This window comes from Histomonas meleagridis, assembly GCF_020186115.1.
Source record: "Histomonas meleagridis strain 2922-C6/04-10x chromosome Unknown contig_1, whole genome shotgun sequence".
Classification (NCBI taxonomy): domain Eukaryota; phylum Parabasalia; order Tritrichomonadida; family Dientamoebidae; genus Histomonas; species Histomonas meleagridis.
In genome coordinates, this window is record NW_027150746.1 from 519,389 (window position 1) to 636,904 (window position 117,516).

General features: G+C 29.6%; 29 protein-coding genes across 29 annotated transcripts; 17 read left to right on the top strand and 12 right to left on the bottom strand.

The window, feature by feature from the left end:
• Positions 1 to 1,517: 1,517 nt before the first annotated feature.
• Positions 1,518 to 2,837, bottom strand: GO595_000146 (low-density lipoprotein receptor class A; the record flags this gene model as incomplete). Its single annotated transcript, XM_067914258.1, has 1 exon — positions 1,518 to 2,837. The coding sequence occupies one exon, from the start codon at positions 2,835 to 2,837 to the stop codon at positions 1,518 to 1,520; it is 1,320 nt and encodes a 439-aa protein (XP_067779601.1).
• A 470-nt stretch (positions 2,838 to 3,307) lies between these two features.
• Positions 3,308 to 4,576, bottom strand: GO595_000147 (cyclic nucleotide-binding domain containing protein; the record flags this gene model as incomplete). Its single annotated transcript, XM_067914269.1, has 1 exon — positions 3,308 to 4,576. One exon carries the CDS (start codon positions 4,574 to 4,576, stop codon positions 3,308 to 3,310), a length of 1,269 nt encoding a protein of 422 aa, XP_067779602.1.
• A 525-nt stretch (positions 4,577 to 5,101) lies between these two features.
• On the bottom strand, positions 5,102 to 7,483 carry GO595_000148 (putative vacuolar protein sorting-associated protein 16; the record flags this gene model as incomplete). The annotated part of the gene is made up of 1 exon (XM_067914280.1): positions 5,102 to 7,483. The coding sequence occupies one exon, from the start codon at positions 7,481 to 7,483 to the stop codon at positions 5,102 to 5,104; it is 2,382 nt and encodes a 793-aa protein (XP_067779603.1).
• Positions 7,484 to 11,593: 4,110 nt separating this feature from the next.
• Positions 11,594 to 12,226, top strand: GO595_000149 (GTP-binding nuclear protein Ran; the record flags this gene model as incomplete). Its single annotated transcript, XM_067914291.1, has 1 exon — positions 11,594 to 12,226. One exon carries the CDS (start codon positions 11,594 to 11,596, stop codon positions 12,224 to 12,226), a length of 633 nt encoding a protein of 210 aa, XP_067779604.1.
• A 234-nt stretch (positions 12,227 to 12,460) lies between these two features.
• Positions 12,461 to 13,270, top strand: GO595_000150 (Myb-like DNA-binding domain containing protein; the record flags this gene model as incomplete). The annotated part of the gene is made up of 1 exon (XM_067914303.1): positions 12,461 to 13,270. One exon carries the CDS (start codon positions 12,461 to 12,463, stop codon positions 13,268 to 13,270), a length of 810 nt encoding a protein of 269 aa, XP_067779605.1.
• A 721-nt stretch (positions 13,271 to 13,991) lies between these two features.
• On the top strand, positions 13,992 to 15,467 carry GO595_000151 (alpha-amylase family protein; the record flags this gene model as incomplete). The annotated part of the gene is made up of 1 exon (XM_067914314.1): positions 13,992 to 15,467. One exon carries the CDS (start codon positions 13,992 to 13,994, stop codon positions 15,465 to 15,467), a length of 1,476 nt encoding a protein of 491 aa, XP_067779606.1.
• Positions 15,468 to 16,526: 1,059 nt separating this feature from the next.
• GO595_000152 (uncharacterized protein) lies at positions 16,527 to 17,009 on the top strand (the record flags this gene model as incomplete). Its single annotated transcript, XM_067914325.1, has 1 exon — positions 16,527 to 17,009. One exon carries the CDS (start codon positions 16,527 to 16,529, stop codon positions 17,007 to 17,009), a length of 483 nt encoding a protein of 160 aa, XP_067779607.1.
• Positions 17,010 to 25,115: 8,106 nt separating this feature from the next.
• GO595_000153 (uncharacterized protein) lies at positions 25,116 to 26,048 on the bottom strand (the record flags this gene model as incomplete). Its single annotated transcript, XM_067914336.1, has 1 exon — positions 25,116 to 26,048. The coding sequence occupies one exon, from the start codon at positions 26,046 to 26,048 to the stop codon at positions 25,116 to 25,118; it is 933 nt and encodes a 310-aa protein (XP_067779608.1).
• A 479-nt stretch (positions 26,049 to 26,527) lies between these two features.
• GO595_000154 (Transmembrane amino acid transporter protein) lies at positions 26,528 to 27,529 on the top strand (the record flags this gene model as incomplete). Its single annotated transcript, XM_067914347.1, has 1 exon — positions 26,528 to 27,529. One exon carries the CDS (start codon positions 26,528 to 26,530, stop codon positions 27,527 to 27,529), a length of 1,002 nt encoding a protein of 333 aa, XP_067779609.1.
• A 669-nt stretch (positions 27,530 to 28,198) lies between these two features.
• Positions 28,199 to 29,470, top strand: GO595_000155 (cell division cycle 20.1, cofactor of APC complex-like; the record flags this gene model as incomplete). Its single annotated transcript, XM_067914358.1, has 1 exon — positions 28,199 to 29,470. The coding sequence occupies one exon, from the start codon at positions 28,199 to 28,201 to the stop codon at positions 29,468 to 29,470; it is 1,272 nt and encodes a 423-aa protein (XP_067779610.1).
• Positions 29,471 to 31,416: 1,946 nt separating this feature from the next.
• GO595_000156 (citrate lyase beta like protein) lies at positions 31,417 to 32,328 on the top strand (the record flags this gene model as incomplete). Its single annotated transcript, XM_067914369.1, has 1 exon — positions 31,417 to 32,328. One exon carries the CDS (start codon positions 31,417 to 31,419, stop codon positions 32,326 to 32,328), a length of 912 nt encoding a protein of 303 aa, XP_067779611.1.
• A 10,928-nt stretch (positions 32,329 to 43,256) lies between these two features.
• Positions 43,257 to 45,800, top strand: GO595_000157 (TKL family protein kinase; the record flags this gene model as incomplete). The annotated part of the gene is made up of 1 exon (XM_067914380.1): positions 43,257 to 45,800. The coding sequence occupies one exon, from the start codon at positions 43,257 to 43,259 to the stop codon at positions 45,798 to 45,800; it is 2,544 nt and encodes an 847-aa protein (XP_067779612.1).
• Positions 45,801 to 46,422: 622 nt separating this feature from the next.
• Positions 46,423 to 47,685, top strand: GO595_000158 (surfactant B protein; the record flags this gene model as incomplete). Its single annotated transcript, XM_067914391.1, has 1 exon — positions 46,423 to 47,685. The coding sequence occupies one exon, from the start codon at positions 46,423 to 46,425 to the stop codon at positions 47,683 to 47,685; it is 1,263 nt and encodes a 420-aa protein (XP_067779613.1).
• Positions 47,686 to 48,785: 1,100 nt separating this feature from the next.
• On the bottom strand, positions 48,786 to 50,517 carry GO595_000159 (uncharacterized protein; the record flags this gene model as incomplete). The annotated part of the gene is made up of 2 exons (XM_067914402.1): positions 48,786 to 49,673; positions 50,491 to 50,517. The coding sequence occupies 2 exons, from the start codon at positions 50,515 to 50,517 to the stop codon at positions 48,786 to 48,788; spliced, it is 915 nt and encodes a 304-aa protein (XP_067779614.1).
• A 2,262-nt stretch (positions 50,518 to 52,779) lies between these two features.
• On the bottom strand, positions 52,780 to 54,198 carry GO595_000160 (NMD3-domain-containing protein; the record flags this gene model as incomplete). Its single annotated transcript, XM_067914414.1, has 1 exon — positions 52,780 to 54,198. The coding sequence occupies one exon, from the start codon at positions 54,196 to 54,198 to the stop codon at positions 52,780 to 52,782; it is 1,419 nt and encodes a 472-aa protein (XP_067779615.1).
• A 178-nt stretch (positions 54,199 to 54,376) lies between these two features.
• Positions 54,377 to 55,525, top strand: GO595_000161 (uncharacterized protein; the record flags this gene model as incomplete). The annotated part of the gene is made up of 1 exon (XM_067914425.1): positions 54,377 to 55,525. The coding sequence occupies one exon, from the start codon at positions 54,377 to 54,379 to the stop codon at positions 55,523 to 55,525; it is 1,149 nt and encodes a 382-aa protein (XP_067779616.1).
• Positions 55,526 to 55,601: 76 nt separating this feature from the next.
• GO595_000162 (small GTP-binding protein) lies at positions 55,602 to 56,192 on the bottom strand (the record flags this gene model as incomplete). Its single annotated transcript, XM_067914436.1, has 1 exon — positions 55,602 to 56,192. One exon carries the CDS (start codon positions 56,190 to 56,192, stop codon positions 55,602 to 55,604), a length of 591 nt encoding a protein of 196 aa, XP_067779617.1.
• A 642-nt stretch (positions 56,193 to 56,834) lies between these two features.
• On the top strand, positions 56,835 to 59,651 carry GO595_000163 (glycogen phosphorylase; the record flags this gene model as incomplete). The annotated part of the gene is made up of 1 exon (XM_067914447.1): positions 56,835 to 59,651. The coding sequence occupies one exon, from the start codon at positions 56,835 to 56,837 to the stop codon at positions 59,649 to 59,651; it is 2,817 nt and encodes a 938-aa protein (XP_067779618.1).
• A 2,504-nt stretch (positions 59,652 to 62,155) lies between these two features.
• On the bottom strand, positions 62,156 to 63,091 carry GO595_000164 (Phosphatidylinositol transfer protein; the record flags this gene model as incomplete). The annotated part of the gene is made up of 1 exon (XM_067914458.1): positions 62,156 to 63,091. One exon carries the CDS (start codon positions 63,089 to 63,091, stop codon positions 62,156 to 62,158), a length of 936 nt encoding a protein of 311 aa, XP_067779619.1.
• Positions 63,092 to 64,058: 967 nt separating this feature from the next.
• On the top strand, positions 64,059 to 65,624 carry GO595_000165 (cask-interacting protein (caskin); the record flags this gene model as incomplete). Its single annotated transcript, XM_067914469.1, has 1 exon — positions 64,059 to 65,624. One exon carries the CDS (start codon positions 64,059 to 64,061, stop codon positions 65,622 to 65,624), a length of 1,566 nt encoding a protein of 521 aa, XP_067779620.1.
• A 9,223-nt stretch (positions 65,625 to 74,847) lies between these two features.
• On the bottom strand, positions 74,848 to 76,218 carry GO595_000166 (uncharacterized protein; the record flags this gene model as incomplete). Its single annotated transcript, XM_067914480.1, has 1 exon — positions 74,848 to 76,218. One exon carries the CDS (start codon positions 76,216 to 76,218, stop codon positions 74,848 to 74,850), a length of 1,371 nt encoding a protein of 456 aa, XP_067779621.1.
• A 493-nt stretch (positions 76,219 to 76,711) lies between these two features.
• Positions 76,712 to 77,593, bottom strand: GO595_000167 (protein phosphatase methylesterase 1; the record flags this gene model as incomplete). Its single annotated transcript, XM_067914491.1, has 1 exon — positions 76,712 to 77,593. The coding sequence occupies one exon, from the start codon at positions 77,591 to 77,593 to the stop codon at positions 76,712 to 76,714; it is 882 nt and encodes a 293-aa protein (XP_067779622.1).
• A 668-nt stretch (positions 77,594 to 78,261) lies between these two features.
• Positions 78,262 to 80,061, top strand: GO595_000168 (vacuolar protein sorting-associated protein 16; the record flags this gene model as incomplete). Its single annotated transcript, XM_067914502.1, has 1 exon — positions 78,262 to 80,061. The coding sequence occupies one exon, from the start codon at positions 78,262 to 78,264 to the stop codon at positions 80,059 to 80,061; it is 1,800 nt and encodes a 599-aa protein (XP_067779623.1).
• A 3,107-nt stretch (positions 80,062 to 83,168) lies between these two features.
• Positions 83,169 to 84,638, top strand: GO595_000169 (uncharacterized protein; the record flags this gene model as incomplete). Its single annotated transcript, XM_067914513.1, has 1 exon — positions 83,169 to 84,638. The coding sequence occupies one exon, from the start codon at positions 83,169 to 83,171 to the stop codon at positions 84,636 to 84,638; it is 1,470 nt and encodes a 489-aa protein (XP_067779624.1).
• Positions 84,639 to 84,894: 256 nt separating this feature from the next.
• On the bottom strand, positions 84,895 to 85,500 carry GO595_000170 (small GTP-binding protein; the record flags this gene model as incomplete). Its single annotated transcript, XM_067914525.1, has 1 exon — positions 84,895 to 85,500. The coding sequence occupies one exon, from the start codon at positions 85,498 to 85,500 to the stop codon at positions 84,895 to 84,897; it is 606 nt and encodes a 201-aa protein (XP_067779625.1).
• An 8,808-nt stretch (positions 85,501 to 94,308) lies between these two features.
• On the top strand, positions 94,309 to 96,558 carry GO595_000171 (Clan CA, family C19, ubiquitin hydrolase-like cysteine peptidase; the record flags this gene model as incomplete). The annotated part of the gene is made up of 1 exon (XM_067914536.1): positions 94,309 to 96,558. One exon carries the CDS (start codon positions 94,309 to 94,311, stop codon positions 96,556 to 96,558), a length of 2,250 nt encoding a protein of 749 aa, XP_067779626.1.
• An 8,377-nt stretch (positions 96,559 to 104,935) lies between these two features.
• GO595_000172 (Clan CA, family C19, ubiquitin hydrolase-like cysteine peptidase) lies at positions 104,936 to 107,390 on the bottom strand (the record flags this gene model as incomplete). The annotated part of the gene is made up of 2 exons (XM_067914547.1): positions 104,936 to 104,952; positions 105,086 to 107,390. 2 exons carry the CDS (start codon positions 107,388 to 107,390, stop codon positions 104,936 to 104,938), a joined length of 2,322 nt encoding a protein of 773 aa, XP_067779627.1.
• Positions 107,391 to 107,955: 565 nt separating this feature from the next.
• Positions 107,956 to 109,497, top strand: GO595_000173 (nucleolar protein 5A; the record flags this gene model as incomplete). The annotated part of the gene is made up of 1 exon (XM_067914558.1): positions 107,956 to 109,497. The coding sequence occupies one exon, from the start codon at positions 107,956 to 107,958 to the stop codon at positions 109,495 to 109,497; it is 1,542 nt and encodes a 513-aa protein (XP_067779628.1).
• A 3,394-nt stretch (positions 109,498 to 112,891) lies between these two features.
• GO595_000174 (vacuolar protein sorting-associated protein 4A) lies at positions 112,892 to 113,998 on the top strand (the record flags this gene model as incomplete). Its single annotated transcript, XM_067914569.1, has 1 exon — positions 112,892 to 113,998. The coding sequence occupies one exon, from the start codon at positions 112,892 to 112,894 to the stop codon at positions 113,996 to 113,998; it is 1,107 nt and encodes a 368-aa protein (XP_067779629.1).
• Between the last annotated feature and the right edge of the window lie 3,518 nt (positions 113,999 to 117,516).

The window sequence follows — 117,516 nt, forward strand, 5'->3', positions numbered from 1 at the left end:
CATGTATTTATTTTACAGGACATGAATCACCAACTAACATAAGTAATAATGCTTTTTCTGATGTGGGGGCACATTATGTTATGACATCAGATTTATATCAAGATACAAAATTTGGTTCACTTAATGTATCAAAGGGTTCATCAGTTGAAGAATGTTCTCAATATGTCTGGCCAACACATACATTCACACAATCAAATTCATTTACACAAACAAATTCATTTACACAATCAAATACTTATTCAACTACATTTACTAAATCAAATCCATTTACTATATCAAATACATTTACTAAATCAAATACATTTACTATATCAAATACATTTACTATATCAAATACATTTACTAAATCGAATTCATTTACTGAATCAAATACATTTACTAAATCAAATTTGTTTATTGATTCAGATATATTTAGTAAAACTAATATTACTATAACATTTTCATTATTAATTACACAAACGTTAACATTTCAATCATTTTTATCAAATACATTAATTCAAACACTTTCCACATATATTTATACCGAAATTATTTATTATGATTATACGATTTATCGATATTCCACATATTATTCTTTTTATTTCAATTTCATTCCTAATTCAGGAATTCCATTTACGACAGAAGGAACAGGAAAATTATCGAATAATATAATAATTGGAATTATTTGTGGTGTAATTATTGTCATTTTTCTAATTATTGGAATTATTGTTTTTCTTATTCGCAAAGGTAATAGTAAAATTGAAACATCGAATTCAAATATGAAAGATATATCAAATCCTTTTTCATCAAGCAGTCAAGATAAACAAATTAAAGAACTCCAAGAACTTGCTTCGAACGAAAATGATCAATGGATTTGATAATGTTTAATTTTTCTGATGAAATGAAAAAATTATATTTTATGTTATTTAAATAAATGTAATTAATCACTTCTTTAAAGATAAATTTGTTTTTCGTGCTTCTGTATCCACATCTGAATCACTTCTGAATCAGTCGGTTCATTTCTGATTGATTCTTTTATCTTTTGGATCTGTGTCGTCAATAACAATGATGACAAATCTGATAACTTCAATTCGAATGTTATTGCAGGTTCAATGACAGTAATTGTGAAAGGATATGGAACGTAATCTTTTAGATTTGGATCAGGAAACATTGTTTTTGGACCATAATTAGCAACACGCACAGAATGTTTACCTTTTGGAATTGAACACTGAGTATCTTTTGAGCCTTTTGCACTCACACGAGTTATTAGCATACGCAGGCATATATTTACAGAAAATTCAACCAGAAGCTGTCATTTTCGATCCTAGTTTAGTATTTGATTTCAGCATTATGACAGTTCCCACACGTCGAAAGTTTTGTAAATTTGTGCGACGACTTCTTCGTGATGCTGCATCAGGGAGGATATCACTTTGATACGGAATTAAATATAATAATTGATAATTTTAAATAAATACTATTTATAAATCAATATAATATATAAAAACATAATATGAAACATGATAAATATACAAAATTTATTAAAAAACAAATTTTTCCCATTCATTAAGATCCTCATCGTCCATATTATCTATTAATCTTGTGTATTCCTCTGTACAAGCTGCGGGTGTTCCGAAGTGTAATACAAATAAACACTTTTTAACTTCTTCAAATGACAAAATGCTGTCCTTTGTTCTGCAATGAAGCTGTACTTCCATTGATGATAAAATATTTCCATCGCAGCGTGATCCGCCTCCAAAAATCCATTTCATTGGTTCACTTCTTTCATATTTCCCAATTACGAATTCTTCTTTTCCTTTCTTATTACTTCGTGTACAATTCTGATATGGAATGAACTCTATGTACCAATTGTCCTTTTCATAAAGATACCATTGACCATACAATGGAGCATATTCTTTGTCAGGACCAAAGTCAATATCCATAATTTCATATGAAATGTTAGATAATTTTTTGTTGATTGAACTGATTTTGTTAAAGTTATTAATGTAATTTGATGGAATCGTGCCGATCGAAAGCGCCTCAAAAAGTGAGACTATCGTTTCATAACTTTTCAGAAGTTTAGAAAAAAATGACGAAAGTGTTGGAAGAAAAACTGGTGAACTTTCAACATTAAAGTAACGCTGCTTCCGATTTCGAAGATTGAATTTTCCATAATGCGCCTTCGGAAGAATTTTACGAGTGCCTTTCCGAATGTTTTTTTCAATGTTATCATATTCATTAAAACCTGACTCGATATTATCAATTGTCATGTTAAGTTGTGAAAGAAGAGATTCTGATTTGTGTCCAGACTTAACTTCTAAGAATAAGGAATTAATAAGATTTGTGGCTTTCTTAATTAAAGATTTTTGTTGTTCAAATAATTTGAAATGATTTCGACGTATAGATAGTTCTAAGCGACCTCGATTAGCATATTTTTGATGGAGCTTAGAGCCTTCTTCAGTAATTGATGTTAAATTGGAACGTAATTCAATTGATTTCTTTCGAAATGAAACACAAAGATTTTCACATTTGACGTCTGGATTATCAGCCTCATCAGACCCATCACAGCAATCGCAAATACCATCACCAACCATCCATTTTGGTATTAATTTTGGCGTTGAACCTTTGTTTTCACAATAAAATTCTCCATTTCCACATGCATTTGTACCAGGTTCATCTGACCCATCTGGACAATCGCAATATCCATCATTCAATCTGTCTAACGAAATAACTTTTGATTTATCAAAACATGTAAATTGATTCTTTCTAAAACTTATAGAACGCCTATATTGTCCTGCATTTAATGGGCTTATTCCTCTAATTTTATCAACTGTATATGCTAAAAGTAAAAATATGTTCATTGCTGTTAATTTTTGGCACTTTTTTGCTGCAAAAAATTAATTTTTAAAATCATAAAGAAAGGATTAACTCACTCTTTATTGATATTATGTGTCTCGTAGATTTTTGAAATGATTCCAAAAAATACTCAAAGCCCACCTACTATAAATTTTTATTCATATAGGAAAACTTTTTTTAATAATAAATTTGCTCCTTCCCCCATTTTAATCTCCATGAGATTCGTTTCCTAATATTAGGTATGACAAAAAAGATAAAAAATTTGAGATATTTAATTGATTACATGCATTCACTCCTTGGCAAATTCCTCTTTATGGGAGGTAAAAAAATTGCTTTTGCAAAAACAATTTGTTGTTTTTATGTTGACCCCTCTCAAAGCTATTTTTTTCTAAAATATTGAAAAATGCAATTTCCTTTTCAGTTTTGTATTTCAACATAAATTTATTCAAACATAAAAACATTTATTAAATACAATTCATGCATATGATTTCTTTGTGAATGCAGGTAAAGATCGATTCTTGATTGGCTTTGGCGGCCCACTTTTCCTCACCGCAAACATTCCATTAGAAATATCTTTCTCAACTTTAATTGTTTTTCGTGCTTCTTTCACACATTTATGTTTAAACAATTTCCATTGAATCGCTTGTTGCTTCTGTATCCACATCTGAATCACTTCAGAATCAGTCGGTTCATTTCTGATTGATTCTTTTATCTTTTGGATCTGTGTAGTTAATAACAATGATGACAAATCTGATAACTTCAATTCGAATGTTATTGCAGGTTCAATGACAGTAATTGTGAAAGGATATGGAACGTAATCTTTTAGATTTGGATCAGGAAACATTGTTTTTGGACCATAATTAGCAACACGCACAGAATGTTTACCTTTTGGAATTTTAATTGGAATAGAGAAGTTATTATCATTCTGATTTGGTTTATTTGACTCTTTGTATGTGGAAAAGTCTACAACGCGTTGTTTAGCTAAAAGTCCTTCCTCAACAACAAAGAATCCTTCAACAATCGTTTCTCGACCAATGGTATCGCCGGCTAAAAAATGATGTTCTTTCATGTTCTCCGCAAGGCGAGTGAATATTTGCGTTTGTTCTGGTAAAGATCGAAGAAATTGAAATTGTGGAATGTGGGATAAAAGTGCTGCTTTCTTCTCAAGAAGTTGGCGATCAAACCACGCTGCAGTATCTCTGTAAAGTTGTGGGTCAACTCGAAGTAAATATGATGGTTCATCAATAATTATTGTTGCATTACGAACATCGTTATTTGTAAGAGCTGTACTACCAAATTCTTGTGTGGGATGCTTTTTAGCAACACAGAAGAAATTTTTATCTGCACCTAAGGCTGATCGAAGTAATGATAAATGTGCAGGAGGAATCATTGCATGTTTAGATTCATCACCCCACATAATATAAACTGAACAAAGACCTGAAAAAACAAGATACCAACCATCTGGATCATCGCCTTGTTTAAATAAAATTGTATTTCCTTTTTTTTCTTCTCCTGTCATACATCGACAAACTTCACGACGTTCTTGTTCTGTATGAATAAATCTAACAAAATCAGGCCATTTACCAACAATTTCCATGATAGTATCAACATCCTGTTTTGTTCTTTCTGATGTTTTTACTTGTAATGCTGCATATGCATGTTCCAATGTTTTTTTATTTCCTTCTTCAACCTTTTTCTTTCGTGGAACTAAAATAACTTTTGGCTTTAATCTTCGTTTAATCATTTTCCTACTGTTGTTCATTTGATTTTTATTTCTGTTTAACAAAATACGTTAATAACAAACGTCCTTCTATCGTACATTTCAATATAAATTTTGTCCGACCAAAAATCAACACAAAATTCGGCGCACCCTAATGGACAAACGTGCTCATACCAAATGAAAAAAAAGTTGCAAGATAGGAAAACGTAAAGGGAAATCCAAATTGGTGATCATCAATTTTTATATAGTTTGTTAGCAAATAAAAATTTTAACAAATATCCAGTCCCAAAAATATGGGTTGATTAAAATATAAAAAGAAAATCGAGAAAAAGATTTTTTCGTGTTAACTTTTTCCTTAGTGAAGTGAGTGAAAAATTCGAATATTTTCCAGAAAATTACAAATTAAACCGAAAAAAATTATTAAATATGTTCTTTATATATAAACTACAGTGTAGACACGGGCTATATTAAGGTGTCGGTCTACATGTTTTTCACTGCAGTCCATTATTTTGTCTTTATTAATGTTAAAATTTATTTTATAATGACTATTTATGAAAGATTTGCCCTATACATTACTTCGTTATAAAGCTGTTCGTTTTTCATTGACTTTGCCACTGCCGCCGCCTTATCGAAACATTTATTTTGTATCAGCAAGTTGACCTTATTTTCATTATTTTGCATTTTGTCCACGAATGTCATCGCCTCCTTCTGCCTTCCGTAGCTGAAGCACTCATCAGCGAAAGTTTCCCAAGGCAACGGCTGCGATCTTCTTGCCATTTGCTCTAGCCCTGCCCATATCTGGTATTGTTCGAACGCCTTAATTTTTGTCCACGCCTGAGTCCTATCATTTGCTTTATACAACTTCGATATCTTATTAAACGCGGACTCATTATTTTGTGCGACAGCTATAGACATCCAATGTCTTGCTGAATGTGTTGGCACGTTTATATCTTTCGATTCATCACCGAGATTTAACTTTTGTAACAATTGTAACAACTCCATTTGCGTTTGTAATATTGAGTTCCATACATTATTCTTATCGATCATTCGTATTGCATTTAATATCTTCTTAGAGTTACTTCCAAATGCTCTACCAGAACCATAAAGTAACTCAAGGAAAAACCCTTTCATTATCGGATAATCTGGAATTTGAAGTATTTGTTCATACATTGGCTTAGGCCTTTCTTGTTGTTGCTTAATAACTGAATATAAATCTGCTAATTGAGAATAACTTCCTAACAAATTACCAAAAAGATTATATGACATCGTCATCTTCTTCGTGTACATATAAATAATCAATGCATTGCCATCTCGACTTTGTATTGCATCTGAAATAGCTTCTTTATCAGACCGTAATTCATATAATAAAAAGTTCATGCGATCAACAGGATCACGAACTCGATTAACTATCTTCTTAATGGATTCGTCAGATAATGAATACTTCTTTGAGATCTTCGCTAAGTGTAAAAAGTCAACGTTCGGATACGCAGATACTTTCTTAAGTATTAAATCGATTTCGCGATCACGATTTTCTTTTAACATGACTTGAGCCCAATTTTCGGCAATAATCGATTGATCTAAGTTATATATCTTCGCAAACGAATTTGCTAACTCATAGTATTGGATTTGGACTAAGTTTGACAAGAATTCGTTTTTGTCCATATTGTAAAAATCAGTGGAAAGTGTAGTGAACCCATATTTAAATAAATGTAATGTGTTAAGGACTCGAATGTCTTGAAGTGTTGACGCAAAACGATTATGATCAAATGATGGAACTTGATATTTGGCAAATGATGATAATACAAATAAGCGCTCACATACATTAACATCAAGTATATGTGGCGCTGCTGCTAATATGGACTCTATTAAAGTGGATAATGAAGATTTGATTTCTTCAAGTAATTTATAACTTTCAATGTTCTCATTATCAAAGTAAAGCTTGGCATTGTATAGCTTCTCAAGGTTTTCTGATATGGATTTTTGGAATAATGTTGATATTGATTGATGGATCTGCGTAATGACAACCAGCTCATTACGTGTGGGATTAGTTTGTTGGAAAACGCGAATAGAGTTCTTGTCTTGGACTAAAAAGAACACTCTTTGATCACTAATTCGTTGTGGATCTCGACCATTTTGGAAAAAGTATAATTTGCCACCAGAAACAAAAGAGACTGTAGAATCATCAACAAAAGCAACAGATGTAATAGCTTCTGTAGTTGATATGACTTTAAAATTAATACTTGGGTCTAATGATAATGTACATAAGGATTTGCCATCGGTTACCGATACAAGTTGACCGTTAGACGATACGTACATGAAGTATGGAGTGAACGGGAGATTGCCCAATAGTTTTGATGAGCTTTCAGTAACATGATACATTTCGGTTCCATAAACAATGTATCCGTTACCGTTGTTATATCCAATAAGTGAGACATTTGTATCATTTGTTGTTAACTTTCCCATAGAAAGTGGTGTAAAGCCATAATATGCTGAATCAAATACATAGAATGATTCATTATCTGCATAAAATGCAACACCACCTAGAAAAGAAAATTGTAATAAAACAGTAATATTAGGTGCTGGTGGTTCAATAACTTTATATAATTCACCACTAAGAGTAATAATAGATACCTCACCATTGTATCCTAAGAAACCAACGTATCCATTTAAACACCAAAATGCAGCAAGTGGTGAATGAATCTGAATGTTTGTTGTTGATATAAGTGGACTTCCTGAATTGGAAAAAACAGCTACTTTCCCATAATTTGATGCTTTAAAAAGAAGGAGCATTCCGCCATTTTGACCTGGTAGGAAAACGTTCGAAGGATTTTCGAATTCTGGTTCATTAAAATCATAAAGTGAATACTTCTGGTATTTGTTAGTTCCAATTTCTATCCACCCTCGAGTTTCTGGAGGCCAAATAAGATCCATTGTTTTTTGTATTTGACAAACCCAGTCAATTTTTTATAATTATTTCATCAAAGAGATATGTGATTATAATCATTTTAAGGATAAATTATTAGCGTGGTTTTCTTAGAGGTTATGCATGAATTTAACTTTTCAAAAAAAATTACAAATTTGAGATATTTTCAAATTGATATCAAAAATTATAAATAAAATGTAATTTAAATTCAAGAAAGATAAAATGAAATAAACTACTATCCTTTGCTATATTATTTATCTTTTATTATTGAATAAAATGATAAATTTTTTCAAAAAATAAAAAAAATCAGGTGCTGCAGTAACTTGAACCAAGTACCTGACTTAATTTGAATGATATTGGATGTTCGGACAAAATTTTATTAAATGTCGGATACAAAACTTGTAGAAGAAATACTAAACATTATAAAAACAGATGATGATGTTTCATTAAAAAGCAAAATAGAAAGTGGAATTTCAGTTGATGTACCTTTTCCACCTGAATTAGATTGTGAACCAGAAATCATGAAGAATGGTGTTCCATTAATATGCGCAGCATCATTTTATGGTTCTACGAAATGCATCCGTCTCCTTGTTTCTCTTGGATGTGATAAAAACAATGCAGATGATGAAGGATTTACAGCTTCTTATTATGCTTCATATGCAGGCAAAATCGAAATATTAGACCTATTAAAAGAGTTAGGTTTTGAAATCAAAGGATGTGGCCAAGCAGCTCTTAAAAGCCATAATTTAGAAACATTTAAGAAACTTCTTCAATTAAAATACATTAATATCGATGACAAAGACTTTTATAATACCACATATCTTCACCATGCAGCATTTGATGGTTTTGTTGAAGCCGCGAAGTTTCTTGTAAGTGAAACCAAAATAGATCTTAATGCTAAAGACCGAGATATTTCTATTAATTTTTTGGAATTTCATTAAAATTTTTCGAACAGCACTTCATTTAGCAGCGGGTAATGGTAATTACGAAATTTGCCAAATCCTTTTAAGTCAAAAAGGTCGAATTGATACTGAAATTAAAGATATTTATTCTTTTGTTAAAATGTTTCTTTTGTAAATTTTATGGAAAATTGCCAATTACATATGCCGCGATTCAAGGCGAATATAAAATTGTTGAACTATTCCTTGGCGGACCAGTTAATGAAGTTCAAAGTGATGGAATGTCTCCTCTAATGAGAAGTGCCGCATATGGAAAAGCTGCATTAACAAAGTTCTTATTAGAAATTCCGGATATTAATGTTAACTTACAAAATGATGATGGAATGGCCGCAATACATTTTGCGATTAAAGAAAAACAAGTTTATTGTGCACAGTTACTTTTAAATGATGAAAGGATTAATCCAAACATTCAAGATAATGAAGGAATTCATTTCTTGGTTTTAGAACTCCTCTTCATTACGCTGCAAAGAAGAAAATGATGGAAATCATTAAAACACTTCTTAAAACTAAAGGAATAAATATAAACATAGAGAATAAGGCAGGAGTTCTTTTATAGCTTTTAAGACACCAATGCAAGAGTTAAATGAGTTAATTGAAAGACCTTCGAAACAACCAAAAGATTAAATAAACAAATAAATTTAAACTTTTTTTTTACATAGTTCAAAATTTTTTTTTTTTTTAATTACATGAATGTTTATTAAGCGCTAAACAAAGATAAAAATGTTTCGATATTAGGAAGTAATGCTGTCTTCAGCAATTCAATTGCTTGTTGATACAAATTACCTCCTGTTTCTTCAAGAAATGTGTGCTTCTTTTTTGAAACTAAATCTATTACAACTTTATTTAATTCTTCAATACACATGTATAAAGTTTTTGGATTTTCATTTATGATAAGATGTTTTACTATTTCATGATTAATTGGTTTATTAATACAATTTAAAGAGTATATCAGAATACTTAAGGCAACTGTTGAAGGATTATATTTAAGAAAAGAAGAAAATTGAAATAATATTTCACTTAATGTAAATATTAAATGAAATAATGTTTGATCATAACCAATGTTATCTTCAATTATTTCTACAAATTCCCATTCGTTTGGAAGTGAAATATTATAATTTAAAGCATCAAGAATTTCTGTTTCGCATTTAGTAAAATCATGCGTTGTAAACTCACCATCACATTCACCAATTAAATCTATTGCATTAACAAGTGATGGACATATATATTTTGATGAAATCCATAAACATGTAGCTGCATAAAGTTGAATGCATTTTGTATTAGCATTAATTTTAAGTAAGGAATGATCAAAAATTGCAACAGCTAAAGAGAAAACAGATTTTCTGAGAGAAAAGTGGTAACATAATTTCCCAATCCATCCCACAACATGATATCTGAGAATTGATGTTATTCCAATTTGAGATAAATCAATTGGTTCAATTGTCTTTTGTCTTTGATAAAGTGCATTTAAAAACTCCTTGAAAAGTCTGTTATTTGATGATTTGGGTTTTATTTTTTTTGGCGTAAATGATTGAAATTTTAATGCTTTTGAATGATTTGGAGATACGTTCTCAAAACTTGCAAGTGGCCTTCTTATGCGATGTACTCTTGTAGGTGATGGTGAAAAAGAAGGACGTCTTGCCATTTTGGAAGTCATTCTTTGATTTGTCCTGTACGTTAAATTTGCCGATAGGAACATTTGAATGAGCAAGTTGCTTCAAGTATTCAAAAGTTTTATCTGATTTTTTGGCTGAACGCATCAAATATTTGCCATTCTGATTGTGGGAAAATATTTTATGCCCAATTTTATTTTATGAAAAAATATAATAGCGAAGAATATGAATCTATAACCCAATATCTAAAAACATCTACTGAAAGTATTGTCAATTCAAAAATTAATGCTCAAAATAAAAAATTTCATATCGATCCATCTTTTGTTTCCACACAATTAATCGATATTCTTCAAAAATCTCTCAAAAACGAAAAAGAAAAATATATTCAAAAGTTAATTTCTAAGTTGGATAATATCAACGAAGAGAAAAATTTTATAGAAAACGATTTAATTTCTTTTCGAAACAAAACGGAGAAAGAAATACAGAGGTATGGCCTTGAAAATAAAATTCTTAGAAATAAATTATCCTCTCTTGAAGAAGAAAATTTTCAACAAGATCTTATTCCAAATGAACTTGTTTCTAGTCTTCAATTTACAGCTCAAAACCTTTCATGTGAGATTGAGTCACTCCGTTTTTCTGTTCAAAAAATGCAAAGACAACAAATCAAAATTATTCATAAAGCCAAAAAACTTTGCACACAACAGCTTCAAAATTCTTATTCTAACGTTACCAAAAAGTATAAAGAGAAAATCAATAAACTAAATTATATTCTTCAAAATGAAGAAAATAAATTTAATGATACAAAGAACAAAGCGCAAAAAGTTTTAGATGCTGTTTTCGAGATGACTCCAAACAAAGCGCATTCGAATATAACAGCAGAGAATCTTTATGATAAAATAGATGAAATGAAAGAATTTGTACAAAATGCAATAAAATATCATAGAAAAATTGAAACAGAAAAGTTAAAACTGAAAATCGAAAATTATTTTCCTGGAATCGAATTGAATAATGAAGAAACAATTAATGATTCTTTTTGTAAATATATTGATAAAATCGAAAGTGAATCAGATTATATCAATGTTTTAAAGCAAGAGAAAGATAAAGAAAAACAGATGGAAGAAGAGTTGAGAAAATGTTTAGAGAAGTTAGAACATATAAATAATGTGAATAAGGATAATCAAAATAGAGATTTGAGTGGAGAATTCTTGAGATTAAAGTCCAATTGGGATTTACAAAGAAAAAATCTTAATGAAAAAATGGATTTATTTCGAGAAATTCGAATAGATATTTAATAAAATTTTTTGAAAATTCTTTTTCCTAATTGTTAGGAAAAAGGAATTTTTTAATACAAACATAAAAACAACGATTTTTTTGTAATGCATTTCAAATCTTTTTTTTTAATTGGAAAAATTAAAAACGCATATTTAAATATACGTTTAACATTTCAGCTATCGGCTATGATTTTGACCTTACTTAATTCGAACTAAGCAAGTCAATTAAAAAAACATCCCTTTTGTGGCGGTTTTGCCATGGTCAATCATTTTCATTTATGCAGGCAAAACTTGTCCTTGTAGGAGATGGTGGCGTCGGAAAAACAACTTTTGTCAAACGCCATCAAACTGGTGAATTCGAAAAGAAGTATATCCCAACTCTTGGAGTTCAAGTTTCGCAATTATCTTTCCAGACTACACATGGTGTTTTAACATATAACATTTGGGATACAGCAGGTCAAGAACGTTTTGGCGGTCTTCGTGAAGGTTATTATCTTGAAGCAAATTGTGCCATCATCATGTTCGACGTTACTTCACCAACAACATATCGTAACGTCCCAACATGGCACCGTGATCTTGTTCGTGTATGTCCAAACATTCCAATTGTTCTTGTTGGTAACAAAATTGATGTTCGTGACAGGAAAGTTCAAGCAAAGCGTGTTATTTTCCACAAGAAGAACAACATGAGATACTTTGAAATCTCAGCAAAGAGTAACTACCACTTTGAACTTCCATTCCTTTCATTAGCTCGTTCATTGTCAGGCGATCCAAATCTCCAATTCACCACAGCAACTGTTTTAATGCCACCAGAAGTTGAAATGGATCCAAATCTTGCTGCACAATATGAAGCTGAACTTCAACAAGCAGAAGCTATTCCACTTCCAGAAGATGATAATGATTTCCTTAATTAAAGTTTCAAGTTTTTAACATTTTTTTTATAAACAACCAAGACATACATCAAATCAGAAGGAAACATAAAGAAACAATATTCTAAATAAATAGTCAAATAAAAATCAAAAGTTATCTTCGGTTAAACAACTTTTTGAATACTTATTTACTTCACTTTTATCGGTGTAAAGTTTTTAATTTTTAAGACGATAATGGGTTTAACGTACATAATGTTAACGTCAAATTTAACTTCATTTATGGAGTTAGTCGCTCTTGCACCAACCAGAAACAGAAAGCAACATGTTTATTCATCTTCAAAAAGGACTATTTGGACACCAGAAGAAGATGAACTCTTAATTACATTGATGACAAATAATCAAACAAATTCTTGGAGCGTCTTGGCAAAGTACTTCCCAAACAAAACTGCACCACAAATCTCTGGAAGATGGGAAAAGGTATTAAACCCACAACTTGTGAAAGGGTCTTGGACACGTGAAGAGGATGAAATAATCTTGGATTTTGTTAAAAAAAATGGAGTAAAAGACTGGGCAAAACTAGCTCTCCTCCTCAACGGAAGAACAGGAAAACAATGTAGAGAGCGTTTCAAGAATCATTTAGATTCAAATGTTGTGCGTACTCCATGGACTCAAGAAGAAGATGAAAGACTAATCGAATATCATAACAAACTAGGAAACCAATGGACAAAAATATCTCCATATTTCCCAGGACGTTCAGATAATTGTATTAAGAATCGATGGAATAGCACCTTAAGAAAAAGAATCGAGAGAATGCAAAAAGGTGAGCCATTAGTACAAAAGAGAGGAAGAAAACCAAAGTCCAATGAAATACCAAAACCAGAAATAGAAATTGTACAATATGATCAAATAGAAGCCTGCTCATCACCCAACATTTCCGATGTACAATCAAAAATAATTCACTTGGCGCCAATTGCATTTGAACCTTTTTCTTTGTTTAGACAGAATTTTAATCAACCAACGATTTGCCCAACACTAGAGCAAAGTCGGAATGACTTAGAAAGGTTGCTTAGTGCAAGGATTATAGATTAATTTGTTTCTTACAAGAAAATAATTGAGTAAAAATAGCTATGAGCGAAACCTTTGAGAAACCATTATTTTGTGAATTTCTTTGAAGTTGAATTTATGTTTCATAAAAACTTTTCGATCATATATTTTTATCCAAAAATTGTTGTGCCCTCCTGAAAATCCAATTATCATTTCTCGAGAAATCAGTATTTTATTAGAAAAAAATTTTCAATGAAATTCAATGATTTGCGGGTAGAACACCTCACCTCACTTTTCTAATTTTTGCTCAAAAATCATCATTTCATATTTATATACCTTTAACTTTATTTATCATTTTCGACAAATAATTGTAGGAAATTCATTTCAAAATAAAATTATATCAATTCCCGAAGAAATGTCTTTCATTACTTGAATTTATCTATTCAAATCAAAAAAAACATAATTTGATATTAACTCGATGATGAAAGTGTTTATAAACAATTAAACATTCATTTTCTCCAAGTCAAACATATACCATTTCTCAGTAACAGTTTAGTGTGTTTCAAATTTTTAGGAATATATTCAATTGAATTTCCTATCGTGTGTCAGCTTGTTTACAATCTCTCACAAAAGCACGCATATAAAAAGTGTAAAAATTATCGTAGCAGGTTAAAACGCTTTTTATTCAAAAATTGGGTTTTCGGTTTGAATTTGTGTTGTTTACGATCGAGCAGGTGAGGAATCCAACCGACGTCACAATCATTCCATGTTATTGCTTCTGATGGGCATAGCATATTCATACAGTAAACCCACCCAACTTCTTGAAATCACAACTCGTCCTTATCTTTACAAGTTAGGACTTAAACTTGGAAAGACAGTTACTCTTCGTGACATCCCACAATCCGAATTCGATGATTGGAAAGCCAAAGGATTCCAATGGGTTTGGTTCATGGGCGTTTGGCAAGTAGGACCAAATGGTGTTCAACATTCTAAGACTGATGCCGGTTGCATTGCCGGATATGATGTTAACTGCCCAGGCTGGACAGAAGAAGATGTCATTGGTTCACCATATGCCATTGTTAAATATGATGTTAATGTTGACATTGGAACTCTTGATGATCTCAAATGGGTTCGTGAACAACTTAAAGCACGCGGAATCAAATTAATGCTTGACTTTGTACCAAACCACTCAGCCACAGATGCACCAGAAGTTACCGAAAAGCCAAATTATTATATTCGTGCTCCACCTGGTGTTACAGATTCCACCCGTTATCTCAGCAATGGTGTTGCCTATGGATGTGCCGAATGGTGTTCTCCATGGATGGATACAGCCCAATTCAATTATTTCGATTATGAATTCCGTGGTCGTCAAATCCAAATATTAAAGAAAATCGCATCCTTAGCCGATGGCTGTCGTTGCGACATGTCCCATGTCATTCTCAAAGATGCATTTGAGAAATATTGGAAGACCGAACTCGATGCATATGGCTATACCAAACCAGAACGTGAATTTTGGGAAGAAGCCATCGAAGCAGTCAAGGCCGTATATCCTGATTTCATCTTCTTAGCCGAATCATATGGTGATAATGAGGCCAAGCTTGTTTCACTCGGCTTTGACTATGCGTATGACAAGATCCCCTATGACAAGCTCACATACCAAGACCCGAGTGGCTTTATCCAAGAAATCCGCAATCGCAATAATGAGTATATGTCACATATGTGCTACTTCACTGAGAACCACGACGAAAAACGTGCAGTTGCGAACTTCTTTAACAACTACGATGCAGCTAACGCCGCAGCAGCAGCATTACTCACATTGCCTGGAATGAGATTCTTCAACCAAGACCAATGGCTTGGCCCTAAGAACAAGATCGACGTCCACTTGAGGCGAGCTAATGCCGAACCGCCCAATTCCGTCTGTGTATACTTCTACAGCAAATTGTTTGAGATATTGAAGATGGACGTAATGAGAAACGGCGAATTCCAACAGTTGACGTGCGAAGGCGCAGCGATCTCCGCGTGGAAGTACAGCTTGGGCGACGAGCACATTTTGGTTACAGTCAACTTCGGCAGCGGCACAGCAGGAGGAGCAATCAAGCTCGACGACGCACCGCAATGCGATAAAATTACAGTGAAGGAGTTGTTGACCGGTGATAACTACGAAAGAAATGGATACGAATTAAGAAACAGTGGTTTGTTTGTCATATTGGATCAGTACCAAGTGCAAATATTTAAGTACTAAATGGCCTTTTATTCAAAGTTTTTGGTAAATTTTTAAAATTTTTGAACAAGAGTTACAAGAGCTCATTTATGGTCTTTCATTACATTTTATAAATATATAAAATAGGTATTTTTAAGTTATGTTGGTTGACACCAAAAAAAATTTCAAAAAATCTTGGTGTCCATTCAAAAGATATTCAAGTTGATATTTTTTAGAAATGCATATATCATGGAATAAAAAAAAAATTACGCAGAGGGAAATCTTGAAATATCTCATTACGAAAATGTAATGATAAAAAAATTATTTTTTACTCAAAACACCATCTCGTTTCTTTAATATAATCATTTTGTGAGTATATCTTCTATATATAAACCAAAATAACACATTTTTTGGAAAGATAAATTCGTATTAGAATTGAAGAACGTTAAGTCCCTTCATGTTGTAGAGATATACTGAAAGCTACATTATAATAGCGGGTGCAAAAAATTCAATACTTTTTCATTTTGTAGCATATCCAATTTATATCATGACATCGCAGTAGAAGCCGTCTTACACATGCGAAAATAATGAAGTAGTTGCGGCAAAAAGCCCATTAGCCTTCTCTGCCATACCCCTCCAAATTGTGAATGAGGTTTTCGCCGTTTTTGGATACGAAAAATTTCAAAAAGTCTTCAATAGTGGGTTATGTATACAAAATATTTTTTACACCATTCAAATTAAACCAATAAACAGAAATATTGATCGATGTTTAACGGTTGTTTTTTATTCAATTGAATTGCTTTCTCCATGCTCGTCTTTTCATCAATTCTGTATGCTTTTCATTCTATCAAGCTTAATGCAACTTTTCAAGCTCCCTACGGATGTGGAAAAGGAAGTGTCAAACTTACATGGAATAAAAATGAAATCAATGATAATACTTATTATAAAATTTTTCAAAAAACATCGGAAGATGACTACGGTTGGGAAGTAATAAGTACGTATAAGAAAGATACATATATTAATGTTTTGAATATTTATCCTTCAAATAGTAGTAAAGGCCAGAAATCAAATTCAACACCTTTTCCTATTCCCATAGCAGATATGAAATTTAATTCTCAAAAGGGTGATCCTGTGGAATACCCTCTATCAGCATCTTTAAAAGTTTGGATGGAAGGTGGTAAGATAAATGGAGTAACCTCACAAGCTTATGGCAACAATACTGATACAGACGAAACAATAATGAATGTAACACTTATTTCAATTGATGAATTTGAAGCAGCAGTTAGAAATGATAGTGAATGGGTATATCTGTTTGATGTTATTGTTCTTGGTTTCTGGACTGAAAATGGAGGCTTTTCTCTCTCAACAGAATGTTCAGAGAAAATTATTCAGCAATACATTCAAAGAGGATATGGTTTTCTTGCAGGTCATGGAGTATTATCTCCATTATTTTGCAATATGACCGATGAAGGATACAAGGCTGCAAGCTTAGTATCAATTAGTAACTTGTTTGGAATGGAAGTTGAACTAGCAAAATATCTAGTGCTCGATCCAGTAATATTTATCTTCATAATGATAGCTTAATTCATAAGTATCCATGGAAACTTAAAAATCCGAATAAAGAAAAACATGAAATTTCCGAGACATATACAACAAACCAAACTACCAGCGGCAATATTAGGTTTTATCTGAGTTATTATGATGATGAAAAAAAATCCAAATTTTATCTCACAACATACGGCAATACTGCAGTAATTCAATTAAGAGAAAATCCAAATTATTACGAAAAAAAAATCCTTACGAATACAATTTTTCACCTGAAGCAAAGAATAAATGAAAATCATTTTGAAGATCATGTCTATTCTCAAGATTTAGCAAAGCCATTAAAACCAGAAATTAGTTATGATAAAACTAATCACATTATTAAAGTACATGCTGATGATGAAGGAACTAAATATTTCTACAAAGTTAAAGAGTATGATTATACTGGAAATTGTATCTCAGAGTCAAATGTAGCAAGTGTCGATGTTGTTACAGGAATATTTAAATATTTATATATAATTAATAATGATGATGATGTTTCGAGATCAGATAAAGAGGAAGAATCACTCAATGGTTTTATTAACATAAGTGATAAAAAAATAACAAATTCACACTATATTCATGTAAGTGCTGTTGATAATGCTAATAACATTGGAGGAAAAACATCATGCAGATTAATGGAAATTACACAAGAACCAATCACATATCCATTTTCACCAAGTAATACATTTTTTAAATCAAATACATATACACAAAGTAATACATATACTAAGTCAAATACATATTCTAAATCGAATACATATTCTAAATCAAACACATATACTAAATCAAACACATATACTAAATCAAACACATATACTAAATCAAACACATATACACAAAGTAATACATACACTAATTCGAATACATATACACAAAGTAATACATTTTCTAAATCGAATACATTTTCTAAATCGAATACATATACACAAAGTAATACATTTACAAATACATTAAAATCAGGTGAAATATTGACACATTCGTATATTATTACACAATCGTTATATATCACACAAACGATTATTAATCAAACATTTATAACGGAGACACAACTTTTCACAGAAATTGAACGAACAGAAACATATATTCGAACTGAATTTATATATTATAAATATAATGTTGTTCAATTTTCATCATATTATTATTTTTATTCTGATTTTTATACTATTATTGAAGGATACGAAATATCAGGAGAAGAAGGACTTTCTACAGAAGTTTTAATTGGTATTATTTGTGGATCGATTGGTATTTTATTTATTCTTATTGGGATTATCATGTTTTTTAATTAAAAGTAATCATAATAACAACGAACGAAAAGAAGACGATGGAGAATCAGAAGAAAGTATATTGACAGGAATCAAAGAACCAATTCAAGAAGAAGATGTCAACAAAGACATCAGCACATTTGTTCTTGGGGAAGATGACAAATGGCTATGATCATAAAATAGAGCGATTCATAATATTGATATCGAATTTAATCGATAAAACTTAGCCAAAAAAAAGTAAAACAAATTCCATAAAAAAAAAACTAGTTTATTTAATGTTACTGTTAATAAGCTGATCAATTTTCTGGAACTTCTATATTGTATGATTTGGAAAAAATTAGTTCTATGTGATAACCTATGATTAACATACTGATAATTATTACTCATATCAAATATTTAAAATTTGATATTGTAGCATAAGGATAGATAAAGAAACAAAAATAGAGAAAGTTTTATAAAAGTTCCTGATGAAGATGTACATGATGTTCATCATTTTAATTTCAAAATTTATGAAAATGTTTGCTAACAAAAAATTATTCTTTTTAGATTCTGATTCCAAATTAAAAAATGTAATAACAGTATTCCCAGTATTAAATTCATGACAATTTTATACCTTAATTTCTTTTGATGTAACTGTTGATTAAAGTTCCTGAAATATATGATAAAATAATATAAAATTTTGATTAATTTTATATTTATATAACGTATACAATATGTAAATATAATATCAAGAATGTATTTTTATTTGTTTCTATTGGGTTTTTAAGTTATAGACATAAAATAAAATCAAATTAAATTGTGACCATTCAAAGAATATCTTAAGATCCTAATAGAAAAATTATATAAATTCGATATCAATATTATGAATCGCTATTTTATGATCATAGCCATTTGTCATCTTCCCCAAGAACAAATGTGCTGATGTCTTTGTTGACATCTTCTTCTTGAATTGGTTCTTTGATTCCTGTCAATATACTTTCTTCTGATTCTCCATCGTCTTCTTTTCGTTCGTTGTTATTATGATTACTTTTAATTAAAAACATGATAATCCCAATAAGAATAAATAAAATACCAATCGATCCACAAATAATACCAATTAAAACTTCTGTAGAAAGTCCTTCTTCTCCTGATATTTCGTATCCTTCAATAATAGTATAAAAATCAGAATAAAAATAATAATATGATGAAAATTGAACAACATTATATTTATAATATATAAATTCAGTTCGAATATATGTTTCTGTTCGTTCAATTTCTGTGAAAAGTTGTGTCTCCGTTATAAATGTTTGATTAATAATCGTTTGTGTGATATATAACGATTGTGTAATAATATACGAATGTGTCAATATTTCACCTGATTTTAATGTATTTGTAAATGTATTACTTTGTGTATATGTATTCGATTTAGAAAATGTATTCGATTTAGAAAATGTATTACTTTGTGTATATGTATTCGAATTAGTGTATGTATTACTTTGTGTATATGTGTTTGATTTAGTATATGTGTTTGATTTAGTATATGTGTTTGATTTAGTATATGTGTTTGATTTAGAATATGTATTCGATTTAGAATATGTATTTGACTTAGTATATGTATTACTTTGTGTATATGTATTTGATTTAAAAAATGTATTACTTGGTGTATATAACTAGATTTAGTATATGTATTACTTTGTGTAAATATATTGGATTTAGTATACGTATTTGATTTCGTAAATGTATTTGTTTCAGGCTTTATTGTTGTTATCTTCTGAATGCCTTTTATATTAAATGTTGATATTGATCCAATATTACTGGCATTATCAATTGCTGCAATATGAATGTAATTTTCGAAATTTCCAGCTATATTAAAATCAATAATATTATTTGATGTAGAATGATCAAGATCTTTAACGTCTGACCGCCATTTCGTGTTAAAAGTATAAATGTATTTTGTTATATTGGTTTCGACCTTTATCGTTATTTTATTTGACTCATCAATAAGATTTCCTTCATAGTCATATGCTTGAACCTTGTATTCATATTCAGTTCCAACATCATGAGCAATAATATATAGACAATTATTTTCTGTATTGTATACAAGATAATCGATTTCAGGGCCATTTTTATCATGTGCATAGATATGATCTTCAAATGTATTATTTGTTGTTCTCTGCTTCAGATGGAAAATTGTGTTTGCAAGAATCTTTTTCTCTATTTCAGTAGGCATGAAATTTTCATTATCAATTTTTAGTTGAATCATTGCTGCATTATTATTTGTCGTGAGATAGAATCTATTTTTTGCTTCGGTTCTATATTCTGTTATAAGTGAAAACCAAATATCCCCTGTGGCAGACTGAAATGTTGTTTTGGTATCAGTAATCGTGATTTCATCTCTATAATTTCCAATATTCCATGGGTATTTTGTAAGTAATCCTTTATTACGAAGTCTGATTTTAGAAGAAGAGTACTGGTCAAAATGACCATTATCGATTTCTTTAACTTTAATTCCAAACATATCACGAATAAGAACTAAGCTTTCAGGAATATATTCACCATCTTCATAATCACAAAAAATATATGATAATGTACCATGTCCTGCAAGAAATCCATATCCCCGATTGATGTATTCTCTAATGGTTTGATTCGAACTCTTTGTAGAAAGAGAATAACCACCATTTTCTTCTCAAAATCCAAGAACAATAACATCAAAGTGATATATCCATTCATCATTATTTTCAACTTTTGTTTCGAATTCATCAATTGTAATAGTTGTTACATTCATAATCGGTTTGTTGGTCTCACCAATGGTAATATTACCATAAGCAAATGATGTCTCGTCATCAATTGAACCACCTTCCATCCAAACCTTCAATGATGCTGATTTGGGTAAACACTTATCATTTGCATCAATACCAAACTGCATTCTTGCATCGGGAATATAATATTTCCAATTTCTAATCGTTTTTTGACCTTTAGTACTGTTGGACATTGATGGATAAATATTTAAGACATTAATGGGATTTCGATTCTCATATGTACTTATTGTCTCCCAATTATTATTCCATTGCAAAATTTTATAGTACACATGATTTACATTAATTAGTTTCGTTTCCCACTGAAGATATACCCCTCCTTTCCCATTTGCATATGTAGTATTGGAGGTAGCATTGAGTATTATAGTTTGGTTCGATATAATCAGCAAAATACATATGAACATTAGAAGAAAAAGAACTCTTTTGACCGATATACAATGATTCACGTGGTGTTGTTTTAAATTGAGACAAAAGTAATAACTTTTTCAGACATAATTGTTGGTTTGTCAATTGAAATTTCTGAGTGAACAAATGGTGTTATTTCAACAACTGTTGTTTTTTCAAATTTGAATCAAACCCCCAAATTGCGTCGAATTTTATGAAAAGTTCACATGAATAAGGGATGCAAAATAGGCTTTTCTTCATTTCATTTATTATTTATCTCAGACATTATTCAACTTGAATTTGTAACAGAGTGGTTTAGATACAGTGGGTTCATTATCTTGAATTCAAAAATAGTTATCACTATTGATTAAGTTAAAAAAAATTCAGTTAATATCATATGTTGAATCAAATCATAATTAAAGAGTTTCATTTTTACTAAGTAATTCATATGGATTCTTTAAATTGACAAAGAATGTTTTCAAAGATTAAGAATTTTCTTAATAAAATTCGTGCTTTTCTTTTATCTAGAATGTATCTTCATATATATTTAAAAAAATTGTATTTTCTTTAGATGTTGTGAATATAAATCAGAGAAATTGAACATTGCGTTAAATGTTGTTGTTTCTTCATCATTTTTAATGCTTTTTTTTAAACTGCTTCATATAATTACCTTATTTAATACATTTTCAAACTTTCTACAAACAACACCAATTATATTAAAATTTTTATTAAATTACAATTTCTATCATTATTAATATCATTATTATACTTGAAAAGGGAATAAAAATCAATATTAATATTAACATTTAAAATCAATCAACATGAATTGGAAACATTCTTCATATCAAATATTTATGAATACAATAAAAATTGATTTTATTTTCATGATGAGCAAAATATTATATCAACATAAATCTATTAATCATGCATTGAAATTTGATATTTGATGTTTATAACCATTTGTCATCTTCACCAAGAACAAATGCACTGATTTCTTTATTCACATCTTCTTCTTGTGTTGGTAAATTTCCGTTACTAACTGCACTTTCTTTCGATTTTTCATTTCGTTTGTTATTATGATTACTTTTAATTAAAAACATGATAATCCCAATAAGAATAAATAAAATACCAATCGATCCACAAATAATACCAATTAAAACTTCTGTAGAAAGTCCTTCTTCTCCTGATATTTCGTATCCTTCAATAATAGTATAAAAATCAGAATAAAAATAATAATATGATGAAAATTGAACAACATTATATTTATAATATATAAATTCAGTTCGAATATATGTTTCTGTTCGTTCAATTTCTGTGAAAAGTTGTGTCTCCGTTATAAATGTTTGATTAATAATCGTTTGTGTGATATATAACGATTGTGTAATAATATACGAATGTGTCAATATTTCACCTGATTTTAATGTATTTGTAAATGTATTACTTTGTGTATATGTATTCGATTTAGAAAATGTATTCGATTTAGAAAATGTATTACTTTGTGTATATGTATTTGATTTAGTAAATGTATATGACTTAGAATATGTATTTGAATTAGTAAATGTATTTGAATTAGTAAATGTATTTGAATTAGAATATGTATTCGATTTCGAAAATGTATTTGATGGCACAACTGAACTTGCCTTTGAGTATATATTTGATGTCCAAGCTGTTATGTGCTCTTCTTTTTTGATTTTATTGATTTTTCTGTCAAACATTTCTCCAATGTTGTTGGCATTATCTATTATTTGAATATGAACATAATCATCATAATATTCTGAGTATTCAAATTCGATTATATTCTCTTCAATTTCGGCGAAATATTGATCAGTATCGCATGTTCTCTTTTCATTAATTTTGTATTTATATCTTGAAATACCTGTCGTAACATTAACAGTTTCTTCGTTTGATTCAGTAATGTAATTTCCTTCATTATCATATGCTACAACTTTGTATGTATATGAACTTCCAAGATCATAAGCATAAATTCTTATCCTTTTTTTATGATGTATTATGTTTTTTGAAATTGATGATACTTTCGGGGCTTCCCAATCATGCGAGTAAAAATGATCTTCAAAATGTTCATCGGTTGTTCTCTGTTTTAGGTGGAAGATTGTGTTTGCAAGAATTTTCCTCTCTTTTTCTGAAATATCATCACTATTTCCTAATTGAATAACTGCTGTATTACCATATGTTGTAAGATAGAAATTTTGTTCATTATCATTATTATTCTTAAATGAATACCAAATATCTCCTGAAGCATACTGGTTTGTTGTACTTGTACTACAAATCGAAATTGTTTCCTCATGAATTTCCCATGGATAATTATTAATAAGTCCATTTCTCTTGCTGTTTGTAATTTCATCAGAGCCAATTCCGTCAGAACAGCAATTATCAATTTTATCAACTTTATCAATCATAATTCCAAACAACTTGCGGATCGAAACCATACTTGCATCATTGTATTTATCTGTTTCACTAATTGTACAAAATATAGGTGACAACACGCCATGCCCTACAAGAAAACCGTGTCCTCTATTAATATAATCTCGAATAGTTTGATTGGAAATATTGGTTGACAATGAGTATCCTCCATTATAATACCAGAAGCCAAGAACAACGACATCAAACTGATATATCCATTGAGTGTCATTCGCGATTGCTTCTTCGAATTCAGCAATAGATTTAAGTGTTACATTCATTGTCATTTCATTAGTTTCGTTATAAAAACTGTAAGTATCTGATGAAGTATTATCAATTTTTCCTCCTTCCATCCAAACCTTCAATGAAGCAGATTCGGGTATAGTCCGTTCATACTCATTTGAGACAGTCTTAAATGACATTGAAACAGTTGGAATGGAAAATTTTTCTTCTGAATTTGATTCATATCCTTTACTACTATTTGAAGGATAAATATTCAAAACCTTAATGGGAACTCCTTTTGTGTATGTGCTTATTGCCTCCCAATCATTATCATTGATTTTTCGAAAAATTTTATAATGAGAAAAATTCGAATAATTACCATTAATTTTCCATTTAAGATCAACGCCACCTTTCCCCCGACCATACGAAGAATTGGAAGTAGCATTTAAATTAATTTCAATAATAGATATAACACCAAAGATACAAAAGATCATTTGTTTTGTGAAAATCAAACTACAGAATATTTTGAACTGCGATAAAGTCATTTGACAACTTTTCACGGCTCTTAACAACTTTTTCAAATATGCATACTCAAAATCGAAAGCATTCTTTCGGAAGTGAAATACAATCGATCGGTTTCAATTGAATTGTCTTACAAAAAGTTTTATCGTTTTCCCCTTGATTTCCAGTTTATTACTGTGACAGGTTAGGCGTTAACCAAACAAACACAGTGAAAGAATGTTGCAAAAATCAAATCCAACTTTGCTCGTGTTTTATATCTAGGTTGTCTCAACAAGTCAAAGCAACTTCAAATTTTAAACACCATTTGGCCTTTTTTCGTTTTATCTACTTAAATAAAGCTTATAAAATGAATTAACAAACAATAAATCTTTTCATATCCTTTTCATATTAATTTCCAAAGAAATTATTTCTATATATATCACAACAATTTTTGAATTTTTTAACATTAATGTTAAATGAATTCATAAATGCATTATTATTTTTATTTAAATCTGTATTAAAAATCACGTATTTTCTTGAGGTTCTGAGACCAAATCAAGAAATGTTGTAACTGTTTCCCCAACTTCATTTTCCCCATTTTCTTTTGCAATTTCTTCTAATGTGTTCAATGCTCCATTTTGTTCAAATATGCCGGTTACCATTTGTGTGAAGTCGTCTGTATTAATCTTTGTGATCAAACAATTCATTGTGTATGCAACATCTGATGCGACTTCTACACCGCTAAAGACGCATTCACTCATCATCTCAATAATTGTTTCATTAAAAAATTCGTTTGCATCTTCTTCTGTTGATTTCATAGCAAATTCTCTTAACAATGGAATGAGTAATACTTTGATACCAAATGAACATGAATTGAAAATATTCCAAAAATCATTTGATATCATCCTAAGAATGAGATCATGAACATACTCTTGTCCATTCATTGTCCAAACTCGAAGCATTTGCATTAAGTTAATGATGACTTTGGTATCATCCCACCGGAAACAACTTAAAACATCTGAAATAATATCAAATTTATCAAATTCTTCAAAAGGGAAATCTGGAACTTGACTAATTTGATAAAGGAAATTTGCACATGTTCTGCGAAGTTTTTTATGATTTGAACGCAGACCTTCTGAAATTACACTAAGTAAAGATTGTTGAAAAAAGATTTCATATATTGAATATGTCTTGGAAAAAAGTTGAAGAAGACCTTTCAAACCACAATGTTTCGCATATGGAAGTTCTTCATGACAAATAGATATGAAAAAAGGAATGGCATGATTCTGAAACGAAACTTGATACTGACCAAAATCTTGTTTAGATGAAGCAAGAAAAAATTTGCACTTGGATTCATAGACTTCTTTTGTAGGACATTGAAGAGAACTCATTGTATCAATAATTCCATTTTCAAAAACTGCTTCTCGAAGTGTGAGTGATTTTTCGATGGAATACATTGCCACAAAGATCGCATAAATTATTATTTCTTGTTCATCACTTTTATTGATAAGAAGATTGATCCACTCATAAAATCGTGTATGAGCTAAAAGCTCTTGTTTCTCTTGTTCAAAAATTTGCGTAATGTAGCAAAAAGATAAAATAACAGCTCTTTGTGTTCTTGTATCTTGTAAATAATTTAAATAAGCAAAGAAGACATCAGGACTCATTTCTTCTAATACAAAATTTGTATTCCTTCTTAAATAATCAGCAATTTGGAAAACAGCATAAAAACTATTATTTTGACTTAAATCCATTAATGCATTTCTAACTTGACTTTTAGAAAGCATTTCTTGTTCCTTTTCATTTCCATCCTTTTGTTCATGAACCAAATCCAAAAAATCTGTCTTAATGCCAAATTGTTTAGTTCTTTTTTTTTCGATTTTTTGTCTTTTGTAATTCATTTAATGGCTTTGTATGTCATAGTGACCGTTAAAAAATGGGGGCAAGTACCTCTGAACCAGGTGCAGAAAATCGCCTTTCTCAACCTGGAACAGATCATGAAGAGTCAAGTGAACAAACTGGCGTAAGCGAACAAAATGGTTCATCCGAAGTTGAAGCAGAATCTCTCAACTCAAGTCGAATCGAATCCGACAATACATTAATTCCAATTCAAATTATGACTCAACATAGACGTGGCGGATTTGTCACCTTCATGTATCTTACAAATACTCTTCTTGGTCCAGGTATTGTTGCAGTCAGTTCAACATTTAAAACAACAGGAATTGGTCCTACAATAATTATTGCTATTGCTGCCGCTTTATTATGTTATATTTCATCATCTCTGTTCATCAGTATTCATCATAAACTCGAAGTGAATACACTGAATGAACTTGCAGATAAAACATTTGGCGGTAAAGCAGCTCGTGTCATTTTATCTATTCTTTGTCTTTTTTTCGATCTCACACTTGCATCCACAAATCTTGTTATTGGGACAGATCAAGTCAAATCTTGGCTTAGCCTTACCGGTCTTAATTTGTTAGGATTCAAAAAATGGTGTTTAATCCTTTTCTTGTATACACTTGTTATCCCTTCTATGCTCACTATACCACGCCATTTCGAATTTCTTGACGGTTTTCAAAAACTTACGGTGTTTGGAATTGTTTTATATGCTGTCATCATCACCATTAAAGGTTTTACGGTAGGCTCTCTTCCAGCTGAAACTGTTATTGGATATTGTTTTGATATGAGCGCATTTACATCTTTTGCAGTTCATGTTTCATCTTTCTGCTTGCCAATTCATTTGATTCCTTTGATTGTTCATTACAACCCAAAGAAAATAAGGCGAAAAGTGATCTCAGGAATTTCACTTATTTTCGATTTTATTGTAATTGTAACGCCTGGTGTTGTAGGTTATCTGACGTATGGATCTGATGTCAAATCAGATGTTTTAAATTCATATCCATCAAATGGTATGTTTCATTTGATTTTTTGCTCTTAAACTTTTTCAGAAAAAGAAACGATATAAAAATTCAGAAAAAACGATCCGTTTATTCTGAAAAAGTTATTCTTTATTTTTTTGAAAGTTTCATGAGCAAAAATCTTTTTACTTTTATAACTAACACATAGATGCACTTATGATCTTTGTAAGGGTGATCATATTTTCACTTGTAACTTTCACATATCCACTACTTGTAAATTCAATCACTGGGATTTTAGGCGAAATGCTCTTGAATCAGCCAGATCCTGCTGAAATGACACTTGTTCAACGCTTAGTTCTAATTCCTATTGTTAATATTGTATCTTTTTTGTTGGCACTTATTTCGAGTGATCTTCAATCAACATTAGGTTTAGGAGGAGCAATCACTGGTTGCTTGGTAGCATTTGCATTTCCTGCTTTTTGTATGTTGAAGTTTACTTCAAAGAAATGGTATCATTATAAGAAAATTTTGTATTTTCTATTTTGTGTTTTTGGTATTATTGTTGGAGGTATTTCAACATACACGTCGATTGCAGATAAAATTAGTTGTTATAAGAATGGCTTACATGAATATTAATGAAAATAATTTTGTTTTACTAAAGAATGATGTTTGTTTTAACTGGTTTTTGTTGTTTCGTTTTGAGAGATTATAAAAACTGCCTTGATCACGTACGTTTAATTTTTATTATAATGTATAAAAGTCCATACAAATCACCTTCCAGGAGGTCATTCACAAGCTCAACACCACAGTCATTAAGCATCTCTAGTTACTCAAACAATACATCGAATAAGTCACCATTCAACAGAGATAGATTTGTAGGATCAAATAAATCCCCATCGAGACAATCTTTAATGAAAGAAAACATGCCACCTGATATGGACTATAACTATGGAAAGAAACTCATGGATACACCAACAAAACATAGAACAGCAAAACCTGTTATTAATGATAAAATCCTTGATGCACCAGATGTGTTAGGCGAATTCCCTTGTAAGATACTTGATATTAATCAAAAGAACGAGATAGCTGTTGCTTTAGGTTCAAGCGTTTATGTATGGGAAGAAGGACAAGCAAATGAACTTATGCATGGTTGTACAGCAATTAATGCTGTTTGTTGGGTTGGTGATTATGTTGCCTTATCTGGATCTGGTTATGTAGAACTTTGGGATGTTTCTAGAATGTGTGCAGTGAAAACCCTTAACGGTCACGATAAACGTGCAGCAGCGCTTGCTTATGGTAACGGTCTCTTTGCAACCGGAGGTGCTGATGGCATTGTGAATGTTTATGACCTTAGAGCGGATACTGTTCAACCATATCATGCTCACAAAGGTGAAGTTTGCTCATTAAGTTGGTCACTTGATGGTAGAAGTCTTGCTTCTTGTGCAAGTGATAATTCTATTGCCATATTGGGAAGCAGAAACGTAAAACTTCACTCAAGTAGTAGAGTTCAAGCCCTTTCGTGGATGCACTCTGGTGTACTATTAACAGGTGATGAAAACGGAGTTATAAAATTGATACATACACGTAGCGAAGATGAAGATATGCGCGTTGCTACGGGATCTCCTATCACAGGAATGTGCTTTACAGAACAATGGGGAATTTTAACAGGTCATATGAATGGTACATGGAGTATCTATCAGCCAGACCTCCATAAAGTCGCTGAATATGAAGGACATCATCAAGCAGTTTTAAGCATTGCTGCTAACACAGAAGGAAGTCTTGTTGCAACAATTTCGGCAGATGAAAGTTTGAGAATATGCGAGCTTTCAATGCCAATCAACAACAGTCCAGTCCACTCGCCAAGGTATGGAATGTCACCATTCAATTCACCAAGATATGGAATGTCATCATGCAATTCGCCGAGATTCAGCCACACACCAACAAACTCTCCAACGAATAGAACAACTCCTAACAGAGTACAATACTTCCAAAGCTCACGCGGAACACTAATGCCAAGGTAATTTTATAAAGATTTTTAATTTTGATAATTTTCCTTCGAATCCAAGTGTATGAACATCAAATAATAAATACACTGTAAAACATTGATATTTTAAAAAAAGAACATAGTAACATCCTAGAGTCACTTTAAATATCAATTTTTTTTATACCTGCAAAGCAAACTATTTAAATCATTTAAATACACCTAAAAAACATCTAGTAGAAAATTTTGAAGTTCTTTTGTTCTTAAATGTATTATTTTTTCTTGTGAATATTGTCGACAATGTGTTCAAAGTTTCCATACTGCTTGAGAAGTAGCACCAATAATATTAAGCTCAGAAAGTAATCTTATTGATTACTTATTAAAGCGACTCATTTGAAGATATATAATTTCTATGGGATTTGCATTATATAGTTAAACTAATGATAAAATGATTGAGTCATTTATGTGTTAAGTGAACATAATTTTTTTTAATTGTTTCTATAGAGAGATACAACGATGATGTATTTTTTAAAACATTTATGCTCAATTACCCCAAACTTAGAAAGAACAATTGGGAACTTCATAAGCAATATGTTAAAGAAGGACACAATCCAAATGAAATTGCGAAAATAATTCGAAATGATGAAATCAATAAACTTCAAGAAATATCATCACAACCAAAATTTAATTTTAATCAAACAATTGAACCATCTCTTTATGAAAGATGTTCATTTATTAATCAAGGAATTTCATTAATTGATTATGCAGCATTTTTTGGATCAATCAAATGTTTTAAATATTTACTTATGAATAATGCAAATGTAAAAAATACAATTAAATATGCAACTGCAGGTGGAAATCTTGAAATTATACATTTATGTGAACAAAATCATTCATCATTCGAAAATGCATATGAAGCAGCAATTGAGTTTCATCGAAATGATATTTTTCGTTATTTATGCGAAAATAAAATCTGTGAAATTCATGATTTAACTTATTTAGGAAGATTATGTATTTATTATAATAATTTTGGAATTTTCTCATTTCTAGAAAAAGAAGGAATGAAAATTAATAATGACCTTTTTCAAGATGCAGCAAAAAATGGTAATATGTATCTTATTAAACATTTTCATAAATATAAATTCCCTAAAAATATTTTAGTTATTTCATCAGAATCACAAAATATTGAACTTGTTAAATATTGTTTGGATCAAAAAGGATTTAATATCAATGCGAAAGATAATTATTTAAATTATTTGAAAATTCAAAATATTATTTGGAAATTATTTATACTATATAAAACAGCGCTAATAAATGCATCTTATATAGGTCAGTTGGAAATAGTTAAATTACTTCTTGACCAAAAAAACATAAAAATAAATCTTAATGATATTTGATTATTTTATTACAAATTTATTTAATTAATTTTATATTTCAAAATATTAATTGGAAATTATTTAAAATGTTTAACACGTCATTTATTTATGCATCTAAAAACGGTCATGTAGAAATAAGTGCACTTATATGGCATCCTTTTATGGAAAAATAGAAATCGTTAAATTACTTCTAGATCATGAAGGCATTGATATTAATATTCAAGATATTTCTTTGTATTATTTAAAATTTTTAAAAATAACCTAGTATTTAAATATAATATTTGGAAATTATTTACATTATTTAAAACAGCACTTATGTGGGCATCTTTAAATGGTTATGTAGAAATAGTTAAATTACTTCAAGAACGATAAAGAAATATATATTAAACAACTCACTTATATATATATATATATATATAAATTTGTTATTTTTGTTTTCTTTTATTAATTAGAAGATGGAAACTATGAAAGAACGTTAAAGGAGGCTTAATTTAAAATTGAAATAAACATGACCACTTATTTCTGAATATCGTTTTGTTTACAACCCATAATGACTTCACATTTGAAATAAAAGATGTCATTAACTTTTGATGTAAAATCTTTGGTAAAAATGCTTCGACCAAGAAGGCAAGTTCTTTATGCACCATCGTCTGAAGTCAAAAAACTTGAAAAAGCTTCAAAATTAAGCAATTTGGATACAGTTGTTTTTGATTTAGAGGATGGCGTTTCTACTACAAAAAAGGAAATTGCAAGGAAAAATCTCGTTGATTATTTGAATTCAAAACCTAAGATTATTCCAGAACTTGCTATACGAACAAATAATTTCAATTCATATGATGGAATGAAAGATCTTAATAAAGTATTTCTTGATCCGGCAACATCTAAGAGAGTTCAAGTTTTAATCATGCCAAAGGTTGAAGATGTTAAAGAAGTTCATTTTGTAGAAAGATGGCTCCATTTCAATTCACTTGACCATATTAAGATTTTGGCCATGATTGAAACTCCTCGTGGTCTTTCAAGGGTCAATGAAATTTGCGCTGCTTCAAAGAAACTTGATGGTATAATTTTTGGTTCCGAAGATTATAGGTCAGCAGCAGGAATATCTCATCAAGCTGGTGACACTGGTATTCTTTATGCAAGGTCTGCCATTGTAACAGCTGCCAAAGCTTATGGCTTACAAGCTATTGACATGACATCTCTTGATTTCAAACATCCTGAAAATGTCACAAAAGATGCCATTGAATCACGAAGGCTCGGCTTTACAGGCAAGCAAGTTATTCATCCAATGCAAATTGAATGCGTTAATAAAGCATTTACACCAAGTCAGAAGGAAATGGACGCATCATTCAAAATGGTAACTGGTTTTGTAAAGAATTACATCGTAGATGGAAAAGGAGTTATTGGCGAAAATGGTATTATGATTGAGTTACCTCATATTACTGATGCACTTAAAACCCTTATTCTTGGTGGGAAAACAGCTGAAGAAATACAAGCTGAAATTGATTTGATTACTAAACTATGATTAAAATCAAAAAGAATTTTAATGAATTTCATGAAACAGATTTCATGAATTTTTACAAAAAGTATATAACAATTACCAATAATGTTAATCAGCTACAGCCATCCAAAAGACTTGTTGTAATTCTTTATTTTTTTTAATTTGAATATATGTTCTTGATTACTTATATCTACTAAAAAAAAATTTTTTTATTTTGCATTAGCCCATTTTAACAAAGCAACTTCAATTATCTAATAGTGAAATATTCACTAGGTTTATGTGAATAAACACTTGGGATTTAGTTTCAAGAAAATCAAAAACACAAAACATCGGGGTGGTTTGTGTTGGAACGAAATGGTCTCACTTTTATTTACACCACTTTTTGTATAATTTACATAAATATCGGGTGCCCGAAAAAATAACCATCGCTATACTCATACTTTTTCAACACAATATTTTGACGACTGAAATTAATTAAAAAATTTATTATGTCAAAATATTAATAACTTTTTCAATGGTTAATGTTAAATATAAACCATTCAATTAAGCTAAATTCACTCGACGATAGATATACGATAGAACTTTTTGAACATATTCAAATATGTTCAAAAAGTTCTATCGTATATCTATCGTCGGCCTGTACCAACACGAGAATTAGTTCGTGGGTTGGGACTTCACCAACGGTTATGATCGTCGGATTATAGAATTGTTATTTTGGACCTGAATTGGACAACCATGACGGTTGTGGTCCAACAAGTTCATAACAACCAACAACCAAAGCTTATACAAACAAGCTTGGTGAAAGCTCAGTAGTTATACAAACAAAAGTATTAATTTCATATTGTTTATTCGATGTAAACAATATCTGCATCAATTTGCCCATTATAATGTCCCATTGTATTCCATGCATTTAATGGGGTTAATGGAAAATGGAATTGTTTTTTTAGGCTTGAATGCAGCCATACATTGTTATATTCAGTGATGATTAAATCAATATATGGTATATCAAGAATTCTTCCTGCTGCACGGGCTTTTTCGAGAGTACTCCAGAATCTTTCGATCTTTCCATTCTCTTCTGGTGTGCGCGGATGAGTTCGAAAGCATTCTATTTATTTCTCGTCAAGCACATGTTCGAACTCCTCACCAACAAACTCACCTCCATTATCGATTGTGATTGTTTTTGGCTTTTGCGTTTCTTCCAAAGCATGAATAAGTGCAAGTGCAGATGCAATAGATGTTTTTTCATCTATCTCTTCCCAATGCACAACATATCTAGAACAATCATCTATGAATGCAATCAGATAATATTGAATATTATTGATTTTGCTCAAGTAATAGATCTCAGTGTGCCAGAGCTGACCAACATACTTTGCATAAAATCTTTTTTGATGCATTTTTTCTTGTTTTTTCCTTCGAAAGCAATATAGATTATTTTTTGAGAAAATTCTTCTTACATTTCGCTCAGTTGTTAATATACCTCTTGTAATTGCTGCTTGTGTGGTTCTATGAACACCAACATGGAATAAATTTTTATAATTTAAAACGAAATTTACACACACACAGACAGCGCTATGTGAGCTTCGTGCTACGCACTCGCTCCCACTCGCGCTACATAAACTAAAGGATGAACGGCTAAAATCGATTGAATTATCATAAATCGGTTGGTTTTGATTGAAAGTAATAAAATATATTTAAATTCATGATGACATTTATATTTAAAATGTGTGAGGCATGAATCCGGCTGAGCTGTTGTTAATACTATGTGGATTTTAGTGTTTTGTTGTTAATCCTATGTAGATTTTAGTGTTTGGAGCTTAAAGTTGTTATTAACTGAGGTTTTGAATGTAAAAAGTACCTTTTAATTTTCAAAGATGTTTTTTTAACCCTTTTTTTAACCCTTTTTTTAACCCTTTACGAAACGGAGAAAATGAGCATTTATTGAAGGATTTAACGCAAAAGTTGACGGTTGATATATCAGTAAGAATTTGTTGTTAATCCTATGTAGATTTTAGTGTTTGGAGCTTAAAGTTGTTATTAACTGAGGTTTTGAATGTAAAAAGTACCTTTTAATTTTCAAAGATGTTTTTTTAACCCTTTTTTTAACCCTTTTTTTAACCCTTTACGAAACGGAGAAAATGAGCATTTATTGAAGGATTTAACGCAAAAGTTGAATGACAAAAAAATAAATTATTTTTAAACGAAACCGTAAAGTTTTTTGAATTTTGAATAATAAAGTGCAAAACTTGAATTATTAGTATCTCTGCAATAAACATGAGCAGAACCGCGCTTATCATAACAGATTGTTAATTTTCTGAATTTAATACCGTTCCAAAAGTAAAACGCATCTGTTTTATCATCATAATAATAATCTTCTAATTGATGATTGCCATACTTATTAACTTCAATTGAATCCTCGTTGATTTCGTCGAAGAATTCAAAGTCTTTTCCTTTACCTGAACTTTTATTTTTTAGATTTTCTGACTGATAAACCCAACGGAGATTTGAAACGTGATTGTTGGAACGGTTGTGATCTATGTGATCGATAAATGGCTTGTTTTCTGGATTTGGAATAAATTGTAACGCAATGATACGATGTTTAAGATATAATTTTCTGTTTAATTTACATGCAATATAACCGGTAGTTTTAATTGAAAATTCTTTAATGACTTTTTTATCATGTTTTCTTCTGATGGCATAAGGGTATTCTGTGTTAATCTCATAATTTCGGTTTAGAACACAAGTTTTCCAACTCATTATTTTATTAAAAATAAAAAAATAAATTTTTTTAAAATTAGCTTTAATTTTTAATTTTGTAAAATCATCCGAAAAACGCTTATTTTATCCGATTCGTTAAGGGTTAAAAAAAGGGTTCATTTTTTTATTTTTTTAACCCTCAAAAATTTTGTGTCACTTTTGGTGTCACTTTTTGTGTAAATTTTCATATCACATGTCTGTGTCACTTTTATATAAACATTTCACATAACATTTCTGTTTTTCATTTTCACATGTCGTTTCCGAAAAATCATTTCATATCACATGTCTTTTCATTTCATATCACATGTCTTTTCATTTCATATAACATGTCAGTTGATGTCAAATTAACGTTCGTTAGTGATACGTTTACGAAAAATTAACTGACGGAGAAAATGACGGTTGATGAATTTGAACAACCGCTGAAAAAGTAGATTGTAATAAATAAACTTTTTTTAACGGTTTTCAAAAAAATTTTCTTAACGGTTTTCTGTTTGATTTTTGGTATAAATTAACGGACGGAGAAAATGACGGTTGATGAATTTTGACGGATAATTGAATTGTTGTAAAATGTGTTGTAAAAAATATTCGAATAGATAAAGAAAAATATCTACGATGAATGGCAAATGTAAAATTTTTTGAATTGACATTGAATTTAGTGGCAAATGTAAAAAATATTTTATGACGAAGTTTATGACGAAGGATAATGTGAACGTTAAGGATGAGTGTTAGAGTCGAACGTTAAGGAAAAATGAAATGTTATGTGAAATACAAGGAAGAGCAAAAAAAATGTTCAAAAATTAAATTCAATAGGTTTGGGAATCGAACTTGAGGCGTTGATAAAAAACGCTACGTAAGGGAATTGAACGTAAGGCGTTCATTGAAAAAGTGAAAAACTGACATTGAAATTTAAAAATTAAAATATCTCGTTATGTGATAGTTATTTTTATATAATTTACATATCAAACGATTTCTTGTCGTTTGTAGTCTTCGCCTGAAGGCTCGATGCTCGCGTGTGCTCGCTTCCCGGGAAAGTTATTTTTAAGCCTTCAAACTCTTTTGAAATCGCTATACTCTCATTTCCAACGTAAGCATTTAATGATATAATTCTATTGTCAATTTCTTCTCGTTTCTCGACTAATTCGTCAGTGATTCGTTTTACGATATCATTTCTGGCTTTCATAAATCTATTATTTAATTCTGCAGGAGCAATATTTACAAGTTTCTTTTCATTTGTTTTAGTAAGAATGTTATCGGTAAACTTTAAATTTACTGATTCAAGAAGTTTTAAATTCTTATCATAAAATTTAACGCCTACAAGAATATTATTATGAAGTATAGGTTTATTTGTTGGTTTATCTATCTTCACTGTTGTATTATGATTATATTTGAACTCAACGGCGGCGTAAGGCGTCTTGCCGGAGCAAGACTTGTCTTGCGACTTAATTTTATATTCTGATATCAAATAATCTTGGAATGATTCGAGTCCTTGACTCTCAGAGAACGAAGTTCTTTCCATTTATTAACGGTAAAAAATTTATTTTTATAAATAAAAAATAATGCGAAAAAATAATTCGGAGAATATAGATAAAAAATTTGATGAGATAGAAGAATTGTTTGATAAATTAGAAAAACAAAACAAAGAAATTTTAGAGAATGCAAAGATAAAACCAATACATAAAAAATTCTTATTTGCTCAAAACGGAATAACAGCTTTTATAGCGCCGATGGATTCTGGCAAATCATATCTTTACGTTAAACTCGGAGCGAAACAAGAAGTATTATTTAACGAAGCGTTTTTTGAATTAATAACTATTTGTAGTACATCCTCAAAATTTGATGAAACAGTAAATACTTATAAAGAAGCAATAAAGAAAACGAAACTTGTTGCGATAAAAGATACTGATTTGTTAGACTGGATTAATAAATATATTCGGAGAATTTTAAAATATAATTCTATCATCAAATATATCAATTCTGATTTTAAGAAAACGGATGAAGAAGTAGAAAGATTATTTATGAAATATAATTTGAATAATTCAAAGAAGAAATTAAAATACATTTCTGAAAAGTTAGCGAAATATCAATGGAAAACTTATCCGCATAGATGTTTGTTGATATTAGATGATTTTGCTAATCATCCTTTGCTGAGAAGTAAAGAAACGGAGATGTCAAGATTACTTAAAAAACTCAGACACTTTAATATTAACGTTATCATTTGTGTGCAAACAACAAAAAGTATACCAAAAGATATAAAAAGAACTTTGTCAGATATTGTATTATTTAATGGTATTGGACAAGAAGACTTCTTCGATCTGTTGAAGGAATCACCAGCGAGTGTTTTTGACGCAAAAGCTTTATGGAAAGAATATAGCAAAATGAAAGACCCACACGGTACGTTTAGTATTCACATTAAAGCACGAAGAGTTATTATAAATCAAAAAATAAAATAAAAAAATGAAATAAAAATTCATTTTTGATTTTGAATCTCACCAACAAATAAATCTTCATCTGGCATTCCTTGAACAGAAATTGTTATATACATTGGATTCAGTAAATGTACTTCGTGAAGGTTTGCGTCAACGAGTGTCAACTGTATATGTGACAAATCATTAGAATTTATGTCAATTTCAAAATCAGCGTTTGATACAATAATCGGAAAATTTGCCGAAAAAGAGTTATTGATTCTAAGAACGATTTTTGAAATGTTAATGGTTTCGTTTAAATTTCTATAAGAACTTTTTCCAACATTCGACAAAAGATATAATACTGGAGTTGATAAAGTATTTCCGACTGATTCAGCGAATATTTCAAATGTATCTGTACCATTAAATGTTGATGGTATAGGAAGAATTTGAGAGTATAATCCTGATATTTGAATTATATTATATGAAGCATTATTTATTGTAAAGGCATTTGAAGAAGTAAATACAATTCTACCGGCTTCGTCGACTTCAGACGTAACGCCTGATTCTTGAATTAAAGAATTCAACAGTAATATAAACGTTTGTGAGTTTAAGTCAGTGTAATCATTATTGAAATAGTATTTTTTACCGTTAATCTGTATAAAATCATCTTTCTCAATAACAACAATAGAACATTTAGTCGTTAGCGACGTTACAATCATTTTTGCTTGACGTGTTGGCGGTGACGGTAAGTTTACGTCAATTCTATTGTAATGTTCAGCGTCGTAGGAAGAAATTGTATAATCAATTACTGCATTATACATTTTATATATTGTAAAAATTTATGAAAAACATATATAAAAAATTCAAGGGTTAAAAAATCACAAAAAGTTAACCTTTCAGTAACTCGAGCAAACATGCAATATTCGCGTCAAATCATTCGAAAAACGCTAATTTTATCCGATTCGTTAAGGGTTAAAAAAAGGGTTAAAAAAAAGGTTAAGTTAACCTCAAAATTTTAATGGTACTTTTTTAACATACTTTTTTAACATTTTAATTTATGTAAAATGTTTTTTATTGGTGTTTGGATGTGCGTTATTGGAACCATTTACGTTTTAAATTCAATCGTAAATACAATGATAAAAATATATGTTGTATTTAACGAAGAGGAAGGAGATAAAAAAGAACTCCCGGAAGAAATTAAAAGGTCACTTTACTCTTAAAGTACAACAGTTTTTCTGTAATTATAAAGAAATACTAATTGAATAATAAACCTGCAATATTTCGGATAAATATTATTTTTACCGTTTGTTGTAAATCTAATGTTAAATGTTGAGCCATCAGTTGGCGCGTTATATAATACAGTAGGTTTTTCATAAAAATCACCTTTGATGCCAATGAATCGTCTCTTCGAATCACTAAATGAAGCATGAAATTCTAAATACTCTCTGTTCCAAACATTATTAAAAGTCATTACTTCCGTTTGAGTTGACAAATAACTTATACTTTCTGACGTTACATCTTGATTTAAGAATTTCAAAAAACTTTCTAAATTAGATGTAGTACTTCCTGAATCAACAATCGCAAATTTTGCGACAAGATTTTGGCTTTCATCCGAGCCTACATAAGTACAAGCAAAATATAAATTGCCTGAGTCTTCGTATTCATAAGATAATCTATAACTCGCAAATGAATTATTAAAACTATTACAAATTGACGTTAAAATTTCAAATAAAGTATTTTGCGCCATAACTTGAATTTTAATGATACGTGGATTAGGTGAAGAACCACTGACGCTTTCAGGTTTAGTTACTTCAAACTGTAATGAGAAAACGTGAGCGGTCGGCGTTATATCTAATCTTCTTATGCCAATAGCTTTATTCTGTGACGGAGACTCTAACCAACGTTGAGGATAACGGAAAGTATAACCATTTTGAGGATTTAATACTTCATACTTATCTAAATCAAGATTTGTATAATTTTCTTCAATCGGTAACTGAGACGCAGTTGTTGTAAATTGATTTTCAGTTTTATACATTTTTATCTTATTAAAAATGTCAAATTCACAGTTTGAAAAAATTGAAAATATAGTAAGAGCATTAATGAATAAAAACAGTGTTGTATACAGTAATCATTCAAAAACATCTGATACATTATCAAATGGTATATGTACATTACAGATAAATAGTTATGACAAATCATTTGTTTTCACTTACGGAAGAAATCATGTTGTAATATCACCGTTAGATAATAGTATAAAAAATTTAAAGTATATCAATAATAATATTAAAATTGATGATATACTTACTGGAGAAAATATAATGAAAAAAATGCATATATAATTGAAATGTTCGGTAATATAAATAAAGTATTGGATTTATATAAACAATTCGTAAAAATCAATGAAGATAGTAATAATGTTTCAATTACAAATTTAATTATTGATACCATTAATGGTTATTCAACAGATGAAAAAAAAAAAAAAAATCATACACATGAAATAATTAATAATGATTTAGCTATTAATGGAGTCTTGTCGCAAATTCCATTAACGGATATTATATTTCAAACAGTATTGGAGGAGGTTCTAATTCAACAGTAAATATTCCATCAATCGCGACTATTAAATCAGATGGAGTCATGGAAGTCGGTGAGTATATTGATTTTCATTATAGAGATGATTATAATAAAGATAATACGTGGAGAATTAGAGCAATAACCGATACATTAGTAGTAGTAGTATTTTTATATTATTCTTCCGTCAACTTTTGCGTTAAATCCTTCAATAAATGCTCATTTTCTCCGTTTCGTAAAGGGTTAAAAATAGGGTTAGAAAAAGGGTTAAAAAAACATCTTTGAAAATTAAAAGGTACTTTTTACATTCAAAACCTCAGTTAATAACAACTTTAAGCTCCAAACACTAAAATCTACATAGGATTAACAACAAAACACTAAAATCCACATAGTATTAACAACAACTCAGCCGGATTCATGCCTCACACATTTTAAATATAAATGTCATCATGAATTTAAATATATTTTATTACTTTCAATCAAAACCAACCGATTTATGATAATTCAATCGATTTTAGCCGTTCATCCTTTAGTTTATGTAGCGCGAGTGGGAGCGAGTGCGTAGCACGAAGCTCACATAGCGCTGTCTGTGTGTGTGTGTGTAGTGTTGAAATAATTATTGAACATTGAGCATAGTTCGAAAACTTCTATTTCTTCATTCGGAATAGTTTTTAAGAAATTCTCAAAAGTTGGTTTTGAATCTTGAATTACAATTATTGAATCACTCTTCACATCTTCATCTACTTCCTCAACTAAAGGATCGGTAGATTTTTCAACATTGTCGTATTTTAACACTCCAGCAAATGATTTAGTTGCTGTTAAATCTTCTTTTAGATATTCAATTCTTTCCTTAAATTCTTCATTCAAAAGTTCAGGAAGTGTATCAGTTAATGATTCATTCAAACGAAACATTAAAGTTTCAGCATAAGTTTTCACAAGTTTTGAATTTGACATTTCATGATTTTCTGGAATACTGTTTATTTGTTTTTTGATGAAATTTGATATAAACAAATACATAATATCAATTAATCTATTAAATTTATTCTTTAATACCGTTTCAATTAACATAAATTCAGATGTTTTGTTATTTTTGACCGAAAGAGTAATTGTAATTAATGCATTAATTAATCTTTGTGAAAATTTATCAAGAATTTGCATCGCACGCTTACCGTTTTTGTTTAAATACACACTTTCAATTGTTTTACAGTAATCTTTATCTTTCGGACAAATATTTTTGACTTTTTGAACGAATAATTCAAAATACTCATCGATTAAATCTTGATGGTAATAATTAACGGTTTGGTTTATGTATTCTGTCAAATTATCAATAACATTTTGATTACACCGAGGATATTTTTCTAATTTCTTTCTTTCTTGAATTAAAAATTTCTGAAAATTTTCTGCTTTCTTCATGTCATTTAAAACAAGTTGATATTCTTCTTGAGCTTGTTTTTTTATATTGTTTTTTAATCATATCGACCGTTATAAATTCATTTTCAGGTTTTAAATACTTTTCGGGAATGTGATGCATGTTGTACTCTATTTCATCAAGAATCTTTTCATAATCTTCTTTTGTATGTTCTTTCTTAAGAAAATAAGTTCTTTTTACTTCTTCTTTATGCTCAGCAACATATTTATTAATTTTATTTTCGATGTATTTTTGAATTTGTTCTTCGGTTTTATAAGTAACAATGCTCGTTTTTCCATCTTTTACACACGTAAAATTAACAATCGCCATTTAGCTCTTTATATACAAATTAAAAAATCAAAAAACTACTTTAAAATTAAGCTTAATTTCATTTTGGCATTTACGGCTGCAAACTCACGATTTTCAAGTGATTTCACAAGATTTGAGAAACTCACTCAGCTCTTCCGAATTTCCTTTAGCTAATAACTTTTTTAGTAGTAGTATTAGTAGTAGTAGTATTTTTATATAATTCTTTCGTCAACTTTTGCGTTAAATCATTCAATAAATGCTCATTTCCTCCGATTCGTAAAGGGTTAAAAAAAGGGTTAGAAAAAGGGTTAAAAAAACATCTTTGAAAATTAAAAGGTACTTTTTGAGTTCAAAACCTCAGTTAATAACAACTTTAAGCTCCAAACACTAAAATCTACATAGGATTAACAACAATCCATCCGTTATAGTCAGCAACTCCCGTAAACTTGCAATATTCACGTCAAATCACTAAAATGGAGAAACTCACTCAGCTCTTCCGAATTTCCTTTAGCTAATAACTTTTTTAGTAGTAGTATTAGTAGTAGTAGTATTTTTATGCCTCACACATTTTAAATATAAATGTCATCATGAATTTAAATATATTTTATTACTTTCAATCAAAACCAACCGATTTATGATAATTCAATCGATTTTAGCCGTTCATCCTTTAGTTTATGTAGCGCGAGTGGGAGCGAGTGCGTAGCACGAAGCTCACATAGCGCTGTGTGTGTGTGTGTAATTTATTTCTTCATCTGAGATTTGATTCGGTTTCCTTCCACGCTTCATTGCTCCTACCATTTTTTGTGCTATCGCCTGAACTCTGCGTCTTCCAACATTGTGTCTTTTGGCGATATCACGCTGACTTAGACCTTCGATAATGTCAGCTTTGATCAGCTCATCAACATTAACCATTGAGTTTATCATATATTTTAAATGACCGATAGAGTATGTAAAATATTGATTTATTATTTATTTATTATTCTGTATTATATATGTATTTGTATACTTTACGTAAAAGTGCAAATAAAAGTGACATCAGATGACGTTAATAGCAATAACGGCTTTTGGAAAAATATTTTGACACACTCAACTTTTTGAGATGATAAACTATTGAAAAAGTGGTGTAAATAAAAATGAGACCGTTTCGTAGTACGACAAACATCGGGGTGGTTTTCCACAATCAAAAATTTTTTCAGTTATTAACCGATATTTATAGTTCAAAAAGTAACATTTGTTGGGGTCGTACGTTTAATAAAAGTGTGAGGATTTTATTCATGTCAGATTTTCAAAAAATTGCTTCTAACATATATGATATAGATTAACATGGAAATATCAAAAACTCCGTATAGTAGCAGTCAAATATAGAAACAGTTTTTTATGTGATCATTTTTTTGTCTCTACTCATCAGGACTTCGTCTTTTTTTTCATTTCACTTTTGACGCTTTTTGAAAGAAACTCAACAGCTTCTTCTATTTAAAATAACCGACAAATCCTTAATCGTCGAGATGACATCTATCAGTCTTCCAAAATCACTCAGCGAATTTGCTAACAAATATACATCAATGGTAGTTGATATAGGAAATATGGAGTTTATTCAATCTCTTGGTAAGGACCCTAATTCAAGGCTCTTAAATATATTCATTGATCCAAAGATTGGAAAGAAAATGCTTGCTCGTTCTTGGCCAGGAAGGAAACTGTCTCAAAGAGATGTCAAAGGTTTTCTTACAGAACTTGCAACATGTCGAGCATGTAATTCTCGTTTTATTCAACCACTTGCTGGCTTTACTATCAAAGCGCCATATTCGATTGTTACTGAATGTTTCTCAAACGGCACACTTCAAAAGTATATTTTTGATTCCAAGACTTCATTAAATCCAACACATATTGCCATTATTTCCATATCAATTGCTCAAGCCATGTGTCATCTCCATGACAAAGGAATTATTTATCGAAATCTCAAGTCTTCCAGTATTCTTATGGACAAAAATGAATTACCCATATTATCATCATTTGAATATTGTTATTTTGGTGACAAATCTGAACCTGGCATGGTAGGTTCTGTTAATTATATTGCACCAGAAGTTCTTACAGGCGATGGTTACACCAAAGCCTCAGATATGTATTCGTTTGGTTTACTTTTATATGAAATGTTTGAAGGCACACTTGTTTTCCAAGAAATGAACATTGAACAAATTCAAAACAATGTTGGTAAAAATGGAAAACGACCAATGTTTACATCTAAAACCCCAATGAGCATTCAACAATTTATAGGCAAATGTTGGAATCAAGCACCAGATCAGCGTCCAACATTCCACCAAATTTTCCATGATTTAACTTCAGGTGCTGTTACATTTCCAAATGTATCGCAAGACGTCATTACCAAATTTGCTGAACAAATAGAGCGAATCCAACAAGAAAAAGCTGTACGACCATATAAAACGCCTAAATGGAATGTTGATCAAAATTTGATTAAGATGCAGTTACAAACATCTGATTTATATTTGGTCGATGTCACCATGGCAGAAGAAAATAACATTACAGAACCAATGTATCTTAAGCAAAAAGCAGATTTATCATTTAGTTTTGTTGTAAACGAGCAACCTAAAATTGCATCAAACAGCATCGACTTCAACAAAATCAAAGAAGTCTCAAATCCCAACTTTTTGGCTAATTTACTCCAAGCTTATGTGTCGGTTATTTCGATTCAATATGACAAATTGACTCAATGCATTTTGTCTATTTTACAAACCCCCAATATCGAATACAAAAAGTTGTGCACTTTTCTACTTTACACAAATCATCTACTTAAACGTATTCCCGAGATATCGTCCAACTTTCTTTCCGCCGGTTTATACGATAAGCTGCCACTTTTCTCACCGTTAACCATACGTTTATCAACCGACATCATCTCACATTTATTTACAAAGAAACCCAATCTCGTTAATAACACAATATTACCAATCTTAGAATTTTTAATTTCATATGATCCAGATGGGTTATTATCATTATTAAGTCAATATTTCCAACAACTTAATTCCATACCAAATCCAAATGTTATCATTGATTTCTTTATCAGCATTAGTGATGTCTATATTGAACGATTATCATCATCGATTTATATATATACTGTTTATCTTATCTTATCTAATGAGAAGTATAACACTAATGAAAAGCTTTTATCGATAGTTGTTAAATATTCGCAATCAAAGAACATTGAGACATCACTTATATCATATAAAATCATGAACTATACCATATATAAATATAAACTTAAATATAATCTTAACATTGATGGAATCATACATCAATTATCCACAGAGAAATCATTATATGAACCAATATTAGCATTAATATTAATTGATGAAAACATTCCACCATTTCCACAACTTCGAGATTATTTATATGAATTTTCACATACGAGTTCATTAGCTTCATCAGCATTAATTCATTATGCGCATATCACAACAGAACATTTAAAGTTAATATCAGAAAATCCGCTTTTTTTATCACAAGATTTACCATCAGTCTATGACTCGATTAAATTATTATTTGCTACATATCAATATCCTGAACTACGAGTTAACATCTGTAAGTCGCCATATTTCATTCCATTCATTACACGATTAGCGACAGCGAACGAGCCATTCTTTTTGGGTACAATATCAATCATATTAACACATACGGCATTAACACCAGAGTTTGTTATGGCATTATCACAAAGCGGCGCGACTAAATATATTTATTCGTATTTGTCTAATTCTCATGACGTGCAAGTCTTAAGAACAGGTATAGAACTGACATACGCATTAGGTACAGCAGGACATTGCGTAGAATATCCAGCAATAATAGCGCCAATGATAGAGATGCTGAAGTTGAGCCCGGAAAATACTCCTTTGGTAATTAATACTTTTGCAATCATAAGTGGTTACCCGGATACAGCTTCTGTTATGAAACAAATGAACTTGGAACAGTATTTCTCGTCTTTGCAACAATATCCTGTGTACTATCAGGCGGCAGCTAAAATAGTGGAAAATCTGAGAAAGGTGTAAAGCGCAAAAGGTAAAAGTAAAAACAAAAATTAATTTTTTTACTTTTGTGTAATGGAGCAATCAAAATACAGAAGAAATTTTAGTGCGTAATCAAATTACATTTAATTCACATATATAATTATATTGGAATATAAATCTTTCGAAATCATTAAATAAATTTTTAATTTATTAACATTGTTAAATTTAATTGGTCATATTTTACTGGATTAATCTTAGGGTGACATTCTTATGTTAACATATAATTAACATATGATAATAATAACTTTATTATTAGAATATTAGGGAATATGTTATAAAAAATAAAATAAAAAAAACAATCGATATTTTTTGGGGCATGTATTCCAATATTTTCCGTTCAAGAAAAGATATAAAGTTATATTTCAACATAAATAGTCTTTCGTGAATTAAAAAACTAAAAATTTGGGATCCCAAAAATCGGGGTGATAAGCAGAAGGATGTTACAGTCAAATAAAGCTTAAATTTCAAAAATTTTTATTTATTACCTTTACAATTTCCTGACAGTTTGCCAAAAATTCAATGTGTTATTTCAAACCTTGTATTAATGAGTCAAATGACATGCATTGAACGAATTGATTGACAGCTTGACTTCATTATCATTATAATGTTTGCTCTTCTCTTGATCAATACATTATCTTACATCGACGCCATCGAAATTCCAGAAGGTCTTTCTAACGCTGATGCATGCTCAATCTGCAAGACAGTTGTTGGTGGAATTGCCGGATTCATCGGTGCTTCACCAGTTCAATCAGTCATCAAACAATTAGCTCTTGGTCTTTGCGGCAAATTCTCTGGCTCAGGCAACACACTTTGCAAGAACATTGTTAACAAACTCCCAACAATCTTATCCTACCTCTCCAAGGGTCTCTCAAAGGCTAACGTTTGCAGCAGAATCAATGTTTGCAAGTCCAATGACGAAGAAGAAGAAGACGAAATCGAATACATCGAAATTCCAGAAGGTCTTGAAAACGGAATTGCCTGCTCCATCTGCAAGCACCTTGTTAATGCAGTTGCCAAGGTTCTTTCCAGCTCATCCGTCCAATCCAAGGCTACAGAAGCCGCACAAAAGCTTTGCCAAAAATTACCAAAGATCGGTCGTAACTTCTGCGACAAACTTGTCTCCAAGTATCTCGGCAAGATCATGACATGGCTTGGCCAAAAGGTTGGTGCTTCCACAATCTGCAACAAACTCAAGTCATGCAGCGGCAACGATGTTGACAGCGATGATGCATATCTCGAACTTTACCTCGAAATGGATGATGATGACTATGTTACTGAAATCGAACTTCCATTAGGTCTCTCCAACGCCGACAACTGCGCCATCTGCAAGAAGGCTGTTGGCTTCGTCTCAGCTGCCATGGGTAACAGCATTGTTCAAGCCGTCGTTAAGGCTGCTGCTACAGCTGCATGCGGTTTAATCAGCGGTGGTGTGGGCGCTGCTCTCTGCAAGACAATCGTCAAGGTTTCCGTCGGCCCAATCATGAGCTGGCTCAGCCAGAAGCTTTCACAATCCAAGATCTGCTCCAGGCTCGGCTACTGCAAGGGTAACGACATCGAAGAACTCGACTTCGAAGTTGAAGAAGAAGACGATGACGAAATCATCTTCATCCCAATCCCAGAAGGTCTCGACAACGGTGTTGCATGCGATGTTTGCAAGACAGTCGTTGGCGGCATCGTCACAATCTTAAAGGACACATCCATCACATCACAAGTTGCCGCCCAAGCCGCTAAGCTCTGCAACAAGGTCCCAGCCGCTGCACAAGGCATCTGTTCAACAATCGTCAACAACTACCTTCCAAAGGTTATCAGCTGGCTCGCAAGCGGTCTCTCCAAGCTTAACGTTTGCGGCAAGTTAAACCTTTGCTAAGTGAATAAAAGGGTTCTCTTTTTCTGAAATCAATTTTCTTATATCAATGGTATTTATGTGAAATAAGTAAATTCGAAACAGGTCATATTAATTGTGTAAATGGTAAATTACATCATACTAATGGTATTCCAACATTTATATGTAATCTTTTAAGTCTTGCTGAAATGTACTATCATCTTCAAGAGGAAATAAAATAATTGTTAAATTCCTTATTGAACAAAAAGGAATCGAGGCAAATGAAAAAGAAATTTATTATTCTTGTTTAATATTTGTATACATTTATTAACAAATACATATACACAATCGAGTACATTCACTAAATCAAATACATTTACAGACACATTTCAAAGTGATTTAACTTTATCTTTTTATTATGTATTAACTATTTCATTATCATTTACGCAATCATTTGCATTTTTTATATGTGATTTCGTAATTCTTTTGTAATCAATGGATGCTACAAAATGCGCATGCAAAAAAGATATAAAAAGATCGGATTCTGATAATACTTTTATTTCACCATCTCTGCTCTCATTATTTATTATTATGGTTTACAGATCATTTACCGAAAGGAACCTCACGGGCATACGTTACAAACTGTTTTAATAATTGTGTATAATCCTCGAACCAAGGTTAATAATGTTACCAAATCAATGTTTTAAATTCATTTGATGGTTGTCCAGAGCATAATTAAAGCAACACCTGGACTAAGTTGAATAATATGTTTTGTTAATAACCGTGATTCATACTTCGCTAATCTAATTAAAGCAGCAGAGGATTGAACTATGAAATATATGGGGAAAAGAATATGCAACTTTGTGGTACTCATCAAGCTAATATTCATGATTATTAAAATGCTGAAGACTGATGAATTTACACATCTTGCTCTATACACTTCACATCATTAAAGCGCACGTTACAAAAAGATGTGAAATTTCCTTCTTCTGAATCTGATAATGGCATAAGAATAATGAAAACAGATCATTTGCCACTTCATAAATCGAAAACGAATCATAAATAATTCCATTTATTTACAATGACAACGTCAGTGGAATTTTGCATGTTAAAAACAAGAGGACTTTTGTGTGAATAATTTGTGTTTAGTTTTGGAAAATTATTTGAAGGTTTGGCGGCACTGTCTTCTTATCGAACACTATGACGTCTTTCTTCTGGAACTCTGGCTGCTCACCCATCCAATGCAGTGCCGAGTTCAAGCATTCCTGGATTGGCCCCTCGTGCACCTCTACGTTTGACACGTACAAATATATGTTGTTATCACTTGTATCGATAACAGAAGCGCCTTCGTCTGGTAATATGTCCAAAGTTGGCTTCTTAACGTGTACTTCTTCTATACCTTTACCCACTTCGAAGTTAAATATATGTAACTTTGTTGCGAAGAATTGTAATTCGAAGAAGAATTGATCACCGGCCTTTTCTGCGTCTTGCATCATTGTGATATTACCACCAATTGCATGTATCATATCTTTAAACTCCTCTGATTCTAATGATCTATCGACTCTATATACAGTTGGGTTATTCGCTTTCTCGACAATCAAATTAAGTAATTTCTCACCTAACGGTACTAAGTTATTAGGTGCTTTAGGTCCGATGAATAAATATATAGTATTATCTCTATTATGTGTACGGTCATATATGAAGACACCTCCAGTAGACAAATTGGAAGATTTAGGTGGTACGTAATATGCTATTGGCCGATTCTTACCACGTACATCGATTAATCGATCAGTATATACAAAGTTAACTGCTCGTAAATTAGATGTAACTGCTAAAGCACGTGTGATCTTACGTACATTTAAGTTCCATTCATGTTTCTCTTTAACTTCTTTGGAAGCATTCTCTTCAATTTCACTCTCCTTATATTCATTAAAGACAAAGCCGCGTGCTGCTAAGATTTTGTATTCTTCTTCTTCCTTACGTTTACGTTCTTCTTCTTCACGTCGAAGACGTTCGGCTTCATTACGTAATCGCTCTTCTTCTTATTCCTCCATTTTTGGTACTTTTCATAAATTATTCAAATTTTTTTTGCTAAACGATAATGTTTTTTGCTGGGCAAATTTAATATTTTCCTTCATTAAAATGATATCTATATTTCGATCAGAGTTATTATAATTATATACTGGTCAAACTTCGCAAAATAAAAAATTCTGTAATCGAAAACTTTTTTCGTTTCGCATTATGTGATGATTTTCAGATGACGAATGATGAAAACCATGTAAATTTGTAAGATAATTCTTCCTAAAACAAAGACATGGTTAATCATATAAAAATAAAATAGTTTTGAAAAATATTTGACTTATTCACTATCAAAAAGCCCGACCTCTATATAGAAAAATTCAGAAGTAGGTCATTTTTTGAAATTTGAATAAATAATTTTTTCGAATTTTCAAAAGATTTTTCCGGTTACATAGTGAAATGATAAATTTTTGAGCGGTTTTTTGATTATATTTATGAAGCATATTTAAAAAAAAAAAATCGAGCAGAAAAAAATTGATTTTTAGCGACCTTTGATGATTTGACAGTGTTTACTTATATATTTTAAATTACATTTGAGTAAAAAGTTTAGAATTTTTATCTATGGTAAAATGATCAAATGACTTGGTTCATATCAAATATATTTATGTCGTTGTAATAATTTACCACCTTTTCAATATTAAGAGGATCCTCTCAACCATGTCGTTAAACCATGAATGTTGTCAACAACGATCATATTGATTCTAATAAAAATTTAATTCCATCCAAAATACTCGAAAATGCTATACTCATATCCAATATTCACCTTTGCACATACACTGGCGCTAACCCAATTTGCATATGAATCCCAAAAATCAAAGTTAAAAAATAATACGTATACTTCAAGATTCAAATCAAATGATTTTAATCTTTACGTTTTACATGAAACAAAAAATTCTTCTTACTTCCCCAAGATATTCATTACCATTTTTATTATTACTTATTCAATATTTTTTCGATGTGTTTATCATTTTCTCACCATATTTTATATTTAACAACAAATAAAAAAAATTCATTATCTTTTAATTCAGGACATTTGTTTATTGATATTTCAGAACAATTGAATATTCAATTTTCCTATAAATTAAAAATTTTTATAAAAGGTTTGTCTATTTTTTTAAAATCATTTCAAAGCTATTTGAATATTTTAATTATTTTTATATTTTTTATTGTTGTTTATATAATAAAATTAATTTATCAATATATTGATAAACATAATAAAGAAAAATTTAAACAAAAATTTGTTCTTATATTATTGATTTTGTTTTTTACACAAACAATTGAAACGTATGATTCTACAATTAAAACTCTGACTATAACTAATTCAAATGAATATGAAGAAAGAGATACATATATGAATGAAGCAGAATATGTTATCATTGAAAGTGGCATTGAAGAAATCACATCAAGATCTTTTCTTTCATGGAGCTCATTAGAATCAGTTGAAATTGGTAATTTAGTATAATTGTTGGATATTATTCATTTAGTTCATGTTCTAGTTTAGCAACAGTTATCATTGGAGAAAATGTAATCACAATTGAAAGTTATTCATTTCAATCATGTTCATCATTAACAAATGTTGAAATTCCAAAATCAGTTACATCAATTGGATCAAATCCTTTTGAAAAATGTTCAAGCCTTCAGTTTATCAGAGTATCAGAAGAAAATGAATATTATTCGATTGATAACAATGGAATTCTATATAACAAAGATCATTCAACAATTATATGCTATCCAATTGGAATTTCTAATAAAACATTTACAATACCATATTCTGTGATGACAATTGGAGATTATGCGTTTTCTTCAAGTAATAAATTAGAAACAGTTGTTCTTGGAGAAAATATGTTATTAATTGGAAATTTTGCATTTTCTCAATCATCATTAATAAATATTTCAATTCCAAATTCAGTTACATCAATTGCAAAATATGCATTTTATTATTGTTCTCAATTTGCTACAGTTATCATTGGAGAATATATAAAAACAATTTATGCTTTAGCATTTTATGGTTGTACTAATTTAAAATGTATTTATTTTACAGGTTACGAATCACCAAATGACATAAATTCTAATGCATTTGGTAATGTATTAGCGCAATATGTTATGACATCAGATTTATATCAAGATACAAAATTTGGTTCGCTTTCAGTATCAAAAGGTACATGAGTTGAAGGATTTTCTCAATATGTCTGGCCAGACACATACATTCACTAAATCAAATGCATTTACTAATTCTAATACATATACAAAATCAAATACATTTTCTAAATCAAATACACTTACTAAATCAAATACATTTACTCAATCAAATACATTAACTAAATCAAATTCATTTTCATTTACTAAATCGAATACATTTACAAAATCAAATACATTTTCTAATTCAAATACATTTACAGAATCATTACAATTTGGTGTAACATATATTCAAACATTAATTTTAACACAAACAATTACACAAACAGTGATTTCCAAAAGTATTTTCACAAATACTATTACTCTTTCGATGTTTAAATCATCTTATTCTTATACTGAAACGAAATTTATATATTATGATTATATCATTCTTGTATATTCATCATATATTACATATTATTCTGGTTTTTATACAATTCTCAATAATAATAAAGAAGAAGAAAATAAAGAAACAGAAGAAATTCTTATTATTGTTATTGTAATTGTTTGTTTTATAATTCTTTTAATTATTTCACTTCTTATTATCTTTTTAATCCGTCATCGTCAACAAAAGAGAAATAGTATTTTAAGTTCTCAAGAAGATGAAAATGCAAATGCAAACAATCACAATATCACCACAGAAAATGTTATTAATTTTTCTTCTATTGAAGAAGATCCATTTGCTAAAGATTTTGAAGAGAACAATTTAATATGAAAATTTAATGTTTATAATAAAAATTTCTCGTAAGTTAAACATAAATAAACTTTAAAAATCGCTTCTATTAAATCACAAAATCAATTGATTTTCTATAATAAGCAAATTGTATTACACAAATAATATAATTTTATAACACTAACAAAACATTTATTATTTTAATATATAATTTAAGTTTCTACATTAAAAGGAACATTTCTTGCGTTAAAATCTTCTTCTGTGATTATATTTAATTCGCCCACAATATCATTAACATCTTCATCATTTTTATCTTTTTGGTTTCCATTTTCAAGCATTGTTATTCCATTTCTTAATTCTATATCATATTCTAATGTATTCATAAATTCTTCAAATTCATTATCATCATCTTCTCTATGTGGGACTAATTCCTTAAGTTTCCAATACCTCTTTTTCTTCTTATGACTTAATGAAGTTTTAGCCACAATTACCACGCCGGAGTATTCAATTTTCTTTAATTCTTTCATTGTATCGTCAGTGAAAATCATCTCTCGCAAATCATAACAAAGACAAACGTCTCCAACCGCCAATAACCGCCCCAAATGTGAGCGAACTAAAATTCTTTCTGAATATGTATCTTCATCCGTAATTTCAAACTCCGCGATGTCAGGCGTTTCAGTATCTTCTTTACCAAGAATTACAAAACGTTTCAATGATGTGTAATTCATTAATGGATTAAAAGGTTTTGTCCAATATGTCTTTGAATCAACTTTAATGATGTTTCCTTGGAAAGGATCAATAAGTGTGATCTTCTTGCCATACTTGTGACATAAAGTAAGCCTCGTTTTACCTGATTTGCGATTGATTAAATTTTTAGGAAGTAATACTAAGTCTTGGCGTGAAATGGTGGGAAATCGAACAGAATACGTGAATCTTACATCGAATGTGTTGCTTTGAAGATCTTGGCCTGCAAGTTTTTTGGATGATTTAACATCAATTGGAAGAAATGATTTAAGGAAATTGACAAACCTTTCGGCTGATGGTTTGTCATTAAACTGGAAATCAAGGCCTTCAGGCTTTCTTTCAATGGCTGTTGCACTGTTTTGAGCATGATGTGAAATAATTTGTTGTTCAACCCAAAATATTGTTCGTTTTTGCGGGACGTGTTGACGTAACTGTACTATTGCTTTCCAATGTTCTCTTGGTGTTGAAAGTTCGCAACAATTTGGACATTGAACATTTGTTACAATAAATGTTAATATTATAGATTGTCTTAAAACAGTCCCCTCAAATGTTTCTTTCTCTAGGGTTACATTTAGTTTGATTCTTTTTGAATGTGGTTCAGTCCATATAAAATTAGCATTAATAATTTTGATGTCTTTTGTCTTTGCTATTTTTTTAAGGCACATTTGCATGAGCTCCAATGACTCAAGATCGTACTTCATCCAAGCTGTAGGTGATGCTTGATAACGCCCACAAGTTTTACAGTAATTTAATGTATATGTTTTTGGAATATCATTTCCAAATTCAACACGTGATGCTAAACAATCTGCGCACATGTTGCTTGGATTTGGCGTGATTAATACTCCACAAATGCAACATGGGATTTGGACAGAAGTTGATTTAAACATTTTAATTAGCCAATTTTCCACACCGATCAAAACCGATTTAAACGTCCACTTAACTTTCTTACGATCAAAATTTGAGACAGTTTCAATTGACGGTAAAAAAATGAAATAAATCATTCAGTCAGTTAAACCCCGCAAATAAATAAAAATGGAATGTTTTTCAGTAGATGAAAATATAGTAATGATGCACTTCCAAAAAATCATGCATTCTATTCGCAAGGACAGTAATAGAGAATACCATCTTCTTTTACCACCTCCTTTTATTCCAAATTTATCAACAAATCCCTTGGATTACTTATTTTTCATACAAACATTTGAACCAAACATACTTGTACAATATAAAGATAATAAAAAGACAATTACAATGAAACCTGATAACTTGCTTATTTCAAGAGATGGATATGAAACACCTTTTCGTGTTAAAATTTTAAACACAACACATTGCACAAGTGCAAATGGTCTATCATTTGCAATCGATGAACTTGAAAACAATCTCGGCAATCCAGTTTCATTTCCATTTTGTCAAAGGATCACTCAAATATATAAAGATCCAGATGAATCCAAGAAATTCCTTAACACAGAGCTTCCAAAGAATCCCAAGTTAGCCAAACTTCTTGAAGGTATTAATAATGCCATATTTATTGAAAATGTAGCTGAGACTAACTACCAAGATTTTGTCCAAAGAATGCTTGTTTCCATTGGACAATTATCACAAGTTGTCTTTGAGATTCCAATCACCAAGAAATTACCCACATGTGTCAAGACAATGTTAAATTATATGATATTTAATGCAATAACATCGAAATGTCACTACAAAATTCTTCTTGCATACAACAAAGCTATGAGTAATGAGAACCACGCTGCACAAAGGAACATGAGGTACTATGCAATAAACCAAAAAACAGACCAATTAGAAGTTGCTGTAAATTTGCTAAAAAATGTTCTTCATTTACCATCACCAAGTGATTGTATACAAGCTTTAGTGAGGTTCTATAACGCTGTAGTTGATTCTTTGGCTGATAAAGAAGTTGGTGCTGATGATATATTGCCTGCGATTTGTTGTGCAATGGCCCAAGATATTTCATTTGGCTCACATTGTGTTTCCTTCTTGAATTATTTGGCTGACATATGGCCGAAATCTGGTCTATATGATGAGATAACATATGTTTTGATTACATGTTCAAGCGCTGCAACGCATTTGGCATATTACAAACCGCCGGAGCACCCCGCGCCTGCACCACCCCAACCGTCAGCAACCGCTCCACCGAAGAAGGATGATGCAACAAGTAAAACAATAGAAATGCTTGAAGACTTATTAAATTCTATTTAAATAAAATGAAAAGTCTCTTTGATTTGTCCTTATAGATTTATTTATTATACATATATTAAATTAATTAATATACACTTTAACAACAGCCTTGTTGTGGTTCTGGTTCTTGTGTTGCCCCTTCTTCAATTTCTTCGATTAAACCTGGGATTTCGGGTTCAAATGGAATACCTTGAATATCTGCCGCTTGTTTAAACATTTCTTTGATCCCATTTCCATCTTTTGCCGAACATTCAGAATAAAATGATGCTCCAATAGTATTTGCATAATTTTGTGCAACTGAGCTTGAGATTTTTCTTACATCTTGAAGATCATTTTTACTTCCAACTAATACATATTTAATATCTTTTGGAGCATTTTCCTCAAGGAGTTTGTAAAAACTTTCTATAGCAGAAAATGAGTCTTCATTTGTTAAATCGAAAACAATAAAAGCTAATCCAGTATCATTAAAAAACATCGGAATTAAACTTCTGTAACGCTCTTGTCCTGCAGTATCCCAAATTTTCATTGAAACAACTTCTCCGTTTTTATTTTGAACTTGATAAAAAGCATTCGATGAACCTACTGTAGCTTGGCTATTATTATCGAAAACATCTTCTGTAAGCCTTTTTATTATAGATGTCTTACCAACACCAGCATTGCCAACTAAGATAACTTTTACAGTTGGCATATGGTTATCTGTTTATTCAATTAAATTATTTGAAAAAAGGAAATTTTGAGCTTTTCAAATTTGAAGTGGCAAAAAAAATTTAACCAACAACGATGGAGCTGTTTTATCGGCGAAATGCATTCGCAAAAGGAAACAGATAATCGTAGAGTTTTCTATGTTTAATGTTTCAAAGACATCGAATAAATTCAGTGAAGAAACAAATAAGACCTTTTCGTTTTTTCTCTTTTACAATTCAATGTTGATCTGTATTTAAAAAAAATCAAATTAGAATGAAGATTTATGTTTCCAAAAGGGTTCTGTTCTTTGCCCTATAATAAAATAATTGGAAAAAAATAATTTGGAGATACAAATTTATTTTTATCTTAACTGTAAACACAATACATTGATTACCTGGACATTAAAAAACAAGTTATTGTCAAAAAACTTGTTTAAAATTCTTTATAGAAAAAATTACTTTCAAGTTTTATTCAGATGGTTTTGGAGAAACAAAGACAAAAGTGAAATGTTTATTGTGACTTTTTGTGGTCATTACGAAAGTTCTCCTTGATTTTGTAAACTATTTAATAAACATTGCGAAAATCTAATTCTCTCAAAAATTCAAAGCAAAGAACCGTTTTGGCTGAAAGTGTGGCCACTCGCTGAATGAACAAAAAGGCAACACGTACAATTCGTCCATACATTACTGAGAATGGAGTTTCTAACGACGAAGTTCAAAATGTAACTCTTGACGTTCTTTCAAAAAATGTGAAAAATACAAAAGGTGATGAACATGATCATGCAAAGCATTCTTTATTATGGAAACTTATGGAAGAATATATTCCTGCTGAAAAGAGTTCTGTCCAAACATCTTTTGTTAATCACATTGAATATACAATTGCACGTTCTCGATTCAATTTCGACCGTTTCTCTGCCTATTTAGCTGCTTCATACTCTGTTAGAGATAGACTTATTGAACTTTTCAACGATACAATGGAATATTTCATTGTTTCCAAAGCCAAAATTGTTTACTATGTATCAATTGAATTTTTAATGGGACGTTTCCTTCGTAATGCATTACTCAATCTTGAAATGGAAGATCTTTACCGTGATTCTCTTCAAGAATTAGATGTTAACATTGATCAATTATATTCTGAAGAATATGATCCAGGTTTAGGTAATGGAGGACTTGGTCGTCTTGCTGCATGTTTCATGGACTCATTAGCCACACTTAATCTTCCTGCTTGGGGCTATGGTCTTATGTATTCATTTGGTATGTTCCGTCAAACGATTGGTGATGATGGCAGTCAAATCGAAATCCCAGACTATTGGCTTAACTATGGTGATCCGTGGCGAGTCCAAAAACCTACTGTCACACATCTTGTTGGATTTTATGGTAAAGTTGAAAACGGTACATGGAAGCCCGGATTATCCATCATTGCCGTTGCCAACGATTTCCTCATTCCAGGTTACAAGACTGATAACACGTTAGCATTAAGATTATGGTCATCAAAACCAACCTCAGAACTTGATGAAGAGAAGTTCCGTGGCGGTGACTATTATGATGCAGTTTCCCAAAAGCAATGGTGTGAGAATCTTACATCAGTATTATATCCAAATGATAATACTGCCGAAGGTAAAGAAATGCGTCTCATGCAAGAATACCTTATGTCCTCAGCTACATTACAAGATATAGTTCGAAGGCTTAAGACCCAACAAAATTCCAAGATCCAAGATTTGCCCAAACTTGCAGCCATTCAACTTAACGATACACATCCAGCTGTCATGGTTGCAGAGTTATTGCGTATTTTGATTGATGAAGAAGGTTTAAGTTTCAATGAAGCATATGAAATCACTACACAAGTATTCTCATACACATGCCACACATTAATGCCAGAAGCATTAGAGAAGTGGAGCATTCCATTATTTGAGAAAGTATTACCACGTCATATGCAAATCATTTATCAACTTAATCAAGTCTTTTTAGACTCTGTTCGTTCGAACTATAATTCACCTGATGAAATCTTATCTGCGTTATCCATCATTGAAGAAAGTAATCCTAAACAAGTACGAATGGCCAATTTAGCAGTGATTGGATCACATACTGTTAATGGTGTTGCACAAATCCATTCGGACTTAATGAAGAAATATGTGTTTAAAGAATTTGCACAATTATATCCAAACAAATTCCAAAACAAAACTAATGGCGTAACAATCCGTCGTTGGTTACATCATTGTAATCCAGGATTAACATCATTAATTAACGAAGCATTAGGAAGTGATACATGGGCACAACGCGCAGAAGATTTAACGGGAATTCTTTCACATATTAATGACAATGATTTCTTCATGAAATGGTTCTCTGTTAAACAAGCAAACAAACAAGCGTTAGCTTCATATATCAATGAACAACTTGGCATCCAATTAAATCCATCAACACAATTATTTGATATCCAAGTTAAGCGAATTCATGAATATAAGCGTCAAACATTAAATATCTTAAATGTAATTCATCGTTACTTAACAATCCTTGAAGCAACAGATGAAGAAAAGGCAAATATGACACCACGCGCAATAATCTTTGGAGGTAAAGCAGCGCCAGGTTATTATGTTGCTAAGAAGTTAATTAAACTTATAAATAATGTATCGAAAGTCGTTAATAATGATGAAAATGTTGGCGACTTATTAAAAGTAATCTTTATACCAAATTATAATGTATCTATCGCAGAAATGATTATCCCTGCAGCAGATATAAATGAACAAATATCTACAGCAGGTACAGAAGCATCAGGTACATCTAACATGAAATTTGCATTTAATTCAAGTTTAATCATTGGTACATATGATGGCGCTAACATAGAAATAGGTAATGCTATAGGTAATGAAAATGTATTTTTCTTTGGAGCTAAGGCAGATGAAGTTGATAAATTACGTGAAACTTCATTTAAGCGTACTATTAATCCTAAGCTTCGACGTGTGTTTAATACAATACGTAATGGATTATTTGGTAATGCCGAAGATTATGAATGCATTTTATATCCAATTGAACATGGTGATCATTATTTAGTGAATTATGACTTCGAATCATATATCCAATGCCAAAAGAGAATCGACGAAGCTTATAAAGATCAAAAGAAATGGATGACAATGTGCATTAAATCTACTGCTAACATGGGAAGGTTTAGTTCGGATAGAACTATAACAGAATACGCAGAACAAATTTGGCATATCGAGCCGCATTGTTTGCCTCCGATTATTGTTCCGAACCCGCCAGCTGCTCAACAATTCGGACAACAGGGATCAGTGGGATCATTAAGAAGACATCATCCAATGTCATTCGATGACAACGGAGCACATGTCGGAAGCATAACAAAGGGATCATTCGGATCTTTAAGAAGTAGAAATCAACCAGTGCATATCGTCGCACAACCTCAAATTGTCCCATCAGATTCAAGTGATGATGGAGAGAAAATAGAACTTTAATAAAGGAACTAAATCCTTAACTTTTCTTATTAGAGTGAGTGGGAGCACAGCATTTAAATTTCGATGTTTAATTTTAATTTAAATTATTCACTCAAAAATAAGAAAGAATTGTGTCACAGATAAAAAATGATTTTTTAGATATATTTCACTTTACTTAGATGAAAGGTGATGTATCTATGCGATATATCTTAATTTAGAAAATATTTTTTTTGACAATTTGATCTTCAATCATTTTGCGAATTTTCGTAACATGTGGATGATTGTAATGTAGTCAAAATGTTAAGCAATTGAATAGTTAATATTTTGTAAAATAGTCAAAATAATGTCATTGTGGATAGCTCGATGATAGCATGTTTTCACCTAATCGATTTAATAAATGTAACTATAAACATTGATATATTTGTAATACTTAAGAATCGATAACAAAAAATTTAACTACTCTCAGATTCAAAATGAATGAATAATTTTTTATTAAGATATTTTCATTTTATAAATCACTTTTTGAATGAAAATAAAATAGCAGTTTTGCCGGATCACACAAAAAGTGAATTCGGGAAGTTACAATTGTCAATTTATCGAAATATTTATAAACATAACAAAGAAAAATTTAAACAAAAATTTTTTCTTATTTTATTTCTTCTATTTTTTACACGAACAATTGAAACATATAATTCAACAACTAAAACTCTTATTATAACTAATTCAAGTGAATACGAAGAAAGAAATATATATGTAAATGAAGCCGAGCATGTTATCATTGAGAGTGGTGTTGAAGAAATAACATCAAATGCTTTTGGCTACTGGAATTCATTAAAATCAGTTGAAATTGGTGATTCTGTTAAAACAACTGGAGATTATGCATTTTATTACTGTTCTGATTTAGAAACAGTTATCATTGGCGAAAATGTAATCACAATTGGAAGTAATACATTTTATTCTTGTTCGTCATTAATAAATATTACAATTCCAAAATCAGTTGCATCAATTGTATCAAATCCTTTTGAAAAATGTTCAACTCTCCAATTTATTAAAGTATCAGAAGGAAATGAATATTATTCGAATGATAACAATGGAATTCTCTATAACAAAAATTATTCAACAATTATATGTTATCCAATTGGAATTTCTAATGAAACATTTACAATTCCAAATTCTGTTATAATAATTGGAGAATCAGCATTTTTCCAATGTTCTAACTTAAAAACAGTTATCATTGGAGAAAATTTAACAACAATTGAAAGTTCTGCATTTTTATATTGTTCATCATTAAAAAATATTACAATTCCAAATTCAGTTACAACATTTGGAGATTCTGCATTTTATTCTTGTTATAATTTAGTAACAGTCATCATCGGAGAAAATGTAACAAAAATTGGAGATTCTACATTTCGATTATGTTCATCATTAAAAAACATTTTAATTCCAAATTCAGTTACAACACTTGGGTATTTTGTGTTTTATTCTTGTTTGAATTTAGAAATAGCCATCAATGGAGAAAATGTAACGAGAATTGGAAGTCAATCATTTTCTTATTGCTCTGAATTAAAAACAGTTATCATTGGAAAAAATGTAAAAATAATTGAGAATAATGTATTTTCTAATTGTGATAATTTAAAATGTATTTATTTCACAGGTTATAAATCACCAACAGAAATAGATTCTGATGCATTTATTGGTATAAAAGCTTATGTTATGACATCGGATTTATATCAAGATACAAAATTTGGTTCACTTAATGTATCAAAAGGTTCATCAGTTGAAGGATGTTCTCAATATGTCTGGCCAACGCATACATTTACGAATACATTTACACAATCAAATTCATTTTCATTTACTAAATCGAATACATTTACAAAATCAAATACATTTTCTAATTCAAATACATTTACAGAATCATTACAATTTGGTGTAACATATATTCAAACATTAATTTTAACACAAACAATTACACAAACAGTCATTTCCAAAAGTATTTTCACAAATACTATTACTCTTTCGATGTTTAAATCATCTTATTCTTATACTGAAACGAATTTATATATTATGATTATATCATTCTTGTATATTCATCATATATTACATATTATTCTGGTTTTTATACAATTCTCAATAATAATAAAGAAGAAGAAAATAAAGAAACAGAAGAAATTCTTATTATTGTTATTGTAATTGTTTGTTTTATAATTCTTTTAATTATTTCACTTCTTATTATCTTTTTAATTCGTCATCGTCAACAAAAGAGAAATAGTATTTTAAGTTCTCAAGAAGATGAAAATGCAAATGCAAACAATCACAATATCACCACAGAAAATGTTATTAATTTTTCTTCTATTGAAGAAGATCCATTTGCTAAAGATTTTGAAGAGAACAATTTAATATGAAAATTTAATGTCTATAATAAAAATTTCTCGTAAGTTAAACATAAATAAACTTTAAAAATCGCTTCTATTAAATCACAAATTCCAACGAGTATTATTATATATCAAAAGTAAATGGTTTCTTTTTTATTTCTTACTCTTTTTCTTTTCTTTCTTCTCTTTCTTTTCCTTCTTCGGCTCTTCATTCTCTTCTTCATTTGGCTGTCCCTCTGGTGGCCCATTTGGAGGTGGAGCTCCTGATGATTCTTCGTCATCCCTCTGGAACCCACCGTCGTCGTACTGTTCCTTCGTAACCTTTTCTTCGAGCGCTATGATTTGATCCATTGTCATATTGTACCAATCTTTCATTGATGCCATAAGTTTTCTATGCGAGTTTGTAAAAAGACCTGGATATGTGCTGTTCATAACAAACTTTTCAACGGCTGTTTGAAGTCCCCACCATTTGAAATGGAATTTGACAACTTTGATACACATGGTCATGGGGCCATCATATCTAGTAACCCATGGTGGAATCTGTTTTTCATCATACTTGTCATTAGAGTTGATGGGAGTATTGATGTTAGCTTCTGGACATACAAATCCATGCATGTCAAATTCTGGCTTATCGGGCTCAACAGGACCATTAATAACATCGAGGTAAACAATCTTCCTTTCTTTAAGCTCTTCTTTGCTTAATCCAATGATGTTATCTGGAATTTCCATTCCATTTGTATAGTTGATGTGTTGGGATTCAATGCTTAAAACAAAGTCTTTGCCCATACCTGGAACTGAATATTGTGTGAAATAATGTGGAAAGGCGTTCCATGACTTTTCATGGAAGTGAAGATATTTATCTGGAACAGCCCAACGAAAAGCAGCAGGGATCTTTGATTTAATGTGATATATCTTGTAGGTGTATCTGCCTTTTTCATGTTCATTTTCGAAAGGTTCATTATTAAGGATTTCAATGCCTTCACCACCACCTTTTTCATCAATAATATATAGATAGTTCATGTACCTATTGCCAATTTCGTACTTTTCAACATTTGTCGGTACAATAACACGGAACTCTATAATCTTCATCTTTGGTGAGATGTTTGAAGCCGTGAAATTACACTCAATATTTGAGAGCATATTCAAAAAGGAAAAACGGTTTTCGTTACGTCTTTTAAGCCGATGGAACCCTGTCAAACATTGAAAAACTTGCAAAGAAATTTTTATACAAACCGTAGGCAATGGTGTGAATTTTCTTTCGAATCACTCGAGGAAGGCACCTTCACACAACCAAGTAATGACCAAAATTTCGGATGTGAGCTATATTTTACGATATAATTCAACATGAATTTGATTTCTTTTTTGTGATTTGATTTTTAAATTGTTGCTTCTTTCCTGTCATTGATTTTGCTAAGTGCCTTGATGTAAGGGATGCGATCATCTTCTCTAGCTCCAAATTTATATATTTTAATCGAACTGATTTTGTTTCTGTTGTAAACTGGTGAAGTGATGCTTAACGTATGAGGAACACCCCGTAAAAGTGCCATACACATGTGAGTTCACTTTTAAAAGTGAATTACTAAACGTTCATTTCATGTCAATGGATAGCAATTGCGGAATCCCAATAATCAACTCAAATATTGTATCACCTATTAAAGTTTCTACTAGTTTTCGAAGCATAATTTCTGATGCAAAATCTATTCCTCCAACATTTAAAATAATCACAAAAAATAATCAATTCTTTTGTCACTTATTATTAGCATCTACATGTAGCCCGGTCATTTTAAAGGCAGCAGAAGAGTCTGAAAAACCACTTAATGAATTTGTTTTTAATGGAGATGATTCACATTTTGAACAAATCATAAACTTTTTCAATGGAGAAGATGTGAAAATAACAGACGAGAACAGGGAACACATCCAAAATATTTCCAAAGATTTAGGAATAACTCTACCTAAAAATCAAATTTTATCAATTCGTTCAAAGACATTTGACTTTATTAGAGCAACTAAACTTATCAAGCCTGATTTTGTCATCAAATCCAACAAAAGCGAAGTAATGGTTCATATGTTAATTGCCCATACATATTGCAAAAACATTACTGATTTTTCAAAACCATTTACCACTGATGACGGCATAGACTTTGGCCTCATAGCTAACTATTTGTGTGGAAAAGATCTTTCATTTGATCATAAAAACATTGATGAAATAGAAAAAAGTGCCAAAACATTAGGAATTGAACATCTTTTAAACATAATCCCAACTATAAGGCTCCGTTTTCAGCGAATCCTTCATGCCTTTAAGTTCGCCAATCTCCAAGAGTATATTAATACCATCAATGAAACCAATTCGCAAACTATTATTCAAACCATCAAGTCGTCCAAATTTTTCCAAAAAGAAAAATATCATCATGATTTATGTTTGTTCATCTTAATTTCATGTGAAATTCGTCCGAAGAGTAACGAACAACACTTATCACTCATTGAAGACTTATGTAAATTGTCTGACCACTTCCATTCTGAGCTTAAGAAGACAGTTGTATCCGAAATTACTCAGAGAGGAGGTAACTTTTATGTATACCGCCAACTTTTCTTACGTAATTTGCTTGAACTTGATTTAATCAAAAAGATATATAACACTGATATTAAAAACTTTTTCTACATGAATGCGACTGCACACAATATGATTAAGATATGGTTTGGCCCGGAACTTAAACTTAAATTTGATGATCGAAATGATGATGAAACAGCCAAAGAGATTTATAACAAAGACATTAATTCCTATATAAAACTTATTAACAATGGATATAATCCAAATGTTTATGCTACGGCAATTCGTAATGATGACATTGACGAATTACAATCATTATGTTCAGCAACTGATTTCGATTTTAACATGACCATTAAGCCATCGCCATTTGAACGTACCACGTTTCTTAATTTTGAAGAAATTACATTACTTCAAATTGCGACATTTTATGGATCGATTAAATGTTTTCGCTTTCTAATACTTAATGGCTGTTCTACAGACAATTGTCCGATGTTTTCAGGGTGTAATAGTAATAATAATAACAGTGAAATAATACGATTACTTTATCAAGAAAATAATAACTTTGAAGCAGCATTAATATCATCAACATTATATCATAACAATGAAATATATGAATGGTTTGCAAGTATAACAGGAAACATAAATATTTATAAAAATATTCAATATACCAAATATTTACGATATAATTATAGATATCGTCTACCAGATTCATCAAATTTACTCGAGGCTACAGTTCAAAGTTGTAATTTAACACGTTTTTTACAGATATATCAATATGGAATTGATATTAAAACAGCTATGCACATTGTGTCTATAATGGCGAAAAATGGTTTAATACATTTTCTGGAATTATTTGCGACTATCAAAGGTAACGACTTATGTTACAAAGCTGGAAGAAATCGTTATTCGAACGAAAATCCTTTGGAAACTGCGGTCAAAGGTAATTGGGAAGACTGCGTTCTGTTTTTGTTGAGCACAAAAGCTTATGATAATCAATATATAAAATCATTGGAGGCTGAGGCAACTAACGAAATGAAAGCTGTCATTGAGCAGTACTTAAAGAACAATGAATAAACATTGACTTGAAATATTAATAAAATTCAAATGTTTCAGATTCAGCTGCGGCAAATCGAGTAATGCAATTGCAATCGTGGAATGGTGAAATTAAATGTAATCTGTGAATGTGAAATTAAATGTAATCTGTGAATGTGAAATTAAATGTAATCTGTGAATGTGAAATTAAATGTAATCTGTGAATGTGAAATTAAATGTAATCTGTGAATGTGAAATTAAATGTAATCTGTGAATGTGAAATTAAATGTAATCTGTGAATGTGATATTAAATGTAATCTGTGAATGTGAAATTAAATGTAATCTGTGAATGTGAAATTAAATGTAATCTGTGAATGGTGAAATTAAATGTAATCTGTGAATGTGAAATTAAATGTAATCTGTGAATGTGAAATTAAATGTAATCTGCGAATGTGAAATTAAATGTAATCTGTGAATGTGAAATTAAATGTAATCTGTGAATGTGAAATTAAATGTAATCTGTGAATGTGATATTAAATGTAATCTGTGAATGTGAAATTAAATGTAATCTGTGAATGTGGTGCAAATTGTGACATATTCCAATAGGAAAATGATAAATTCACTCGGAAATTTTTTGTGCTTCTCTTGAAATTTCATTTTCGTTATATGTCTGTTATTATTATTATTTAAAAAAAAAAATTGTAAGTCAGATAATTTTTCGAGAGCTGATTTCCTAATACATCCATAAAAACACTCAACACACGCACAAAATCAATTGGCTAGTAAGTTAAGATAAATGTTAATGAATATCACATGTTGTTGTATAACATTTGGATTTAACTCAGCTAGGTTCCAAACAAACCACATCAGTTTACATTCCAAAATTAATTTATCGAAATATTTGTATGAATTACAAAGAAAAATTTAAACAAAAATTTATTCTTATATTATTTATTTTATTTTTTATGCAAACGATCGAAGCATATGACCCTACATAATTAATTTCATTTTTAATTTAAGACACTTACAAATTTGTGTGAAAATGATATAATAAAGAAGGTTCTTTACTTTAACCAATTAAAAGTTTATGTGCTAATTCTGAGATATATTTCAAGTAATTACCTATATAAGTAGTACACATACATAATACTATAACGATAACAATTTTTAAAAAGTTTTTCATAAACAAAAAACACAATACTAAATATTAAGGTTGGAAGTAAACAACGAGAACAAGTATATTTTAATATTTATTTATCTTAGTTACATTAGCACGATGAATTTATCTTCTTTGAAGTCATCTGCAAATGGATCTTCTTCAATACCTGAGATAGATATTCCTGTTGTAAATGTGTTTGTGGTATGGTTATTATCATTTTGTTGTTCTGAAATTTCATTTTCTGCAATTTCTTCTTTTTTATTTTTAATTAGAATCAATAATATAATTAGTATTGAAATTATAATAATAACAACAACAATAACGCAGACAATTATTATGATAATTGTTGTCTTATTATCATTTGTTTGAAAATCATTGTTGTATATAAACGTAAAGAAGTTCGAATAATAATTATAATATGTCGAATAAATGATGACTGTGTAATCATAATAAATAAATTCTGTTTCAATGTAAATGTTCGATGAATTAATTTTAATTAGAGAAAGTGATTTTGTTTGTATTTCATAATAAGTAAATGATTGCGTAAATGATAATGTGACTGTTAATAGATATGAAAAAGATTTCGTTAAATCATTTTGAAATGATTCAGTAAATGTATTTGACTGAGAATATGTGTTACTATGACTTGATGAATTTAATGCTGGAAATGTAATGGACTTTGAATATGTATAGCTATGACTGAATGTATTTGACTGAAAATATGCATTACTAAATGTATGTGATGCTGAAAATGAATGTGTTGGAATTGGATTGCAGCTTCCTTCTGCGTTTTCTTTGGCAACATCTAAATGTCCAAATTTACTTCCTTTATATGTTGAATATGTGATAACACTTGTTGAAACATTATAAAATGCATTTTCGCCAATTTTTGGTTCTGAATCTCCATAATAATAAATGCATTGAAGTTGATAACAATTACCAAATGCTGAACTTCCAATATCTCTGATTCCATATCCAAGTATTAATAATGTTAAATTAGAACATGATGAAAATGCTGAATTTCCAATTGTTGTAACTGAATTTGGAATTGTAATGTTGTTGATTGATGAACACAATGAAAATGCACTACCGCCAATTGTTGTAACATTTCCTCCAAAAATTATCGTTTCTAATTGTGAACATAACGAAAACACATAACCTCCGATATTTGTAACTGAGTTACCAAAATTAACTGAAACAACTGAATGCCATGCTGAAAATGAACCACTTGGAATTTCATATATATTTTCACTGATAATTATAAATTTTGTTATGTTTTGATATTGAGATATTTCATTAAAATCATTTGAATTCATGATTGAAAGTGTTGAAGTATTTTCATAAAATATTTCATAAGAGTTCATGAAAAACATAAAAAAAATATAAACAAAAATATTTTCAATTTTTTTCTTATCTTTTACTTTCAATGTATATTTGGTCGTTGATATTTTCTGAACTGAGATTGTGTTTTTCTGATAAAATTTGACATAAATAACCGGAAATGTAATTGAAAAAATGATGGTTAATTGAAGTAAAACATTCAAAATGTTTGGTCCTTCTTCGTTGTCGTTTCGCATCATCAAAAAATGTGAAAATTCACGTTTTATAGGATATACATCTTCATAAAATTTATTGTATGATTTATCAAATATGCCATTTTTGACAAATATATCAATTTCGAAGTATTTTTTCAAAATGTTTGAAAAATATGTTCTTGGAATTTTATGTTTGTTATTAAAATCCTGATGTACAATTGCTGTAGATTCATTATTTGGTATCAAATTTAAAAATAATTTGTTTATCAAAATTTTATAATTATTATGAAATCTTTGAAATTTTTTGTTCATAATTTCATTAATTGATACATCCCCATCACATTTGTAAGTCATACTTTTCTTGTTTTCGTGGTTTTGTATTTGTAATATTTCTTTTTGAATGATATAAGGTGTAACAAGCTTTGTATCGGTTATAAATCGTTTCACCATGATCGAAATGCTGAATAAAAGAAAGGTTCTCATGTTTCAGCTTGTAATATATATATAGACCTTCACCAATTATACATCGGCTATCTCAAAAGTTTAAAATCTCACGGTTAAACTTTTAAAAACCTGTTGGTTAATTGTCGTTTTTCAAACCAATTTTGAAATATTTCTATCGATTTTTTAAGACGACAATCAAAGAAACAGCTTTATAACATTATATTTTCACTTTTAAATAACACAATGAATATATGTTATAGAACGGAATTTATGCTTTAATTTGGTGTGCCGTTCATTTATCAAAGATGTTTCCATCATCACAAAATTAACACTTTTTTATAACATTGGCAATTCAGCTATTTCTTGTTTGAATATTTATGATTTTATATAAAATAAACAAAATATAAGGAGTTCTTTATGTCCGAAATCAATTACATTGTATCTTTAATTTATAAAATATTTTTCGATTTTGAGAATAATGAATTCAAATAAAGTTTATCCAATTTCATTCAAAAGCTAACATTTAATGTATTTACAATCAGAATTCGAAGTTGTTGTTACTAGTTAAACATCATAAATTTCAAAATTTCATATTTAAATAAAATAATTCAAAACATTTTAAAGTAAAAATGATATTTCGTTAATATGATTTCATTTTATTTTATATGACAACACTTAATTATTATATATACTTTAAATTAATAAATGTTTTTTATGACACATTTTCTTCAGAGCCAATTGTCTTCATCTTCTTTCACAATATCTTCAACTAAACTATTTACTTCTTCGATTTGCTTTGTACTTGATGTCGTCGTGTCCTTAAATTGTAACTTTGATTTCGATTTTTCTTTCTTATTATTACTTTTCACTAAAAAATATAACAATTCCAACAATGATCAAAACAAATGCAAATGATCCGCAAATAATTCCAATCAAAGCATTCGTCGTAATTCCTTTTGGTGAATTTTCATTGGAAGTGTAAAACATTGTAAAGAAATTGGAATAATAATTATAATAAGTCGAATATATAACAATCGTATAATTGTAATAAATAAATTCTGTTTCAATATATGAAAATGTCGAATTATTGATATATAATGAAAATGTTTTCGTTTGTGTTTCATAAATAGTTAATGAATGTGTTATTGATAATGTAATTGTTAATGTATATGAAAATGATAATGATAATGAAATATCACTTTGAAGTGATGCTGTAAATGTATTCGATTGACTAAATGAATGTGTTGGAATTGGATTGCAGCTTCCTTCTGCGTTTTCTTTGGCAACATCTAAATGTCCAAATTTACTTCCTTTATATGTTGAATATGTGATAACACTTGTTGAAACATTATAAAATGCATTTTCGCCAATTTTTGGTTCTTTGTCGCCATAATAATAAATGCATTGAAGTTGATAACAATTACCAAATGCTGAACCTCCAATATCTCTGATTCCATATCCAAGTATTAATAATGTTAAATTAGAACATGATGAAAATGCTGAATTTCCAATTGTTGTAACTGAATTTGGAATTGTAATGTTGTTGATTGATGAACACAATGAAAATGCACTACCGCCAATTGTTGTAAAATTTTCTCCAAATATAATCGTTTCTAAATTAAAACATGACGAAAACGCATAACCTCCAATATTTGTGACTGAATTACCAAAATTAACTGAAACAACTGATGGCCAATTTGAAAATGCATTACTTGGAATTGAATAAATTCCTTCACTAATATATATAAATTTCGTGATGTTTTGATATTGAACAGTTTCATTAAAATCACTTGAGTTTGTTATTATTAATGTTAAATTATCACCACAAAATAATTGAAAAGAATTTATGAAAAATACAACAAAAATTAAAACATTTTTATGTTTTTTCTTTTTGCTTGTTTTCAATTCGTAGTTGGTCAAAGAAAATTTCTGTGGAAACAGTGGTTTTCTCTGAAAAAAATTGACATAAACCACCACAATCATCATTGAAAATATAGCGGTTAAACGAACATAAGCATTGAATTTAAATGGTCTGACTTGTTTATCGTTTGGCATCAATGCAAAACAAAGAAACTCATACTGGATTAAAGATATATTCCCATAATGAATCTTTAAAGCTTGTGTTGATATATTGTTTTCAATAATCATAATGGTTGTAAAGAATTTATTTTGTGAAATTGTAAAATATGATGCTAGGAATTTTATTTTGTCATAAAAGAATTGAAGTATTTCTGATTTACACTTACTGTCAGTCAAGAAATTTAAAAATATACTTGTTTTAAAGAAAGCAGAATTATTGATATATCAAAATTTGCATACGTAATTCCAAAGACTGGAACTACTACATTGCGTGTATAAGAGTGCCCTTCTTTGCTTAGGTTCTTTTTCATATTTGATATTTTTGTGGTTGTAAAAAATGGTATACCTGGTATTATGTCGGTTGTAAAATGCTTTGTTAAGGCCGAAATGAACAGCAATTGAAGAGTTTTCACGGTTTATGACCTAATATAGTTGAAGGCCTTTGCCAAATACACATCGGCCAATACAAAAGTTAAAAATCATACGGTTAACATGAAAAAAATTTGTTTCTTTTTTGAAGTTTTTCAATTTAACCTAAGATTTGTTTTTTTCAATATTTAAAGACGCCCACTATAGATAATACATTAAAATGCTTGCAAAAGCACTTTTAAATAATATAATGAATGTGTTAGAGCTGAGTTTGCTGATCAAAATTATATATATTTGTTGTTGTTGAGCACTTTTTATAGTATTAAATTTCATGATTTTTGAGAGATATGCGTTTTATCCTAATTTTGTAACTTTATTTTGTCGATACAAGTTATGTGAATAAACTAAACACATCCTAATATAGAAAAGAGATATTTTGTATAATTAAGTGATATACTGTAAGAAAAACATATCATTGTATGTTAATAAATTGTAAATAAAGTTATATCACAAACTTCATATCTTATTACTTCTATATTAATGGCGATTGTTAATCGATTGATTGTAATTATCTTTATATATAATGTTTTGCAATATGAATGCTTTTCATTTAAATAATTTAGTTTTCCATTAATGTTTTGTAAAGTAACTTAATGATTCATATCATTTACATTTAACATCTGATACTTTACGAAAAATTTCTATTGTAAACTATAAATCATTTGTAAATAAATGAGTAATGTCTTATTCTATTTGAACTTTAGAAAGTTTCATCAAAACAATATTCAACATTTTCGATATTTTCATTGTTAATTATAGCAAAATGAAAATCGATTAATATTTCTCATTGCGAATCACTTCATAATATTTATTTAAATTAAAAATATATCAATTAAAAATATATTTTTATTTTACATTAAATCATAGCCAATTGTCTTCATCTTCTTTAACAATATCTTCAACTAAAGTATTGACATCTTCAATTTGGTTTAAACTTGATGTAGTCGAATCCTTAAATTGTAATGTCGATGTCGATTTTCCTTTTTTGTTATTACTTTTGATTAAGAATAAAACAATTCCAACAATTATTAATACTAATGCAATTGATCCGCAAACAATTCCAATCAATGCATTCGTTGTAAGTCCATTTGTATGTAAAATGTTCGTGCGAAACATTGTAATGAAATTTGAATAATAATTATAATGTGTTGAATACATAATAACTGTGTAATCATAATAAAGAAATTCTGTTTCGACATAAGAAAATGTTGAATTAAATATGGATAATGAAAGCGATCTTGTTTGCGTCTCATAATAAGTAAATGAATATGCAATTGTGAGCGTAAGTGTTAATGTATATGAAAATGATAATGTTAAATCGCTTTGAAACGATTCAGTGAATGTATTTGACTGAGAATATGTATTACTACTACTGAATATATTTGACTGAGAATATGTGTTACTTTGGCTAAATGTATTTGACTGAGAATATGTATTACTACTACTGAATATATTTGACTGAAAATATGTGTTACTAAATGTATGTGATGCTGAAAATGAATGTGTTGGAATTGGATTGCAGCTTCCTTCTGCGTTTTCTTTGGCAACATCTAAATGTCCAAATTTACTTCCTTTATATGTTGAATATGTGATAACACTTGTTGAAACATTATAAAATGCATTTTCGCCAATTTTTGGTTCTGAATCTCCATAATAATAAATGCATTGAAGTTGATAACAATTACCAAATGCTGAACTTCCAATTTCTCTTATTCCATATCCAAGTATTAATAATGTTAAATTAGAACATGATGAAAATGCTGAATTTCCAATTGTTGTAACTGAATTTGGAATTGTAATGTTGTTGATTGATGAACACAATGAAAATGCACTACCGCCAATTGTTGTAACATTTCCTCCAAAAATTATCGTTTCTAATTGTGAACATAACGAAAACACATAACCTCCGATATTTGTAACTGAGTTACCAAAATTAACTGAAACAACTGAATGCCATGCTGAAAATGAACCACTTGGAATTTCATATATATTTTCACTGATAATTATAAATTTCGTGATGTTTTGATATTGAACAGTTTCATTAAAATCACTTGAGTTTGTTATTATTAATGTTAGGTTATCATCACAAAATAATTGAAAAGAATTTATGAAAAATACAACAAAAATTAAAACATTTTTATGTTTTTTCTTTTTGCTTGTTTTCAATTTATTAACTAAAAATTTAATTTCAGAACATAAAAAAAAACCGAAAATAAAAAAGCATTGCATTAGAGCTTGAACATTTCCATTGAATTTGAACATTTTCATCATGAAGTTATTATTCATTGAAATTGGTAAATGAACTTTTAATGAAAAATGATTAAACACTAAAGAAAAGAATTCGATATAATGTTTAACAGATGAAATCGGTAATTCTAACAAAGGGGAATGACACTGATATCTGCTTGTACTGGTATTAAAAGGATTCCATTCATTATCTTTTAGCATAATAAAATTTGTGTTTTTAATGGATACACTCTCTTCGTTATGGAGTGAGAATGAGAGGTATGTAGTCCCTTTGGATTCTAAAGTAAGACAAGGGGAATGCTTGAGAGTTTGAGAAATAGAAAATTGATTACTAAAAATCTTTGAACCTGAATTTTTTGGTGAGGTTTGTAATAAGCAAATGATATGCATGGGTAAAAACAAAAGGAAAGAACACATTTGCGAGAAAACTTGAGAAACTTGCTAATAAATCAGTCAAAAACGATACAGAGAGCTTCAACCGCTTCTTCTTTTCGTCAGTTCATTTGTAAAACTTTTGCTGAAACGCGTTTTGTTGTTTTTGCAATCGGAAGATGTTCACAAAGCTGAAATGTAATGATTTTTATGAAAAGTGACAGAATTTTCCCTTATTTAAATTGTAAAAGAAGACAAAAAAATGAAAGAAAGAAAATGATATCGTTTAGCATCAAAGGAACGGATTTTTGAATAAAGAGCGCTCAAAAAGTTTGTTTCAATAGAACAATAAATTGAATTTTGCAATTCAAATAACTGCTGACAAGATGGCCATGGGTGGGTTCAATTATTTGACACTTTTCGTAATATTAAGAAACCTTTTTCTTAATTTAACACAAGAAAATTTGTAAATTTATCAATTGAAAGCGTGCTCTGATAAATAAACGGTCGAAAATAGTTCGTCAATTTTAAAAAATAAATGTTTTCTCAATGGATATCAAGGCAATCGTAAAATCATAAGGTTGTCAATCAGACTACATATTATTCTATTTTTATACAATTTTCAATAATGAAGGAAAAAATGAAAATCAAAACAAAGAAACAGAAAAAATTATTGTTTTTGTAATTTTTATTCAGATTTTTTTTTTCAAATATATCATAATAAATCAATAAAATACTTTTTTAACCTTTTGAACATGCTCTCCCCAATAAACATAAGGTCTGATGTTTTCTGTTTAAAATAAATTTTCACAGGATTTCACCCAGGCTAACTCTAGTACAAATCTTTCACAAGTATTTTATCTATGCAAAATATTTCATTTATTTAAATTGTTTTCATAATTTAAAGAACATATAAAAACATTTCTTATGTTTTAAAAATTTATTTTAATATTTACACACCCTATTTAGATAACATTTTCATATTAAAAAATCATTTTTATTAACAAAATCCTTCTGTTTCATATCTTTCAGGGAAAACTCTTTTAAGACAAGAAGCGGCCAAACTCTCAATCTCTGGCGAGTCTTCGCGATAACACAAGTCAACCAATCTTTCTTGGATTGTGTTGGTTATGATCTCGGGCATTTCTGGCATTTCCTTTTCGACCTTTGGAATGAAGTCCAAAAGCGATGGAATCAAAATCTTTTTAATGAAGTCCATATCATCTGAATCGAATGTGATATCCACGAGACTATCGATTGACTGATGATTTAAAATCGCAAAAATACTTTCTAATGAACCAAAGCGTAACATGTTCCATAAACACCATATAACACTTTGTTGAATTTTGAAACTTTGTTCAATTGGATTTTCTAAATATGAGAACAATTTATCAAGTCTTTCAGGCGTAGATAAAACAGCGACGTTTTGTTCCCCTAATGACACATAATTAACAAAAAATGTTAAAAGATAAAATAATTTTAATTTGCTTGGATCAAAATTATCAAATAAATTTACAAGTATATTAATAGGAATCATGGAAAGAACATCACCTACCTCGTCCTTCCCGGATGAATATAGCATAGCAGAGGCTAAGAGAACTAAATAATTTTGTAAGCTGTCAAAAGCTTCAGGTGAATTGAAGAGTGACATAGCAAGTGAAAAGCAGTTTGATGAGATTACTAAAGTGTAATGTTTCTTTTGCGCAAGGATGATGAGGATACGAAGGACTATCTCAATAACAGAGAAGCTGATGTTAATTTGGATGATTTTGGCTGAAAGATCTGTAATGGCAACCACATAATTTGAATACGAATCAATTTCATAAAACGTGGGAATCGATAAAAGAATATAATGAAGAATAGCAAAAAGATTTTGTGGATCAGACGTTGACGTTTCAAGTATGTGATATGCATAATTTAAACAAAGATCAAGAAAATTACGTGATAATAGATATTGAACACCTTCTTTTGAGGACTTGGCTAGATCACGAATAAGAAGAAAACCTACTTTGACATCGGTTTGAATAGGAGAATTAATAAGTGCTAAAATAAAATCTGCAGGATCATTATGGAGAAATATGGAATTGGCAGCTATAGAACGTGCAACAACGTAGTAAAGAAGTTTGTGAAGATTTGAACGTATGATTTCTGATGTATTAGAAGAAGCCATAAGAATAAATTGGATAATTTCACTTGATACGACAAAATCATCATCAACATTTTTCATCTCCAAAATTGCATTAATGACTTGATTGAGAGATGTGTTAACTTCTTCTTCATTTTGGGATTCATTGAACAATTTTTTAAAATTCTGGACTAATTCATTAAACTGTAACATTTGAGGAGAAGGTTCCTTTACAGGCATTTGCATCTGTATGATTTGTTCATTTGGCCTTATCTTGAAGTCATCAATTTTGTGCAAATTCATGTTGTGAATTTTATTTGAGATAAAAAGTGACGGGTTTTCTATCGTTGGCCGACTTAAAAGTTTTTTTTAACTCGAAGTGTGATTACCAATTTCCGCACATATATTTGTATATATCATATTCTATTCTCTGATTTTCAAATATTATTTTAAAAAAAATTTATATATAAATAGCAAACAAAGCAAATAAATTTCTTTAGTATTTTTGTAAATCCCTTCTTAAACAACATTTTTTATAATGATCAACATCTATTAAATGCATTTTCTCCAATTATATTGATATTACATAAATTCATTGCTTCTAAGTCTGAACACAAATAAAAAGTAAATTCTTCAGTTGTTGTGATGAATTTGGAATTCCAATGCGTTTATTCGTACGCAATTTAAAATGGTATACGAAAATTAAGAAAAATCCCAATAAATCGCTTTATTATTAGAACTAATCCCATTGTGTTGTTGATCCTAATCTCTTTATCAATCTATTTATCATTTCAGTGAATTTCTTGGGCTCGTCTTCGTGTACGCAATGATATGTGTTCAAGATTACTTCGAGTTGGAATTTTCCTGTCATATGGCCAATTGTAAATGGAGTGTCCAACCTATTTATATCGGGTAAAACAAGAACTTTGTATGGCTTGCAGTTAAGGAATGCGTCAGCAAAACCTTTGAACCATTCGGCCCATTGCGATTCACATTTGAGAAGATCAGTACGCCATTCATAATGACCATCAACCTCCTTGAGACGACCTGCAGCTGATACTTGAGCACTTTGATAGTTTTGCAGCTCGCCACATGTGGAAATAAATTCGATGGCTTCAGCTGGAGTGTTGAAAATTTGTGGTCGGCATAGAAGTGCCTTCTTCATTTGTGGTATGGATTCAACTATATTGCCTTCAATAGTGTCAATTACCACAAGAGCATTCATATGATGTGTTAAAGCTGCTCGCGCTCCAATAGATCCACCAAGGGAATGACCTATGACAATAAGATGTGTGTTTGGTGGTTGTACAACTTTACAAAATTCAATTAAATCTTGAGTTAATGATTCAATAGTTAAATCTGTAGAAGGATCACCAGGCGTATCACCATGAGCCTTAAGATCATAGGCATAAATAGTGTGAGCGCCATTTAACATTTTAGCAAAAACAGAAAAAGAAAGTGCTGAATGTCCGGCTCCATGAACACATACCAAACAATATGGTGAATTTCGGATGGTGCAATAGGTGTTAAATTCACCACGTCCTGGAACAATTATCATTTTTTTTTCTTCCCAATAATCACTCCAAGGAGAAAAAGACATTATTTCGAAGGAAAATTTCATGTCACATGACTTTGGATAAAGCTAAATTCAGAAGTTTATGAATAAAAATTCAAAGCCGATCAAAAGCAAGATGTGTTGATCGGAATGACAACGATAGTTAAATAATTCACTGAAAACCTCCAATGGATGTATCTGCAACAACAAAAGAATCAACAATTAAAGAATTACAAGAAGTAGCTTCAAATTGGACTTATACTCAAAATGGATATTTTTCAAGTGAAAAAATAGATGGAACTACATTCGATTTTATTTTTCAACCAAATGATACAAAACATTTTGGAATGGGAACATGTTCTGGTATGTTTGTTCACTTATGCACATCAACCACAAGTCAAGGAAAAAATCATATTATATCCAAATATGATTCAAAGAGGCAAAAAATGAATGATATTCAAATTAAACACAAATGTTCTGAATGCTTTATATATCCTCTCCCGAACGATGATGTTGTAGTTGTGACATGTGATGGATTTATTTCTATTTATCATCATAATGAACAAATTTTAGAACATAATCTTAACTTAACTGATACGGACAATGTGGTATTTACTGCTTTTTCTGACAGCTCTGTTGCTTGTTTATTATCAAATGGTGATTTAATTGAAATTGAAAATTTCCAAATTTCACGTAAAATTAAACATTTTGAAAATGTTCCAATCCCCACTGAAATGCAGATCATTCCAAAAAAATCTTCTCTGGTTAACCAAACGATAATATACATTCTTGATAATTCTGGCAATATTCTAATCATAACATCAATATCGAGTTACAGCGTTTCTTTTACTTCAAAAATTATCAAATTTTCACTTTCCAGCAACTTCGCTAAAATAGCTCTTGTTACAGAATCGCTTAATGTAATGGTTTGCAAATATGATCTTTCCGAAATAATTTATGAAAAACAAGTTTCAACAGAATATTTAGAAAACTTCAATGACATCTGTTGGATTGGAGAAGTTGTTCCGGCTCTATGCTTTGCTGGTGGTGTTATTCTTGCTGTTGAAGATTCTGATGATCAACCAACAATTTTTTTTGAAACAAATGATTTATCTGTTGGCTTCACCAGTATTGATTCAAGTTTTATTATCACATCCTCCGAAGCTTATTTTCTTCGTTATATTCCCCAAGAAATAGTTAAAGTATTTATTTCACATATTCCAAATCCTTCATCTCTTTTGTTAGAGATATATGAAAATCGATTTTCTGATCCTCCAATACAACAACTCAATCGTATCAATGCACGTGAAGCATCTAAGAACCTCCTTCGTGCAGCCGAATACGTAACAGAACTCGAAAATCAGCTTCTTCTTGTCAACGCATCGAAATTTGCTTTAACATACATAAACCGTAAAAGTGACGGCGGTTGTTGTGAAATCTTTAAAGCGATTTCACGATTGAGGATATTAAACTATTGCAATCGTATAGCTAATATTCCGATTACCTCGCAACAAATCAAATTTCTAGGCAATGAAATATTTATTGAACGATTAATGAATCGTCAACTTCATTTTATAGCGATTGAAATTTCCAACATTTTGAAGTTACCTATAGAACATATCGTTAATGATTATACTAATAATGTTATAGAAACTGTACCAAATGATTTAGCATGTTTTAATTCACTTACAGAACAATCGAATATAAGTTATTATTATGCTGCTGTTTCATCATATAAAAATGGCCGACTTGAATTAGCATTAAACTTCATCGAAATGGAACAAAAGCATTCGCTTAAAGCCGATTTTTATTCATTAATTGGCGAATATAAAGAATCGTTTGAAAACGCAATTTTAAGTTATGATAATTCTGTTATATTTAATGTGGTTAAAAATGCGTTTGCAAATGATTCACAAATTGATTTAATTAATGAATTAATAATATCAAACGAAACAATTTGTCGATTTCTTTTAGAAAACTTTGATAAGTTCGATGATATTGAACGAGTTTCAAAAATATTAAACTTAATTCCAAACTCTTCATTACATAAAGATATAAAACAAAGATTTGAAATACGGAAAAATAAAAATTCTCCTGTTTTGGAATCATTAAAATCATTTCAACCAGAAAATAATTCAATTAATGAAAATTTACGGCGTTTAATAACAAATGGAAAAGTTGATGACGCTTATGCATTAGCTAAAGAATATAAAATTTCGTTGAGAAATGTTTATGTTATCGAAATGAAAGTTTATGCTAAACAAAGAAAATGGAATAGTTTAATCGCTGTGACATTGAATAATAGAAAGGATAAGGAATTGTGCGCGTTGTGTATCGAATTAATGTTTTGTGCAAATGAGAAAATGGCTGTGGAATTGTTCCTGAATGAAATGGAAAAAGTTGACCAGAAAAGAGCTTTGAAGTTAAGGAAACAAGTAGAAAATAATGAATTCGGTGTTGAGTCTTTGGCTGGTAAAAATTCTTATGCTAGAAATATGTTTTCGTCAAAAATATTTAAATTGATGAAAAGATAAAATTTGTTTATAATAAAAAGCGTTTGTAATTAAATTGTTTATTGTAAAAGTGTGGGGAGGACGTTTGAAGCTAAAATGGATGGAGCACAGAATCTATTTAAGATATATAATGATGCTATAAATCCTGAAAATGTGGGATTTGTTGCACAATATCTTGAAGAAATTTATGCTAATTGTCAAACAATTTTTGATCATTTGACAATTATTCAAGCACAAAATGTAGATATAAAAATTAGAAAAATTGCTGCTATTGCACTCCCAAAATTATTAAAGCGACATACTTTATCAATGTCTGCAAATCAAATTGAAATTATTCAAAATTCATTAATTAATATACTTCAAAATGAGCCATCACAACATTTAAAATTCCTAATTTGTGATGCTGTTTCAGTGTTTTTAAAAATCATAAAAGCAACTAATTGGCCAAACATTTTTGATTTTGCTATTACTCTTTTTCAAACAAATGAACAAATAATATTTGGTTTATACATATTTGCCAGGATAATACATCAAATTCCAGAAGAACGCAAACATGAATTTCTGATTTTTCTTACGAATGCATCTATTCAAATTCTAAAATCAGGTGAAGAAAATGTACGTATTCAATCCTTATGTTTGATTCACAAGCTTGAAAAATATTCTCCTGATCAAGAATTCATGGAAACAAACACAATTTTCCATGATCTTTGTGATGCACTTTTTGAATATCTAGCTAACGGTCTCCAATCAATTAATGAAAATGAACTTTCTCTTATAATCGATACGTTTAGTGATTTATTTGGGAAAAAATGGTTTATTAATTCACCTTATAGTTTAAATATCTTTAATTTCTCTTTAACAATATTAAATAATGCTTCTGTTTCTGTTAACATTAGATATTTATTTTTCCAAATTGTTGAATCATCTTCTTTTTTAATAATATTAAAATCACCTGAACAAATACCATTTTTAATAAAGATTGCAATTGATTTATCTATTGAATTATGTCGAATTCAATGTGATGATGATAAATATGAATTTGCACTTCCATTTTTTTCGACAATTTCTGATTCAGAAATTGATGGAACATTTGAACTTTTTATGAATTTTATTATAGAGCTTATTAAAACAAATCAAAGCATCGAAAAACAAATTGCTCTTTTTATATTAAGATCAATCATCGAAAGTTTTGCGACTGAAATTTCGAATAAAATTGAAGAAATCTTAAAAATTATATTTCAAGTTTCAATAAATGAAAACGAATTTATATTTTCTGAAGCATGTAAAGTTATAACAGAATTAATCGAATATGTTTCATATGATTTAAATCCATATATTGATGAAATATCGAAATTTTTATTGTCTAATTTTGCACATACTGATTCATTACCGACATTAGATAAATTATTTTATCAATGTGATAAAGCACCAGATTCATTCACATCAATAATTGAGTTTTTATTTTCATTAATTCCTCAATCAGGAAATTATCAAATACAACAAATTCTTTCATGTGTTTCATCGATATTTACACAATTAAATATTACATCTGAACCATTAATTTCGAATATATTACCATTATTAAATTGTTTATTAAATGAACGAAATGAATTACGCGGATCGATTTTAGAATTTTTTGGGTTAATTGTTAAAAATGCGCCGAATTTAATACGTAATGAAATTGATAATATTATTAATTTTAGTATTAATTCATTAACATTAAATGATGATTATTTATCTAATTCATCAATAGTCTCATGTTTTGGTAATTTAGTATATGTATTATCATCTTCTGTTTCGAAATATATCGATCAAATTATTCCACCATTTATAGTATTTTTACAAGAAGCTGAAGATGATTTACTTGATTTCCAATTACAGCAAATCATAAAATTAAAATCATCTTCAATGATAACATTAGGTAAATTCATTGGAAGATTACCTAAACAAATGATTGAATATGCACAAGTGCCAATACTTGATTTCATACTTGATGAAGGTATTAATTTATCATGTATAGATGCTTGTGAATCAATTGCATTTTCATGCGAAGGATTTTTTTCTTTAAATATTCCTTTCGATGAAACTCTTTTAATACTTTTCGATCAATTAAAAGTTATTGAAGACAAAAATGAAATATCTGCGATTTTAATGACAATTGGAGAAATTTTCTTTTATTACGGATCGAATTTCCAACAAGAAACAATAAAAATAACATTGGAAATGATCGAACAAATATTTTTTAATACTCCATTAAGTTTTATGAAGACAAATGTATCGAAAAACATTGATGTGATATTATTAAAGCCTTTGTTTTATTTTATTAATAATTTTATCGATTCATTTGGAAGTAATTTTTCGAATTATCTTCAAATGTTTTATAAGATAATTCAAACTTATATACAAAATGATTCTGCTATTATTAGGAGTTATATAATATTAATGTCATCACATATATGTTTTAATTGTTCAATAAAAAACGCATTGTTTCAAATGGCATTAAATTATTCATTTAGAGAAATTTTACATTGTACGCAAAGAGAAATTATATTAAATATCGCAAACGCATTAAAACTTTTGATATTAACAAATAAAGAAGGTTTATTAGATAGAATTGAAATGATAAATAATTTTGCACAACAAATTCTTGTTGAATATAATTGTTTTAATTTGTTTTGTGTTATGTTAATTCAATACGAACAATTCTCAAATGAAGAAATACTGAAAAAAGTTATCGATATTTTACCTCCGCCAATAGATTCTGAAGATTTATTTGTAGCTGGAGAATTTGCCTTTTTCATATTTAAGAAGTCCCCTGATTTAATAAAAAATAAAATCCCTTTAATCGCTGTAAGAATTTTTGCATCAAATGAAAAATGTTTAAAAATGTTATCGAATGATGCAAAACAATTCTTTGCTAATGTGATTTCTCAAGGTTCTAATATCGATATCTTAAATTTGGTTGAAAGGAATGAATATTATGCTGAAAAGGTTATCGAACATATACAACAAATTCATAATATATAATAAAATATAGAAATAAATTTTTTTAATTTTTAAAATTTAAGTTCACATAAAAGTGACATTTCACGGAATTCAATTTTGTGTGGAAAACGATAATGCCATTCATGAAAGTCGCAGTCATCTCTTCCACAATAACATATTATCCAATCGATCCAGAAAAGCAAGCAAAAATTCAACCGATATATCAAATTGTAATGTACATCAAAAAAACAGTCGATTCTGGACTAGACTATATTGCCGGAAATAATCAAACAATTGTTTTTCAATTTTGGAATAATATTTTATTTCTGATTTGTGGCAAAAGCAAGTCACCAGAGTTTCTCCGCTATCAGCTTGAAATCGTCAAAAATGTCACAACATTTCTATTTGGTCCACAATTTGAAACCAATATGTTAACACTCATTGACGTCAGCAAGTGTCGTCTTTTTGCCAAATACATTGATACATATTTAGATTTTTGTAATCGTTTTTATCAACTTCCCTATGGCATTGTTGAATATAGTCCAACTTACCGAATTTTTAGTCGCATCTTTTCCCAAAAGATTCCAGTTGAAAAAATCCCCAATGAAATTCATTTTGTCGAATCCATAATTTTATGTGATCATAAAGTCATCTCACGCACTTCCAACAATTCCATCATTGATTCCACTTCATTTTTAATGTTATATCTTACAGCTTATATTAATCATGAAGATCCGGAATATTTTAATGATCGAGAAGTTAACACCGAATACACCACGCGACCAGACTCATATCGTCACAAGAAAGGCTTTTTAAAAATCAATGGAAATCTTTCGCAGTATGTAATAAGCACTGTCAGATTTGGTGAACATAGTCCATACTTAGCCATCTTTATTACTGAAAACATTGAGCAACAAGACCTTGTGCACAGTATTGTCAGCCTGTTTGCGAATTACGTGAGTGAAAACTTGTACATCACCGACCAAATATCCACACAATTTATACCCGGCACAGTACGATACACGTTAATTAATCGAACGACAGGCGAAAGTTGGGATCATAAAATGCAAAACATGGATAAACAAAGTGAAGAACTTACGAACGTATTGTTAAGCTCAATGAAATCGAAAGTTTTCGAAGCACTTGTAAAAGGTTATCATTATATGATGTGGTATGACGAGTTATTTTTGTTCACTTACCAACAATTGTTTGTGCTGCCGAACGGAGAAATATTACAGCCGAAGCAAACAAGAGATTTTCCTGGTAAAACAGTTCGATTTAATTACCAATACATTGCGCAAAGAATGTTCCCAAGTCAAAAGAATATAAATGTTTACGAATGTTACGCAATCTTCTTGAAAACAATATCGCCTAAAGATGCACAAGAAATTTCGCAAAAGTATTTCGGAGACTTCTTATACACAAAGCAAACAAAACAAATGCAAAACAAGAAAAGAAGTTCTTCAACAAGTATGAAGAAAAGAAGTCAAAGCGATTTACCATTGGGTTATGATAAAAATAGAAACCAAAAATTGGTACACGCACCAAGCACTCATAATGTGTATAGAGGGGATTCGAAGCCGCCATTGCCATCAAATCTTAAACAAAAATGAAAAAATTGAAAGCGGTCATATTGGCACTTTTCGTGTAAGGAAAATGTTTTTCTTCATTTCTTTTAAATTAATGTTATCTAAAGTCTTATGATTGATAATGTGTTTTTTGCTTTATTCTTTTTTACCTCGAATTTTTAATGTTTTAATAAGAAACTGAGTTAACTCATATAAAAAGAATTTTGACGTTTTGGTTTGTGTGGTTTATTTCGACTTTTTCTTTAGATTATATGTAAAAGTGACTACAGGAAACTTTTATTTAACAGCATGGTTTCTTTTCCTGAGGCGCCTCTTTCTTTACAGTAATTGACATTGGAGGGATGTCTAGATGGACAGGGGCATTCAAAAATGTTTTGAGATATTTTTCAAATGCTTCATTAATGCCTTCTCCTGTCTTAGCAGAAACTTTTGCAGTTTCGGTGATGTTGTGTTTCTGTGCCCATTCATTAATAACATCATCAGAAACTTGTGATTCCATATCAGACTTATTTCCTAAAACCAAAACTGGTAAAGGTTGTTGCTGATCATACTCAGCAGTATCAAGGAACATATTTAGATAGATCTCAATTTCGCCAAAGCTTTGAAGATTTGTTACATCATAAACAAGAATTAGACCGTTTGCACCTCTCAAAAGAGATGGTGCGACACTCCTGAACCTTTCTTCACCGGCAGTATCCCAGAGCATCATATTGATTTCTGTATCGTCAATATGCATTGTATGTGGAACAAATCCTGCTCCAATTGTTGCTTGTGTATTCTGAAGGAAAGTACCATTGCAGAACCTATGAATAACACATGTTTTACCAACACTAACAGGTCCAAGAACAACAATTTTCAGGTCAAGGCTACTTGGGCGGCGGCTCATTTGACAAGTGAAAGCGTTTTCTGTCAATTTGCCGACAAAAACCGCACCTTCAAATCATGAAACGATGGGCTTTTTTAGAGAAGAAAATGATCGTGTTAATTCAAAAAGCTTCAAAAAAGGAGCTGGATAAAGGATGTTAGGTGAAGTGATTTGATTTCATGTGAAAAGTTCGAAATTTTTCTTCTATTTGCCATATATATAAATAAGGTTGAGATTACAACACAATAATTAAAATAAAACAAAAGTGTGAAAACCTCGGTCAAAAAATACCTTGAAGTTTCTTGGATTCCCGAATCTCCATATTTAAATATCTTATTCATTAATATTCAGGATTTATTAATCATTGAGAAAAATGAAATTCCCTATTAAAAATTAAGTGATCATATGATAGTTCAAGTTAGTTTTTACATGATGTGGATTAAAGGCTTGCCGTTGAAGATACCTCAGCACTTGTAAGACTTTCGCTGTAACATGTATACTATTTGTATAGTTGGATATTGGTGTACATGAAAGAGTAAGAATTAACTTGATTAAGGCCAGTTTAATGAATAATGATTTGGGAATTTTCAAGTACTTCCTTGTTTTGGTGTTGTTGAATAAGCTAATCAATTGATTTTGTTGTATTTTTTGGAGTAATTCAATGTTATAAATCTTTTCTTATGAATAATGCCATAGTCGAAAACACAGGAAAATGTCTTCCAATATGGAAGAAATGAATATTATCAAATTAATAACGAAATCTCTATAAAATTTAATCTGAATAAGGAAAATAAATTTAAATTGTATTTTTATTGATAATTATATTAAATTTGTGCAATAAATTTTTTCTTCTTGAAAATCTTCGGCAAATGGATCTTCTTCAATATTTATGTTACTTATTCCCTGTTGTAAATGTATTCGTCGTTTCGTTTTCATTTTCTTCTGATTTATCATTTTCATAAATTTCTTCTTTTTTATTTCGAATATGTGTCAATAATATAATTAATAATATGATAATGACTATTACTATAACAATTACACAAACAGAAATGATGATAATTGTTGTTTTATTGTCTTTATTTTGATTATTATTATCATTATTATCAGTGTAAAACATTGTAAAGAAATTGGAATAATAATTATAATAAGTCGAATATATAACAATCGTATAATTGTAATAAATAAATTCTGTTTCAATATATGAAAATGTCGAATGATTTATATATAATGAAAATGTTTTCGTTTTTGTTTCATAAATAGTTAATGAATGTGTAATTGATAATGTAATTGTTAATGTATATGAAAATGATAATGATAATGAAATATCACTTTGAAGTGATACAGTAAATGTATTCGATTGACTAAATGAATGTGTTGGAATTGGATTGCAGCTTCCTTCTGCGTTTTCTTTGGCAACATCTAAATTTCCAAATTTACTTCCTTTATATGTTGAATATGTGATAACACTTGTTGAAACATTAAAAAATGCATTTTCTTCAATTTTTGGTTCTGAATCTCCATAATAATAAATGCATTGAAGTTGATAACAATTACCAAATGCTGAACCTCCAATATCTCTTATTCCATATCCAAGTATTAATAATGTTAAATTAGAACAGAATGAAAACGCTCCACCGCCAATTGTTGTAACTGAATTTGGAATTGTAATGTTTATGATTGATGAACACAATGAAAATGCACTACCGCCAATTGTTGTAACATTTCCTCCAAATATAATCGTTTCTAATTTTGAACATAACGAAAACACATAACCTCCAATACCTGATACTGAATTACCAAAATTCACTGAAACAACTGAATGCCATGCTGAAAATGAACCACTTGGAATTTCATATATATTTTCACTGATAATTATAAATTTTGTTATGTTTTGATATTGGCTAATTTCATTAAAATCATTTGAATTCATGATTGAAAGTGTTGAAGTATTTTCATAAAATATTTCATAAGAGTTCATGAAAAACATAAAAAAAATATAAACAAAAATATTTTCAATTTTTTTCTTATCTTTTACTTTCAATGTATATTTGGTCGTTGATATTTTCTGAACTGAGATTGTGTTTTTCTGGTAAAATTTGACATAAATAACCGGAAATATAATTGAAAAAATGATGGTTAATTGAAGTAAAACATTCAAAATGTTTGGTCCTTCTTCGTTGTCGTTTCGCATCATCAAAAAATGTGAAAATTCACGCTTTATAGGATATATATCTTCATAAGATTTGTTATATGATTTATCAGATATACCATTTTTGACAAATATATCAATTTCAAAGCCTATTTTCAAAATGTTTGAAAAATATGTTCTTTGAAATTTTTGTTTGTTATTAAAATCATGATGTACAATTGCTGTAGATTCATTGTTTGGTATCAAATTTAAAAATAATTTGTTTATCAAAACTTTATAATTATTGTTAAATCTTTTGAATTTTTTGATCATAATTTCATTGATTGGAACTTCTCCATCACATTGGTAAGTCAATCCTTCCCTGCTTTTATCTTTTTGTATTTGTAATATTTCTTTATGAATGATATAAGGTGTAATAAGCTTTGTATCGGTTATTAATCGTTTTGTCATGATCAAAATGATGGACAAAATGAAGGTTCTCATGTTTCAGCTTGTAATATACTTATAGACCTTCACCAAATATACATCGGCTATCTCAAAAGTTTAAAATCTCACGGTTAAACATTAAAAAACCTGTCGTTTAATTGTGGTCTTTTAAGTCAATTTTGAAACATTTGAATTAATATTTTAAAATGCCAATCGAAGAAACAACTATAACACATTATATTTTCACTTTTAAATAACACAATGAATATATGTTATAGAACGGAATTTAAGCTTTAATTTGATGTGCCGTTCATTGATTTAAAATGTTTTCATCATCATAAAATTTAATTTTTTTTTTGAAACATTGGAAATTCTTCTATAATATGATTTTAAGTTTCTTGTTTTATTCTAAATTAACATAACATGAGAAGCACTTTATGTACAAAATCATTTTTAGTGTATCTTTAATTTAAAAAATATTTTTTGCTTTTATAAATAATGAATTCAAGTAAAGTTTGTCCCATTTCATTCAGAAAAGTGCAAACATTAATGTAAATGTAATCATGATTCAAAATCATTGATCATTGATCAACAAAAGTTATTATGTTCTATTTAAAGTCAGTAATAATAATAGTTATACATCTTTAAAATTCAAAATTTCTTATTAAAATGAAATAATTGCACACATTAAAAAGTCAAAATGCATCAAAACAACAAGCGATTAATTTTACTTTATTATTGATGTTTAACAATGCTAACACAATATCTTATAATATTTTACAATAAAAAAAATTCATCAAAAAACAAAACAACACTCAAAATTTAATTTTAACTTATATAACAAAAGATATCAAAATTTTTTATTACACAGTTTTCTTCAGAGCCAATTGTCTTCATCTTCTTTCACAATATCTTCAACTAAACTATTTACTTCTTCAATTTGCTTTGTACTTGATGTCGTCGTGTCCTTGAATTGTAACTTTGATTTCGATTTTTCTTTCTTATTATTACTTTTCACTAAAAAATATAACAATTCCAACAATGATCAAAACAAATGCAAATGATCCGCAAATAATTCCAATCAAAGCATTCGTCGTAATTCCTTTTGGTGAATTTTCATTGGAAGTGTAAAACATTGTAAAGAAATTGGAATAATAATTATAATAAGTCGAATATATAACAATCGTATAATTGTAATAAATAAATTCTGTTTCAATATATGAAAATGTCGAATTGTTTATATATAATGAAAATGTTTTCGTTTTTGTTTCATAAATAGTTAATGAATGTGTAATTGATAATGTAACTGTTAATGTATATGAAAATGATAATGATAATGAAATATCACTTTGAAGTGATGCTGTAAATGTATTCGATTGACTAAATGAATGTGTTGGAATTGGATTGCAGCTTCCTTCTGCGTTTTCTTTGGCAACATCTAAATTTCCAAATTTACTTCCTTTATATGTTGAATATGTGATAACACTTGTTGAAACATTAAAAAATGCATTTTCGCCAATTTTTGGTTCTTTGTCTCCATAATAATAAATGCATTGAAGTTGATAACAATTACCAAATGCTGAACCTCCAATATCTCTTATTCCATATCCAAGTATTAATAATGTTAAATTAGAACAGAATGAAAACGCTCCACCGCCAATTGTTGTAACTGAATTTGGAATTGTAATGTTTTTGATTGATGAACACAATGAAAATGCACTACCGCCAATTGTTGTAACATTTCCTCCAAAAATTATCGTTTCTAATTGTGAACATGACGAAAACACAGAACCTCCGATATTTGTAACTGAATTACCAAAATCAACTGAAACAACTGAATGCCATGCTGAAAATGAACCACTTGGAATTTCATATATATTTTCACTGATAATTATAAATTTTGTTATGTTTTGATATTGGCTAATTTCATTAAAATCATTTGAATTCATGATTGAAAGTGTTGAAGTATTTTCATAAAATATTTCATAAGAGTTCATGAAAAACATAAAAAAAATTAAAATATTTTTCTGTTTTTTATTTTCGTTACTTTTAAATATATTCATTAAAAATTTGATTTCATATAATAAAAAAAATCCCAAAATAAAAAAGTTATACATTCGAACTTGAACAGTTTCATTGAATTTGAACATTTTCATCATGAAGTTATTATTCATTGAAATTGGTAAATGAACTTTTAATGAAAAATGATTAAACACTAAAGAAAAGAATTCGATATAATGTTTAACATATGATATCGGAAACCTTAATAAAGGGGAATGACGTTGATATTCTTCTGTGATGATATTGAATGTATTCGATTCATTCGCTTTTAGAATAATAAAATTTGTGTTTTTAATGGATACACTCTCTTTGTTATGGAGTGAGAATGAGAGGTATGTAATCCCTTTGGATTCTAAAGTAAGACAAGGGGAATGCTTGAGAGTTTGAGAAATAGAAAATTGATTACTAAAAATCTTTGAACCTGAATTTTTTGGTGAGGTTTGTAATAAGCAAATGATATGCATGGGTAAAAACAAAAGGAAAGAACACATTTGCGAGAAAACTTGAGAAACTTGCTAATAAATCAGTCAAAAACGATACAGAGAGCTTCAACCGCTTCTTCTTTTCGTCAGTTCATTTGTAAAACTTTTGCTGAAACGCGTTTTGTTGTTTTTGCAATCGGAAGATGTTCACAAAGCTGAAATGTAATGATTTTTATGAAAAGTGACAGAGTGTTCCCTTATTTAAATTGTGGAAGAAGTCAAAAAAATGAAAGAAAGAAAATGATATCGTTTAGCATCAAAGGAACGGATTTTTGAATAAAGAGCACTCAAAAAGTTTGTTTCAACACAATCAACATGTTTCAACTTATCAGAGAAATTTTTTAGGAGATTTAAACAGTTTACACATAGATTTGTAAACTTTTCAAATAACAAATTTGTTTGGATTGATTTCGAAACAAGTGATAACACTGAAACTACACTTATAATTAATGATCACACTGAATTCTCCAATCAGACAAAAGATGGAATTTAATATGTTTTGATTGGTAGCAAAGTAAGTGACATACCTGTAAAAGCATTTGCAAATGGTCTTCTTTAAAAACTGTCCATGTTTTAGATCCTGCCACTATAATAGGAATAAGAGCACTTTATAATTGTAATAGCTTAACATCAATTGAAATTGGAAATAACATAAATGTTAATACGTTAAAACTATTGGTGATTATTCATTTCATTATTGCAAAAAATTAAATTCAGTTCAATTAGGCTATATCATTACAATCATAGGCGAAGGTGCATCGTACTGCCTTAAATTCAATTGATTTCGGTGAAAATATAATCACCATAGGTGTATATGAATGTTCTTTACAAAACATAACAATTCCAAGCTTAGTTACATCCATCAATGACCATACATTTTTTCAGCGTACTAATTTAGTATGTAACATTTAGTACTAAAACCATAAATATTCCATCATCATTAACAACAATTAGAAACCATAAATTTAAAATCATTTAGAATTGGCGTTAATGTAGAAACAATTGAGAAATATGCATTTAAAGGCTTTAGTAAACTTAAATATATTCATGTAACAGCAGAAAACAAATACTTCTCCGAGCATAATTCCGATGGTGCAGTTTATAATAAGGATCAAACATCTTTAATGTTGATGTCCCCAGGTAATACAACATATATCATTTCAAGTTCAGTAATAACAATCAAAAGTTATGCATTTTCTTATGCAGCTTTGGATTCAATTAATTTTGGATTTGCACTTTATACTACAATTGAAAGTTATGGATTTTATGAAAGTAATTATAATACCAAATACATGTAAAGATATTGGAGAACATGCATTTGATTATAGTTCACTCGAGAAAATTACTATTAAGAATGATAATAATGAATTAATGAATGGCGAAACAATTGCTTATACTTTTTTACTTCAAAGTAACAAATGATAATTTGCATTATTCGCATTACAAAAACGATGGAATTCTATATGATAAAAACATGAGCAAAATTATACATTATCCTTTATCTATTCAAACAACAACAGATACATATGATATCATAGTGCATTAAATTTAAATAAATACTTAAGGTCAATTAATTGGTGAGTGTTACGACTTTTAATAAATTCGCATTTTCAAATGCATTACTTATCGAAATAATTAATGATAAATTAGAAGTAATTGGTGTTAATTCATTTTCTTCTTCTTCATCTATAAGAAGTATACATTACCTTCTGTTAAAAAAAGTAAAGATTCCACTTTCGCTGATTGTAACCATTTAATATTTAATATGCATATACTATAATGGTAAGACTGAGCCTGAAATCGATGCAGATGCATTTAACGCGAAAATAGAGTACGTAATGGTGAGTGAGATCTATGAAGGTAAAACATTCGCTAATTATAACGTGACTTATCAAAATTTGCCCCAATGTCCGACTATAAAAGATGATGACACAGTGACAATTACATACGTTTTGGCTATTTCCATGCCAATCGTTGTCATAATAATAGTGGCGATAATAATAGTAATCGCTGTGATAAGGCGTAGAAGGAATATGTTTGTGATTCTTATTACGAGGAATTAGTTAATTAAATAAAAAGGAAATTAATTTCTGCTAACTAAAAAATGTTTTGAAATTTTCTTTATATCGATGCGATGTAACATTAATGTTATGCTAACAGCGTAATTACTACACAAGAAAACATTCTAACTTTTTTTGAAAGCGTTTTTAAACGTTTAAAAAAAAGTAAAAATAAGTAATTCAGCTTTCAATTTGCGTATCCGAGTATAACATCCTTCAACTTATAAATATTTTCGTCTGTTTGATTGCCAATCTTTCTTCAATACTTTCGAGTGATATTTGCGTTTTTAGCAACTGCAGCTTCTTTAATATGATCAAGCATTTGTTGATTCCTGAACAAGTAAAACCAAACATTAAAACTTGATTTTGATGTGTAGTCTGTCACTTTTAAATTTGTCTGATGGAAACACAGAGCAATCAAGAATTAAATGAATGGGAAACTCTTATATTAATGCCAAAGATATTTATTTGTTTTATTTAAAATTGATTTTGAAAAAAATATTTGAAAATTATATAAATTATTTTATACAGCACTGATGAATGCATCTTCAAATGATCATATAAAAATAGTTACATTACTTCTTGAACAAAAAGGAATTGAAAGAAATGCTAAAAACAATGTTTATTTTAAAAATATGATATTTCATAATAGTATTTTGAAAATTGGCATCATTTGGAAGTGCTCAATATATGCCCTGAGTCTAACGTCTTATCAAAGCTCAACAAAGAAAAACACATGTAGAACACAGAATATGCTTACAAAAATTGGTAATTGAGAGTAAACGGGTTTTACATCCAACATGCAAGTAGAATCGAAACATATGGATTTTTTATCTTAATTTTTATTTTCTTACTGGCAATAATGTAAAAATACATATTCACCTAAGTTTCTAAATAAACTTTTGATTTTGATAAATGAAAAATTAAATTTCTATGAACATCTTCAGGGAAAAATTGAAGTTATAAATAACTAATTAAATAGGTGACCACATTTTTAATGATCAAAATGCTTAACACAATCTGAATAAAGTTTGAGAAGATTGGAATACAAATTTTTTGCAACTCATTCTTTCATTCATTTAAACAAACTTCAAATCATGGAAATCCAAAGCACGTGGGAAATCTTTTTGTTGTTGCTTAATGTTTGGTTTGGTGTTTATGTTTCATTTTTTTGTGTTTCGTCATAAAATTGAATACATTATAGAATTATTCAGCACCATCTTTACGGTTATTCTCAATGGGCTCTTTTTCATCTGGGACACAGAATGGGGATAATGAGTACTTTGAATGGAAAATACCAGCCCCACTGGATTCCAGTCGTAACTACTCACTTTCTAGAATATTCACCCAAAACAAAGAGACATTTTTGATTTATCTCAATCGTTCTCTTTGTACATTTTTTATTTATTGTTGTACTGCCTTAAAATGGCACCATGGCGAGTCTTTTAATTTCCATTTTAACATACGTTTTACACCCAAAGGAAAAACTTTGAAATCTGTTAGTACACTTACAAAGCGTCAACCTTTTTTTGCTCTCAAAGTCCACGAAATCCCGAATCAAATTTATGTTCAAATTATTTATCCACAGAACTATTTATATATACGAAAAGATAAGTATCTTGGATTACTAAATTCTGGTTCGACCTGTTATATGGCCTCAGTTCTTCAAGTTCTATTCCATATTGGAGCTTTTCGTCAACTTATCTATAGTTTTAAAGATCCAAAACAAGCTCCATTATCTCTTCAAAATTTATTTATTGAGCTTCAAACGTCAAGTTCAGTAGTAAGTCTAAATGAATTTATTTGTACTCTTGGCTCATTTGATGACATTTCTCACATGCAACAAGATGCCCATGAATTTTTCATCACATTAATTGATCGCCTTGAAAGTGATCTTGGTGCACCATTCAAAGAAGCATTATCACATTTATTCCATATAGTTGTTCATAAGACAATAACACAAGGGACAACAGTCAATGAAATCGATGAAACATATCTTTCGATTCCTATAATTGTTGAAGGGTTTAATAACCTCAACGAATCACTTGAATCAAATTTTTTTGGGAAACAAAAACTCGATGATTACAATGGAAAAGAAGCATATCAAAAATGTTCGTTTAGATCATTTCCACATGTTTTAGTCCTCCAATTAGCGCGTTATAAATATTGCGCATCAACGCAAACGGTCGTCGAGATAACGGATCCTTTCTCATGTCCAAAGCAAATCGAATTAGAAGGAATCTCGTATGAATTATTCGCAGTAATATCACATAGTGGAACACCAACTTTTGGCCATTATGTATCGTTGATTAGAGTTGGCCTTGGAAACCAATGGTATATGTTTAACGATTCTTCAGTTAGCAAAGTAAGTGAAGCAGAAGTTATGCACTCGTTTGATAATGAATCTACGATGTTTTCTTTCGGGTTTGGAAAACCTCATGCTTATATGGTATTTTATGTTCGAAAAGAATCAGTGAACATAATCACTGCTACTGACTTTATTCCAGTATATTTAGCTCCCTATAGATCAAATAAGTTATTTTCGAATTTCATTTTTTATGATGAAATTAAAGGATTGAAATTACATCATAATAAAACTCCCTTTGAATGGGAAAATCAAGACGACAAAATTATAGAGATATTAAATAGAATTAGGCCTGACTTTACAGTAAGCAAATCCTCTTTTTCGGCCTGGGTGAGGATGCCGGGTGAATCGCAATTTGTTGGGCCGATAGATTTGAGTGAAAAGGCGTCGGCGCACGTTATCAAGGGGCACCCCAGCGAGTTTTTCATTTTGCCTTCTTCATTTGATAAGGGACCTGTTTTTGTTTCGTCAAATAAGTCTCCTTTCGAATATCTCGATGTCTATACAATAGATAATATTCCTCAAGAAGAAGAAAATATGTTTATTTGGCAAGGGAGAAACATCAAAAAATTAACATTCGGGGTGCCCCAAGGAGCGGTTATTCAGAAAAAGTCGATTTCAAGAGTGAACTTATGCTTCGGTACAACTCGCATTTCTATGCCTTATGACGCAACATTCTCTGATGTGCAAGCACGTATTGCACTCGAAAATGGAGTGCCTCCAGAAAAAATATTACTTACATATAATTCTTCGATAATGAAACCACATAAATTCCCAATTATAAGTTCATTTCCATCAACGTCATTATCATATCAAATCCTTAATGATAATGCAACAGCTTCATCAATATCATTATTTTCTTCTTTACGAATTATATTTGTATCGGATCATTATATTCAAGAACAAAAGAATCCAATATTCCTTTCCAAGGGGTTCACATGTGAAGATTTAATTAATGAGATTCCGCATATTTTCCCAATCATTAACATAACAGATAAGATACGATTTCAATGTTCAGTTGGCAGTAAGACCTCCATAACCAAAGTCCTTCCGTCAAAGTATCGCATTAAAACCCCAGTAGTTCGAGTTGATATAGTTCGATATGAAATTCCTCGAGATAAGTGGCGTCTAGTTTCACTGATCGAAAACAACAGTCCCATGAGCATCGAAGTTCGCTGTACCTCGGATCGTAACTCAGATCAATATGAAGGCGTATCTCGTATTGTATCACTCAAGAAAAATATAAGCGCACGAACAGTCGTCAACAAAGTAATGCGCTTAAATCGACTCTCAAGCGAGAAGCCGGTGAAGGTTTTCTTGTTTGCAAGTGAGAAAACAAAACTTCGATATGATTTCAATATCGACGACAACGTATACGAAGCTCTTGCGATATTCGCAAAAAAGTTAACACTGCCGAAGCAAAGGGCTTGTTTCGGTATCATGCTTGATGACCCGTTGTTATCAAGTACAAATGAGAAAACGATACCAAGGTCATTAAGCGATATTATGATATCTCATTGGAACTCTAACCAATGAAAACTTGAAAAATTGTTTGTAAAAATATTTATATATTATTAATTGTGGTTTTGAAATCAATTTAAAAAAAAAAAAAAAAATTGATTACTTTCTAAAAAAATTTCAAATCGGACTTTCATGAGCTAAATCGATTTAATGCATTTTAAAGTCAGATATGAACGAATTACTACAAATTAATAACAAATCTTTAGTCATCGAAGCGACCGTTTGTTATTAGGAATGATAAATACGACAGGGTGCTCCATCTTCATGTTCTAATTTTTCATTATGGATTTCGTAAAATGTTTAGTAAAATATTGTACAACAAAAGCAAAATAGAATTTAGCACACATTGGTTTTTGGTTTTAGTGATTATTTGATGACATTTCTGACTTATATTGGTGAAACGTTTTCTGGCGTTGAAAATTCTGCAAATGAAATTGACGTCAAATACATTGAATTGTTTTTATGGCGAAAGATTGAATTGATTTGACAGATATTGATTCAATTGTGGATTTTAGATTGAAATGGCTTTGAATTTGTGTTAAACCGATACTAAAAAATTTTATGCAACAATCACCATCTCGATTTTTCAAGCGAATTAACATGAATAATAGTCTCCTACGTCTTGGGCTATGGTCAGACTCTGATGAATCTGATTCTCTTGATCTGTCGAATCCAAATCCGAACGATTTTACGCCGAATTGTGATAGTATCGAAGATTTTATCACAAAAACCAAAACTCCTGATGACCTCCCAAAACCTTCCACATCTTATGAGGATTTGCCTCTTTATAAATTATCTCAAACACTTCCCTACTATTCTCCAAACAATTCTGTGACGACATCATCACAAGCATCATCTCCTTTGTGTTCGTCGTTTAGCACTGGAAACGAATACCCAGAAAAAACTTCAAATATTCCATCACTTGGGGTTCCTTATCAATACTTCCAAGTATCTTCTCGAAACCATCGTGACAGAGCCGAGAGTGAACTTTTATCTCCTCCACAAATGCCTTTTTCATATATTTATGATGTATCCAGAAAATTTTCAGATGATGTTACACAACCACAAAGTCGCGCAAGCCATCATATTCTGATCAAGCCCGGTGATAGTTTTTCTGATTTTACAGACGAACGCGCGATCAATCCTACATCTTTTACACCAAGATCGAAACATCATCGTCTCACAGTAAACTTTGATGTTCTTCGGCCGAACCATGGCGTACCTCTTACCCAACAGCGAACACAATATCGTCGACATAGACGAACCATTCGACATTCTCGCAAAATTAATAATCACACATTTGACATTTATGATCTCATATCACAAGAATTTTATCTTGGGAAGATCTATGACAAGAAATCTCTTCTTAAAATGCTATCCCAATACAATATTTTGGAGTTTGCCAAATCTAATTTTCGAGAGCATCATCGCGGCTCAGTTTTTCAAAAGAAAGTCATTCCTATTTCAGATTTAATATCATTTTCATTTAATCCATTAAAGAAGCCCTTACTTAAAAGTGTTCCTAAAGAGAACAAAAATGATGCGTCGAAACTTTCGATGTTAATTTTAGAATATTCTAATGAAAAACAATTTTCTACAGCAGTTGAATCCATTATTAAAATACTTAAGATGTCTCCTGTTTTAATTGATGAAATTTATTTCCAATTAATCAAACAAACGACGAATAATTTTGTACAACGTCGTTTATATAAAGTTTGGGAATTATTTTATATCATTTCATCAATATTTCCTATTTCCGAATCGAATTATTTACGAGTTTTATCACATATTGCAAAAAATTGTTTTTCAACTGATACAAATATTTCATTAATATCATTTTGTACATTTCTAAAATTCGAAACACGATTTTATAATGCTAAAATTTCATTACCGAAAATTAACAATGAAATAATCATCAAAACATTACAAACAATTGAAGAGCCGACATTAATATTTTTTAATTCGACATTATATGAACAAATGTGGAGCCAACGAATTAAATATCCGAAACTTCCTATTCCTTATATGTTATATTATATCATTCATTGTTTATTAAAGAAGAAATGTTACAAAACAAAAAAAATATTTTATATAAATGGAAACGAAGAATTAATCGAAGCAACTGTTAAACAAGAATACCTTTCGATAAATCTTGTTTCATCTGCGAATACTCATGACTTAGCAAATATTTTGTTGAAATGGTTGGCAACATTATCAATTCCTTTACTACCGATTTCTATTTTCGATGAATTCTTAAACTTGGCATCAAAAAGAAAATATTTCGAAGTGTTGAAAATATTACCAAAAATACATTTGAATACTTTGATGTATGTCATTGGGTTCTTAAAAGATTTGGCGAAAAATAAAAAAGAAACAGAAATAGGAAAAAGAAAATTGGCTGAAATGTTCGGACCGTTGTTGGTTAAAGCGGGCGAAAGATTTAGATCACCGAAAGTAATGAGAAATTTGGAGTTGTTGGCAACGGGATTTGTGCTGAAATTGATAAAAGAATGGAATACGGACTCGATATATCCACTGTAACGGATTTTTTATAATAAAATAAAGAGCGTTGTGTTTAACTTTAAATCGTATTATAAAGGATTTAATCATTTTTTATATTTTGTGAAAGATAAAATATGGCGAAGTATTGTTGAGTCAGATGTTTGGGGTTCAGATATTTACATAGTGATAGATCTCAATTTAGAAATTCTGAAATATCCTGCTGTGATCATACTGTTGATTGATATTCTATATTCCTTAAACTGCACTTGTTGTTTTTAATAGTATTTTTGCAATTTAAACTTATTTATTATCTGTGTTGAGAAAAATGAGTAAAACATATAATATTGTCACTTTTTGTACTTTGACCTGTTTGAACCAGTTTAATTTAACAAAGTAAATATGTATAATTTCCTGCCTTATTGCTTGTTGTTTTATTGGTATTTTTGGAGAAAGATATTTCTTTTTTGCCTTCACCAAAAACAGTTATGTTGATAAGGGCAAAAAAGGATAAATAATAAAAAATAAGAATGTTTCCTTCTTAAGACATAGTTTTAATCTTAATTTATAATTTTTTATTTACAATAAAATTTACAAATAAAATATAAACAAGAAGTAATTTTTTAAATGTATATTGGAGGATATATTTGTAATGTTTTAGATTCCGAATATTTGCAACATTCATATCTCAGCATCCACAATATTTTGGAATGAACCGAATGTAGATTTCATCAGCACCAAAATGTTCATTGGCAATGAATAATTTCATCTTTTAAAACATCATCTAGATATGTATAGATTTTAAAATATGGTGCCCGGCTGAAGTGATTATAATTTATGGCTATAAAATTTTATAAATTTTTTAAATAAATATTTTTTGATAATGAGTTTTTATTCTACCAAATTCTTTGATTCTCGTGTGTTATACAAAAACTTCTCATTTGAGTTATAAAGAGATCAAAAGTAATGGAAAAGATTGTTTTATGTATAGATCTTTATATAATCGCGAAATTAACAAAATTCGATTTTCCACAATTTTATTCTGCTTTATTCTTAAAAAAAATTTCGATAATAAAATATACAAACAAAATGCAAATAGTATGTATAAAGATTTAGAAAGTAAATAAGTTTAATGAATTCATTGGAACCAAAGTGACTTTTTGAAAACGCTGGCTCAGCTGTTATAAAAGCACATTTGTGATATCTACAAAAAACTTAATTCCCATAAAATTAATATTTGCTTGTTTTGAATGATGAATTTTAAGCGACCGTTATTTGCCAACACACAAACATTCATCATTATTCAGTTACAGCAAAAATGTATGATTTTCTATTGGCTTTTCCGATTCATTTCTTTTGTTCATTTCAACTTTCTTCAGGAATTTCAGGTTTAATGGTTTTTAATGATAAATTTTCTATTTTGCAAATTCAAAAAAGTAAAATTTTGCATATTCTCGACAACATAAGAGGTACACATTTTGTACTCTCGCATTATGAAAAAGATAAAGATAAGTATCGATTTTACTTTAACTTAAAAAGATATCATTACAAACCACCTTTATCAGAATTATTAATCACATACACTAAGCATAACTCTGAGTTATTTTTTATGGAGTTTAATTATTTTAATCAAAAAAAATATAATGCAATCTCGAAGCAAAATATTTTTAGAAAGAAAATGCTTATGCTTAATAAAATAATTCGATTTCTAGCATTAAGCTTTATGATTTTTAAGTGTTTTTTATATATTCAAAATAAAATAATTTTTATAATTAAATTTTTAGTTAATAAATCGAAAATGAAAGAAAAATAAAAAACAGAAAAATGTTTTAATTTTTTTTATGTTTTTCATGAACTCTTATGAAATATTTTATGAAAATACTTCAACACTTTCAATCATGAATTCAAATGATTTTAATGAAATATCTCAATATCAAAACATAACAAAATTTATAATTATCAGTGAAAAATATATATGAAATTCCAAGTGGTTCATTTTCAGCATGGCATTCAGTTGTTTCAGTTGATTTTGGTAATTCAGTTACAAATATCGGAGGTTCTGTGTTTTCGTCATGTTCACAATTAGAAACGATAATTTTTGGAGGAAATGTTACAACAATTGGCGGTAGTGCATTTTCATTGTGTTCATCAATCAAAAACATTACAATTCCAAATTCAGTTACAACAATTGGCGGTGGAGCGTTTTCATTCTGTTCTAATTTAACATTATTAATACTTGGATATGGAATAAGAGATATTGGAGGTTCAGCATTTGGTAATTGTTATCAACTTCAATGCATTTATTATTATGGAGACAAAGAACCAAAAATTAGCGAAAATGCATTTTTTAATGTTTCAACAAGTGTTATCACATATTCAACATATAAAGGAAGTAAATTTGGAAATTTAGATGTTGCCAAAGAAAACGCAGAAGGAAGCTGCAATCCAATTCCAACACATTCATTTAGTCAATCGAATACATTTACTGTATCACTTCAAAGTGATATTTCATTATCATTATCATTTTCATATACATTAACAGTTACATTATCAATTACACATTCATTAACTATTTATGAAACAAAAACGAAAACATTTTCATTATATATAAACAATTCGACATTTTCATATATTGAAACAGAATTTATTTATTACAATTATACGATTGTTATATATTCGACTTATTATAATTATTATTCCAATTTCTTTACAATGTTTTACACTTCCAATGAAAATTCACCAAAAGGAATTACGACGAATGCTTTGATTGGAATTATTTGCGGATCATTTGCATTTGTTTTGATCATTGTTGGAATTGTTATATTTTTAGTGAAAAGTAATAATAAGAAAGAAAAATCGAAATCAAAGTTACAATTCAAGGACACGACGACATCAAGTACAAAGCAAATCGAAGAAGTAAATAGTTTAGTTGAAGATATTGTGAAAGAAGATGAAGACAATTGGCTCTGAAGAAAATGTGTCATAAAAAACATTTATTAATTTAAAGTATATATAATAATTAAGTGTTGTCATATAAAATAAAATGAAATCATATTAACGAAATATCATTTTTACTTTAAAATGTTTTGAATTATTTTATTTAAATATGAAATTTTGAAATTTATGATGTTTAACTAGTAACAACAACTTCGAATTCTGATTGTAAATACATTAAATGTTAGCTTTTGAATGAAATTGGATAAACTTTATTTGAATTCATTATTCTCAAAATCGAAAAATATTTTATAAATTAAAGATATAATGTAATTGATTTCGGACATAAAGAACTCCTTATATTTTGTTTATTTTATATAAAATCATAAATATTCAAACAAGAAATAGCTGAATTGCCAATGTTATAAAAAAGTGTTAATTTTGTGATGATGGAATCATCTTTGATAAATGAACGGCACACCAAATTAAAGCATAAATTCCGTTCTATAACATATATTCATTGTGTTATTTAAAAGTGAAAATATAATGTTATAAAGCTGTTTCTTTGATTGTCGTCTTAAAAAATCGATAGAAATATTTCAAAATTGGTTTGAAAAACGACAATTAACCAACAGGTTTTTTAAAAAGTTTAACCGTGAGATTTTAAACTTTTGAGATAGTCGATGTATAATTGGTGAAGGTCTATATATATATTACAAGCTGAAACATGAGAACCTTTCTTTTATTCAGCATTTCGATCATGGTGAAACGATTTATAACCGATACAAAGCTTGTTACACCTTATATCATTCAAAAAGAAATATTACAAAAACAAAACCACGAAAACAAGAAAAGTATGACTTACAAATGTGATGGGGATGTAACAATTAATGAAATTATGAACAAAAAATTTCAAAGATTTCATAATAATTATAAAATTTTGATAAACAAATTATTTTTAAATTTGATACCAAATAATGAATCTACAATGGTTGTACATCAGGATTTTAATAACAAACATAAAATTCCAAGAACATATTTTTCAAACATTTTGAAAATAGGCTTTGAAATTGATATATTTGTCAAAAATGGTATATCTGATAAATCATATAACAAATCTTATGAAGATATATATCCTATAAAGCGTGAATTTTCACATTTTTTGATGATGCGAAACGACAACGAAGAAGGACCAAACATTTTGAATGTTTTACTTCAATTAACCATCATTTTTTCAATTATATTTCCGGTTATTTATGTCAAATTTTATCAGAAAAACACAATCTCAGTTCAGAAAATATCAACGACCAAATATACATTGAAAGTAAAAGATAAGAAAAAAATTGAAAATATTTTAATTTTTTTTATGTTTTTCATGAACTCTTATGAAATATTTTATGAAAATACTTCAACACTTTCAATCATGAATTCAAATGATTTTAATGAAATATCTCAATATCAAAACATAACAAAATTTATAATTATCAGTGAAAATATATATGAAATTCCAAGTGGTTCATTTTCAGCATGGCATTCAGTTGTTTCAGTTGATTTTGGTAATTCAGTTACAAATATCGGAGGTTCTGTGTTTTCGTCATGTTCACAATTAGAAACGATAATTTTTGGAGGAAATGTTACAACAATTGGCGGTAGTGCATTTTCATTGTGTTCATCAATCAAAAACATTACAATTCCAAATTCAGTTACAACAATTGGCGGTGGAGCGTTTTCATTCTGTTCTAATTTAACATTATTAATACTTGGATATGGAATAAGAGAAATTGGAGGTTCAGCATTTGGTAATTGTTATCAACTTCAATGCATTTATTATTATGGAGATTCAGAACCAAAAATTGGCGAAAATGCATTTTTTAATGTTTCAACAAGTGTTATCACATATTCAACATATAAAGGAAGTAAATTTGGAAATTTAGATGTTGCCAAAGAAAACGCAGAAGGAAGCTGCAATCCGATTCCAACACATTCATTTAGTCAATCGAATACATTTACTGTATCACTTCAAAGTGATATTTCATTATCATTATCATTTTCATATACATTAACAATTACATTATCAATTACACATTCATTAACTATTTATGAAACAAAAACTTCATTATATATAAATCATTCGACATTTTCATATATTGAAACAGAATTTATTTATTACAATTATACGATTGTTATATATTCGACTTATTATAATTATTATTCCAATTTCTTTACAATGTTTTACACTGATAATAATGATAATGATAATCAAAACAACGACAATAAAACAACAATTATCATCATTTCTGTTTGTGTAATTGTTATAGTTATTATCATCACCGTATTACTCATCATATTATTAAAACATGTTCAAAACAAGAAAGAAGAAATTCATGAAAATGTTAATTCAGAAGAAAATGAAAATGAAATGATGAATACATTTACTACAGGAATAAGTAACATAAATATTGAAGAAGATCCATTTGCTGAAGATTTCAAAGAAGAAAAATTTATTGCACAAATATAATTATAAATAAAATACAAATTTCACAAGTAATTTTTTTTTCAGATTGTATTTTTATTAAATCATTTGTTAGCAAAAAATGTTTTAAGATCTAAAAAAGATAAATATTTTATGAATTATTTGATCTGGCCGCATTTAAGTTTTGTATCATGAAATTTCTTTGTTCCTCTATACTTCCCAAATTTCTTACCATATTATTTACTGGTTTTACATTATTTTTATTCTGTGGCATGACTTTATGAACGGGTTGAACATGTTGATGTTGAGTTAAAATTTCATTTTCTGTTACTTCAGTATAAGCCATCTCCTTTAAAAATGGTATCCTTATCACAGGTACATATGAATTAATTTTCTGGGCTTTAATTTCATTTACCAAAACTTTTGGCACTTTTTCTCTTGGCGCTTGTTTTTTCTTTACAGGTTTTACATTTGTCCGAGTATAAATCAATACATAAGCATCTCTTGAATGTGCAGATTTTGAATTTGTCATTTTTACAATTTCATCATTAAATAAATACCATTTCTTCAATTCATGATGATAAGCACGTGCCACATAATGTCCACCACTTAAATCACCTGAATGTTCAATTATACTTTGTAATTTGTATTTGTTTTCAGATAAATTTGGATCTTGAGGCTCCCTAATCAAAGGCGATAAATCAAGGTAATTTGGATACTTTACATCAACGTCAAGCTTAATAGAGCCGGAAGCCGTTTGCAAAAACCGCTTTAATTGAATGATTAAAATTTCTGGGGCACTCCAAATTTCCATTTTTTTCTTTGCACAAACAAATTTCCTACAATGTGGACAAAGCCATTTATTATTCATATCTAAAGTATCCTCTTGCTGAAATATATTTAAACATTCTTCTAAAGTGACCTTTTTTTTAAGACGTTCTTCAGGAGGTATTTCAGGTTCTTTAATAATTCTAATATTTTTAATAAGATTCCAATTAAACTTTGTTTGGTCTTTAATAATAGAAGGATTAAGAATAACATCAATGATTCCAGTTGTTAAACGTGAATGACGTTCTTTTTCAATCGGATAAGAATTTGATACTTTAATAAGTTCGTTATCAAGAAATTGGAAATTTGGATTTTCACAAATTGATTCTTTTATCTCTAAAAGATTTTCAGGGATTTCTTCTTGCGTCGGAGTAAATAAGACATTAAATCTATTTTCGCATGCTTCTTTAATATCTTCATTTGATGGATTTGGTTTATGAATTTCAACTAAAAATATTCCATCGATTTCGAAAGGTAAAACTTTCTTCTCGACTAAAACGATTTCTTTAAAAGAAATCAAACGAACGCAAATGAAAACGCCTTCATCTGAATGATGAGGAATTTCATAAGCATAAGAAGAACATAAAATATTTTGATTTAAAGGATTTAAAGTTTTTCCTTTTGCCGAATCGATAGAAGGAATCGAAGATCTCCATCTTAAATTATCATTACTATTTTCAGTTCTTTCAGTGAACATTATATCTATAACATCTTGTTGAATCTTTTGACTTATTGCTTCACAATATTCAAGGATTGAAGCAGGTTTAATAGTTGCTATTTGCATTTGAACTTTAGGCTTAGTTAAGTCATAAGGTACAAATATAAATGGAATAGTTAATTCTTTTGGAATAGGTAATGGTACTGTTAATGACATAAATGAATCGAAAACAATTGTAGTTGAATTACAATTTGGACAAATGAGTCGAGATCGTAATAACCCTTGGAAATGATCAACAATAAAACTATCATTAACTTTCTTATATCGTTGCCATGAAGCCTGAGCTACTTCTAAATCATTTGTTCCATTTCCAAATATACTATCTTCGACATTTTCACGGGTTTTAACTCGATTTAAATCCTCATGAATTTTATCTAATAATGAAATTAAGAATTCATGTGAATCTTGTTGCGTTTGACCATTAAAATGTTTTATATAATGACCAATTATTGATTTAAGTAACCTTGGAGATATTTTGGTATTAAATCCATTCCATATATCAATTAAAAGATCACGAAAACATTCAACAACTTCTCCTTTGGTTCCAATTGGATTATCATAATTTATGTCTTTTCGCCATTCATCATTTTTAAGAAAATATTCACAGATAGTTGGAATATGTACAAGCGATTGAACAGCAGCATTAAGATAACATGTGTTACCAAGATTTGATAAACCACATACACCTGGTTCGGCACTATTCTCAACAATGGTTTGCATTGATGGAGATTGTACCATTTGTGGACCTGTAGTAGCTCTTTTTGTATGTTTAACTGTGATCCATCGGCCATCATCTTTCTGATTTTCTAAAAGAAGTTCATACGATAGTTCACCATTACGGAAAAATGGATAATCAGCAAATGATTTTTGGTCATCTAATGCAATGTTTCGTTCTCTATCATGGAAATCACAAAGTCGACTTTGTTCAGGATCACAATGAAATTCATCACAAAGTTTCTCCTTGAATTGGCCAATATTATGGTAAATAGAATATTTGAATGGACGACGTTCATCAGCATTATACACATGAAAAGTGGGAATACGAATGTCAGCAATAATTCGTTGTTGAGAAGGATCAAATTCAGTGTTGATTGGGATAACTGGTTCACCACCATACCATGTAATTAATTGATCCCATACTGGTTTTGTTATAATTGAAAAATCAGCACCTTCATAAACATCGTCACGTAATGAACCATTGTTAAGTAGATTAGAGTTATCGATTTCTGGTATCTGTACTTCTCGAGGGATCGAATTTATATATCCTACAGCTTCTTTCCAAATATTATACCATTTAGTAGAAATAAGGTAAACAGGTTCACCAAGTTGAAGAGAAGTTGTTTTTTCAAGCAGATGGATAATTTCTGCTTGTTCTTTTTTTGGCGGCAATACCATTGGAATGGAACCGTTTAAATTTATGATTTTTATGTGCGCAAAGTCAAACAGAACAAATGCACCACATAAAGATTTACAAACAAACGCAAACTTTGGCAAGAGCAAGAAAGCATTTTTTAGAAGCTAAAGAGAATTTTTTGGGAAAATAATAAAATTACACCGAAATGATATCAATAATGCTTGAAATTTCAAGATGAAACATACTACCATAATGTAGCGTTCTTATAGGTATAGTAAAATGAAGTACTTTTGAATAAAAATATAATTAAAGCTGATCAGCAAAACATTTCGAATTAGTAGATTTAAAAAACCAACACAAGGCATTATAAAACAAAGATTTGCTTTTCTTTTCATTAAATAAAAGTAATTATATTGGATGTTTAATCGATGTAAACATGATTTTACATTTTTTTTAAATAACAACAATAAAACTTGGTTTAAAGCTTGCCTTAACAAATTTTAAATTCCTTAAAATTTTAAGCATTAAGTTGTTTTCGTTTCTTGTTTAAATTTGGGGTGCTTCGAATAAACGGCTTTTCTGGTCGACCACGGTTATTCAGAACAAATGCCTCGATTTTTAATTCTTTTCGAAAATTCAACAGGTCTTTCATTGTTCGATTGCAAAGGAATAAACGAAATAGCTGTTCAAGAAAAATCCGTCCAAGAATCATTCATCCAATTTAATCTTTTTTCTCAGCAAGTTAAACTTCTATCATTTGAACCATTCAAATCATCAGAAGTTGCATTAGAAACGTTGACTAATATTACGGAAGGACAAGTTTCTGATTTTATGCGTGATTTTCTTGCAAGCGTTCTTCCAGATCAAGTCAAGAAACACAAGAGCGGAATTAAACTTGGTGTTTCTGAACCAAAGCTTGCAGGTGCAATTCAACAACAACTCGGCGTTGAATGTGTTTCAGATAATATCACACGTGAAGTACTTCGTGCGATACGTCTTCATTTTACAAAGTTCTTTGATGGTAGCCTCACAGAAGAAGATGTCAGAGCAGCACAACTTGGTTTATCACATGGCTATTCTCGTGCAAAAGTTAAATTTAATCAACATGGAGATGATAATATGATCATTTCAGCCATCCAACTACTTCAAGGCCTTGACAAAGATCTTAATACTTTTGGTATGCGCCTTCGTGAATGGTATTCTATCCATTTCCCTGAATTGAGCAGATTAGTTGATGACCACAACAAGTATGCAAAATGTGTTCAACTCATTGGGCGTCGTGGTCCCATTGATGCCACCGAGTTAGATGCCATAATTCAAGACAGAAATCTGACAGATAAAATTATTGAATCCTCCAAAAACTCCATCGGTCGAGACATTGACGAAGTTGATCTCTCCCGTATAGTTTCCATGGCTGTTCGTGTTGCAGATCTTGCTGACTACAAAAACGATCTTCAAATATATCTTCACAAGCGTATGCATAATATCTCTCCCAACCTCACAGAACTTATTGGCGAGCGCATGGGAGCTCAACTTATCATGGCATCTGGTTCACTTACCAATCTTGCCAAATCTCCTGCATCGACCATCCAATTACTCGGATCCGAAAAAGCTCTTTTTAATGCCTTAAAGAAGCACAAGCACACGCCGAAGTATGGAATGATCTTTAACAGCGGCCCAGTACAAGCAGCTGCTCCTGAATATAAAGGACGCGTTGCGCGTACATTTGCCAACAAAATCGCAATTGCAGCGAAACTCGATGCGTTTGGAGACGAGTTTAGGTCAGGACATCTCGGGTCGATGATGAGATCAATGATGGACGCACGACTCGACGCACTTAAGACAGGGCATACGATTGAGCCGAATCTTGAAACAATGGAAAAGGCGGTGAAGGAAACGCGAAGATACGAACAGAACGAAGGCGCCGAAGAAGTTAGAGAGAACGACGGAGTGATACCGCAAGAGGTGCAACAGGAACAAGAACAACAAGAACAACATCACCGTAGAAGGAGGAAACATCACAGAAGTGAAGAAAATGTACAAACAAATGAAGTCGTTCAACAGCAGCAGCAGCAGGTGGAAGAAGAAGAGCAGAAACCACCGGAATCACCCCATAGAAGGAAGAGGAGACATAGCAAAACAGAATAAATGAGTAAAGAAATTTATGAAAACAGAAAAATGAAAATGTGTCAAATGAGTTTAAAATTTTTAATCTGGTGGTCATTTTTTTAGGAAAATCGTAAATCCAGGGCAAAAAAGTGACAAGCATTTTGAATACTTTTGAGAGAAAAACGATAATGCGCAGGGCAAAAAAGTGCCAACCGAAAAACACTCTCAATCATCTCAGAAAAAAATTGAATGCGTTTGTGGGCCATTGAATTTTCCTTAGCAGTGGCAAAATATCAGAAGGCGCGTGATTTTGTCAAAATAAACGTGGCGCCAAAAGTTCATTTAAGCCAAAGCCTCAATGCATCTTCCTGAAAGTTGTTCAACCAAAGATTGATCTTGTGTTTCCTTTCAAGGGGGCCAATATGAAGATGATCACTACTCCATTTTGCCATTTGGACTGGTCATGGTCTTGACATTTTCGAATATTGAATTTAGGTCCACCAATATCCCATCCGACCACAACTATTGATTTCGAAGCACAAGTGTTAAATGGTTTGTTTCATTCTATGTCCTAATATTCTTTCTCTCTGATAATTGATCAGTAATCAAACTCAAACAACACATTTTTTATAAACACAAGAACAGCAATGACCCTAAGACCAGCGAAAACACCCATTTTTTTGTTTTTTCAAACTAATAATTGTTGATATCTCTTTTTTTAATTATTCCATTTTTTCCACTTAAGTTCACTGGTTAAACAGATTTTATAAAGGTCTGCGTTTCAATGAAGTATCGATCACATTTGTTGATTTCCTACTCTTGGTTTTACATTTGTTACGGGTTAGGTCTAATTGGAAAACAACATAACCGTCCGGACAAAACCGTTTATTTATAAATTTGCAGATAGAAATGGAAATAAAAGAAAGCACCCCCATTGAATTCATTGATTATATTAAAGGGAGAATTGGGATGAGTGCTTTTGATGATTTCAAGATCGATATCAAAGACCAAATGGCGATCCATCGATGTCCATATTCAATTGTTGAGTCCGAAAAAAGAGACATTACATCATATGTTTGTTATAAGTGCAGGTTCAAGGATTGCCCAAGCCACTTCAGTGTGAAGTTCAAAGATTCAATCCTATGTAATTGTTCGGGTGAATGGATTCACAATCACTCTATGAATAAGAGATACCTTGAAAGTTTTTTTTGCCTTCTTACTTCAAGACAAAAAGAGGAAATTAATGATTTGCGTTCTAAAGGTGTATCGCCATATTTTATTAGAAAAAATTTGAATTTATCAATTTCTTCAAATCAACTATACAACTATTCAAGAAATGCTTTAGCAAAAACATTTATAAATGAAATCGAACAACTTGAAACGGAATCTCAAGAATGGAGTAAGAAGTATATTGTGACATTTCACGACATCTCTTCATAATGTTAAACTAATAATGGAAACCTCATGAATATTGCAATAATTTCTAATTTCAGTAATATTTTTTTGCATTAATATTAATTTATTTAAATTTCGAAACGCTCATAAAATACATAATAGTAATTGTTTTAATAATATTGCCAATTTTCCAAGAAGTTAAGCTTGAGCAACAATAAGCATAACATTAACTGTTTCTTCGAGTGTTATTTTTTAAATTTCAAAATTTTCAAGCTGAAATAGGGGTATAAGAAAACATTTAGATGAACTTGCAATAAAATATATCAATGCACAATCACAACCTTAATTTAAATAAACACATTTCAATATTCGTTTTTTATGAATTTTTTGGCTGACTATAGCAATTGATTGCGATTCATGAGTGTGAATTGATTTTATTTGTTTTTTATAGTTCTTTTCTTTCTTTTTGATCAGTGATCAAACTTAAACAACTCAATTTTCTAGAAACTCGAGAATAGCAATGCCAACTCTCACATTCACAGAATGCCAACACTCGACGTCGAGTACAAAGCTTGTCGAAGAGATCAGTGGAAGCATCGGAGATATGGCGAAAGCGGACGAGGACGATTGGATATGAATATGATTGTATAGATTAATATTAACTTGAGTGTTTTTGTTTGAGCCAATGTGAATCAACGCTTTGAGAGATACCATAAAACGTTCAAGTTTTGGGGTATGGAAAAATTTGAAGTGTGCAATGTTTCACCATGAAAAAATATTCTCATAAAAAATAGAACTTAGTGAACATTAATTATGTTTTATGGAACTCTAAATAACCTCAACAACATAAACAGCAAACTCTATTATAGATTCACATAAATTCTCAAAATAATTTATTTTTAAAAATCAATTAATATTGCTTTACTAAATTGCAGTATAAAAGTGCAAAATTCTTAATCAATAGACAATATTCAATTCGTTGGCATAAAAATACGAATAGAAAATATTCATTTCTATTGATTCGGATGACACTTTTTTGCCCTGGGATCACGGCCATTGAAAATTTGATAAAAATGGAAAAATAGTTTTCATTCATAAATACTCGGAGCAAAATGACATTTGACGATGACATAAATATTTTGACACTTTACATCAAGATATGGTATTAACACATAGAATTATTTGAATGCATTCAAATATATTTTACAACCCAAATTATTCAATGGGTATTCATTATTTGTGAAGGCAATTCAATTTTGAATTAAGAAATTGAATGGAAAATTATTGCTGTCACTTTTTTGCCCTATATCGGTACGGTTAGTTATGAAAAAGTGGATATAATCCATTCAAAAAGTTGGGCACTTTTTTGCCCTGGATTTACGATAAGCCATTTTTTTAACAGCACATGTCAAAATGAGATAATTTTGTACAAAATCAGAAAAATTAAAGCAGTAAATAAATTTAATAGAGATATTAAAATAGCATTAGTTTGGATAATAAAGCTGTAAAAACAACAGTATGAGTAATCAAAGCATTGGCTATTGATTATTATATACAATTTCTAAGATTATTTAACAAAAGATATCTTTAAACTTGTACAACTTGACACAGAAAATTCATGTACAAACTTTAAAGTTTGCTCAACATTAAACTTAAAAATACAAAAACTTCTATGCAACCATTGAAAGTTTGTTTATAGTGTTAAAACAATTACAAATGGAGCAGAAGTACAAAAAAGACTCATGATTACAAGGATTATTCGGAAAACTTATGGAAGATCTATCATCACTTACTATCAATAACATAGCTTTAATATGTGAGTTTATTGCATGAAATCCGCAATGTCATTATTCTGCTATTAATCAATGTCGGCGATAGATTAACAAGTTTTAAAGTAGCATTTTTCGCTATAGCTGAAACAACATTATGACAAAAAAAATGAATGCAGTCGATCCTATAATTAAAACGCCAAATGAATTAATTGAAAACAATATATGAATAATTAAATCAAAACTTAAAAGATTATTCTATTCAACGTATGCAACAATGTGAAGAAAGAATAAGTGTATTAGATAATATTCAACAAGTTCCAGTTCAAGAAAGTTCAGGTGGAGGATCAACGAAATCACGTCCAAATGGTGGCAAAGGCGGCAATAAGAAAGATGATGAGAGCAGTGAATTCAAAGCCAAAATTTCGAGTGCTATTCTTATCGAAAAACCGAATATTAGGTGGAAAGATGTTGCAGGGTTAGAAGAAGCCAAGCGAAATTTGATTCAAACTGTTATTTTACCTATGAAGATTCCACAATTCTTCACGGGCCAACGAACACCATGGCGTGGTATTCTTCTTTATGGTCCACCAGGTACAGGTAAATCGTTTTTAGCCAAAGCGGCAACAACAGAAGCGAACAATTCCACATTCTTAACAGTTTCTACATCAGATCTAGTTTCTAAATGGGTTGGTGAGTCTGAAAAACTTATTCGTGCATTATTTGATACCACACGTGAGAATGAGCCAGCGATTGTATTTATCGATGAAATCGATTCACTTCTTTCAGAACGATCAGAGAATGATTCAGAAGGAGCACGTCGTATTAAAACAGAATTCTTGATTCAAATAGATGGCGTTGGTAAATCGATGACAGGGATTTTAGTACTAGCAGCAACAAACATTCCATGGTGTCTTGACCCTGCAGTTAGGCGACGTTTTGAAAAGAAAATTTATATTCCATTACCAGATTATGAAGCACGAGTTAAGCTTATAACACTTAAAACTGAAGGTACACCATCAGAATTAACAAAAGAAGAAATCCAAGAAATTGCCCATTTGACAGATGGATATTCAGGAGCAGATATTAATATTTTAACACGTGATGCAGCTATGGCTCCAGTTAATCGAATTCAACAAGCAGAAAACTTTGTGGAATATAAAGGACAATTATGTCCATGTAATCCAGGGACACCAGGCGCAATGAATATGACAGTTCTCCAAATGTCTTCAGAACAACTAAAAATGTTGAAACCTCCTCCACTAACAATTGATGACTTCCGTAGAAGTCTACAAAAAGTGCGTCCATCAGTTTCTAAAAAAGATCTCATTAAATACGAGAAATGGACACAAGAATTCGGTCAAGAAGGTAGTTAACTAAAATTAAGAAATTAATTAATTTTTTTTTGGAATTTCTAAACAGATAAATTTAAAGTAATTTCAATTACAAATTAATGCAATACAGTTTTTTGCTGTATAATAAGTAAAAACCTAATTGTAAATATATCTTTGCCGAAAAAGGATACTGCCATTAGCTGTAATTGGTAATCAAGCATGGCGTAATTTAAGGGTTGGTAGTAATAATTTTCCAAGGTATTGAAAAAAAATTGGCTAAAATTATAACATATTTCTTTTGCAACGTTGAAACATATTCTTTATATAAAGTAGCTTTAAAAGTCCTTCAGTAAGATGATTCATTGAGATAAGGAATATGTGTTTACAAACAGTATGTTTTTGATGAAAATTTCGATTTTAAATATTTGATGAATAGATTGAACAAGATCATGGAAAACATGACAGGTTATGACATGTACATGTCAGACACTATAGAAATGCAAGGATCACTCACATCAAAACATTTTGAGCAAAATGACCGATTTTTACCATAACCTCCCGTCTCTCAAATAAATTTATTGATTTAGAATATTCTTAGAACGATATATAGGAATTTGAATTCAAAAAAATGCGGTTTAATTTTGTAATTTTTACTTGAAATCCCGACTTGTGAAGTGAAAAAATCTCACCGTTCCTCAATGTAAACCAATCAAAATAATCATTTCGATGGAAAGAGAACAAAAAGGAAACCAGAAAATTCAAGATGATATGGAAAAGCTAATATCAACACAGAATATAATATTTAATTTGAACAGTGAAAATATTGATAAAACAATAGATTTAATTATTAACATGTTTGATGTTGATCATCCATTTTCTTATAATCTTATTATTTCTCAAATGCTGTATATATTTTTTTGTGCAAGAGTACATTTTTCCAATATATTTGAAAGTTTAGTTAATAAATTTTTTAAGAATAAAAATAAAATAAATATTTTTAATGATTTTGTTCATTTTCTAGTTAATTCAGAGAAACAAGAATCAAATTATCTTCTTGAATATATGCATGAAAATAATTTTATTGAAGAAAAAATAGTAAAAAATTTAAAAACACCATATTTTGCCCACTTGAAATCATATTCAGAAAATAAAAAATTAAAAAAATTATAAATTTATGGACAAAGTCCTGAAAAATTATGAAGTTCTTTCAGCAAATAATTGGGAACTTCATAAGAAGTTAATTGAAGAAGGACATAATCCGAATGAGATAGCGAAAATAATTCGAAATGATGAAGTTGAAAAACTTCAAGAAATATCATCACAAACAAATTTTGATTTTAATCAAGAAATTGAACCATCACTTTATGAAAGATGTTCTTTTATTAATAAAGAAGATGTTACATTAATTGATTATGCAGCATTCTTTGGATCAGTTAAATGTTTTAAATATTTACTTATGAATAATGCAAAAGTATATAATGCAGGTAAATTTGCAGTTGCAGGTGGAAATGAAGAAATTATTCATTTATGTGAACAAAATCATTCATCATTTAAAAAAGCGTATGAATCAGCAATTCAATTTCATCGAAATGATGTCTTTAAATATATGTATGAAAATAAAATTATACAAGTTGATAATTTAGAAGCATTAGGAAAGAAATGCGTTTTATATCATAATTATATTATTTTTGAATTTATGAAAGAAGAAGGAATGAAAATCAATGATAATATTATTAATAGAGCAGCAAAAATAGGAAATATTTTTCTTATGAAATATTTCATTAAAGACAAGCAAATTCCAGAAAATATTTTAGTCTATTCAGTAGCTTCAAGAAATATTGAGCTTATAAATTATACTTTAGAACAAAAAGGAATTGATGTTAATGCTAAAGATATTTATTTGTATTATTTGAATTTTATTTTAATAATTTTATATTTCAAAATAATATTTGGAAATTATTTAAATTATTTTGGGCAGCACTTATGTTTGCATCTAAAAATGGTCATACAGAAATAGTTAAATTACTTCTTAAACAAAAAGGAATTGATATTAATGCTAAAGATATTTATTTGTATTATTTGAATTTTATTTTAATAATTTTATATTTCAAAATAATATTTGGAAATTATTTATTTTATTTAATACAGCACTTATAAGGGCATCTAAAAATGGTCATACAGAAATAGTTAAATTACTTCTTAAACAAAAAGGAATTGATATTAATGCTAAAGATATTTATTTGTCTTATTTGATGTTTGTTTTAATGATTTAATATTTCAAAATAATATTTGGAAATTATTTAAAATATTTGATACAGCACTTATGATCGCATCTGATGAAGGTTATACAGAAATAGTTAAATTACTTCTTGAACAAGAAGGAATTGATATTAATGCCAAAAATATTTATTTGTTTTATTTAAAATTTATTTTAATAATTTAATATTTCAAAATAATATTTGGAAATTATTTAATACAGCACTTATATTAGCATCTTGGAATGGTCATACAGAAATAGTTAAACTACTTCTTGAACAAGAAGGAATTGATATTAATGCTAAAGATATTTATTTGTTTTATTTAATATTCGTTTTAATAATTTTCAATTTCAAAATAATATTTGGAATTTAATAAAAATATTTAAGACAGCACTTATGATTGCATCTAGATTAGAGAATACTGAAATAGTGAAATTACTTCTTGAACATGAGGGGGTTGAAATTAATGGTAAAAATATTTGATAATATTATTTAATATTATTAATAATAACATAAAATTTTATAATATTATTTGGAAATGATTCAAAATATTTTGTACACCACTTATTAAAGCGTCAAGTAAGGGTCATACAGAAATTGTTAAATTACTTCTTGGATATAAAGGAATTGATTTCAACGCAAAAGACATTTATTTATTTTATTTAATATTTATTTTAATAATTTGGTATTTCATAATAAGATTTGGAAATTGCCTAAATTTTTTAACACAGCACTTATTAATGCATCTTTATTTGGTCATATAGAAATTGTGAAATTACTTCTTGAACAAAAAGGAATTGATATTGGTGCTAAAAATATTTATTTCTTTTATTTGAAATTTATTTTAATAAATTGAGATTTCAAAATAATATTTGGAAATTACTTTAATGATTTTGGACAGCACTTATTTTGGCAACTTATATTGGTTATACAGAAATAGTCAAATTACTTAAAAGTGGCTCTCATAATAATAATATTTACAGAAAGTAAAAAGTGTCCATCCAACTATAGAATTATTACTCCTAAACGCAACTTGTTTGAGTAAAGATATCTGAACCATTTTCATAACAAATTTATTCAATTATCGAGAGTCATCTCCACTTATCAAAGAAACCAAACCCTTTTCCATAATAATAAAATCAATTTTAAACAAGTTTTATACATAATTATTATTATTTCTTTTAGCATAAATAAAAAATGACAACAAATAAATTTTATTTACAATGAATTATATTTATATATTTATCCAAAATCTTCAATTACAGATGAAGATAGTAAAATATGTTCTTGAATTTGTGCGTT